This window comes from Zootoca vivipara, chromosome 3, assembly GCF_965207765.1.
Source record: "Zootoca vivipara chromosome 3, rZooViv2.hap1.1, whole genome shotgun sequence".
NCBI classification, from domain to species: domain Eukaryota; kingdom Metazoa; phylum Chordata; class Lepidosauria; order Squamata; family Lacertidae; genus Zootoca; species Zootoca vivipara.
Genome location: NC_142586.1, coordinates 10094015 through 10216774, shown reverse-complemented (window position 1 = coordinate 10216774; position 122760 = coordinate 10094015). Strand labels below are relative to the sequence as shown.

The window sequence follows — 122760 nt, the reverse complement described above, 5'->3', positions numbered from 1 at the left end:
TCTTCTATGACAAAAGTTTCTCTATTACAATTACTTTGTCATTTTTCTTCCACTGCTTTTTATCTCAAATCCTGCCCATGATTTCATTTGACTGTATAAAAACCAAGAGCTCCTAAGCATGCCTTCCCTATTGCTCTGTTCTAGCCGGTTATAAACAAAGCAACTAAAAGACTAAAGAAGAATGGCAACTTAAGGGGACGGAATATGCGCAGCTTGCGGACTTAACATACAGAATAAGAGAACAAGAAGAACATATCTTTAGAGGAGATTGGAAAATGTTTATTGAATATACAGGGGGGAATTATGTGCACTTGAAAATGTTGCCAGCATTAAGATAAATTTAACTGTGTAAATAAGTTTCGATGGATGTAATAATGGAATGCTGAATGGTTTTAGTTTATGTAAAATATGCAGGGATTTATGATATGCAAAATGAACCATGGATAGAGAAGAAAGGAAGTCATTGGTATTTTAAGGATGTATGAGTATTCTAAATGAGTATTCTAAATTGTAAAACAGAAAACTGAATAAAAAATTTATATACACACACACCAATGACAACCTATTACTATTTTTATTCCATATCTCGAGTTCTGAGAAGGAGAACCAATATTGTCTGAGAAGCCTTTGCTCTCAGTGTAATATAATTTTCCCCAAACTCTGCTCTCATGGAACAGTTGCAGGCTCAGGAAGAGAGCACATGGCTGATCCCTTCCCCCCCATCTCAAGCAAGGCAGTAGGTCCAGAACTTGCAGTAGCGTTGTTTTCCCACTAGATGGCAAGCGAAGTGTTTGGAAACTCTTTCAGATTGGCAGCCGGTGGAAAACAGCTGGGGTGTGGGAAAAATCTATCTGAATTCTTTTCATTTTTTTAAAAAAGAAACTTTGCTAGAAAAAGAAAAAGTGAACTTGAGCTCAGACGTAAATAATATCCCAAATGTGAAAGGGAGCAGCAAAGAATAGCTTGGCAAAAATTAACTACCCTACCATACTGATTTTACATTTTTACATATTCGTTTTAAGCATTTCTCTCTGCTGCTTTCCTACATGGGTTCAAACCGGCTGACAACAGTATATTATATATGTCCACACACACACACACACACACACACAGAGAGAGAGCGCAAATAAAAGTACAATAAACAGTTACAAGAATGCTAAGCAGACAGTTAAAGTAAACTTTATCCAGAGAGAAATCCCGGTAGCCTGGTGTAAAAGGAAGAGCGGTCATTCCACATTGACAGGGCCTGCTGGTAACACATTTGGCAATATCCCATGTTTTTCATACTTGGAATAGCTCCATTGCTGGACTTTTAGTCACTTAAGCCCATTCTTTTCAATGGGTCTGCTCCCAACATGACTTACTCAGTCGCGCACAATCTGGTTTTGATGAACGCAGCCAGCGGCGTGTGATTGAAACATACTTTGAGATACACAACTGCCTCCTTCTCCTAGGACTTAACTCTGAACTGGAACGAGCCTCTGGAAGTCTTTGGGTAGGCAAGCCATACCTTGACTCCCCCCCCCCCGATGCTCACCTGCCAACTGGTAATCTGCCAACTGTCGTAAGGCTGGGGCATCCAGCATTCAACGTTCAGCTGCCTTATGTCTTCTTTTGATAATTTTCAGGTAGCACTTGAATAAACACAGGCTCTGCAGGGTCAAGCAGACGGTCAGCTTCCAAAGGAAGCTTTTTCTCCTTGGCTGAGAACATGAGTCTGCAGGTGCCTTTCTGGCCTTTGAAGTGATGGAGGGCAGGAGGTCTCCTGTGGCTTGTTCCTCAGAGGCGAACGGATGCCAGCTTCCCGCACCTGCTGCCACATGCCCTCCTCTCTCCTACGCATACACAGGTAAGTCTAGTTCTCGCTGCATCTGGGCTGGACCGCTTGCGGCTGCGAGAGGAGTTAAATGATTAAAAATAATCCCCACACACATTGAAAACTAGCAGGTCAGGCAGAAGAACCGGGCTAGAAATCTGATCTCTGACATGCCAGCTTTCTAATCACGTGGAGGGAATGTTTTCAATATGTCGGATCAGGAATCGTGTGTGCTTCCTGCTTGCAGTCTGAAGCGGTGCTGCTCAGACACAGGTCGACTTCCACGGAGAGTCCTAGGCTACAGCGACCTCCAGGTTTTCACTGCATATAAGCTTAGGGGCATAAACTGTGTAGCACAGAGCACGTGGCAAAAGGTCCCAGGTTCAATCCCCGGAATCGCCAGGCAGAGCGAAATTCAGTCATTGCAGACAACATTTAAGATAGGCCAGGGGTCTGCATTTGCTACAGGGAGGGATGCAATTTATACCTCACATATTGCGTTCCTTGGAACTGTGATTTCTAGGTTTCACAAGGGCCAGTGATTTGTGATGGAATTGGTGCCAGGTGACTGAACTTCCCACTCTGCGAACCTTTAGTTTTATTTTATCGATAGTGGCAGACCATGTCCTGTTTGGTGAACCTTGTGCTTTAGCTTCATTTATTTATTTCTAGGATTTTTTTTTTAAAAAAAGGCAGCAGCAACAAGCATCCTTCGAGAGTGTACTCTCCTTTGAGCTTTGCTGGAAATGTGAAGAGGTGCAGGAAGACAGCAGCACCACTGTTTTGCTGTGGTAAGTCATTATTATTATTATTGAATTTGTATACCGCTCTACACCCGCAAGTCTTACTCTCCCTGTCGGTTATGCTAGGGGATATCACACACAGAAAAGAAGGAATGTATGTACATATAGCCCGAGCGTAGCTAACCTGGCATCCTCCAGATATTCTTGGACTCCAACTCCCATCAGCCCCAACTAGCATGGCCAATATCCAGGAATGATGGGAGTGGTAGTCCAGCGATATCCAGGTTGACTACCCTTGACATAGCAAAATGAAAACACTTGCACACTTTCAACAATTGGGCTGCAAGGTTCTCAATCTGGTCTTCTTCCATCCTCCAAGCCAGGCATCCCCAAACTGCGGCCCTCCAGATGTTTTGGCCTACAACTCCCATGATCCCTAGCTAACAGGGCCAGTGGTCGGGGAAGATGGGAATTGTAGTCCAAAACATCTGGAGGGCCGAAGTTTGGGGGTGCCTGCTCCAAGCCCTCAAGGAGCCAAGGAGAGGAGCAGTCAAGGAGAGGCCCCAGTCTTCTCACTGCTGCCCTGGCCTTCTTTATAACCCCTACACTAAAGTAGCAGCAGCACCACACGTTTTCTTTTCCTGGGCAATACATATTTTCTCCGTGTGCTGCCACCCATTTTGCCAAGGCCGCTGGCGGTAACGACTTTCATGCGCAGCAAACCCGTCGTGCAAGGGATGCTCAAGCGCGCTTTGCAGTGCAAAACCCCACAAAGATATCCCTCACTCGCATAAGCACACGGTGCCACTTTGGGTGAGTCCAGAGAAGAAGACATTTCATGAGGTCAAAATCCGACAGGCATTGGGTTGACTTTGAGAGGTGATGTCTTGCAGAGAATCATAACCCGCAGAAATATTCTCATGTGCGTGAAAACCATGGAAGACTTTCTTTCTTTCCATAGCGCTTGTCAATATAAAGTGATGTTGCAGCTCTTAGCAACTGTGGCGGAGGTTAAAAATCCATTCTCTCACCCCAAAACAAACAGGGATCTGAGCTAAGGTTGAAAGACAATGTTGAGGCCAAGGCGAAGATATAAAACCAAGACCATGTCCAAACATCCACTGGATCACACCAACTGAGAGTTGTCAGCTATCCCACCACCAGCTCACAACCAGGAATGGGAGGACAGGGCCATGACTTGCCTTCCTCGTGGCTGCACTGATACTTCTTACCTAGATGGTGCGGGGTTGGGTGGCAGCAAGATTTGTGCTGTGTGGGCACGCTGGCAGGAGAGTTGGGTTGGCTCTGCCAGTATGCCCACGCAGCCCCAACTTTGCTGCCACCCTGTCCTGACTCTGCAGCAGCTGCCAGGTGGTGCTGCCAAGGAGGGCAGCTTTTTGGCACGGTCCTACCATCTTGGGCTGCTCCTGCCCCCAAACATCAGTGTGGTGTGTTGGTCAGGCAGGTGCTACAGGATGGAGGGTGCCCTACATTTTTTTGCTTCGCAGGCTCATTCAGTTGCAAGCAAGCCAGCAGGCCGGTTGAGTTGGGAGGGCAGGGTGGGGGAGAGCCTTAAAATGAGCATGGGGGGGGGGCGGGCAGGGAAGTTGAGCTAGTACCTTGCAAGGGAGTTTGCTTCATGGACAGGGCAAAGTGTTTCTGGGCAAAGGAGGAATTAGAGTGGGCCAAGAGAAGGGAGAAGGGGTGGGGTAGAAAGGGATAGGTCTGGATCCAATGCGATCAACGGCCCTGTGTGAAAGGAAGCATAGCTGCCAAGTTTTCCCTTTTCTCGCGAGGAAGCCTATTCAGCATAAGGGAAAATCCCTTTAAAAAAGGGATAACTTGGCAGCTATGAAAGGAAGCCTCCTCTGCATGGCTCATAGCTCCCCCAAGACTTTTGAATTGCAGGGTAGGTCAAGAAGCCCAGGCTAGCTGCAGACCTCCCTGTAGGTGCTCAGGCAGGAGGCCTTGTACCTCCTAACTCAGGCATAGGAAAACTCGGCCCTCCAGGTGTTTTGGGACTACAACTCCCATCACCCCTAGCTAGCAGGACCAGTGGTCAGGGATGATGGGAGTTGTAGTCCCAAAACACCTGGAGGGCCGAGTTTGCCTATGCCTGTCCTAACAAAAGGCTGACCATTATGGGCTTCCAGTCTTTCAGAAAGTGCTTGGCCTCTCCAGCTGGCCTTCCTAAAGCCAGCTGGCCAAGGAGGTTCTCCATTTGAGCGAATGAAGTGCTGCCCCCCCACTCCACCTGCCCCCACCTTCTTGCCTCCTTACAACCAGCGTGGGTGGGGGAGATGTGCCTGCCTGCCATTGTTGTTGTTTAGTCGTTTAGTCGTGTCCGACTCTTCGTGACCTGTCATTAGCTCCTGCTTAACTTACTGCTGACCCTCCTATCTTCCAGTCACCAGCTGGACACCAAACACCCCGGCAAGCAACGCACGGAGGTAACAGCGCCCCCTGCTGTCCAGCTCCCACCCGCACACTCCGAGAAACTTTTATCCAGAGCCGCAGCGCTACTTGGACCCTACAGGCTCTCAGTTCAGGACAGCCTTATTGGATCAGAATCTGCATTCCGCTCCAAATTCCTGTTTTGAGCAGTGCCCAACCAGATACTTCCGGAAAGCCCAGCCTTCTCCAGCTAAGTGCTTCCCCCCTCCCGGCACTTCCAGCAACTGCCATTCGGGGTGGGAGGGATAGACTGTCCCTGGATGTGGAGGCTCCATGGAGTTGCCATGATCTCTGCCTGCCTGCCTGCCTGCCTGCCTCCTTCCTTCCTTCCTCGGTTCCGCGTGTCCTTCTCTTGCGCCTCCGCTCCAAAAGGCACTCTCTCGCCCGCTTTTGTGTCGCCGCGTCGCTGCGGTCTCTGGCTGCCGCGCAGGTACCGAGGCTCCCCCAGCGCAACGGGACTGGCGGAGAGGCGGAGGCCCAGCCGCCAGCTGGCTTCCCGAGCGCCCTTCGCCTCCAGCAAGTGCAAAGCAGCCAGCGCCTCCCTCCGCTGGCCCAGGATCTTCTCTCTCTCTCTCCGCCGCGCTCCCACTCCACCTCATTCTACCCCACCCGCCTCGCACCCCTTCTCTCCAGGTGGGGAGGATGCCGAGAGAAGCCGGGCGGGAGAGCGCAGAGGCGGGAGGAGGAGGAGGAGAAGGGGCTCCTTGCCCGCTTGCAGGTGGCCCTGGGCCAAAGCGACCCCGAGGGAGCCCGGCCCTCCCCTCCGATGACCTCGTAAGGAACCTGCCCAGCGACGGGGAGGGAGCGAGGGAGAGACCCGGAGGCTCGTCGTGCTGCTGCTGCTGCCGCCGCCGCCACACGCCCCATCGGTGGGGAGGGAAAGACAGGGAAGGACAGACAGACAGACAGACAGACAGACAGACAGAGAGACACACGCAGAGAGGAGGAGATCAAGGACCTGAGACGCATCCTTGGGCATCTGTCTGGGCAGTCTGATCCAGGGAAGAGCCAGAGAGAGGGAAGGAGAGGAGAGGGGTGGGGTGGGGGGAAGGTGGTGACGGCCAGACGGAGGAGGGGGGGGGGAAGGAGGGGTTGTTGCTGATGATCGGAAGTTGCTGACAACCGGGCAGCACCTTCTCCTCTCTCCAAAGGCGGAGAGACAGAGTGAGTGAGTGAGAGAGAGAGAGAGTGTGTGTGAGAGAGAGAGACGCGCACACACACACTCGCGCGCGCGCAGCAGACACACACACACAGGCGCGCGCGCGTGCTCCCTCACTCTCATCCAGCGAGCCGGAGGAGGAGGAGGAGGAGGAGGAAAGACGGGGGGGAAAGAGGAGAGCTGATGTCTAAGGGAGTCACTCGGAGGAGGCAAAGCAGCCGGGCGCTCAACTTCTCCGCCTTGCTGCTCAGCGCCAAGCGGCACCGCTGGAAACCGGACGCTGCAGCTGCCGCCGCCGCCGCCGGACTTGACAAGACGGGACCCTCCTTCATCTCATGGCCAGGCTGCGGCTCGGGGTTTGACCGCTCGGCCGCTCACGGGAAGCCACTGGATCTCGCCTCCGCCGTCTCCGCCGCCGCGCTCAGCGATGTATTATTCCCTGCTCTCCGCCTGCACTTGCCTGTAAGGATCCCGCTGACACTGGCCCGCTTGGCGCATGTCACCGGCTTTTTCTTTCTTTCTTTCTTTTTTTAAAGTGTCACCTCGGGATCTTTTATCTCTCCACCCCCCCCCGCCCCGTGACACCCTCCCCTTCCCCCCAAAAGAGAGTTTCCTGGCCCCAATATTGGATATCTTAACTGCGCTCTTTATCCAACAAAACCAGCGAGGCGCGCGTGTTGATTGTCTTTTGATGAACTTTCCGTCGCATCCTCTGATCTTTTGTTGCTTTTCTCTTCTCCCTCTCCCCAGATGTTTACACTTCCTGCTGCTGTGCATCCAGGTACAGGTAAGTGATCCTCCCCCTCCCAAACCTCTTCCCCTGGACGTCTCTTTCTCTCTCCGCCCCCACCCCCGGGCCCCGTCACTTTTATGAGCCAGTTTATTATAGCTGTAGTAGAGAGAGAGAATCCACTTGCTCTCCAAACCGGCATCTCCCGCCTTGCAGAACTTTTCAGCTCAGAGAGAGCGAGAGCGAGAGCGAGAGAGAGCACTTCATCCACCGGATTAATCAATCGGTTTTCAACTTCAAGGATTCCCTCTGATCCATCCGACCCCCCCCTCCCTCCCTCCTACCGACCCGCACCCCCCACCCACCCCAACGCCTGTTCCCAAATGGCAGTTTCTGCTGCAGATGCCAGGAGCCCTGCATTAAGAAGGTATTCTCTGGAGCGCATTAGTCTGGCTAATGATGTGAGGAGGAGATGTTGGCCTCCGTTTTTCAAAAAAATGTTGATTGATGCGCTTGCAGGGCACGGGCAGAAGGTTCTGCTGTTGGAGCTCTCTGGCTCTCAGGAGGACTTGAAAAAAAGAAAAGAAAATATATCCTGTGCTTTGAAAACGCGCGAGATCCTTCATCTAATGAAGAAGGATGCCTGTGGAGAGAGAGGCTCTTTTAGGAGAAACGTACCCAGATCCAATTGGGTTGGTGGCGGGGAGGAATTAGGAAAAAAAAACTCTGCAACTTGGAGACCATCGCTGTGTGATGCCTCGCCACACCTCTGCCTCTCTGTCTGGTTATATTATAGCAAAACTGGCGTGGCGTTAGGTGGAGTGGATCGCATTGTTTTCCGTGACATTCTACCGTTTTTTGTAAGGAAGGTGGGGGCGGGAAGGAGCCGGGAAAGAAGCGAGCAAGAAAAGAAGGTGGGTTTCTGTTGCGTAGCTGGAGCTGGTGTCGAGGCAGCACGTGCGTCCGGAGACAGACCCGCCCGCGATCTTGAATATTTCAGAGTTGGCAAAGCAGGTGCTTAGAGAGACCTCCTCCGTCTCGCGCTCTCGCCTTGGCTTCCCCCAGATTCTTTGCGCTTCGCTGTTTGTTGCTTTGGGCAAACTTCCCGCGTGCATTGTAAGAAGCCACAATGCAGCAGGGGTAGGGGTAGGGGGGGTTGCCAGACCCCCCCAGACGCCCCACGACACCTCTACCTCTAACCTGCTCCCTCCTTCTTTTCTCTCCGCCGGCGCCCTCACCTTCTTCCCAAGGTCGCTTGCTCGCTCGCTCGCTCCAGCCGCCTCGCTCCTCTCGCTCTCTCTCCGCCCGGAATGCACCTGTCTGCCAGGGTTTCTGTTGCGGTTGTTTCATGTTGGGTAGGAACTGATCCTGTACAAACGGATTAAAGCCTCTGAAATCCGAGCCTCCTCCGAAAGCCAAGCGCCGAGAGCCGTGCCATAGCCTTACCTCCCTTGAGAAAAAAAAGTCTTTAAAAATCCCCAACATAGCAAGAGAGAGAGAGAGAGAGTAGGAAAAAACAACAAGGAAAGGGGGACTCAGAAGGACTGGGAGAGAAAAAGACTCCGAAATCTTCAGCTGTAAATTACTTTGCGGTTGGAAGAAAAAGGCGTTTGCTCACAGCGAAACGGGCACCCTTGGCAGAAACAGGCAGACACAGGGCGGGAGAGGGAGAGAAAGCCCTTTTCTTTCCTCCCCCCGCCCCGATTTGTGCAGTAACTGAAGTTAATCAGCTCCTATCCCACCCCCTTATCTGTCCCGCTCCCCACCGCGCTCCCATCCCCTCGTTGCTTTTAGGGAATCAAAAGACTTTTGGCGTGTTGCCTCTAAAGCACTTGCTAAAAAATCCGATCTCTTACTTCAGCAGCAGCAGCCTTTAAAAAAAAACTTTGGGAAGTTATTGGCATCTATACAGTTGGAACTCTCAGGCTTTCCAAAGCAATAAAATAATGAAGAAGAAGAAGAAGGGAGAGAGAGAGAGAGAGAGAGAGAATACTTTCTGTACTTTCCCACTATTAGAACCATACTTCACTTTAGTGCTGATTATGCAACATTTCTTGTACTCGGGAGATCTGACAGCAGGATTTGCAGCAGAGCGAAAGAAAGCTTGTAAGAGGCTCTTCTCCTTGTGCCATCAGCGCACGGGGCGCTTTACGGCCTCAAGATAAAAAAAAAGAAGGGTCGCTGCCCCGAGGCGATTGCAATCTTAAAAAAAACGACGCTGGGGAAGCAACGGGCAAGCGATGTCAGGTGCAGAGCAGGTGGGCGTGGCTTGGTCGAAACAACATCGCAGGCCAAACGGGGCGGGGCGTGGGCAGTTAGACCCACGGGGCGGGATGAGGAGAGGGAAAAGCAGGGAAGAGTAGGTGCCGCTCAGTTCAGTTTCAGGATGCAATCTTGCACCCGCTCACTTGGGAAGTGATCCCCATTGAACTGAATGGGGTTTAATCAGGGGCGAAGCTTGGCTTTATTTCACCCAGTTTGGCACCCATGGGTGTAGCCAGGATTTTTGTTTGGGGGCGGGGCAGGCCTTTTGCTGAGAAGGCAGGCCTTTTGTTGGGGGGGGGTAGAACTTCAGTTAGTGATGTATTTTTATTTATTTGGGGTGGCAGCTGCTCCTCCCTGCCCCCCTGGCTGTACCCATGTTGGCACCCCCATGTGCATTTGGGTATGCGCTCCGGGGGCTTCACTTGGGGCAAAAACCCTGCCTAGCCCCCCCACTCTAGCTCCGGCTCCAGGTTTAATTCCTATGTAAAGTTGCATTGCCACATGCTTACCAGCACAGTCCTTTGCGTGCTTACTCAAAAAGCAGGCCCCCTTGAGTTTTGTTGCTGGCTTAGTACAAGCATAGGCAAGCTTGGCCCTTTGGGACTACAACTCCCATCATCCCTAGCTAACAGACTCAGGGATGATGGGAGTTGTAGTCCGAAAACATCTGGAAGGCCAAGTCCCACAAGTATTATGTGCAATAGGATTGTGGTGTCAGGTTTAGTTTAACAGGGGGTGAGGACTGAGCGGTGGGGGAAGGTGAAGCCAGAGTCTTTAAAAATGTGTTTATTAAGGATGGGTTTGAAGGGAGTGGGGAGGAAAAAAACCTCTTGCATGTGTGCTGCTCCGAGCCCAAGTAAAGGTGATGTCTTCCTCTTTCTCCAGTCTTCTGGGTGGGACTTTTTAGAGAGGGTTTCACAGCACAAAGCCAAACTCTTGATTAGTTATCTTCAGGACTTTCAAGTGCATGTGTACAGTGTTAATAATATATATATATATATGAAAAGGTGCACACACAGGGATTTTTTCGTTTATTGACCACTTTGCTATCCAGCGCGTCTGGATTGATTTGGGCTGGATTACATGTGTGGAGCTTGAATGAGAGAAAAAGAGTGGGAGAGAGAGAGGAGGAGGATTAGAAGCTTTTGATTATAATGATCATTTTCGGTAGAAGTTAACCTTTGCCTTTCATTTAAAGCATCACTTAGGCTTAATATTTATTCAGAGGAAATTGTTGCCTTTACTTTTAGAAGTCTATAAGGAGTGGATTCAGTCCTGCAAGTCTGCTCCCACCAAATTTAAGTATTCAGGCAAAGGATTTCAGCCCACTCATTGCATGTTACTTGGCGGTTCAGGAGCTAAACTTTCCCAACATCTTAAGAGGGTTGGCATCAGTTAGCTGTTGCAGTATTTATCATGGCTGGGATTTGTCATTGTTAACCTGCAGAAAGCCCTCCCTGTTCCTCCCTGGCGTTACCAAATATACCAGGTGAGCAAATGACAATGGACCTAATCCACTGGGGAATTCTCCTGTGCATGCCACACCCAGTGGAGAGGAACACAGTTGACCGGGCTCAGGGATATCTGCCTGAAAAGAATGGGGGGGGGCATCCTTCCTCAGACTGAGGCACTGGGATGACCAGGTGAGATGGCCTTGGAGAGTCCACAGCAGGCACCCCCAAACTTTGGCCCTCCAGATGTTTTGGACTACAATTCCCACCACTCCTGACCACTGGACCTGTTAGCTAGGGATCATGGGAGTTGTAGGCCAAAACATCTGGAGGGCCGCAGTTTGGGGATGCCTGGTCCACAGGAATGCTAAGCGCGCCAGTTGCTTTGCTGAAATGACAAATACTGCTTCAAATGTAAACCTTGGAAACCTTTTTGCTCCAGTGTCAAAGTGCGACCCAGGTGGCGCTGTGGGTTAAACCACAGAGCCTAGGGCTTGCTGATCAGAAGGTCGGCGGTTCGAATCCCTGCAACGGGGGGAGCTCCCGTTGCTCGGTCCCAGCTCCTGCCCACCTAGCAGTTCGAAAGCACATCAAAGTGCAAGTAGATAAATAGGGACTGCTCCGGCGGGAAGGTAAATGGCATTTCCGTGTGCTGCTCTGATTCGCCAGAAGCAGCTTTGTCATGCTGGCCACATGACCCGGAAGTTGTCTGTGGACAAACGCCGGCTCCCTCGGCCTATAGAGCGAGATAAGCACCGCAACCCCAGAGTCGGACACGACTGGACCTGATGGTCAGGGGCCCCTTTACCTTTACAAAGTGGCAGTAGTGCAGGTAATCTCCAGGGACATTTTGCTCCACAACACCTCGCGCTGAGGAAAGACTGTGTTGTGAATCTGTGTGTGAGGCATTGGGGTGAGATGATGGCCTTGTGCAGCGCTTTAGGTAAAACCGTTTTTGGAAGCCATGGCAGAGCAGCAATGGTCCTCCTTGCAGTGGCTGCTTGTGGCTGTTCCATGGGCAGCAGACGCACATGGCTTTCTCTACCAGGCAGGGGGCCTTGTTATGGCAGTGGTTGAGGAGAGGGCAGACTAGCAGCAGTGGACAAATTAATAGCAGGGGCAGGTGGGCAGTGGGGGTGAATACACTCCTACTCCCAAACCGTAGCTTGAAAAAAGAGGCTCATCTTTTCTCATGGAACGGCATTCCCTGGGAGGGCATCCCAAGCTATTCCACCCCACTCTGAGCACCAGTCTAGACTAGCATCGTCTTTCCAACCATGGCCAGCCAGGTTTTTCCAGAAAGCCCACAAAAAGGCAAAAGCTTGCAGCTGTTACCCTATGGTGCTACTCCAGTGTTGCTTTAAGCTTCTAACTGTGATAACAGTTACACCGTCTGGAATGCTCCTCTGAATGGTTTCATGTTCTATAATTAGAGGGGTGGAGTCAAGGAAGGAATTAACTCGTAACTCTGCTCTGTGCAAAGCAGAATCACATACAGAGCCCTTCCTTCATCCATCCCTTTGTCATTTGAGAGGCTTTAAGAAGAGGATGCAAGTAAAAGTGGTACCCGTGAACGTCAGAGGTTGAGCAAAAAGGTCAGATTAGGGGACCCTGATTTGAATCCAACTCGTCTAAGTTCACTGGGTGACCCTGGGCCAGTGACTATCTCTCAGCTTAATCCACCTGAGAGAGTGGTTGTTTTGATTAAAAGAGGGAGGTGAGCGTTAAGGAAGAGCTAGCTATACATGGTCAGTCATCTTGAGCTGCTTGGAAGGAAAGGCGGGGGATAAGTGTATCGGATGCAAAACAATGGAAGTTAGACATGCCTTCATGCAGTGGAAACAAGGTCAGAATCAAGCACAGCTAGAACGTTGCTTTGTACTTCATTGACACTGAAAGCCATAATTAATTCTCTTCCAGTTGGGTTGAGGGGGTGGGGGAGATTAGAAAAGAGCCACATAATTGGCTGTGCTTGCTGCAGTGACGAGATAAGGGATGACTTTGACCCTGCAGTTTCATCACCTCATAACCTCAGTGCTTGGTCCAGCAGTCCTAGAACATGCAACAAGAGAACTTACTTAGGTAGCCCTGGTGAAGTCTTGACACGACCTGCCTCTACATCTCTTGTCGGATTTCCACAGCCATTAGACATTCTTTCTGGTACTAGTAACCATGCGCCAAGCATACAGGCCTTGCCCATTATTCTATGGTGAGCATTCACCATCATGTTGTCTTAGCCAGAGTCTCTTAGCCATTCCCAGGACTGTTGATATTATGCGAACAGTAAAATATGTTGTGAGGTGCTTTTGTTGTTGTTGCAAGACTTCGGTCCAGTATACCTGAAGGAGCGTCTCCACCTCCATCACTCTGCCCGGACACTGAGGTCGAGTGCCGAGGGTCTTCTGGCGGTTCCCTCGCTGCGAGAAGTCAGGTTACAGGGAACCAGGCAGAGGGCCTTCTCGGTAGTGGCACCTGCCCTGTGGAACGCCCTCCCACCAGATGTCAAAAAGAAAAACAACTACAGTACCAGACTTTTAGAGGACATCTGAAGGCAGCCCTGTTTAGGGAAGCTTTTAATTTTTAAGAAATTAGTGTATATTTTAATATTTCTGTTGGAAGCCGCCCAGAGTGGCTGGGGAAACCCAGCCAGATGCGTGGGGTATAAATAAATTATTATTATTATTATTATTATTATTATTATTATTATTATTATTCTCCTTGCCATCTGAGACTGACTCGTTGTTTGCTATTCTTTGGCATGTTGCAAGCCGTTTTGAGCATGGTTACAATTGTGGAAAGGTGGCTTGCAAGTAAAATTATGTATGCATGTATGTATGTATGTTGCACAGGGCGAAGGTGAATGTGAGGTGTGGTGAGCAAGGGGTCAGGAGCCTTAATCTGTGTCAGGATTGGAGTCAGATGCAGGTCAACACTCAAGTAATAAACCTGTGAAGCTAACTCTTTATTCAAGTAAACCAAAACACAGCTCTTGCCTGGTGGTCTCAGCAACCTGCCCTGGTAGGTCTTGCCCCAATGACACAGTTGCGAGGACTGAAGGTCCCCACCTTCTCACCCCACTCCCGGATTTTCCCCACACAGTTTGAAACTGTGCACAACTAATCTCTGTTCTGCTCTTTTCATTTCTCTGTGCATTCTTGGAGACCGGGGGAGGGGAGCTGGTTGCAGCAGGAGGGGGACACTCCCTTGATCTCAACCTTCTGACCCAACGACAAAAATCGAGATACTACTACTACTATTATTATGAATACCTTTATTGTCAATGTACAACCTGTGTACAATGAAATTAACCGAGCCTCCCCCCCCACAAACACGCAATCTCATTTCATTCTGTGTGCTTGTCGCACAACACACCAACCCCGAAAGTCAGTTGCACTATACAGTGGTACCTCTACTTACGAATAACTCTACTTACGAATGTTTTTACTTACGAATGGAGCTCCGTCTGCCATCTTGGATGCGGTTTAGATAGGATTTTTTCTACTTACGAAATTTTAGATAGGGTTGCTTCTACTTATGAATTTTTTCTCCTAATGCATTCCTATGGGATTCGACTTACAATTTTTTTCTACTTACGAATGTGCGTTTGGAACGCATTAAATTCGTAAGTAGAGGTACCACTGTATTATTTTCTGTTCAGCAGCCTAACAGCCCACAGATAGAAACTGGTTTTTAGCCTGTTGGTACGAGTGATTATACTTCTATATCTCCTGGGCCCGAGGGTAGAAGATTAAAGAGGTGCTGGCTGGGGTGTGAATTGTCCCTGAGAATTTTTCTCGCTCTCCTAAGGCAACGATCCCTTGCGATGTCATCTAGCAGTCTCAGGGGACAGCCCATGATATCATGGGCTGTGTTCACCACTCTCTGTAAAGACTTTCTGTCCGTGGCTGTCAAGCCAACGTACCACACTGTGATACAATATGAGAGGACACTTTCTATTGTTTAATATTGTTCTTTCGCAAGACCCAGAGAAAATGGAGTCTCTGTTGGCCCTTCCTAACCACCTGAATTATATTGTTTTTCAAACTCCCAGGAATTCCTCTCCTTTCAGGCTGCAGTCCCTCTCCCTTCAGGCTGCTGCAGAGAAGATAAGAGAATTATGGCACTGGGAAGGGCCTTGAACTGAATCATCCCAGAGTTCCCTCTCTCTCCTATGATCCTATATCCGTGGCAGGGAACCCGTGGCCCTTCAAGAGAGCGTCTCGTTGGACTCCAGCTCTTATCAGTCCTAGCCTGCATGGCCAGTGGGCGGGAATGACGGTTTGGGGAAAATTTATGCGACCAGACTTCCTTCCAGTAATTCGCTTTTCTTCTCTTTTCAAAAATAATAAGTTGGATTCTTTATTCCATCGGTCCCACTTGAGCTTGGATACTGGCGCCAAATCCCTGGGAATGTCCATTGGGGGTGGTCTGAGAAAGAACAGCCCTACTTCACTTGGCAGTGTCTAGGCCTCAGCTGGAGGATGGTGTTCCGTTTTGATCACCACTTTCCACGAAATAGAAGAGATGGCTCTGAGGACAGGAGGAACGCAAAGACTTTCAGCATGCAAGGCAGGCATCAGACCAGGCGAAGCAGGTTTAGAAAAGACAACAGAAGGCAAAGAGGCGCGACCTCACTTCTAGGCTCTTAAGGCTGCTTTAGAGAAGCTAAGAGAATAATTGTGCCACAGGAAAAAGGACCTGGGTGGAATAATACTGGAGTTCTCTTCTACGATCCTTTGTCAGGGAGAGAGAACCTGTGGCTCCCCTTCACTTCTTAGACTCCCAATTCCCATCTGCCCCAGCATTAGAGATGAGAGGAATTGGAAGTCCAGTAATACTGGGAAGAGGGCATGGGTCCCCCACGCCTGCCCTGTGTGCACATAGGATCTATGAGGATGTCTTGAAAAATGAGGGAGAAATCTAGTGGTTTTCCTTCCCTCCTGCATGTGTTTTGTGCAATTAGGGAGGATACAGTGGCAATATTGTTGGAGGCAGAGACCCTCAGGGGTGGATTGGTGAAAGGGCTGACACAGGGCAGTGCCAGCTCCCACCTGGCAAACATCCTTGCTTCGCTTGCTGGTTTGTCTCTTCTGCTCTCCTGCATCAGTTTCTCGTATCGCTAGAGCGGGTGGTTTTGGTTTTCGTCAGATGCAGCAAGGGGAACGACGGTTGCACATCCAGCCAGACGGATGATTTAGCCTGCCCAAACAGCTGCACGCTGGACAGAGCGAAGAGTGTGAGTGAGCAAAGATCAGCTTGTATTCTTGCAGCCTTTGGGACTTCTGCGTGTGGGGATGGGCCAAAGGCCATATTCCGTTCAGTAATTCCAACAGCAAAATGCTTTGCGAGAGGGAAGAGCTCACCCCAGCTACATGCTGAAAGAGATGGCCTTGTTGGTTCCGCCGAGCTCCATGGGCAAAACAGATAGGAGCATGTGTGAAGAGAGAAGGAGCCTCCTAATTGACTCTGGGACGAAATACGCTGAGGATATTCCTGGTCTAGAACAATTAAGAACTTAGGAAGAACCCCTCTTCTCTCACAGTGGCCCTCTCCCCCCTTGTGTTCTCCAGCAACGGATAGACAGAGGCATTCTCCCTCTGACAGTTGAGGGAGAATGTACTGTAGCCTCCATGGGTAGCTAGGTCATTGAAAACCTTACCTCCATGAATTTGTTTATTGGCCCTTTAAAGGTCCAGCTCTGAGGGTCTTCTGGTGGTTCCTTCATGGAGAGAAGTGAGGTTACAGGGAACCAGGCAGAGGGCCTTCTCGGTAGTGGCACCTGCCCTGTAGAACGCCCTCCCATCAGATGTCAAGGAAATAAACAACTATCTGGCTTTTAGAAGACATCTGAAGGCAGCCCTGTTTAGGGAAGTTTTTAACGTTTGATGTTTTCTTGTGTTTTTAATATTCTGTTGGGAGCTGCCCAGAGTGGCAGATAAGCTGGGCATGAATAATAATAATAATAATAATAATAATAATAATAATCCAAATTAGTGGCCATTGCTACTAGGCCTGGGCGATGTATTAATGCAAATGTGACTGAAAACTAGGAGGCTGGTTGTGTAGGCTTTTTTGGATGTTACTTATTCATTGTTGTTCTGTTGTGTTTGTGTTGTGTTTTCGTATACTGCTTAGAGATTTGCAATGCTTTTAAGTAAATAATACAGGGAAGGGGGGTCTACGTTTAACAACTACGTGGCGAGCTGAATTTAAATAGATGCAACTTCTGCTCTTGTGGAACTTTCATATGTATGGAGCCTGCAAACAGGTGCCACTCCTAAGGTGTTGTGGATTGCAGAGTAATGCACACCAGGTTATCCCTCTGCTACTAAACTGCCCATCTCCCATCATTCTGCCCGGACACTGAGGTCCGGCACCGAGGGCCTTCTGGCGGTTCCCTCGTTGCGAGAAGCCAAGTTGTAGGGAACTAGGCAGAGGGCCTTCTCGGTGGTGGCGCCTGCCCTGTGGAGCGCCCTCCCAACAGATGTCAAAAAGGAAAACAACTACCAGACTTTTAGGAGACATCTGAAGGCAGCCCTGTTCAGGGAGGCTTTTAATGTTAAATAGATTACTGTGTTTTATTCTTCTGTTGGAAGCCGCCCAGAGTGGCTGGGGAGACCCGGCCAGATGGGCGGGGTATAAATAAATAAATAAATAATAATAATAATAATAATAATTATCATCTCTAGAACCAGGCCATCCCCCCCCCCCCCCCAGGTTTATGTGACTGAACTTTTCATGCAAACACACAACAGGAGAAAGTACAAGATATAACCGCTCTTCCTGAATGGCTAGTTTTCCATCGGAAAGGAATTTTTAAATGTTTGTTAAGCCTATTTTTGGTAAATAGGGTTTGGATAGAGATGAGATTGCCAGTGGCTAGTTTCATTAGGAAAGTCTGATCTCAAACTTTCCCAGAAGTCACACTGTCCCTAAACCCAGGTCTCTGTGTGAATATGTGTATGAGAGAAAGAGTGATTAAGTTAGCATATAGACAAGCACAACTGGGAATGAGGCTTGTAATTTCATTTATTCAGCAGCTACCTAATAAGATGATGTGAATTGCATGGCTCAGTTGTGGGGAACAGGTGGCCTGGCAGCCACATTTCAGCTTCCACCCCAACTCCATGCGGCCCTCTGACTTGGCAGCTTCATTCTGGGTCTCCCCTTTGAGAATTGTTTCCTCTTCTGCATTGTGTGTGTGCAAGAATGGGCGGGGTGGGGTGGGGAGGAGATGCGGCTGTTGTACAGTGAGCCTGGGGTGGCAAAAGCGTTGGAGGGAGGGAAGCCTTATAGCGAGGAGACTGGAAAGCCAAGAGGGAGATGAGGATGGTGGGAGAGGGAATTCCCACAGAAATGGGCAGAGCAGAAATGGATAGGGGCATGGAAGAGAAGTAGGGAAAGCCCTTTGCGAGCAATCAGTCCCAACAGTATTATTGGAGGTGGGGAGGATGGGGGGGGGGGGAAAGCTAAAAATAGATGGACTGCTAGAGGGTGGGGAGACTCCAGAGAGAGGAATGAGGTGGCACAGAGGGGGCTACACAATCCTGAAATATTGCCTATGGATAGCTCAGTTGGTTACAGCATGATGATGATAACACCAAGTTTGCAGGTCCAATCCCCCATATGGGTCAGCTGCATATTTCTGCATTGAAGCGGGTTGCGCTAGATGACCCTCAGGGGTCCCTTCCAACTGTACAAGTCTATGATTCTGTTCCACTTATGTTTGATTCTGGCCTTCTGGAATGTGGCCCCTGACTGTTTACCCTGAGGAAAAGTGGCCCTTGTCAAAAAGAAGGTTTCCTGTCCCCAAGAACATAAGCAGAGCTCTGCTGGGTCAGAGCAAAGGCTCCTCTAGTCTATCGTCCTGTTCACACAGTGGCCAACCCAATGTTTAAATATGGGCTGTGTAAAAAAACTACATTCTTTTTGGCTGTCCTGAATCTCCCGTCATTCAACTTCATTGGATAGTCTCAAGTTCCAGTAAAAGGTGAAGGACCCCTGGACGGTTAAGTCCAGTCAAAGGCGACTATGGGGTTGCGGCGCTCATCTCGCTTTCAGGCTGAGGGAGCCGGCGTTTGCCCACAGACGGCTTTTCTGGGTCATGTGGCCAGCAGGACTAAACCACTTCTGGCACGGCAGAACACCGTGACGGAGCCAGAGTGCACGGAGATGCCGTTTACCTTTCCGCCGCAGCGGTACCTATTTCTCTACTTGCGATGGTGTGCTTTTGAACTGCTAGGTTGGCAGGAGCAGTTCCCCATTGAGCTCACCCCATTGAGCATATTTGAACTGCCTACCTTGCAATCGGCAAGCCCAAGAGGCTCTGTGGTTTAGATCACAGCGCCACCCATGTCCCTCACCCAAGTTCTAGTATTATGAGAGAGGGAGGAAAATGACTATCTATCCCTTTCTCCTCACTGTTTATAATCTAATACAGCGGAACCTCGGTTTTCGAATGTCTCTGTTGAGGAACGTTTTGGAAGCCAAATGCCATTAACCCAGAAGTAAATGCTTCCGTTTTTGAACATGCATCGGAAGTCGAACTTCTGAGGCGGCTTCCGTTTTGAGTTTCCCTATTGTATTGAGGCTTACATATTGAGTTTTTGGTTTTCGAATGTTTCGGAACTTGAATGTCTTCTGGATCGGATTACATTTGAAAACCGAGGTTCTGCTGTACGCCTCTGTCATATTCCCCAACCTTTCCCTAAGCCGCCACAGTTGTAAGTTTTCCACCGGGGGGGGGGGGGCTGCTGTAGCCCCCTGATCATTTTGGTTGTGCCTTTTCCAAGTCCACCCTGTCTTTTTGGAAATGCTACAGTCAACACCAATGCAGTACTTTTAATTATTAGAACCCAAGTACCTTTCCAGGGAAGTGTGCTTAATTGAATGGTGAAATGTCTACTACATGATCTTATTTGTTAATTTCACAAAATCCCCGTTTGCATTCACAGAAAGAGGAGGAATTGCACCGGGTCTTATAATGCAGTGGATTATTGGACAAGTCTCTTGCACTTTTGCTGGGACATCTGCTCAGCATTCCTTTTTTTATATATATCAAGAAGGATTTATATGGAGGACAGTTGCCTGCTGCAGAACTTGTTACTCCTCCTGCTTGGAAGACTTAATTACACAGTGCCAGATTTTAAACACTAATGAGTGAAAACAGAAGGACAAGCTGAAAATAAGCCACAAACCACCACAACAATTGAAATGCTTTGGTAGTAGAGTTGGTTACTGCATAGTAAATAATGGCTTATTTATTTATTTTAGCGCTCTCTCTCTCTCTCTCTCTCTCATAAGCAGAGCTGAGCCTGCCAAAGCGATATCATTTCCAATAAACGACCTGCCTTTTAATGTCCTGTGTTAAAATGACAGGATCGCAGTACAGTTTTGTAAAAAGACCCCTGGAATCTCAAGACTTCAAAGTATATTTCATCGTTTTGGGGTATGACTCAGTAGAGACCCCAAAGCCCCTATGCTGTGTAAGACATGGCGTGCAAGTATGTGAGGATTGTTGGACACGGGTCTGGCTCCCCCCAAAGCCTGGCATCCAAAATTTAGGCGTCTGATTTGTACAAGGGTCTACAAATTTGTGCACCAATGGACTGGGGCTCCAGATGTGAGATTTGCCCCTCCAATTTCCAGGTGTGCAGATCTGTGAACAGAATCACACAGGCACAAACATACTGTGTCTTTGCCAGCAGCCTAGTGAGAGAGCTATTTAACAATAAATGGGCTAACTTTGAGAGCATTGTTCAATCAGGTGTTTTTTTTTAAGAGTATGTCAATAGGCATGGTAATATTTTCTCTCTTTGGATAAATCACAAGAAGACAACCAACAGGTGTTGCTATTATTCATAGCTGCCAAGTTTTCCCTTTTCTCGCGAGGAAGCCTATTCAGCATAAGGGAAAATCCCTGTAAAAAAAGGGATAACTTGGCAGCTATGATTATTATTGGGTGATAATGAACTAGATCATATTCAGAGTAGACCCATTGAAATCAATGGACTTACTTTTAGTGAGTAAAATCTTTAGGCATCATCTACGAAAAACTTGGTATAGATTCAGTAACATTTACTGTTCAGAACACCATGCCAGAAATACAGTGTTTATTGCAACTACCCTGTTTCTCATATTTTAAGACATACCCATAAAATAAGCCATAGCAGGATTTTTAAGCATTCAAGGAATATAAGCCATACCCCGAAAATAAGACATAGTGATAGGCGCAGCAGCAATGCCGGCCATGGCAGGAGGAGGAGGAAAAAAATAAGACATCCCTTGAAAATAAGCCATAGTGTGTATTTTTGAGAAAAAAATAAATATAAGACATGTCTTATAATATGAGAAACACGGTATATCCATGTACGGTATGATAAGACTATGCTATGAACGGAAGAGACAAGAGGTTTGTCGTAGAAATAATCTATGAAATGATGCGTCTATTTATTTTTGAAAAAAAAGCCATATAGGACTGCCTTCCCGCAATTAGTGCACAAAGCGGCTATAGACTGAGACATGACCACATCATTGTCTAGCAGTGGTTGCCTTGGGCCAATCTAAAAATAAACATTTCATAGCAACCCTTTCGAAGGCTGCAAACATCATCATGGCCGAGCTCAGGAAAACTGCACCTCCAATTGTTCAGTCAAAACACGGGGTAAGCGTGAAATAGAAAAGTGAGTGAGTCTGGCACATTTGTGGGAAGGGAGAACATCGAACAATGTTTGCGTTAAAGAGCGTGCATTGTTTTTGAGTCGCTCAATTAATTTGCATGGCAATGTTTGGCTTACCAATGTTTGGTAAAAATAATGTGCGTGCCACTTCTTAAGGAAAGGGAGCTGAACTCAAATGTAGCTCGTCAAAGGCTCCTCATCCCCCCCTTTGCTTTGTTGTTTCTGGGGAGCCTCGGACACCCTGCCTCCCCCCCTTTGCCTTCAAGGAGGCCGACTAGCTTAAATGTAGCGAATCCCTGCGTTTAGGTTGAACTTATCTTGCGCTGCACTCCACTAAACCCAATGTGAGGCTAACGCGTTGATTAGCAGCAGCGACAAAGGCCTATTGTACGCTCATTTCTCCTGCTGTAAACACATGCATGCGAGATTTGGTCATGCTTCCTAGCTGACCAGGTGCAGCCGGAATGCATGCCTGCTCCAGCCTACCTGACGCCCCCCCCTCCTCCCGACATGTGCAGGAGACCCGATATCTAAAGAAATTACAGACTGTCTGAGGCTGCTAAATGACTTCCTTATTGGCATTCAATGGCACCACCTTAGGATGGAGAGTAGCATAAAAGGGAAGAGGAAGGCTGAGCTTAGGCTGTCATGGTCTGGGTATTTTCTTTGTGATAGTTCCTTCCAGTGATCAGAGTCTGGGTGGAGGTGGGGGGGGGCAATACCTTTCTTCCTTGTCCAGGAAGGAGGCTCCCAATTTTCAGGGCTCTAGAGGCAAATCCCAACTTTGCTTCTATTATGTGAGCAGTGTTCTGCCCCTCCCTCCCTCCACACACGTTTTTTTTTAAAAAAGAAAGTTCTTTTTGCCACTGCTGCACATTGCCTCTTTAAACATTTTACAGTGCAAATCTCAGACATGTTCCATGTCTAGGAATATGAAATTAACGTGAGTGGAGAAAAATCTGTGAATCAGACAGGGAAGAGAAACCAAATCAATGCACTTTCCCACTTCTTAAAAAAAATATCAGATTTTGGTGCAGAGCTCTTGAAAAAGAAGCATGAGATCTTTCAAGTCACAAAGAGGAATTTTTGCAGGATTTGACACATTGCATTTCATGGGGACTTGGAATAGGCATGAAAATGCAGAGCTTTTGCAGGCATTGACCCATAGCAACTTCATATGCTGGGCGAGAGATCAATGTTTGTGGGATCATTCCCCCCCCTCCTGTTTTGAACCATTACATCTGAGGATCTTCCCCATTTGCTCACAGAAATAACTGATAAAAAAACTTAGAGATGTAACCAAAGAGCCTTGAGGCCCCTTAAAGACTTTATTTATTTTTAAAACACAGCACAAACTTGTGTGGATTACAGACAATTTCATCAGATTCATTGATTTTGAAAGGTATTTTTAAAATATCACAATGAGTTCTCCTGATTTTTGTGTGTGACTAATTTCAATGGGTCTCCTCTGAGCAACAGTTGAATACCAACCACCCCAGTGTTCTCTGGCCAGCTTTCAATAAATAGGGTAGGATTCAGGAATCCCATCAACAGAAGCCCTGTGCGAGGAGGACTTCTGCTTTGTCCCCCCCCCCCCAATACATTTTTATTATTTTCTTTTTCCAATTATTCAACTTCATACAAAACATAATTGACAACTGTACAACAAGTAGATTTGTCAAGCTTTGACTTCCCTCCTCCCCTCAGCAGGTAAATTTTTCCGATCTAATTGCGTATTTCCTAAGTCTTACTTAACACCAGGGATGTAAGGTTTATTTCAATCCCGCTAGTGTCTTCATATCTTTATACTGTAGTTGTCTTTTACGTAATCTACAAATTTACTCTTTTCAAAATCTCGTATCGTCCTGAACTCGGATTCTCTAGGTCAGTTTGGCCATTTCCATACAGTCTAGCATTTTCGTTTGCCACTCCGCTATCGAAGGTATCTCTTGTGATTTCCACTTTTGGGCTATTAATGTTCTTGCCGCCACAGTGGCATACATAAACAATCTTTGGTCAGATTTTAGAATTTCCTTACCCATCAGCCCCAGCAAAAAGGCTTCTGGTTTTTTTAGGGAAGGTATACTTAAATATCTTTTAAAACTCATTATTAAGTCGCTTCCCAAAATGTTTTTATCTTATCACACGTCCACCACATGTGGTCAAATTCACCACCTGATGCCTTGCATTTCCAACATGCCTTATTTTTCATTCTGTACATTTTTGCTAGCTTTACCCCAATGTTCTCTGGCCAGCTTGCAATACAGTAAATAAATAGGGTAGGATTCAGGAATCCCATCAACAGAAGCCCTGTGCGAGGAGGACCTCTGCTTTGAGATAATTTTGTCTGGCAAGCTGAAATATTTGCCCTGATAGAACGAACGCCTTAGAATGCTGTTGAATTCCTCCCATAATATATATGATACATATGGAGTTATATGTTCATGTGTGCTTGTGAAAAGTATGTAAATCTAAGTGGCCTGAGCAAGAGGCTCCATTCTCTCGAGTGAAAGGGGGCAGCTCTCTATAGCAGGGTATTTCAAATTTCAGTGGCCCCCTGTGCGACGCCTAATAATAATAATAATAATAATAATAATTTATTATTTATACCCCGCCCATCTGGACGGGTTCCCCCAGCCACTCTGGGCAGCTTCCAACAAAACACTAAAATACAGAAATCCATCAAATATTAAAAGCTTCCCTAAACAGGGCTGCCTTGAGATGCCTTCTAAAGGTCTGGTAATTGTTGTTCTCTTTGACCTCTAGTGGGAGGGCATTCCACAGGGTGGGTGCCACCACCGAGAAGGCCCTCTGCCTGGTTCCCTGTAACTTGGCTTCTCGTAGCGAGGGAACCGCCAGAAGGCCCTCGCCGCTGGACCTCAGTGTCTGGGCAGAACGATAGGGGTGGAGCCAACCTTTGCGCCCTCACCTCTTGCCTTCCATTCTGCTCAACCCACTATGTCAAAGGTTGCGACGCTCTATGGCAGCCCCCCCAAGGTTCAGTGCCCAGTGCGGCAGAACTGGTCATGCTGGCCAAAATCCACCTCTATCTATAGGCAATTATTTGTGCTCGATGGTGGGGGCTGGTGCCCACTGGTAGGGTGGGAGAACAATAGTGGGCGGAGCCAGAGCTAATTGACAGGCAAGAGCCCCACCCCCTTGAAATGGGACTAAATAAGAAGACAGGCAGCTTGGGGCTGGCAGAGGGCAGAGTGAGGTTGGGCAGGGCCAGGGCCGGATTTAGGTTTGATGAGGCCCTAAGCTACTGATGGTAATGGGGCCCTTTATATGTCCAGCTGCCCTTTGTCAACAACAAATTGTCACTGCTTTTTCTGTTGGATATATGCTATATGGTTATTTAAGGACCTAATAGGCATCTACCTGTAAAGCCATTTGCACATAACAATATATGTATTTTATCTTTTTTTTAAAAGCAATTTATTAAATTTTTCAAATAAACACATTAAACAAAAACAAAACATTCAACAACAAACACAACACACACACAATTTTTCTCTTTTTAACATCTATTCACCTATCTCAAATTCCCAATGCTCTGCCGAGCCTTGACTTCCCTCCCTCCCCTCATTTGGTTTTCTTATCAACTCTTAACTCGCAGTTCCTTTACTCCTTCTACTTAAGGTCATTTCGTAGGATTTATTTCAATCCTGCAAGTGTCTTTAAACTTCTACAATTCCTCTCCATATAGCCCACAAATTTACTCCAGTCTTTTTGGAACTTTGCCTCTCCCTGGTTTCGGATCCTGCTAGTCAGTCTTGCTAGTTCCGCATAGTCTATCATTTTCGTCTGCCACTCTTCGATCGTCGGTAACTCCTGGGTTTTCCATTTTTGGGCTAACAAAGTCCTTGCCGCGGTTGTCGCATACATAGATAATACTTGATCTCCTTTTACAATATGTATTTTATCAAAGTAATTGTTGAACTGAAATACAATTAAGAAGTATGTTAATAGTGAAATAATTATTAAGCTCTAGCGTGAAATTATTATTATTTAATTCATAACAAACTTAAGAATGCAAACACATTGGCATTTGGCAATAACAAAAGTTCCTTTAGAAGCACAATTTACAAAGACTCATAATTCCCTCCCCCCCCCCGAGAGTGGGGCCCTAAGCTATAGCTTGTTTAGCTTATACGTAAATTTGGCAATGGGCAGGGCAGTGCCCCATTTGCCCTAATGGACTAGCCTCTACTCTTCCTGCTTATAGACCTGCTCTACCACCATTGCTGAAGTAGCTCAGTCAGTAGAGCACGAGACTCTTAATCTCAAGGTTGTGGGTTCGAGCCCCGCATTGGGCAAAAAGATTCCTGCACTACAGAGTGTTGGATTTTTTTTTTGACCCTCGTGGTCCTTTCCATCTCCACGATTCTATGAAGCTTTCAAAATGGTGTAGTTCTATGCCTGAAAGGAAGTGCTGGATCAATTAGGGCAGGCACCCCCAAACTGCAGCCCTCCAGATGTTTTGGCCTACAACTCCCATGATCCCTAGCTAACAGGACCAGTGGTCGGGGAAGATGGGAATTGTAGTCCAAAACATCTGGAGGGCTGAAGTTTGGGGATGCCTGAATTAGGGTGTTTTCTCCCAATGCTTTCATGCTGATGATCTGCAGTGTTTTTCAATGGGGAATATGCTCCCAATCTGATGGCAGCAAGACAACGAAGTGCTTTAGATTATTTTACTTGCTGGTGTGGCCTGTAATGGTATTAAAGAAGCATCTCCAGGTAAACCATGAATAATGAATTATACGTTGAAAATCCTTATCAATAAATAATTATTACAGTAGCAGTAATATGAGCCAGACATCTGTACTAATAGGCTATATGGCATGGTTCAGCTGAATAAACTGAGGGAGGGGACATGGCCTATCGACAGAACACATCCTTTGTTCACTAAAGGTCCCCGGGACCTCAGGTGACAGGACCAGGAAAAGCGACGCAGGATCCTGTTGTTTTCTCCCTTCACAGTTTGGGGGTCCTTGGAGCAGCTCGGCGGTCGCTGCACTCTTTCAAATGACCTGTGTAAAAAGCATTTTCGAAAATGCCACCGGGTCTTGGGTAAACGAGTAGAGAAAAAGATGGCTCCCCCTTCGTACCTATGAGGGCAGCCATTTTATTTTCCCATACAATGTCCCTGTAAAGCACATGGGGTAAAAAAAAGGATGGCTGCCCCCAAATCCTTTCCTCATTTAGGCTATTGAGCTCTGAGCCTTCAGGTTGCTTTCTCGAAAAATATATATTCTGACCTTTTTGTTCTGCGTCGCGTCCAATGCCGTGTTTGTTATACTCTCGGCTGTTGTGAGGGGCTGTCGAAGGCTTTGAAGCAGCCACAGGTGTTGCAGACTAGAAGCCTTTTAGCTCTACTTAACCACTCGGAAGGGTTCCTGCACCATAGTAACAGTGTGGAATGCTTCCGATATTGTAAGTTTGGATGGATTAGGGCTGTGCTAAACCTGTTCCCTCAGAGGCTAGAGAGAGTTGAAAGCGTCGCCAGACAGCCACGGTCACTACAGCTCACTGATTTTTGGGGACTGGAAAGCCCTGCTATAACATCCCATAATATCATAGCTGCCAAGTTTTCACTTTTCTCGCGAGGAAGCCTATTCAGCATAAGGGAAAATCCCTGTAAAAAAGGGATAACTTGGCAGCTATGCATAATATAAGGCACCGCTGGGACAGATGGCCCCATGAAAGAGGTGAGTATGTGTTGGTTGCAAGGAGAAAAAATAGCTATAAAAGGAGAATTCCTGGATGCCAGGATCCAAGTTAGGGGCAAGGACTCTTTGGTGAGAGAACCTCAGCAAATATTTTGAATCACAAAGCATGCGGCGAAGCAAAGTGTGGAAATACAGGTTGTTAGACCTTTAACATATGCCCTTCTAAGCTCGTTCCAAAGTTTCCCTCTTCTGCTAGGACAGTGGGAGCTCGGTTTCCGAACTTAATCCGTTCTGGAAGTCCGTTCTTAAACCAAGGCGCGCTTTCCCTAATGAGGCCTCCCGCCGCTGGTGCCCTTCCACTGTTCGGATTCCATTCTTAGACCAAGGTAAACTTCTCAAATCAAGACACTATTTCTGGTTTTGCGGAGTTTGTAAACTGAATTGTTCTTAAACCGGACTGTTCTTAAACCGAGGTACCATTGTATAGAAAAAGACTACATGTTTGACAAGTTAAAAAATACAATGGTACCTCGGTTTATGAACACAATTGGTTCCGGAAGTCTGTTCATAAACTGAAGCGTTCATAAACTGAAGCGAGCTTTCCCATTGAAAGTAATGGAAAGTGGATTAATCCATTCCAGACGGGTCCGTGGAGTACTCAACCTGAAGCGTACTTAACCCGAAGCATGGGTGTAATTGGTTCCGGAAGTCTGTTCATGAACTGAAGCGTTCATAAACTGACGCGAACTTTCCCATTGAAAGTAATGGAAAGTGAATTAATCCGTTCCAGATGGGTCTGCGGCATTCGTAAACTGAAAATTCGTAAACTGAGGTGTTCATAAACCGAGGTTCCACTGTAGTTTACTTTCTAAAGTAGTTTACTTTCTAAACTTTCTAAAGTAGTTTACTTTCTAAACTTTCTAAAGGTCAGATTCATGTGCATTTCCATACAAAATTCAGAAAATGTTGCATAGTCAGTAAAACTTGTCTTGGTTACAGTGATGAAAGTTCCTAAATTACTGGTGTAGGAACTAAAGAAAGGCTTGTTAGAGCCATGTGGTTTGAGCTTGGAGCAACCACCTCAAACTTCTTTATAGGCTGAGCATCTCAGGTAGACTGGAAGAGAACAAGAGGCCTGATTATTCTGTTCCTTGCAAGGTGAAGTAAGCTTGACAGGAAAGCTTACTCCTATGGACTTAACCCCTTCATGCATTAATTAGACTTAAGTGTGTTGTTTATCCCACATGTAGGAAAACCTGAGAGATTTTAAAAATTCAAAAGAAATAGACAAACGTTCCTTGCCATGATCTAGTAATTCCACTCCCAATATTGCACCAAACTACCCATTCTGAAATAAAGGTTGGCTAAGTATTATAGCTGTGTTGATTTGAGTGTTAGATTAACTAACCATAGCTTTAATTGGCAGGGTGCACATTTTAATTGGCAGAAGCGAAAATTATTTATTTAGAAAATTTATAAACCTCCTGCTCAAAAATCAAATCAAATGCTGTATAGTCTCCAAGCTGAATTATGAACGTGACTAAAATGCCCAAAAGAAATTAAAAGCAAATATGCACAAAGCTGTGACTGAAAACAAAATAAAAGCATTTAAAACAAATGTAACTAAGAGGCTTGCTGAAAGAGAAAAGTCTAAGCAGGAATCTTAGACAGCACAGGAAGGCATCTGGCTAATTGGTGAAGACCCTACTGGTTTAGGGATTTCCCTCCCTGTTATGGTGTTTTACTTAAAAAAGAAAAGAAAAGAAAATAGGAAGGAGAAATGGAGTAGGGTCGTAATGGAAATGAATATTGGGAAAGATCAGGAGCTCTGCCTTGCAGAAGCGGAAGTGTTTCCTGCTAGTGCACAGCCACCATTAATACAACCTAATTGTTATTACTATTGAATTGGATGGATCTAGGCATAGTCATATATGGAGCAGAAGACCCATTGAAATCAATGGGTCGCATGCTAGGCATGCTTTCACTGGATCTCTTCTGACTATAGCTGCAAAGTATTCCCATCTATAAGCTAATACAGTGGTACCTTTGTTTATGAACACAATTGGTTCCGGAAGTCTGTTCATAAACTGAAGCGTTCATAACCTGAAGCGAACTTTCCCATTGAAAGTAATGGAAAGTGGATTAATCTGTTCCAGACGGTCCGCGGAGTACTTAAACTGAAGCATTCATAAACTGAAGCAAACTTTCCCATTGAAAGTAATGGAAAGTGGATTAATCCGTTCCAGACGGGTCCGCAGAGTACTCAACTTGAAGCGTACCTAACCCGAAGCATGGGTGTAATTGGTTCCGGAAGTCTGTTCATAAACTGAAGCGTTCATAAACTGAAGCGAACTTTCCCATTGAAAGTAATGGAAAGTGAATTAATCCGTTCCAGATGGGTCCGTGGCGTTCGTAAACCGAAAATTCGTAAACCGAGGTGTTCATAAACTGAGGTTCCACTGTATACAGTTCAGCAACTATTCCTACCAATGATAGTATTGCTAGGATCTTAGTTAGAATGAAAGCAATAACGAATACATAAATAAATTGCACAACCTACGAGCATTCAGATTTTATTCAGGTGAATACAGTATTCACATGCATTCCGAAAAAGTACCATAAGTTAATTATTGCAGGCATGCATGTAAAATGTATTATGTTAATCCTGATAGGGTATGTATGTACATCACTTTTGTTTCGGTGTGAATTGAGAAGTTAAGGCACTGTGATTGTTTTTCTATTCACTACACTGCAACTTGAGGTTCCATCAGCTACATATAACAGCATTGTCAAACGCTGACTGTGCCTGTATCCATATCTGCTGGGATTGCTGTCTCCACAGTACTGAAATCTTGCATCTTAAATCACTGGTGCAATCAAGGAGATAACAGGATATGGGATTCCATTAGTTCCAATAACCGTCCTGTCAGTTTTCATAAGGGAAAATTTAATTATGTGGTCTAGGACTCTTTAAAAAACGAAACAGCTGGTAAAACAGATATAGCTGCTAAAGGGGAAGGCAGGGATAAGCCAGCTTTCTGCGACAGATATAGAAGAAAATAGCAGATTGCATCAGTGAGCTAGTTAACAAATTTCATTAGGTGTTATGCTTGGATTTTTGCTTTGCTACATAAGATACAGAACTGTCTTTGGGTGGCCTTAATCACCGGGTGCGACGTTGTACAGTATTGTGTGCTACAGAGCACAATTTAGTATTGATCCTCTGTAAAGTAAATTATGATTAATGTAGTACCGGTTTATGACCCTGTGGTCATGACCTTACTTCGATTGGCTAGACTTCCTCCTAGGTGAGATCAGAATAATAAACAGCCTCGCTGCAATCAATAGATTGATAAACCCGATATTCTACATGTTGGTGCAATGGCTTGCCCTGACGTCTGGTATAGCTTGATGTGTTGAGGCATAAGATGTGAACCGGAGCAGTTGAAGGAGTGGAGGAAAGCACTCTAGTTGCATTGGGGGGACCAGAAGGAAAGAAAGTCTAGCTTCCTGTCTCTTCCCTAATTTTGACAGCAGGGGGGATTTTGAACAGCGCAGCACCTCCCCTGTGTGCTGTGTCTGTTCAAATGTCCTCATCTAAAGGAAAAGGAGCCCCTGCCTTCAGTGGCGTAGCGTGCATTGCCGGTGCCCGGGGCAAGGCAAGAATTGCTCCCCCTAACCTCATTGCGGGCATTGCATGGGAGGCAGCAGGCAGACTTTGCTCTCTGTGACCCTATGGTGGCCGTTCCTCGTGGAGGTTGCCTGGCAGTCACCGTGGTTGCCCTCTGAGCGCGGCAAACTCCCTGTGGCAGAAGAGATGGCGCTCCTTGGCAGCGTCCCAGCAGCCCCGGAGCCACAGCTCCAGCAGGAGAACAGGCCGAGGTTCCAAGTGCAGCCCTCTCCTAGTCGCCTCTCCTTGGCTGGGAGGGAGGCATGGGTTCAGGTCGAAGTTGTTGAGCTTCTTTTAGGGAGGAGGAAAGCCACATTTTTTTGGGGGGGGGGTGCAGGACAAAAATGTTGAGCTTTTTTTAAGGGGAGCCAAAGTTGTTGAGCTTCTTTGGGGGGGAGCCAGTGCTCTACTAGTGATCTACCACAGATGTCCAGTGATCTACCGGTAGATCACGAATCTACCTGTTGGACTAGAAGATTGCTCAAATGGAGATGTGGCCCTTGTGTTCCCTAGGTTCTCTAGAGGGGCCCTTCTTACTTCACATTTGCAGAATCATGGAATTGTAGAGTTGGAAGGGATCCCAAGGGTCATCTAGGCCAACCCCCTGCAATGCAGGAATCTCAGCTAAAGCGTCCATGACAGGTGGGCTTCCAACCTCTGCTTGGGAACTTCCAAGCAAGGAGAGTCCACAACCTCCTTAGGGAGTCCGTTCTACTGTGGAACAGCTCTTGCTGTCAGAAAGTTTCTCCTGATGTTTAGTTGGAATCTCCTTTCTTGTAATTTGAAGCCATTGGTTCGAGTCCTACAGAGATCCACCACCTTTCATGGTTTTCAGTGCAAGAATCCAAACTCCTTCTGCACTGTGTACCCGTGTTGCTGTGCAATTGCACAAGGATGTAGCCAAATGAACAATTAAACGCGGCACCTGACTCCGAGCCTCAGTAACTACCTCTGGGCATGCCCTGCACCTAAGTTTGTAGCGTCAAAACTGACTGGATGTATTTTTCCCCCTGTCCTTTGTGAAAACAGGATAACATAAATATCGCCTAAAATAGATGGTAGCCTGTTGGGATAAAAGCGATTAGTCTAATGCACACTTAGGGGACGCAGTGTCCAGAGGGAGCAAAAAAAGAGCTGAGAATAATGGGAAGCTTTGCCACCTGTTTCCATTCACAGTTGCTTGTTTAGGCTCAGTTCAAGGTAACTGGCATTTAAAAATTAACCAAGCAAAGGAAGGATTTCCCTCTTCGTCTGCTCTGCTGTTCTAGTCTGATAGTAAGAAGTTAAAAAAACAAAAGCAGAGCAAAAAAGGCTGAGAATTTTCCAAACCCAGACTATTATAAAAAATAAATATTCTGCGCTTCCAACACGCCAGGCATCAGTAACGCTGATTCCTGCACCGTCCGTGGGTCGGATTTAGAAGGCGATTGGGCTGGATTTGCCCCCCCACCCAGCCTTAGTTTGCCTACCCATGCCCCATCCTATTAAAACTGAGGCAGGCAATGTGGTGTCTTCCAAGATGTCATTAAAAAATTATTATGATGATGATTTACCCAGTTCACTTTTATTCTGTTTTTCCCCAGCGTTGAATGGCATCAGTAAATTAATTTTTTTTAATAAAAAAAAACGTGGCTTGCGATCCAGAGAAATACCCCTGTGATTCAGTTCATTTGGAATCAGAGAGCCTAAGAGTCCAATCCTATGGTCTGCAGTGCATGACAAAAATGGATAGGATGGAGCATTGTGAGCTGCGGCGTTGCACCGGGACAAGGATGACTTGTGCTGCACTCTGTCCACTCATATGCATTCCAGCCATTTGCAACCCACCAGAGGCTAAAGGTTTGTTTAGCTTGGCCTGCCTCGCTCCATCACTTTAAAGACTTGGGTGAGAGCCTGGCCACACTTTGCCAGGAGAAGTTGGCAAGGGCAGAGAGCTAGTAACTTGAGTCTCCTTGCCCGGTCTTGCCACTGCAGTTCAGCTTGCCAGGGTCTGTGCTTAGACTCAGTTTTTGCATTGCCACTGCCGACATCAAAAAAGACACCTGTTTGGTGGCCAGATTCTCTATTGGGCAGCAGTATTGTGGGCTAAACTGGGCTGCATGGCTGATTTCTCCCATCAATATCACTATGCAAGCTAGGCGACTCACACAAAAGTTGCGTGTTCAGACCCAGAGACCTCCCCCCTAAATAAAGACACATTTGACTCAAATTTTAGTTTTGGTTTTTGGCAGAATTTAGGCCACAACCTTTTTTATTACAGAAAAGTGAGTGGTTGACTTTTAAAGCCCTAAACGGCCTCGGTCCTATATACCTGAAGGAGCGTCTCCACCCCCATCGTTCTGCCCGGACACTGAGGTCCAGCGCCGAGGGCCTTCTGGCGGTTCCCTCACTGCGAGAAGCAAAGCTACAGGGAACCAGGCAGAGGGCCTTCTCGGTAGTGGCGCCCGCCCTGTGGAACGCCCTTCCATCGGAGGTCAGGAAGATGAACAACTACCTGACATTTAGAAAACACCTAAAGGCAGCCTTGTTTAGTTTTTAATCTGTGATATTTTAATGTATTTTTGTATTTGTTGGAAGCCGCCCAAAGTGGCGGGGAATAAAATAATAATAATAATAATAATAATAATAATAATAATAATACTAATAATAATTGCATAGGCTCTGGTTCGACTATCATAGGTCAGCCAAGGGTGAACACCTGAGGCAGGTGAAAAGCCTGGGGACAGACTCTGTTCACTCCCTAGAGCTCCCCTGGACTCAGGCATGGGCACCAAACCACGTTGAGTCCCTGGATTCCTTTAACGGAATACCCTTCACATAGGGATGGCGAGAGCGTTCCCCCATCCCTATCACCTGAACCAGTGCCTATCCGCAACCTTACAAGTTGTGACGCTTTGCTACACGGCAGGCAAAACCCAAATGGCACCAGCCAATCAGCCAAGTGGGGAGAATTCCTGCTGTGCCCCTGTCCCAACGACAGACGGCACACGACGGCATAGCAAGGTCGATCGCAAAATGCCCTAAAAGTAGGGAGAGGTGGTCGGGTGTTCCGATGCACGAGCTGAAAGAGGAAGCTCTGGGACATGTGCATAGGTGTATATATAGGTCCCTCGATCCTTTGACACTGCACCCATTGGCCAGATTCACCCAGTAACGAGGGAGCTACAATTGGGTGTTGTGGCTATCCAATAGACCCACCCACAACCAGGAAGTCAGTCTCCAGATTTCACCGCAACACGTGCCCTCTTTTAGGGAGGACACGATCTCTGTGTGCAAATCCAGGGGCAAAACTAGACTTTATTTCACCTGGGTCAAAGACCCAATTTGGCTCCCACCCAATGCGTTTGCATACACACACAGGCTGGGAGCCTCAACGGCGCCCCTCTGGAAGCTTCAAGTGGGGCAAAAAACCTGGCTAGTCCCCCCCCCCCGGTAGCTACAGCAACCTGAAAATCCTACCATGGTGACATTTGTCCAGCTGCTTACGGTCGACCCATCGAGTGAGTCAGGATCTGCCTCTCAGTGCTTTATTGTTATGATATTTGGAGAAGAGTTTGCGTGTCCTACCAGCAACGGACCTGCATATATATTGTTTATATTGAATTTTACTTTTTGGAAGGGAGGGGGAAAAAACAACACCACCAGTCGGTTTTCATTTCTTTCCAGAAGTCTGATTCCCCCAGCATGCAGCAGAATCTAGCCTGTGCCAAGAATCTGAGTAACACCGAGGCCAGGTAGCGGGTTTTCACTTCTGAAGAAATCTGTGCCAGGCTCTGAAACAGGGTCTATGCTGGCTTTAACTCGCCGAGCTAACTGCATCAGCTCCACAGCCAGTCAGCCAGATTGAGGATCAAAGTGAAGGTCTAGACCAAGCATTAATTTTTAAAATATTAGTTGCTTAGTTTTGCATAATGTTGTTTGTTTATAAAGATTGTCGGCGGGATTTATTCTGAAGAAATAAATGGAAAAGAACTGCAATCTCCCAACGAATTGCAAGCTTTCTCGGGAGCTGTGGAGGAAGTTTTGCAGCCAGAGGCAACTGGGCAACTTTCCAGGGACCAAATACCAGTGTGGGTGGGGCCAGAGCTAAAAGTGGGCGGAGCAAGAGATGTTGGCTCCTGGGCTTGAGGTTCCCCACTCCTTTATTAGGTAACGACAGACCTCTTCCTGTGTCCTGCATCATAGAGAAGATGCTCGGCAGCGGCAGCTGTGAGTGATTGCTTGGTACATGGTGGTATGTAGTAAAATTCAACCCAAGGTGGTGCAAATATTTCAGTGAGACATGACTTTGTTTGACTTTGCTAGGCTTGGCATGAGACTGTGGCTTCACCACAAAAAATGTACGGCTCTTAATATTTTAGCAAGGAGTAACTAGCTTCTTTTGAATGTGTGAAAGACGTGCTTTTCTCCAGGAAATCTTTTTATGCCATTACAGTGGTACCTTGGGTTAAGAACTTAATTCGTTCTGGAGGTCCGTTCTTAACCTGAAACTGTTCTTAACCTGAAGCACCACTTCAGGGGCCTCCACTGCACAATTTCTGTTCTCATCCTGAAGCAAAGTTCTTAACCCTAGCTGCCAAGTACCCCGTTTTTCCCGGAAAACCCCCGTATTTTCTTACCGTTTTCTGCTGGTCTCCCGAATGGATTTATATCCCGTAAATCCACCAGAAAGCAGCTCCTGCCGGCGGCCATGTTTCTGGCGCTGCTCTGCCCATTTCCAAAATGGCCACAGCGCCAGAAGTCACTTCTACGCAAATCAGTGAGACCGAAAGGGTCTCACCATCTGGGTCTTGCCATCTGGGCAGCCCTGGACCCCCATACATACTGCCCAGGCTTTCATCCCCGGGGGAGTTCATTTTGCTGCTGCTAATGCAGCGGTTCGACTTCACCCCTGGAGGCGCACTCCATTCTCTCTGGAGACAGATTGTTGCCAACCAGGAACTGTTCCCATACCATGACTAGACATGGTGAAAACAGAGAGCAGGGGGAGGGAAGGGCAAAAGTAAGGAATGCAGCACAAAATCCGCCCAACACCAAACAGCACTCTGGGTTGACTCTGCTGGTGTTCAAATGTCCCTGCCTCTTGCGAGACTGACAAGTAAGATACTTTGATTGAGAACCAAGCCACGGCCTTTGTGGTGCATGGCGTGTTGGTTAAAGTGACATTTATTTTGCCTGCTCCAGAGAGCTGAACTTGCATCCTACGTTATTATGAGAAAATTGTGCCCTATGCTTGGACATTCTCTGGTTAGGGAAGTGGTGAAGAGCCAGTCCTCAGCTCGGCTGAATTATTTGAAAATCCAATACCGAAATTAATCATGGTTAGCCAGTGTTTGTACAATTAACCAGGGCCCCTTCTTCTCCTGGAAGAAATCAGGAGTGTCTATTGATTTCTTTAACTTGCTCACCCCTGCCTATTCAGAAGGGGTGACCCTGCCTCTGCTCTGAATTATCTTTGCTTGGCGTACCATTAAGACCCCCTAATCATTGGGGTTGTCATTAGCATTTATGAATTTGAAGGCTTATGATTTGTCGGAAGCAGCTGCCAAAAGGGCTTTTATTTATCTCTGCGCTGGGCCACACAAGGAGCTTCTTTATTATAGCATCATGTTCAAGATGCTGCAGTTAAGGATGTGTCAGCACTTCCATGTTCGCTTTGAAAAAGCACGCCATTGAGGGATTTTCTTCCTATAAAAGCGTAGTAGAATAAAAACTAGCATGCCACCTCTCAGCACACACAACAACAACAACAACAAGGCCATGAGCCATTTAAGATTTTTGTTAGATGGAGCACACCCTGCTTGTGGCTGGGGACAGGGACAAATACACCTTCTTCATAGCTGTGTTTGTTTTTAGAAAGGTGGTTCCATTAGGAAGGCATAGAACGTCTTTGACCCCAGTGCACTTTAGGGCGTCCCTATTTTCATTGGAGAAATGTCAGAGGGTATGGTTATGCAACCCTCGAGCCAAGGAGATAAGTCACTATGCAACCTTTAAATTACATCAGAAGGCAGCCCTGTGTAAGGAAGTTTTTTATGTTTAATTTTTTTTATCTTTTCATTTTTGTTGGAAGCCACCCAGAGTGGCTGGGGCAACCCAGTAGGGACCCAGGTGGCGCTGTGGGTTAAACCACTGAGCCTAGGGCTTGCTGATCAGAAGGTCGGCGGTTCGAATCCCTGTGACGGGGTGAGCTCCCGTTGCTCGGTCCCAGCTCCTGCCCACCTAGCAGTTCGAAAGCATGTCAAAATGCAAGCTACAGCGGGAAGGTAAACGGCGTTTCCATGTGCTGCTCTGGTTTGCCAGAAGCAGCTTTGTCATGCTGGCCACATGACCTGGAAGCTATACGCCGGCTCCCTGGATTGCGAGATGAGCGCGCAACCCCAGAGTCGGTCACGACTGGACCTAATGGTCAGGGGTCCTTTACCTTTACCTTTTGCCCAGAGTGGCTGGGGCAACCCAGTCAGGTAGGTGGGGTATAAATATTATTATTATTATTAGGCGACGCGGGTGGCGCTGTGGTCTAAGCCACTGAGCCTCTTGGGCTTGCCGATTCAGCGGTTTGAATCCCCAGGCTGGAGTGAGCTCCTGTTGCTCTGTCTAGTGTGAGTAGATAAATAGGTACTGCTGTGGCAGGAAGATAAACGGCATTTCCATGCGCTCTGGTTTCCGTCACGGTGTCCCGTTGTGCCAGAAGTGGTTTAGTCCTGCTGGCCACATGACCCAGAAAGCTGTCTGTGGACAAACGCCGGCTCCCTCGGCCTGAAAGCGAGATGAGCGCTGCAACCCCATAGTCGCCTTTGACTGGACTTAACCGTCCAGGGGTCCTTTTCCTTAAAAAAAAAAAACCTATTACTATTGTTGTTGAATAGAACATACCTATTTTCATCGGAGAAATGTTGGAGGGTATGGGGTGGCTGCTTCCACTTCCCCCAAAAGAGGAGAAAGAGGACATTGATTTGTATAGTAATCTATAAGTATAAATGCACATTTAGTAAACAACAACAACAACAACAACAACAACAACAGAGCCATGGCCAGCCAGATGCATGTGGGTGGGAAGCCTAAAAGCAGGAGCATTATGGCGCGCTGCCCACCTCACAACTCATTCCCACTTCATTTTGCAGTATGTCTTAGATATATAGCTTAAGTCTTAAGACAGTCCATCTTTCTCCCTCACTGAGAAATGGAAATACTAAAATTCAGTTACTAGGGTGTAAGTGCAAGGTGGATCAGGGTATCTTCCCTCCACCAACCCATCCCTGCATTTGAGATACTCCACTATCTTCTGTTGCATTCCTGCTGCATAGTTTCAAAACACCTTAACACCGTCTGGATTCAGTGGCATAGCAATGGGGGGGCGATGGGGGTGGGTCGCCCCAGGTGCCACCCTGGAGGCGGGGTGACACTTGGCATCCCCCACTGGGGAACATTTTTGTCCTCTGTTGCATGAGATTTTTTCCACTGTTCTTATATGTTCTTTCAATGCTGATTTCATATCTGAAGTCGGTTTTGTTCTGTAAGCTCTAGTTTTTTTGCAATTCATGTTTTCCACTTTTCACCAGAGCTAGAGCCAGAGCTGCGGGGGGGGGGGGGGGGTTGACGGAAAAAAAATCTGCACCGGGTACCACCTGGGCTTACTATGCCTCTGTCTGGATTTAATACATGGCAATGGATGATGGCAAGTGGAACCTGCAACAAAAGGGCACAGCATAAAGTGTGGTTCAGGAAGCCAGCCAGCCAGCCACACCTTTTCTGGGTTATTCCATTCCATTCCAATCATTTTCCATTTCCCCCTCCCACAAAACCCAGTAAGTATTCCACTGACCATGTCTGGTTCTCATTGGACTATTTGGTGGGTATTTTCCCACCTTAGATTTCTCCCCCCCCCAATTGTTTTTACTTCTGTCAGACTTGGGGAGACTGATACCTCCCTCTTGTGTGTGGGTAATACTGATTTGTCACGCCTGGGCTGGATCTACACTGACCTGTTTAACATTATCTAACATTATATCTAACATTAGACGTGTTGTTCTAAAACGTCACAGGGCATACTTGTAAATTAAAACCCTTTCCGGCCTTGCCCCCCCCCCCGACAAATGAAACATATAGCCGGCCACACCATTTCCCAAAGTGCTGTTTTTCTCCATGCTGCTGGTGGCTCGCTGCTCTGCTCCACCCTTTAGTGTCACATTTTAATTCTCCCTCCCTCCGTGCCCTTTGTTATCTGCCCCTCGAATACCATTGGGGGAGTGGGTGGGTGGGAGTTTGAACACAGTAAAAAAAAAAAGTAAAATGCTACATAGGGACATATGAGCAGTGTTTCACCGATACAGCAGCATAAAACGATTAAAATTGAAGCGATTAAAAAAGACAAGCCAATAACGCATTTTGAACATGAAAAGTAGGACGTCATGGGTCCATCTGCACTATCGAAAGCATTCCTTAACCCTTTCTTAACGTTAAAAACCATGAGTGTAGATCTGCCATTTGCAGAATGAGTTTGCTGTTAGCATATACAGTGGAACCTCGGTTTTCAAGCGTTTTGGAAGCCGGACAATTTGGAACTTGGACGCTGAAAGCCCAGAAGTACAGTCATACCTCGGTTTAAGTACGCTTCGGTTTGAGTACTTTCAGTTTAAGTACTCCGCGGACCTGCCTGGAACGGATTAATCCACTTTCCATTACTTTCAATGGGAAAGTTCACTTCAGGTTAAGTACGCTTCAGGTTAAGTACGCTTCAGGTTAAGTATGGACTTCCAGAACCAATTACACTCATACTTTGGGTTAAGTACGTTTCAGGTTGAGTACTCTGCGGACCCGTCTGGAACGGATTAATCCACTTTCCATTACTTTCAATGGGAAAGTTTGCTTCAGGTTAAGTACGGACTTCCGGAACCAATTGTGTACTGTAATTGCTTCTGTTTTTGAACGCGCCTTGGAAGTCGAACGGCTCCTGAGGCGCGGTTTTCATTTCCCCCCATTGACTTCGATCCTTGGTTTTCGAACGTTTCAGAAGCCAAGCAATCTTCCGGAAGGGATTACGTTTGAAAACCGAGGTTCCAACTGCACAGAATCATTAGTGCTGTCTGGGAGGGAGATTTTGGAAGTGGAACGTACGGAAACACAGGCTTCTCTGCTTCTTGCTGTATTTAGCGCTACTCCACTTAGTTCAGAGTCAGGAGCATGATGGAAAGGGGTGGCTAACATGCTCTGTACTGTAGGTGATATAGTATATAAATATGATTGATAGTTTTCTCATGTGTGGGAGCTCGCAGGCTTCCAAGCCTCTCCTGGGAGGGTTTCATTTTCACAAGGAAAAGACCTCAGGAGAGGCTCGTTGACTTCGGTCGTTTGAAAAAAAGAGCTGGCCTTGCTGAATGCAAGCCCTCCTCGTTCTCTGTGCATTTTGGGGTATATGTAAATGATTCCATACGAAGGAAGGAGGGAAGATTCATTTGTTTTTTTATAGCATTTGGCATTTGCTGATCATTTTTCCAGCGAGCTGACAAACGTTCCCCTGTGGCATTATCTCAGCATTCACCATTTTCCTGCACAGTGGGTGCTAATCTCGGGTGGGAGGGGGGAATGGGACAGGACACCCGATATAAAGAGGGGATGGAGTTTTGTACGCCAGGAGCGAAGCACTCGCAGGACTAATAAATAGCTCAGTCCTGAGGGCTTGCCCTGGTACACAATGCTTTCTGTGGGTTGGCGCATTTGAAATGTAGTGCACGGCATCGCAATACCATCTGGCGAGAAACCCGGCGCATAAAGACACAGAGGGACACATCATTAGCCCATTAGGTATCGAGGGCTTGCAAAGCTGAACTCTGACCTTAAAAAGAAAATTGAGGTAAGCCTGGAAATATGTGCTGATTTCCCCAGTTAACATGCTTGCGGTGGAGAGGCGGGGTCGTGTTCCGTACAGAAATCAATCATAAGTAACTGTTTCGGATTCTTTTCCCCCACTGTGAAATCCTCTAGGATTTCCTTGCATAAAGAAACACAGAGCAGAATGTATCATTCTTTGACATCATTGATTCCATTAGTCTCACCGAAGCAGTGATGTCATGAATTTCCTCTTTGTGACTTCTCGCTATCTAGCATGACGGATGGGGACAGCGAAAAGCAGAAGACCATGAAGGGGGCTGGGAAGCCTTGTGAAAATATTTCAGAGGGAGGAAAGTGCACACACAACTTTTACATGTTAATTTATAACAATTCTACCAACTGTGCCTTTGCTGTTTCCAGCGGACAGTCGGCACAGATTTGCAGACTTCCTTCCTTCCTTCCTTCCTTCCTTCCTTCCTTCCTTCCTTCCTTCCTTCCTTCCTTCCTAGCAGTGCCTTTTTCTTAGGGGGGGGGGCGCAGGGGTACGCGTACCCCTAATCTAAGTTTGGCCTCATTCCTACTCAATATGAGTAGGAAAATGAGAATACCCCTCAACATGTTTCTTTTTAAAGAAAAAAAAGCACTGCTTGAAAGTGTAAAGTTTGTATGATGTGTTGTATATGTGCTGCTGATTCTTATGAAGTCATGACAAAATGGTACCTTCTAAGACAGCAAGGTTCTAGAGGCTGTTTAAACAATGAAACAGATTTTCTAGTGTCACAAATGTAGACACTAGAGGGTAATAACAAATTGACAGGCCTCTGCCTTGAAGAGCTTACACTTCAAAATTTAATGCAGAGGAGGCAATAGATAGAGGGGAGGCATATTGCGACTCAGTGGCAAGAACACTGGGTTTGCAGGCTGATCATCTCAGTTTCAAATCTCTGGCTTATCCAGTTTGGGAATAGATGACCAGGAGCTGATGTGAGATACCTCCCTTGAAGATTCTAGAGCAGGCATCCCCAAACTTCGGCCCTCCAGATGTTTTGGACTACAATTCCCATCTATCCCGATCAATGGTCCTGTTAGCTAGGGATCATGGGAGTTGTAGGCCAAAACATCTGGAGGGCCGCAGTTTGGGGATGACCTGTTCTAGAGAGCCTCTGACAGGCAGACCAGAGTTCTTCAACACTGGGTTGGACTCTAGCAGGGCTGTCTTACCCATAGGCGCTAGAGGTGTGGGGCACCTGGGCGCCGGGCTCTCAAGGGCGCCAGGCTGAGAGTCCAGGGCCCAAGAGTTGAGTCCGGGGAAGACCCTGCCTGTTCGTCGGAGCACCACGGTGGGCTCTTCTGCTGCGGGTGGCTCTGCGGAGGCAGCTGGTCAGCTCTGCCCTCCTGCGTGCCTGGAACTGGGCAACAGGGGGGGGGGAGCGCCGGGCGTATCTTTGCACTCTGGCACTGCATATGCGTAAGATATCCCTGGACCATAGCTGCCAAGTACCCCGTTTTCCCCGGGAAACCCCCGTTTTTACTTACCTTTTCCCGGTGGTCCCCCATATCACTTCGTCTCCCGTTTTTCTCCGTTATTTTCTCCTGCCGGCGGCCATTTTTTTCTTTCCAATTTGCCCTTCTATGGGCACCAAAAATGGCTGCCACCGGCTTCAAAAGTCGCATCTACGCATGTCCGGAAGTGCATAGACGCATTTTTGGTGCCCATAGATGGGTGGAGCGACACCGGAAGTTGCGTCGACGCACTTCCTGACATGCGTACAAGCGACTTTTGAAGCCGGCGGCGGCCATTTTTGGTGCCCATAGAAGGGCAAAGCGACACCGGAAGTTACGTCGACGCAACTTCCGGTGTCACACGGCTGCCGGTCCCGGATTCTGCAGTCCGGGACTTGGAAGGTAAGCCCTGGACTCTAGCTGCCATAATCTACAGCTGGCATGGCCAAAGTTCAGACATAGCTTGGGAAAGGAAAAAAGAAGGCAGCCTCTGGAATCATGTGGCTGAATCTCTCAGAGGACTGCTGGTTTCTGGTCATTCCCTCTCAAGGGCTGTGCACCCTGAAGCTTTTTCCAGAAGGGCACAGTAGTAGCCATGTGTGTTTGGGTGGCGTTGGTGCATCTGAAGAGAAAGCCGCTCATAATTTGCACCTTCAGAAACACAGCCCCTTTGGATCTGCACAATCAGTCCCAGGTTGGGAGATTCAGCTACAGAATGGCACTTGTTTCTGGAGCATCAAAGGTCGGGGGAATCTAATAATAATAATAATAATAATAATAATAATAATAATAATAATAATTTATTATCTGGCTGGGTTTCCCCAGCCACTCTGGGCGGCTTCCAACAAAAGATTAAAAATACTTTAAAACATCAGTCATTAAAAACCTCTCTAAACAGGGCTGCCTTCAGATGTCTTCTAAGTGTCATACTGTATAGTTGTTTATTTCTTTGACATCTGATGGGAGGGCGTTCCACAGGGCGGGTGCCACTACCAAGAAGGCCCTCTGCCTGGTTCCCGTAACTTCGCTTCTCGCAGGGATGGAACCGCCAAAAGGCCCTCGGCGCTGGACCTCAATGTCTGGGTTGAACGATGGGGGTGGAGACGCTCCTTCAGGTATACTGGGCCGAGGCCGTTTAGGGCTTTAAAGGTCAGCACCAACACTTTGAATTGTGCTCAGAAACGTACTGGGAGCCAATGTAGGTCTTTCAAGACCCGTGTTATGTGGTCTTGGCATGCTTTTGCTCCACTCTAGTAACAATGGTATCACTTGTCTATTTCACCCTGTTACTTTGCAAGCCACCTTGATAACGTCTGTTGTTAGGTGGGGGATAAATACGCCGAAACAAATGAAATGAATAAATTGGTGCATGAGGCTACTGCAGAGGCTATTCCATCAGAATGTGATCTGATCAAAGGATGATAATTAGGTTAGCCATTGGCCAAGGTTCAACCCTCCCTCCCTCCTGCCCTCTCTCCCCCTCTCTGTGTGTGCACACAACCTTGTTCATCTGATTATGTTTATTGCCACAGGGACCTTGCTCCAAAAACCTCCTTGCTACTGGCTCTGTGCAAAATGCAGGTTCAGAGATCCATTTGCCAAACACATACTGAATAGCTGCCTAGGTTGCTGATGGTTAGCCACCTGCAAGAAAGCACGGATTATGTGGTTTAATTCAGTTGGAGCGCATTGAAAGGAAGCGCCATTAAGGTTCAAACCTGTGGCACACAGATCAAACGTCCGTGTTACTCCCACCTGCCCTGCCTTGTCTTTATCTCTCTCACGCAGAGCTGTTCATCTTCTCCGATACTGCAAAGAATTTGGTGTTTGGCACATAATTTGGATTCCTAAGAACATCGGCTTTTATTTTAAGTAAGGAGGACGTTCATAGCCCCCAATAGTTTTGGAGATGAGCTAAAAACCTACAGGCAGTGTCTCCCAGCATTAAGGGGGGTGGTATCCTATGCACTTTCCCAACCTTTGTTTTAGTGCTATGGGCACTGCCGGATTTATGTATAAGCTAAACAAGCTATAGCTTAGGGCCCCACTCTTTTGGGGCCCCCAAAAAGTTTAAAGGAAAAAAAACCCTGGATGTACATTTCCAAAAGATAGGATAAAAAACAAATAAAATAAAACCTATAAACAGCAACAGTGTTTTGTGTTGTGTAGGCTCCTATGATGTAAGTCATGGGCCCCGCCTGCTAGCCTGCTCTCTAAAATATCACTGGTTTGCTCATTTCTATATAGAAGTGATACCTTGGCTTACAGGCATAATCCGTTCCGGTTGTAAACCAAAACAGGTTGTAACCCAAGGTGCGCTTTCGCCGATGGGGCCTCCAGAAAAAAAATGGGTTGTAATCCAAAAAAAGGGGACACACACTTCAGGGTTTGACATGGTTGCGATCAAAACGGTTGTAATCCAAAACGGTTGCAAACCGAGGTTACCACTGTATATAGGGTGCCTACATTCTGCATGTGCAAATGGCTTTAGATACCTATTAGGTCCATAAATTACCATATAGCATATATTCAACACAAAAAAACAGTGGCAATTTGTTGTTGACAAAGGACAGCTGGACAATATAAAGGGCCCCATTACCTTCAGTAGCTTAGGGCCTCACCAAACCTAAATCCGGCCCTGGCTATGGGTATTATTTCTGTGCAGGAAAAAACCTGAAAGCCATTGGAGATGGTAATGTGTTTTCACATGTCTGTTTTATTGCATGCAGAACAACATTGCAGCTTGGAGGGATGGACTTATTTTCTCATTTTTCCAACCATAAATTCACTTTGCCACATTTTCTTTAAAAAAAAATCCTGGTGGAAATATAACATTCTTTGTTATAACATTCTTTGCACACAGTTTTGCTTGATTTAGTGCATACTGTAGGTTGCTTTTGTTAATCTGTGCTTTTTAAGACACATGTTGCCTAATGTGTGCATTGTTGTAAAAATTTTTTTAAAATATGGCGGCTGGAGAACAGCACCGCTAAACGCGAAGAAGTGTGACTCTTGAATGATAGTTGCATTTCAGTCCATGCATTGTTTTGGAGAGTACAAACTGGGAAGGGGTTTCATTAAAATACATGCCAAACAAAATCCCCCCCCCCATCCCTTGCTCCTTGTTAAGCACACTTCTACTTCTCCCAGCATGCACCACTCCATGTGAAGCATTCCAAATCCTGTCAGATCACAGTTGCGCAGAACACAAAAGAATGTACACCTTTTGCAAATCTGTGCAGAAAACAAGCACCGCTACCACCACTGCACCCATTTTCAGAATTTATTTAAGGCAGAACACGTAATTTGGGTGTTCTTGCGTCAGGTATTTGGGGGAGGTTTCTACTGCCTAACAGACCCTTGCAATTTGGGTCCCACCCCCCTCTGTTTCCATCATTCCTTGAGAGAGGGTTTTACCATACTCCCCCCCCCCAACAATCTATTTCTAGAAGCCAGGGCAGTTTGGCTCCCAGAAATGAAGGCTGCGGACTTTCGTGGGGTTTAAACCCTTGTCCTGTAGTGCCAGGACTTACGTGTGAAAGAACAGCAAAGAAGGGCTTCAGAGAGATCTGCCCTTGAGATATTAGTTTGGAAGAGAAGTTGTGTCTAGTACTGAACTATACTTGGGGTGGGTGGTGAATGCTGGGGGAAGCGGCAGGTAATTCAAGGAAGGATTCTTCCCTCCCCCGCTGTGTTGCAAAAATGCCTTGGTCATGAACAATCTCCGTCCCTGATATATTTATTCCTGGTTCTTTTCATATATTATCAGGTCAGGCATGCACAATAATGTATTTATGTGGGGACTTCCCCTTGCACTTTTCCAGCTCCCTCACGCCTGTCGAAAGCGCATTGCTTGTAGATGCCTTTGCCAATAATGCAAACCAGGTGCTGTCCCTTGGATGAGTTTAACAACGTCCAACTTGTACAGCTGGCTCGCAATGCAGTACATTCTGGTAAGACGCCGAGGGTTGGGGTGGTCTTCAGGGATCAAGCTGTTTGATTAATGCACAGGGCTTGCCATTTGCCTGGTGTTGTGTTTAGCACCTTGCACAACCGGAGCTTTTTTTAAAAAAATACCAGGCAGGCAACACATAAGTTTGGACCTGCCAGACCTGGGCTACCTTAGAAACCTTTGTGCTTCTAAGTACACTTACTGGGTTCCTGGTTGTGGGAATAGGGTGGGCCATTTCCTAACTGGTTGCAGAAATCATAGAATTTTAGAGTTGGAAGGGAACACAAGGGTCATCTAATCCAACCCTCTGCAATGCAGGAATCTCAGCTAAAGCATCCCTGACAAATTGCCATCCAACTCCTGCTTAAACACCTCCAAGGAAGGAGAGTCCACAACCTCCTTTTTTAATTTTTTTTAAATTTTTAATTTTTTTTTAAATTGCAAAACGTTTCAGTATATACATATATGTTTTCAATAAGGGTACAGCATTAATACAATACAATATTTACAAAGAATCAAAAGAAGGGAAAAAGAAAAAAAGAGAAGAAAGAAGAAAAAAAGAAAAGAAAGAAAATTGGGGAAATTAGAAGAGAAAAAGAAGAAGAGTCCACAACCTCCTGAGGGAGACAGTCCAGAAATTTTTTCCTAATGTTCAGTTGGAACCTCCTTTCTTGTCATTTGAATCTGCTGGTTCAGGTCCTACTCTCCAGAAGCAGGAGCTTGCGTCATCTTCCATGTGACAGCCTTTCAGATATTTGAGTATGTTCACCAAATCACATGGCATGGAAGCGGTTCTTAAATTATTCTCTCTCTCTCTCTCTCTCTCTCTCTCTCTCTCTCTCTCTCTCTCTCTCTCTGTGTGTGTGTGTATGTGTGTGTGGTGTAGTGGTTAAGAGCGGTAGACTCGTAATCTGGGGAACCGGGTTCGCTTCCCCGCTCCTCCACATGCAGCTGCTGGGTGACCTTGGGCTAGTCACACTTCTCTGAAGCCTCTCAGCCCCACCCACCTCACAGAGTGTTTGTTGTGGGAGAGGAAGGGAAAGGAGAATGTTAGCCGCTTTGAGACTCCTTCGGGTAGTGATAAAGCGGGATATCAAATCCAAACTACTACTCTTCTTCTTCTTCTTCTTCTTCTTCTTCTTCTTCTTCTTCTTCTTCTTCTTCTTCTTCTTCTTCTTCTTCTTCTTCTTCTTCTTCTTCTCTCTCTCTCTCTCTCTCTCTCTCTCTCTCTTTGTGTGTGAGAAGGGCCTACTGTGCAGTGATGATGTAATAATAATAATAATAATAATAATAATAATAATAATAATAATAATTTATTATTTATACCCCGCCCATCTAGCTGGGTCTCCCCAGCCACTCTGGGCGGCTTCCAACAGAAAAATAGAACACAGTAATCTATTAAACATTAAAAGCCTCCCTGAACAGGGCTGCCTTCAGGTGTCTTCTAAAAGTCTGGTAGTTGTTTTCCTTTTTGACATCTGTTGGGAGGGCGTTCCACAGGGCAGGCGCCACCACCAAGAAGGCCCTTGGCCTAGTTCCCTACAACTTGGCTTCTCGCAACGAGGGAACTGCCAGAAGGCCCTTGGTGCTGGACCTCAGTGTCCGGGCAGAATGATGGAGGTGGAGACGCTCCTTCAGGTGAAACACAGAAACCCCCTAAAATCGCAAGCCTTTTAACTGGTGGTTTGTAAAGCCAGGTTAGCATCTTTTTGACTCAGCTGGAAACACCAGCGCTTTTCTGGGGCTCATGTAGTCTGGCCCAATAACAATTTATGCTTGTCTCATCATGTTTGCTGGCTCCCATTTCCTTCAGTACCAAACAGTAACTTGCATTTTTGAAGTCTCCCCATTGTATTGGATGCATGGCAGTCAGCCTGCCACCAGAATCACAAATACACGCAAATCAGCAGGGTTACGTGCTGTGTGTGATATAACAATATGCGCTCCAATGTGATAACCAGAAGATGCCTTTGAAATGACCACCAGCTGCTTAAATTATCAGTCCCGCAACTAATGGGATATTTTTTACTTCACATCTTACTATCCCTCAATCGCAGTTTTCTGCCTTCTGCATCATAGGAATTATAATGCCCAGTCCACAGCCACACATACCTCAACGATGCCATTTAGACAGTTCCCAGCAAAAGATAAAAATGGGCATTTCTCAAGAAGTTTTGGAAATCACAATCAGTTAATGAACATCTCAGCTCACACCGTTTAAAGTTCAGCAAGGAATGTGTTTGCTCATAAATGTGCTAACTGTCAAAAGGAGAAGTTAGTTTCAGGAGAATATTGCATCAAGTTCACATATTTTAACTTGCCCAGCACTGGGAATAACTCCAGCAATGTAGATTCTTGATGGATGTACATTGACCTGTATGGTTTCATGTAAACCCAAGGATATTTAACTCTGTGCACCTCCTGCCTTCAGGAGGTTATTTCTGTGAGTCTTGAATGGCGGTAACTACAAGGAGGGTTAAGTGGGAGCAATCTCACTTTTTATGGGGAATCTTTATGCCCTTCTCAAAATTCTAGAGCCAAGAAACCCCACTATGGAACTTGGCACAATCCTCTTCTCCCCTATAACTGCTTCCTGTTCTGTAAGAGCGGCCAGAGCTTCGCCTTGGCATGTGATAGCTAATACTCCTATTGTTTTTTCCATTCCTCCCCCCCCCCCCGTGCAATAAACACACTGTGGTTACTCACTTGTTGCACACAACCCAGATGTCTTCCTACCGAGTGGCACGTGTGATGAGAGCACATCGTGTTTTCCGAACACTCGAAGGTCATATTGTTGCATGCCACCCCAATACCTGAGTGGCGCAAGATTCCAGGGGTTCCAGGAGCTAATACACAGGGTTTGTGTTTCCTTTTGGGGATGAGGCACGGCAGACACTGTGGCGTCTTTAGGACATATGGCGTATTTATACACGCATATATAACCTGAGTCTACAATGGTGGGGTTCACAGCCTTAACATCCCCCAAATGGTCTTGTTTCTCCCATAGCTGCAGCCTTGGATTCAAGCAGAAGCCATGGCCTTCCCTCTCTGCCTTTCCAGCCTGCAGCTTTTTCCTCTAGGCCACATCACAGCAAACTCTGCTTCCAACTCAGGCTTTATCCTTCTAACCATCTCAGAGCTGGAGGAGGCCCACCCATTTGCCATCTGGCGCAGAGCGCCCTTTCATTTGCTCTCTTAATGGCCCATCACCTTTTCTTTATTCTCTTAATGGCCCGTCGCCCAGGTGATTCCCTCATCAGAACGATAGCCTGTCTTGATGAGCTATTAACACGTGCTAGGATTATAGGAGTCTGGCACTCAGAGATCCATCACAATATATATCTGCACCCTGCCAGCAAACCTGTTAGCACTGCAAGTGTTCTGTGGCATGTGGCGGTCCCTGTTGTGACATCACGCACGAGGGCGGGACAGGGAGACTGCTATTGTGATTGGATGCTGATTGTGAGGTTCCTGTAAGTATCTGGTTGGCTATTGTGAGAACAGGATGCCAACCAAGATGGGGCATTGGCCTAATATAGCAGGCTCTTCTTCTGTTCTTCTGAGATGGGGGAAGTTCAGGATACTCTTATAGGATCTCTGCTACAACCCTCTTGCTTTTTGTATCTGTATGTCTTTGTCTCTGCTTACCTTCACACTGTATATAAATGCTAGCAGATGAAAGCACGGGTTAAGGATCTGTGAGTGTGTGATGTTATGGCATTTTATGTTTGGATGCGGGCAACCCAGTTCCAAATCCTAGTATAACCAGTGCTTTTTTCTGGGGGTATGCAGGGGTACACATACTGCTAAACATTCTGTGAATCTAACGGGAGAAGAAACTAAAAATCTAAAACAAATTAGTTTCTTCTCTAGCACGGTGAATCGTCAGTCCCTTTGCTACCCCCCCCCCCAATCAGGGCTGTCTTAAGCACCTCTGGCGCTCTGGCGCCATGGTGCGACGGATCCCTCCGGTGCCCCCCTGCCCCGTTTCCCAGCGTGGCGGGCGGGCGGGCGCTGCTGCGTGATGGAGCGGGTGGCGGGTGGCCGCAACTGCGCAGCGCCTCCCCTAGCAGGCCGGCACCGTGGCGCCCTGCGCCACCCAGCCTGGCCGTAGGGCCGGCCCTGCCCTCGATGGCAGCCTCATTTCCTGTCACGGTGTTTTCTGAGTCTCAGATGGAAGCGAGCGTCTAATGTGTGAAGTAGGAGTTGGAATCTAGCACAGTGATTGGTCAGTTTTGTTGTATTTGCTGTATTTACTTTCCCCAATGTGAACTATAAAATGGTGATTTTATTGAGTCAAAATAAGAGTACCCCTAATTAAAAAGATAAATAAATAAAAATAGAGAAAAACCGGTCAGAAGGTCGGCAGTTCGAAGCCCCGCGACAGGGTGAGCTCCCATTGCTCGGTCCCAGCTCCTGCCAACCTAGCAGTTCGAAAGCATGTCAAAGTGCAAGTAGATAAATAAGTACCGCTCTGGCGGGAAGGTAAACGGTGTTTCCGTGTGCTGCTCTGGTTCGCCAGAAGCGGCTTTGTCATGCTGGCCACATGACCTGAAAGCTGTACGCCAGCTCCCTCGGCCAATAACGTAAGATGAGCGCCGCAACCCCAGAGTCGGTCACGACTGGTACCTAATGGTCATGGGTCCCTTTACCTTTACCTTTATAGCTAGGAAACCTACTGGGTGCACTTAACTTAGTAGACAGTGAGTGGCCTAAGTTGCCTCACAGGATTTATTTACTTTATGATTAATAGGAAAAATTTCTGCAAGGATTTAAAAAAGAAAAGAAAAAAGAAAGCAGCAAACTGGTAGGACAGGATATCATATGAATAAATTGCAGAACATGAAAAGTCAAGGTAGCTATGCTGAAAAATTAAGAAAAATTCCAAGGTCAATATTAGGGCGATACCTTTATTTGGCCAACCAAAATGTTACAAAATGGTGTGCAAGCTTTCCAATTCCCCAGTACTCTTCATCAGGGCTCGATGGTAAACAGAGCAGGGTGGGGTAGAAGAGAAAAATTGGCTGTATCTGGTCATAGTCTTAAGACAGAATGAAGAATGTGTTTCTCCCTAATCAAGCCAGACCTGTACAAAAATGTTACAGAATTGTAGAGTTGGAAGGGTCGTCTAGTCCAACCCCCCTGCAATGCAGGAATCTCAACAAATGGGTCCTCATCCAGTTTGAAACCATGACGGACCCTGCTTAGCTGTGCAAATAGTGCTAGCAATTTTATCGCTGCACCACTCATCCTGAACCCCCCTTCCTCATTGTTAAAGGAACTTTGGGGAGCTTTTCTTCACCTTCCTCTCCTTTCTCCCTCCTGATGACTCAGCCTGCGACTCGCCACGGATGCAGAGTCTATGGAGGTTTACTCAGAAGTTCAGTGGGACCTACTCATAACTTCATGTAGGTCTCCAGCCCCAGCCACATTCAGGCTGATGTGACTGTAGCAGGAATGTGAGATTTAGGAAATCATGTTTGATTTCCAGATTATAATAATCATGGGCTTCGTATTTCTGGATAGCTCAGTTGGTTAGAACCTAGTGCTGATAACACCAAAGTTGCAGGTTTGATCCTCATATTCCTGCATTGCAGGGGGTTGGACGAGATGAACCTTTTAGTTTCCCTTCCAATTCTACAATTCAGTGATTCTTTGATTTCTGATGTACTGCAATGTTATTTCCAAGCTTTCAGCAGACAGATGTATGGGCCGGGAATGCCATTTATCAGTTAATCCCCCAAATCTACAGTATTGTTTGGCTGCATAGTTTTTGTTGTTGTTAAGCTGCTAGTATAATTTTGGTAACAGCGAAGTGGCCCTGTTAGACTTATCAAAAAACAAACAAACAGACAAACGCAACAGCTATACAAGGGATGAGGAAGGACCCCCCCCCAAATGCATCAGCAAAGACAAAACAGAACAGGATTCCGATTTGCATTAAATTTAAAAGATGCTAATTTATATGTAATCCTGCAGATTTACACATCTTTACTAGAATTGAAGTAGAAATTGTTGTTGTTGTTTATTGAATTTATATACCGCCCTATACCCAGGGGTCTCAGGGCGGTTCATAGAATACAATCAAGATACAAAACCACAAAAATACACAAGCAGAATAACAACAACAACCCAGTAGCCCCCCCCCCCACACAACAAAAAACCAACACATTTTAAAAGGGCATAGGATGTAAATCAGATCAACGACGTTTTTGCCTGGCGCCTAAAGGTATATTATGAAGGCGCCAGGTGAACTTCCCCGGAGAGAGCATTCTGCAGATGGGGAGCCACTTGTGTTGCCACCCTCCAGAACTCTCGAGGAGGAGGCACACGAGGAAGGGCCTCAGAAGAAGATCTCAGGGTCCAGGTTGGAAGGTCGGTTCTCTTTTATTTATACATACATGTTATCAGTTCCTGACTCTAAAAGGATGCTCCTGTACCCTCAGCAGGTGTATGGCAGGACAAAATTCAGGAGGTGTGTCTTCTTCCATTATATAATATTGTGCTTCTTCTTCTTTGGTGAAGAAGCCGAGTAAGATTGTCTTCCATAAACACGATTTTAACAATGGGTCCGTAAGTAAATGTGGAGGCCAATTCTGGATCCACACGTCCTTCCACAGTGGGGACATTGGAAGTTGATCACGGTGTGGATTTGCCAAGCGTGCCTTCCTCTTAGCACTTTTCTCCCTTGTATCCTGAGATGAGTTTCTTCAAAGCCCACGACACCTTTGGTAAAGGCTGTTCTCCAATTGGAGCGCTCGCAGGCCACCCTCCGGACCTCTCGAGGAGGAGGCACACGAGGAAGGGCCTCAGAAGATGATCTTAGGGTCCGGGTAGGTTCATATGGAAAGAGGCGGTCCTTGAGGTATTGCGGTCCTGAGCCATTTAAGGTTTTATAGTTCAAAACTATGCAATACATTTCACCATAGTGCAGAAGACTATAACCGGGTGACCCATATATTCCTGCTCGGTTTGCTGTCCAGATACGGCTAACTCTCTCCCAGCCTTTCCTGGAGATGCTAGCAAGGATTTTGAACCTGTGACCTTCTGCTTACAAGGCAGAGGTTATGGTCCCCCTAGTACTGCTAACTGTTGATGGACAGATTCAAGGCACCTGCTCTCCCTTCTTACGATCCCCTGCCTTTAAACCAGGCTGCAACCAGACAGTCCCTCAAACAGAGGACTGTCTTCCATAAAGCAGGAGAGATAAGTGTCCACTCTACAGCTGTTGCTTCAGTATCTGGGCAAATGATCCCCCCTTTTAAAGGGGGGGTGTCCTTGTATTTTTCAAATGGTGATTTGGACATGGTTAAGGGTTGGCAAAGGGCACCGAGAGCTTGGAGGGATGTTGCAGGAAAGAACAACCTCTGTGGGTGGCTGTGCAGAGCATCCCATTACCTCCTTTCAGAGGAGGGGTCTAGGCTGGGCATGCAGAAATGAATAAACAGTGCGACTTCTCCAATCCAGTTTATTCTTATGTGCTTTCCAGATTTTATTTTTTTTAAAGAGAGAGAAATATTAGCGCCGTAATAAATAGGCACTTTGTATATTGGGGAGAATTTCATGTGGAATTTTGGAGTGGACTTGGAGCTCTTAACATTAGACTATTCACATTCTGTCTGGCCAATGTGAAGCTACACAATTAACTCTTTGCGGCGCTCTGAAACACACAGGGCTTGCAGGCTCTCTCCCTTGGTGTCTCTCATGTGCCAGGAAGCATGTAATCCTGAAATGACCTTGGGAAACTATCGCGGGGATTTAATCCTCTCCAGTAAACAAGAGGGATTTCGGTTTCTTTGGAGGGTTTATTACTTTTAAAAAATAAAATTTAAAAAGGCAACCTTTTCCTGCTTTAGGTCAGCTTTATCCTTGCTCTTGTCTACAGAACGTTGCTTCCTTGATTTCCACCTAACATTATTTAAGGTGTTTTCCTTCAGCTTCCTCCCATCTCTTTCCCGCAAATGAGGTCTCAGATTGATTTCAAGGAATTGCAAAGCTGATCAGGTGTTCTTCATTAGTATGAATTCACACCGCTAGAGCCAATTTATAGATGCAGAGATGCTTGTTGTATTTGTAACTTGAAGGGGATCCCCCCCCGTCTTTAAGATACATAGCTGCCAAGTCTCCCGTATTCCCCGGGAAACCCCCGTTTTCCCAGCTGTTCCCAGCCGGAAAAACTGATTTTTTTTGTTTCCCCCCGGTTTAGTCTGGTGCAGCGGCCATTTTGGAATTGGGCGGAGCATGCTCAGAAGCGACTTTTGATGCTGCTGTGCCCAGTTCCTAAATGGCTGCAGCGTGACTTCTGGTGCGGCAGCCATTTTGGAACTGGGCACAGCAGCATCAAAAGTCACTTCTGAGCATGCTCCGCCCAGTTCCAAAATGGCGGCAGCACTACTTCCGGTCTGCTACTTCCGGTCCTGTCCTTATTTCTCAGGCTGGAACTTGGCAGGTATGTTAAGATATGGTCCCTTGCAAGCAGCAGCAGTTGATGTGAGCTCTTTTTCTTTTTCTTTCTTTATTATAGGGAGCCACTAGCGCCTTTCCTTGTCTCCAAGCCACCCCAAGGCACCCTGTGCTGCCTTTCCAGTGCCGCCTCCCCATTCCTATTTCATACCTCCCAACTGTACCTATTTAGCAGGTACAGTACTTGTTTTTTCATTCTGGGTACCAGTTAATGGATAGACTGAATTTGCACCTCAATAGAGTCAAACCCACTTTCAGCTCCTTTGTATAAAACGGATAGATCAGTTATACCCCCCTTTTTAAAGTTACCAATTCCATGTTCCTCGGGGTACAATAAGAAGGAAAAGGTGTTAATCCAAATGTCAAGATTTCTTGGCTTTCAAAATAAGGAAAAATCTTATTTTAGTTTAGCTAAAATCAAGCGTAATCCAATTAAGCACCGCCTGTAAAAATGACAAAGCAAAGGCTTTTTCTAGAGGGAAGCACTTCGGACTGTGTTTCCTTTAAAGTTTTGCAGTCTCCTCAGCTTTCAGGATGGTTTTCTCTCAGGAAAATTTCTCTGGTTTAGTGAGGATTATTGTGGCCATTTATTGAGTCTCATTTCTGGGCCAGTGTTTCGCTTGTCCTTTTCACTTGTAAATTGGTTTAGTCTTTCCTGCACAATAAGGTGCTGCGGGGCAGCTGAAATTTGTTGGCAAAAGTCATATGAGCAAACACGCCCATCACAAAGAGACTCCATTTCTCCAGGCCACCCCATCTGGTAGTTTTCTGATTTACAAACTTTTTTTTTTCTGAATCCTGACAGCTTTGCATCAAACCTGCCAAGTTTTGAAATTCTGAAACTGATAGTATTCAGGATCTAAATTTGTTCAACAAATGCAAAACAACAACAACAAATAAATAAAAGAAATGCATTTCTAGATGGTAAGGGAATGTTTCAGAAATGATTTAGTTGGGACAGAGAGGAACCATTAGGCTTCACTGGGTTTGCTTGTTCACCGTGTGTGTCCCACAACTTTGTTAAGTATAGAAATAATAATAATAATAATAATAATAATAATAATAATTTATACACTATACTAGGATCATCTAGTCCAACCCCCTGCAATGCAGGAATACACAGCTGTCCCATACTGGGCTCGAACCTGCAACCTTGGCATTATCAGCACCACACTCTAACCAACACGTTCTAGGTTTCATTGAAAACATTGTGAAGTCTTGACAAGATCAGTATAATTGATTTTAGTGGGAACTAAGCACGATTCAGTCCAGTGTATCTTAGCGGGTCCATTGCTCTTAGGTAAAGCAATTTTTTTAAAAAAAAGTTTGGTAAAATAAAAAGAAGAGAGAGAAAAAGGAAGACAATATGCTGTCACTGACATCTAGGGACACGAGGGCTTTCCTTCTAATATCCAGAAAATTATTATTAATGGCTGGGGAACAGAAGATTTAATACATTCCTAGTGTTACTTAAGTTTTTGGCATTTCAAAATATGCTCTTGGTCCAATGTGATAAAGTTAAGCAAGTGCTGGAATGACATCACTCTTTTGAGCGCTGTTCAGTTCTTACTGAGATCTGTCACCTTCTCTGTACTCCAGAGTGCCCCTTCTGCTTCTGTCCCATCTCATATTTCCGAATTCTGGCAGCTGGAGGGAAGTTTGACCCAATCGTCAACCTTTCCTTCCTGTTCAATTTCAGCTTCATCCCCTAAGTGCTTTTTTACTTAGGCTGCATTAACAAAGACTTTTCAAGGGAACATCATTGAATTTCACTTATCCAAAAGCACTCCAATCAATTATGTAGCAGGAGAGACTCAAATTAGATTCCAAATTGGCTCCGAATAGATTCGGAAAGCCATCAACAGCGATGAGAGATCTCGAAGTAGAAGGACACTGCGTATCAGAGTCCCAAAACGTCTTTGAGGGGATGGCATTTTTCCATAGAAGACTCTTTAGGGACTCTGGAAAACTGAGCCTGCTTATAGTATGCCGTGCAGAAGAGTAACACTCTTTCCAATATTTCCAGTGTCCTTGTCAGGAGAGTCCCCAGAAGGCTGGATGCTCATCCAATGCACATTAGACCCCTGTCATCAACATTCACTGGGGAAATTTTACAGTCCACACTGATGAAAATATGGAACATTTCAATTCGCTTTATATGGAATCTGACCACTGGCCTAACTAGCTAAGTAATCATAATAATACCTTTATTGTCAATGTACCTGTGTACAATGAAATTAACCGAGCCTCCCCCCAAACACTCAATCTCATTGCACTCTGTGTGCTTGTTGCACAACACACCAACCCCGAAAGTCAGTTGCACTATATTATTTTCCGTGCAGCAGCCTAACAGCCCACGGATAGAAACTGGTGTTTAGCCTGTTGGTACGACTGATTATACTTCTATATCTCCTGCCCGAGGGTAGAAGATTAAAGAGGTGCTGGCTGGGGTGTGAACTGTCCCTGAGAATTTTTGTCACTCTCCTAAGATCCCTTGCGATGTCATCTAGCGGTCTCAGGGGACAGCCCATGATATCATGGGCTGTGTTCACCACTCTCTGTAAAGACTTTCTGTCCGTGGCTGTCAAGCCAACGTACCACACTGTGATACAATATGAGAGGACACTTCCTATTGTGAACCGGTAGAAGGAGGTCATCAATTGTTGTTTGGCATTGTTCTTTTGCAAGACCCTGAGAAATGGAGTCTCTGTTGGCCTTCCTAACCACCTGAGTTACTGTATATTCCTGCGTATAAGACTAATTTTTAACCCAGGACAATCTTCTCAAAAGTCGGGGGTCGTCTTATACGCCGGGTCGTATTTCTTATATGGCAAGTATATCCCAAACGCTATATTTTAACTGGAAAAGTTGGGGGTCGTCTTATATACCCAGTCGTCTTATACGCCGGAATATAAGGTATATTGTTTGTCCAAGTGAGATCTTCACTAAGGTAAACTCTCTGGAATTTAAAGGAAGAGACTCTCTCCGCACAACCCCCCTGATATACAACAGGGCTAGTTCCCCTCTCTTCCTCCGAAATTCCAACACCCTCTCCTTTGTCTTGCTAATATTTAGGTGCAACTTATTCTCTAAGCACCATGTAGATAGATTCTTTTTGAACCTCCCCCCGTCTGCTTCAGGCTCAAGACATTTTGCAGCCTGAGGCAAAGGACAAGATGGCGCTCTCCCCCAGGCACATACAGAAACTGATTGGACTGGTAGTTGAATCTCACCCCAGTGCTGGTGAAAGGACAGAGTCTTTCACTGCACTTGAGGGCAGGAGGCTAGCATGGGAGGAACAGGGCAGGACACATGGCACTCACAAGCTCTGGCCCTTTCCTGCACCTCATCATCTGCCGCCTGAGGCAGCTGCTTCACTGTAGGGGTGGCCTCGGCCTGCTTTGACTGACGGTTGGGATCTTTCCTAGCTCTGTAACTCAATAGCCATTAATCAGAGATGCCCAGGATTGATTAACCTTGGGTTGTGTTCTTGTGAGTTTGGAATCTGTTCAATAAGTGTATGTTTTTATTTACAGATGGTACAGTGTTATCACTTCATGACTCTTAAAATACAATACAATATTTTTTAGCCTTCATAATAGCCTCAGCGGCTGCTGATTCCATAATTCTTTTTATAAGTTTGTCCCTTTAAAGGCACTGTAGTCTGGTTTCTATGATGATTGGGAGAAGAGTTAGTTGGAATAAAGAAGGGAAGGAAGAAGTTTGAGGAAAGATAGAAACAAGTTCCAGAAAATTTCCACAGGTTAAATAGAGAAATGCCTGTTGTAAAGATGGATCCACCAGAAAAAGAAAACATATTATCACAGTTGCGAGCTGGCAGAAGCTTGGGGGTTTCAGCGTTGCATGCAATTGGCACCGTTTGTCAGTCGGCTGAGTGATGTTATGCATTCCCCCCCCCCAAAAAAGCTCAACAACTTTGGGTCATCTCTCCCCATTTTCTTAAACTGGACTCCCCCAAAATAGGGGTTGTCTTATACATGTGCAGATGCCAGTATCAGAAATGCAGCCATTAGGAAACTGGATACAAGTGTGGTTTCCATTGTCAGTGGAGAGGCCTTGTAAGCTTCAGAAGCAGAGGCTGAAGGACCATCTGTCATGTATGATCTAGCTGAGGTGCCTGCATCGCAAGGGTTTGGACTAGATGGGTTTTGGAGTCCCTTCCAGCCAGCGTGGGTTAAGAGCGGTGGACTCATAATCTGGTGAACCGGGTTCACTTCTCTGCTCCTCCACATGCAGCTGCTGGGTGACCTTGGGCCAGTCACACTTCTCTGAAGTCTCTCAGCCTCACTCACCTCACAGAGTGTTTGTTGTGGGGGAGGAAGGGAAAGGAGATTGTTAGCCGCTTTGAGACTCCTTAAGGGGACGAAGGGGACAACAGAGGACGAGATGGTTGGACAGTGTTCTCGAAGCTACGAACATGAGTTTGACCAAACAGCGGGAGGCAGTGGAAGACAGGAGTGCCTGGCGTGCTCTGGTCCATGGGGTCACGAAGAGTCGGACACGACTAAACAACAACAACAAGGGGAGTGAAAGGCGGAATATCAACTCCTCCTCCTCCTCCTCCTCCTCCTCCTCCTCCTCCTCCTCCTCCTCCTCCTCCTCTTCTTCTTCTTCTTCTTCTTCTTCTTCTTCTTCCTCCTCCTCCTCCTCCTCCTCCTCCTCCTCCTCCTCCTCCTCCTCCTCCTCCTCCTCCAACTACAATTCTATGATTCAAAAGTGTTGCTGATTACCGTATGTTAGTTGCAGAAGTCTGCCATTTCTGCCGCTGGTTCTATTATAGTTTTGTTAAGAAATAAATACAGGCTGTGGTGTGGGTATATTGGCATTCATTGATAGCTTCTGGGAGGGTAATCAGTTACACACAGTTTGTATCTTTTTATAAGCTCTTTTTTGTGGGGGGGGGAGGGGAGCTGCTGTAATGCTGAAGGGGACATGTCTTTCCCGGTCACCCTCCATGCAGTAGCCTCAACCTAACGGCTTGGGTCTTGCAGTCAAGGCTAAAAGAGGAAATGGCAGCAAATAATGGGGTGTTACATTTCAACACACGCCTAAAAAAACACCACTCTGGGGGTGGCCTTGCAAATTTTCTAATTGGCAAAGTGGAAGTTTGCCAAAACCATAGAAACAAAATAGTGATTAGCCTTCTTTCCAGACCTGGAAAAGCGACATCTTAGATATTTCTTGTTGATCTTGCCGAGATAATTTTATATGTTTGGAAGGTCATGAAGGAAATAATTACTGGGAGGTTGGTTCACTGGCTGAAAGGTTCTTTTAAAAAGGTATTTTCAATGTATCAAAGAGACTTGCATTTGTTTACTTTTTGAAATCAATAAGGGCCCTAAATGGAGGAATATTTAATTCTTGCAAATGAATGTCCTTTCAAAGCCCAGGGACTTCAAAAAGCTGTGTATACTATGCTCCTGTTTACAATTGTTTTGCTAAAGTAAGATGATCCGTATGTCCTGCATGGGACCTAATTAATCTTATATTTTTATTGTTGATTTTAAAGCCATTCATATTCTCCCTTTCATTCAAGACTCGAGGGGAATAGCAAAAATGAAACAACAATAATCACAAATTTTGATGTAACTTGGGTTATGTCAATAAAATATAGGCAAAGAAAGAGGTGGGAAAGAGAAAAAGCATTAGTTGCTTGATAACTCCTTCTGCAAAAAGGAAGACGATTATATAGAAAGCAAGAAGACAGAGATTTGCTATAGGGGGAAATTCTGCTCGCCAGTTTTGTTTTCCTGATTGAGGGCTCTTCTCCTGTTGTAGTACACCTCTACATATTCTCACCTATGGCTACATATAGATGACTTGATCCAACCAGCGTAAACATACACAGTGGTACCTCTGGTTACGAACTTAATTCATTCCGGAGGTCCATTCTTAATTTGAAACCGTTCTTAACCTGAGGTACCACTTTAGCTAATGGGGCCTCCCGCTGCTGCCGCCACGTGATTTCTGTTCTCAACCCGAGGTACTACTTCCAGGTTAGCGGAGTCTGTAACCCAAAGTGTTTGTAACCCGAGGTACCACTGTATGTACACAGCAGGGGGGGGGGTTCTTTTTTATTTTATTGCAACAACAGCAATATATACAGCTGAAGAGGCAAGCAACCTTTCAGTTTAAAAGTGAAAAGGGGGCTAGTTGACATTTCAAAGAAAACTCCAGTTCAATATTTTTTACTTTTATTTTCTTTGTTGCTTCTCCCCTGAGAAAAGAATAGGGACCACTGGTCATTCATAGACCCCCATTTAAGAACTACCGCCCTGGAGCCACAGAAGTCAGCAGTATTGTGAAACTGATTGGAAGCTGCTTTTGGCATCCTTCATTGGCTCCCAGTACGTTTCCGAGGGACGCGGGTGGCGCTGTGGTCTAAACCACTGAGCCTCTTGGGCTTGCTGATCAGAAGGTCGGCGGTTCAAATCCCCGCGACGGGGTGAGCTCCCGTTGTTCGGTCCCAGCTCCTGCCAACCTAGCAGTTCCAAAGCATGTCAAAGTGCAAGTAGATAAATAGGTACCACTACAGCGGGAAGGTAAATGGAGTTTCTGTGCGCTGCTCTGGTTTTGCCAGAAGCGGCTTAGTCATGCTGGTCACATGACCCGGAAGCTGTCTGCAGACGAACACCGGCTCCCTTGGCCAGTAAAGCGAGATGAGCGCCGCAACCCCAGAGTCATCTGCGACTGGACCTAATGGTCAGGGGTACCTTTACCTTTACGTTTCTGAGCACAATTCAAAGTGTTGGTGCTGACCTTTAAAGCCTAAAGCCTAAATGGCCTCAGCCCAGGATACCTGAAGGAGCATCTCCACCCTCATTGTTCAGCCCAGACACTGAGGTCCAGCACCGAGGGCCTTCTGGTGGCTCCCTCCCTGTGAGGTTACAGGGAACCAGGCAGAGGGCCTTCTCAGTAGTGGAGTCCACCCTGTGGAATGCCCTCCCATCAGATGTCAAGGAAATCAACAACAAGGAAATAAACAACTATCTGGCTTTTAGAAGACACCTGAAGGCAACCCCATTTAGGGAAGTTTTTAATGTTTGATGTTTTATCATGTTTTTAATAATTCTGTTGGGAGCCACTCAACACTGCAGGGCGATATTTTCACCAACAATTAAATTTGCCACTAAATTTTGTGTAAAGTGATACTTAACGATGAATATGCTTTGGCCAAACGAATGAAGGATTTCTCAGGGAAATTTGGAGAAATGCGTTAGGAAATGCCTGTTAAAAGGGCAGTGCATAAATTCATTAAACAAAAACCTTTTTTTAATAAAAACCCCCAAGATGAGCAACATCTCTCAGGGAGCTTTTCTGCTTTCTTGGTAACCACCAAATTGGGCCTCGATGACATTTGACATGAGTATAAAATGAATGCCCTGCTCAGCTGAAATTTGCGGGAATGTTGAGGAAAGCTTAAAAATAAAATCATCAAAGGGTATACTGTACACCCCTAGGGAGCTGTTGAATTTCACCAGAAGTGAAACTCGAGGTAAATTTCAAGGATTCCCTTTTTAAATGAAATATCTGCAAGAGTTTCAGAGGGCATAATTTTGAATGCATTGCTCTTAAATTGTTGAGATGCCTTGAGGTGGGAAGGGTAGCATTCACACGCCATGAACAGTATTCTTTCTATGTGAGATAGATGGTTTGGTGTGTGTGTGTGGATAAAATATTGTCAATCTGAGTCATTGTGCCAGCCTTTTTTCCAGCAACTTGCACCTGGCCTACCTTCAAAGACTGCACTGGAGATTGTTGTCTTTTAAAGGTGCTTGAGGCTTCTGAAATAAATTGAGAACCATCCACTAAGTTAAAAAGCCACCCTGCCTCTCAACCACACATTTTCTCATGTGCATAACAATGGGCTGTGTTAAATGCATTTCAGAGCATCTATTGCTCTGAAGTCCGCTGACTGGGTTGAGTGGCCACGGATTGAACTTCAAGGAGGGGAAACAGCTCTACTGAAGTATGAAGAAAATATCCAGTGTTTAAAATGCATGTTTCTGCTGTGGCATTTGGTGCAGTGACAACAGTTATGGTATCTGAACATTCAGGCAATCATGTAGATCGTGCAATTTTGTGTTTAAGGGGACTTTGTGGCTGCATATTCAGCGGCCAAACTACAAATACCAGCAGACTGTTACTTTGTTGTTGGAGGGTGTGAGGAAGGCAGGAAGCTGTGGGTTTGTGTGTGTGTGTGTGTGTGTGTGTGTGTGTGTGTGTGTGTGTAGAACTGCAAAAAGGAAAGAGTCAAGATGCCTCTCTTACAATGTTGACGCTTTGCTCTAGATTATAGCCCCTGTGGCTTCATTTCATTTCATTTTTATATGGAGGAGGTAGAGCTAGAAACAAGGGATAATTTTGTTCTGTTTTAATGCAATTTTATCTGATTTGTACATCAGTAGGAACACAGCTGTCTTTCCAAAGTTCGCACTTCTCCAAATTTTGTGATGCAGTTCTCCAATTAAAAAAAATATACGAAAAGCATCTACTATTAGGGACCGGTGTGCAGAAAAAAAAAATACACACATCAGTGGAAATAATGTGTAAAATTCCTTGCAAAAATGTATACGAATTTCCTAATAATAATACTAATACTAATAATACTAATAAAACTAATAATAATAATAATATATTATTTATAGCCCACCCATCTGGCTGGGTTTCCCCAGCCACTCTGGGCGGCTTCCAACAGAAAAATAAAACACAGTAATCTATTAAACATTAAAAGACTTATAGATCTATAGAAAGAAAGTTTTCAAGTTGGTGCAGAAATCTAGGAACCGAAATTGACAATCAAGCTACACTTGCCTGTTACATGTAAAAGGGATGGTGTAAGAGGTAGCATTTTATATTTTAATTTTTTTATTCTCTCTGCAAATTGCTAGAATCCTGACCAAGCTGTCTGTCTGACTGATGATTTCTCATCTCCAGTGCTTGCATTCACGAGGCAGAGTTGCTCCCACCAGTAGCCAGCAGGAGTTAGAGGGCAGCCATCTCCTAAAAATGCCTATTGGGCAGTGAAGCCACTCTGAGGGGAGGAAATATAGGGGGATAATAGGGGGATAAACCAGAAGCGGTTTAATCCTGCTGGCCACATGACCCAGAAAGCTGCCTGTGGACAAATGCCGGCTCCCTCGGCCTGAAAGTGAGATGAGCGCCACAACCGCATATTCACTTTTGACTGGACTTAACCGTCCAGGGTTTCCTTTACTGTCACAGTGGCCGGAGTGGACTACTTCAGAGTAACGACGCTACGCAGCTCTGCATTTTATTCTTTTATTGGTGCTGCGTATTTACAGTGCTGAAGTCATTGCTATTTACACGGAGTGATGTGATCAGTCGGTTTCAGAACCTCCTAATGGCTTTTGGCGCGTCTTTCTCCAACACAAAAGCTTTGGCAGACCCATCCTCTTTCCCCTCCTCTTTCTGCGTAGTTCTGGAGTTGGGGGGATGGGTCTCCCCCCCTTATTCGCCCCTTCCTGTCCCACCTGGGACCCTGGCTCCTCTACCTTGCCTGAGCCTCGGACACGACTTCCTGCTTCCCCACTGGAATCGGAACTCTCTCTGCTTTCCCCTGTGCTCGGTGATTGGCTTGAACTCAGGAGGGGAGGGACTTCGTGATATCCCCTGTCCCTCACATTTACCTTTTACCTTTACCTACCTTTTGTATACAAATAAATGTGTGTTGATTCATTAGCTTGTTATTATAGACCTCTGGTAAGGGAACCTAATATGCAGGAACAGGAGAGTAAAAGCAAGTTAAGAAACCCCAGTCTGGTCCAAGGTGCAAAGGACATAATTCTCATGAACATGGTGAGCAATGTGTTGGCGTGCCAGGCAGTGTCTCCTTGTTATTCAGGTGGACAGCACTTGTGGGCTGGTACATTGGCCAGTTTCTCTCTCCTTCAGCATCAGCATGACATCACAATGGCCTGTGTCTCTCCTTCTGGTTGGACACATCCGTGTGAGAACACAGTGGCCAGTCTGTGAAATAGGCAGCATCAGCATGAGATCACAGTGGCCAGTTTTTCTCCCTCAGGTGGCTAGCATGGGCCACAGTGGGCAGCCTCTGTCCTTCAGGCAGGGAGCATCATCCTGTGGGGAGAGGCATTCATTCGTCTTCGTTCCTCTTCCACTCAGGCAGGCAGTGGAATGTGGGCAGAATATTTATTTCTCTCGCGGAAGCTGCCAAAAGCAGGTACATGTCAGCACAATCTCTTTCTCAATGAGGTGGGCTTAGTTGGGAGCAGATGGTGGACCCTGTATGTTCTTCTCTTAGTGAGGTTGTCAGCAGATGTATGAGTGTAGTGGTCATCTCCCGAAATGGGCAGCAGCATGCAGACAGAGAAGCAACAGGAAAGGCAAAGAGCAGGCAAGTAGGCAATTCATCTATTGCAGGGCCTCTCTACTTACAAGAAGTGGACGCAGGTGGCGCTGTGGTCTAAACCACTGAGCCTCTTGGGCTTGCCGATCAGAAGGTTGGTGGTTTGAATCCCTACAACGGAGTGAGCTCCCGTTGCTTTGTCCCAGCTCCTGCCAACCTAGCAGTTTGAAAGCATGCCATCGCAAGTAGATAAATATGTACCGCTGTGGTGGGAAGGTAAACGGCCTATCCGTGTGCTCTAGCTTCCGTCACAGTGTTCTGTTGCACCAAAAGTAGTTTAGTCCTGCTGGCCACATGACCCGGAAAGCCGTCTGTGGGCAAACGCTGGCTCCCTTGGCCTGAAAGTGAGATGAGTGCCACAATGCCTTTGACTGGACTTAACTGTCTAGGGGTCCTTTACCACCTTCTTCTTCTTCTTCTTCTTCTTCTTCTTCTTCTTCTTCTTCTTCTTCTTCTTCTTCTTCTTCTTCTTCTTCTTCTTCACCTTTTTATGTGTTACTTGCATTTGCGAATGAACAACATTGCCCTAGTTGACTGTCTGCTTTCCCCCTTCTTTAAAATAAAAATAAAAATAGATGTTTGTTGCCGAAGAAAATGTGGATTTTCGGATACACGTGGAAAATCAAACACGAGCGCGAGACGATGTGAGCAGGAAGCAGCTCAGACTCTATCAGCTGTACAGCAGAACAAGTGGGAAGCATATTCAAGTTCTAGGTAGACGGATCAGTGCCAAAGGAGAAGATGGAGACAAATATGGTAAGAGGATTTCTTTTTATTTGCTATGCCAGCTTCCAATGTGTGAATATGGGGGGCGGGGAGGCAGGGGTACATGCCTTCAGTGTCATCCGCCACAATGAGGAATATATTAGGCCTAGCCAATATATATATATGATATTGAACGGATTACAGATGCCTGTGTAGGCATAGCCAGTTAGAACTGAGGCAAACTGGACGCCAATTGCTTAGGTGAACTGGTGAATTTTACGGTAAGAATAAAATGGCTGAGGATGAGACATGAGATGGTTTTGCCCTAATTGAACCACTTAATTTGCCTCCAGCTTGAGTCAGTCGTTGCTACTTTAGGTTACTGTGTTGCATGCTCTTTTTTACACTCATATCATGACTTCCCTGACTTATCCTGAATTATTGTACAGTGGAACCTCGGTTTATGAACACCTCGGTTTACGAATTTTCGGTATGTTGTTAGATATAGAGAGATTGTGTCTTCGGTGGGTCAGTGTGTTTCGCTGTTAACCAGGAGATTGATGGTTCGAGCCTACGCAGGGACTGCTGTGGCCGGTATCCCTGCATTGCAGGGGGTTGGACTAGATGGCCCTCAGGGCCCCTTCCAACTCTACGACTATGATTCTGCACTCAGATGGACAGGCATGTTCTATACTACCCATCTCCACCCCCTGACCATAGTTCAAAAGGCTAATCTCTACACCACGTAGCCACAGTGAAAAGGCTCTTTTCATGCCACGAAGCTGACTGATTAGTTAACTGGACATGTGGGATTAACTTTTATGTCACCTGATCCCTCTGATCAGATTCTGTGCCTTTGTAGTATACCTTTCCTAATGTGATTATTGTGTTTGCTAAAATTAAATGCGTGTGAAGTGATCATGGGCATTTTTCTTCCTTTAAAATTGCATTCAGTCACATAGCCACAAAAGATATTTCATCCAAGGGTGGCTAATGAATTTAAATAAAAAGTACATTTGCCCCCTTTTGCGCCAGGCAGCTTTGCGGGTGGGTCCCGGGCCTCCCTTGAAAACCAGCCTATCGCAGGCCAGATCCTATTCCTGCTGCCAATGGTGGCAGGAGTTTGGTGGGCATTTCCCTGGGCGCAGGACCAATTGACCAACTTGGCACCGTGCCCAGAGGAAGTTCAAATTACCAGCTTGCAGGGACGGGCAGGAGTGACATGCGCCATTGCTTGCCACGATGCCTATGGCCAAACCTCACATCTGTAACCAATAAAGTTGTGGCCTTATTTGATCCCCAAAAGCAATATGCCGTGTGTTGTCTAGTTATTTGCGCCTTAGGGAACAGGATGGTCAAGAGGCCTCGATATGCAAGAACAACAATGACACAACGCCTTAAATATTACAAATTCTGTTTGTAAATATTACAACAATTCTGTTAAAATAGCTACTATCTGTTTTGGCTTCTGATTGCTGGTTGAAAAAAGCACCTATTTTATTCATTTATTGAGAAATGCCCATGAATATTCAGGGGCAGGGGGACATCATCATCAGCAGACAGAAGGAAGCAATTGCAGAATCACATTCAGTTTTAGTAGTGCAGCTGAGGCTCCAATAAAGTACTTTGGCCGCCTCATGAGAAGAGAAGACTCCCTGGAAAAGACCCTGATGTTGGGAAAGATTGAGGGCACAAGGAGAAGGGGACGGCAGAGGATGAGATGGTTGGACAGTGTTCTCGAAGCTACCAACATGAGTCTGACCAAACTGCGGGAGGCAGTGCAAGACAGGAGTGCCTGGCGTGCTCTGGTCCATGGGGTCACAAAGAGTCGGACACGACTAAACGACTAAACAACAAAAACCAGTGTTTATAAGGCATAATTACACAATTATGTAACACACTGTTCAGCTGCAAACATCTCTAGTATTCTGATCCTCTATCAGTGTTTTGATAAACTAGAAGCTTGACCCAAAGTAAACAATTCCCAAAGTTTCCCCCTTAACCATTTTGATTCCCTAGCAAAGATATTTCCTTTGTCTACACGAACCTTGCCATGAGCAGAACATGTCATCTAGGATCATGAAATGTTGCTGAAGAAATTGAGGATTTGCATGAACCTTCTGCTATTTGGGTAGATAATTTTGGTGGCCTTGTGGAATAAGAAAGCCCTACAGTCCAAACCTAAGCCCTACAGTCCAAACTTAAGTGTGTTTATTCAGAAGTAAGTCCCATTGAGCTGAATGGAGCTTACTCCCTAGTAAATGTGTTCTGCATTGCAGCCTTAACTGCTTTCCAGAAAGTAAGGATAGCGCAAACCTGATGGATCTCTCTGGGAACAGTGTTCCAGGGGGATATCTCTACTGCACCTATTCTCTGTCAATCTGCAGGCAAGGTCCAGCTCTGAGGGCCTTCTGGCGGTTCCCTCACTGCGAGAAGTGAAGTTGCAGGGAACCAGGCAGAGGGCCTTCCCATGGTGTCTGCCCTGTGGAATGCTCTCCCATCAGATGCCAAGGAAATAAACAACTACAGCCATACCTCGGTTTAAGTACGCCTTGGTTTGAGTATTTTCAGTTTAAGTACTCCGCGGACCCATCTGGAACGGATTAATCCACTTTCCATTACTTTCAATGGGAAAGTTCGCTTCAGGTTAAGTACGCTTCAGGTTAAGTACAGACTTCCGGAACCAATTGTGTTTGTAAACCGAGGTACCACTGTATCTGGCTTTTAGAAGACATCTGAAGGCAGCCCTGTTTAGGGAAATTTTTTAATGTTTGATGTTTTATTGTGTTTTTATATTCTGCTGGAAGCCACCCAGTGGGGTGACCATTGCAGCAACATGGCCCTCGGTCCTATATACCTGAAGGTCTCCACCCCCATTGTTCAGCCCGGACACAGAGATCCAGTGCCGAGGGCCTTCTGGCGGTTCCCTCACTGCGAGAAGCAAAGCTACAGGGAACCAGGCAGAGGGCCTTCTCGGTAGTGGCGCCCGCCCTGTGGAACGCCCTTCCACCGGAGGTCAAGGATATAAACAACTACCTGACATTTAGAAAACACCTAAAGGCAGCCCTGTTTAGGGAAGTTTTTAATCTGTGATATTTTAATGTATTTTGGTATTTGTTGGAAGCCGCCCAGAGTGGCAGGGAAACCCAGCCAGATGGGCGGGGTATAAATAAATAATAATAATAATAACAACATAGCAGCTGCTGATGCCATGCTCTCTCTCTGTGGGCATGCTCATAGCATCAGTCCATGCCTAGTGCAACCAGACAGAGAGGAAAACAACCTTGCTTACCTCTTGTTGGGCTTCAGAGCAGGGCAGAAGCAGCCAGTGGAAGACTATAGCTTGACAGAACTGGAGAACCGACTTTTCACGTATACGTATGATGGCTTTCTTCAGACAAAAGTGGCAACCGGACACCAAAATCTTTCTGAGATGGTTCCTATGGCCATTATTAGCTTTCGTGTCGCTGCCGGAGTTAAGGTGACGCCCTTTTCTCCCCCACTTCCATTTGTGTCAAGAGAGTTTCTTGGGATTTAGTCTGTCTCATCAACATTCCAGTAGCCCTATTGAGCCTACTAGTGCCCCAGAATTGAGCCTCAAAGGTGAGGAGTTTTGAGACATTAACGGGGTGACTACTGTCATACTACAGTGGTACCTCTACTTACGAATTTAATGCGTTCCGAACACACATTTGTAAGTCGAAAAAAATTGTAAGTCGAATCCCATAGGAATGCATTGGGAGAAAAAAATCGTAAGTCGAAGCAACCCTATCTAAAAATTCATAAGTAGAAAAAATCCTATCTAAACCGCATCCAAGATGGCGGACGGAGCTCCATTTGTAAGTAGAAAAATTCGTAAGTAGAGTTATTCTTAAGTAGAGGTACCACTGTACTTCTAAGCATTAAGTGTTTACAAACCCACTAAAGCACATTGAAAGCATGCTTGCATTAAATTCTCAAATAGAAAACACCGGCCAAGAATAGATGAAATTGAGTTTGTGTAATGATCGTTTTGATGTATTGCTTCTGAAAGGAGCTAGGATCCATTTAATCAGATATTAATCAGGCTAAGTCTAAATGCTAGCTACTTTCGAGATATTTCACAGTGGCAGGATGCTTAATATTTCCGAAGGGCTTTTAGATCATTGAGAAACATGAGGAGGGTTACGCCTGGACAGATTACTTAAAATGTGACTGTTCAATAATTAGATTTCCATCTTTTAATTCTCTAAGATGTTCTCCCCCCCACCCCAATCCAGGATAAGAATGTGAAATGGTTTACTAATTCTTTTTCATGCCCTGACTTTTTTAAAAAAAAAACAAAAAAAAACAAAGCTTGGGGGGGGGGGGAGGACAGGAGGAGGAAAGGAGAAAAGATACACATTACATGGTATCTCACACTGATGGTACAGATAGGAGAGCAGGCAGTATGTATTTCCGAAACACTAGATTTTCATTGTACAAAAGAGGGAAGACATTCTATACTCTTTGTTCCCTCTTTGTGTGTGGTTCTCTTGCAGGGCTTTATCTGTATTTCACAGCTCAGAGATTGTATTACCAAGTATCAGACTTAAGTGTTTGGCTAAGAGGTAATTTCAAAGTTCCTCTGTGCTGGGCAGAATTGTTTTGTGCACGGTTCAACTTCATACCTGAATGGTCTGCCGAGAGCCAAAACATTTGGGGAAATGACAAATTGCATAGAGGTTGCATGGCTGTAATACTGCACAGGACATGTTGAAGTTGAATGAACTAGATTTTTGGATAATGGGGTTGGGTGGGTCAGAACTCGGTTGGTAAAGCAGGTCATAGGTTTGATCCTGAGCGTCTCTAGATAGAGACATCCAAAAGGCTGACAAGCTAATAATACCAGTCAGTGTAGACCATGGGTTGGCAAACTAAGGCCCACGAGCTGGATCAGGCCCAATTGCCTTCTGGATCCAGAATCACCGCATGGATCGCCAGCATGTGTGCGTTCTTTCCCTCTCCCTTCCTCTCCCTCACACAGCAGTGGTGGTCACGCCTCCTCCTCCCTCCTCCCTCTGGGCTTCTTCCCGCCCTGCCTAGAGGAGGAAGGGGGCTGGGCTTTGTTAGTGCCAGCAGGAGCAGCAGTGCTCGAGTGGCCACCATTTTAAGCAGCCCCTCTCTGGAGCCCTTTTGCGTGGCGCTCATCGTCCCTCTGCCACCACCAGCCCCTGCCACTCGCAAGACACAGGTAAGCAGCCACCGGGGCTCGTGGTGCTCTTGCATCATCCCCCCCTCAAAATATAGTCAGGCCCCCCACAAGATCTGATGGACAGTGGACCGGCCCCCTGCTGAAAATGTTTGCTGACCCCTGGTGTAGACCATCTGAAGCTAGCTGACCAGTGGTCTGCTTTAGGATAATGTGATGGCCTAGGTTCCATTTCATCATTTGAACTTGTGCTCATAGTCTTGTGGTTGTTGGGTTCATATTATAAAGCAGCAGTAGAATAGACACATCCATACTTCAATTTAATGTGGATTGCACCTTCTGTCCATGCAGTGTTCTTCTCCAATGGCTGCTGTCTCTCACTTTCTCCTTCCTTAGTCTGGATATTCTCTATGTCAGGGGTGGCCAACTCCCAAGAGACTAGAGTTAATAACTGGCAGTGATTTACCCCCTTTTTGGGGGTTTGGGTCAAAGTTGTTGAGTTTTTTTCAGGGAGGAGGTAAATGTTGAGCTTTTTTTTAGGGGAGCCACAGTTGTTCAGCTTCTTTGAGGGGGACCGATGATCTACCAGTGATCTACCGCAGACGTCCAGTGATCTACTGGTAGATCACGATCTACCTGTTGGGCATGCCTGCTCTATGTTTTGAAAATCTGGAGAGCTGCATGGATGCATAGATCTGGTTCTGATCTGTGCCCTGGGCAGGAGATGGAAATCCCCTGCATGTCATTATGCATTCTGTCATAAGTGGGATAAAAATAGATATGATGATGATGATGATTTTGATGATGATTAACAATCCCACTTCCCCTACCTACAATCCATTACAAACTCAGGAGAAGAGGAGGAATCAAATGGTAGCATTTCCCCCCCCCCCTGCCATCAGAAAACAAGTGGAAATATGAACTACAGGAAGGTAATACAGAGCCCAAGCAAAGACATGGCTAGATAACCACAAGCCTCTTTTTTGGCAAGTATCAATTTAAAATGTTATTTGGAAATTGGTACTTCTCCCTAAGAACTGGGTGCACACAAACAGCCTGACCGTTGTGGATCAGTCAATACCCTCTATGAGCTGAAACTCTGATCTGTAATTTATTTGGCGTGGAACCAGTCCTATGGCTATTTTCTCTTTAAGCCAAGTATTTCTTGGGTTCGCCTCCCTTTTGCAGTCTGAGAATGGCAGGAAGACCAAATAACTTTAAAAAGCCCTCTGTCTCCCTCCCTCCCCATTTTCTTCACAGCCATTTATTTTCACAAACTTAGCCTCAGGACAGAGATGACCTCAACATAATGATGATCACTCACTGTGGCAGCTGTGCGGTCATAGAGGGGAACCCGCAATTGGGCCGAGGCAGGGAAGCTTGCGTTTGGGCCAGCTGCTTGCTGGCCTGCCTCTCTTCTGCCCAATGTTTGACTGTCTCCACCCATCTCATTCTCTCCCGTCAGATTTGGGTGGTGTGGGTGGGGATGGCAGGAAAGTTTCTCCTTGAAAGCGGCTAAGAAGATGTCAGGAATGACGCTGCAGCAACGTGAATTAGAAGCATTGGGCAAGGCTGGCTTTGTTCGAACCACAAACAGCAAAGTGAGCCGGACCTCCCAGGATTCTCTGGGTTAGGGGAAGGGCTCAAATACCATCACCTTGGATTCTGTTCTGAAAGGTTCAGCAACCATTTAAAATGTGCCGTAATCGTCTTATTTGAAACATCTGTGCTTTTAAGGTTTCATTCTTTATTTAATCGGTTGTGTTTCTGCCTTTGTGAGGCAGATGGACTCCAGGGAGGAAAATGTGTTTGTCTAGAAGGGAACTTCTACTTTGAGCAACTTTTTGGAGCACGTGAACTCCTGGATTGCAATATTTGTGTACCTCCCCCACCCCCAAGGTATATCACATACATAAGAAATTTCACCACCCAGAGAACTGCTTCATGCCTAATGGGAGACAAGCATTTCTTTCTTTTCTTTTTTTTCTAACCCCCCCCCCAAAGTGTGTACTTATCAGCCCCCACTACTGTTGGCTCACTGCAAATGTCTTAAAAATGTGCTTGCATCCATTGCCTTCTAATTCTAATGGATTGTGGTTGTAAGGAGAGGTTCCACTGTATTTCATAGTTCTGTGTAATATCTCTTAATCTGCTCGTCATCACTCTGGAGGTGCTATAAAAGCGCTATAATGGCAAAAGGGAATTGGGAAAAAGATGAATCTGGGTGCGCGGTGGAGTTGACAGTCCCATAAAGACTGTTGTGGCATGTAAGGGGGAGAGAATACAGAGATCCCCCTCCCATCATCAAGAGCAGCTCCTCCAATAGCAGCAATGCCAGCGGGGAGGGGGAGGAGTCCAGTGAGGAAGGAGGAAGAGGGATGCAGGGCTCTGGCAACACAGAAGAGCCCCTGCTACACATGAGAGAGGAAGAGAAAGAGGGGGAAAGGGGGGAGAAGGAAAACATGGAGCGTAGACCCTTCTTCCCCCCGGTTCCGGAATTACGCAGGAGAAGGAGGGGAAGAAGGTTTGGCGTCCCGAGACTCTTATCCATTCCCGGATTCTGCCTCGGACTAAGCAGACATGTTCTACACACCAATTCCACTGTAAATAGACTGCACTAAATAAAACTGTCTAAAGACAAGAATGTGGAGCGTCGTTACTCTAGAGTAGTCGCAACAACAACCTCTGACATGGCAGGATGCCAGCTAGGGAATACTTGAGGAAATGTGGTTTTTTTGTGAGTTGTCCCCAGGTACGTTCTACTCAGAGTAGACCCATTGATATTAAGGGACCTAAATTAGATGTGTCCATTGAGCTGAAATCAGCTAATGGACTTCCACCAACGCGATGGGTTGTTGAAAGAGTTTGGTCATCTAGGGCTGTTGTCCTATACACAGTTCAAATGAAGCTCCTTTGTAGTTCATGGGGCTTACTTCTGAGTAGACATGTATAGGCATGCGAGTGACAAATGTGAGACACGCGCCCCTCCCCCAGGCTTAAAAAATAAATAAATCACGGCTCACTTTCTCCTAACTTTAATTGCCTTCTGCACCTGCAGAATGCATCCAGCGGAAGTTTTGTATGCTCCAACTGTCCCTGTCGACTGGGAACAGTCTGTCTTTTCCAGTCCATGTCTCTGGCAAATCACCATTCCTCCTTTTGCCTTTCGGGAATAGCTTGTCTGAACATGGTTTGTATGAGTTGCTAGAGTTGTCCAGCTCTCTTCTCCCACCAGGACTTTAAGATTTCTGAACAGGAGGGAGATGTAGCTTGTGGAAGGCAATCATGCAAGGCCTAGCCTGCCATTTCACATAGCCTTCCTCATGTGATGTACATTGTGCAATGCAGAACAATTGTATTCCCCCTGTATATCTTTGGTGAGAAAACACCATTACGTTTGGCGTTTCAAACCAGTGGAGATCAGGGCATTGCAAAGTAAATGAATGGAGCATTGATCTGGTGGAGTGGTGCTTTCAGCAATGAGTAATCGTTTGCACTGCTTTGGCAGTGATCCATGCTATAACACTAGGAGTAGACTAATGTGTCCCTGTGAGAAATGTTGGAGGATGTGCAGGTAGATCAGGTGTCCTGCCGTGTCGTCCTGTCTTCCTCCTCCCGCAAAATCCCATTTATTTTCCCTAGGCAGACAGATTTCTCTGGGAAATCCTAACCTCTTATTTTCATGTAACGAGCATGGCAGGGGGATGCCAAGTTTGAGGCATAACACTAATTTTGCTTGTTAAACCTTTTAATGTAGGAAATTATGAATGGAAATGCCTTGAAGATAATTGAAGCCCTTTGAGTTTTGAGTCTGCGTCTGTGTGTGCAAGTTCTAGGCAGTGATTTAAGTGTTCCCTCTAGAATTGCAGCGTTAGAAACAGGATCCCATCTGCGAGCAATTTGAGAGGAAGTGAGACAATGGAGCCAATTGCAACTCCAGTTAGATAATCAATACAAATATTGTTAGCGTCGTGATTTATCTTGCAAGGGTTTTTTGATTTTATAAAAATGTGAATGCCAATCCCCCGAAGACAAGTCAATAAAATAACGTTGTCCAGCCTTAACTTTACCATGGCTGAGGCTGCCTCATGCAGCTGCTCTTCTGAGTAATATTATTATTATTATTATTATTATTATTATTATTATTATTATTATACCCCGCCCATCTGGCTGGGTTTCCCCCGCCACTCTGGGCGACTTCCAACAAATACAAAAATACAGTGGTGCCTCGCTTAACGAATGCCCTGCTTAACGAAATTTCCGCTTAACGAAAGGTTTTTTCGAGCGGAGGTTGCCTTGCTAGACGAATTCGTTTTATGAAAAATTCGTCTAGCGAATCGCGGTTTCCCATAGGAATGCATTGAAATTCAATTAATGCGTTCCTATGGGAAAAAAAAATTCAAACAAATTCAATGCATTCCTATGGGATTCGCTAGACAAATTTTTCGTTATAAGAAAAGACCCGTGGAACGAATTAAATTCGTCTAGCGAGGCACCACTGTACATTAAAATATCACAGATTAAAAACTTCCCTAAACAGTTCTCTTAGGATGCTGTATAGCTGGCTCTGTAATGGTCAAAATGCTTTTGTAGGTGAATCAGGGCCGGTCAGTCCATGAGGCAAGGTGAGGCAGTTACCTCGGGGGGGGGGGGCAGATCTGGCCTCCTCTGCCACTGCTTCCCTCTGCGACTGCCTTTGCCACACCATGCCCGTTTCCTCCATGCCCAGCCGCGGTGCTGGGTTGGTGCAGAGGAGGCGGCAGCAGAGGGAGGGGGTAACAATATCGGTTTTCCCTGAAGCTGCAAAATGTCCTGGGCCACCCCTGAGGTGTATCAAGGTTAGTTGTCATATCTCTGTCCTGCTCTCGTGGTTCCAGCTTGTCACAACATTGTTAAGAGCTGTCAAGGAGCTGTCAAGTGAGCCCAGGTAGACCACAGGGCAGGCAAGCACAGGAGGCATGGAATGCAATTAGCTTTCCATTAACAGAAAACAACAACAGGGTAGAGTCCTCTGGTTTGTCTTAATCCAGCTGAGACTTTGCTGGACCTCTTCCCCCTCCAGCCTTTCAGTCTGGATCCTTCCCAAGCAGACACAATGTTGAGGGGGTGGTCTCCTCCTCTGGACTCTCCTCTGTCTGAGTCTGTACTCCCACTGCAACTGTCAACCTGTAACCCTGACCTGGAAGGCCCTCCTTCTTCTGACGCATGCCCCGCCCTTGATTGCTACAACTTCCATGATCCCTAGCTAGCAGGACCAGTGGTCAGGGATGATAGGAATTGTAGTCTCAAAACATCTGGAGGGCCGAGGTTGAGGAAGCCTGATCTAAGTCATCATATTCTGTGTCCTCCCTGTGGCTCGGGTGGCTCCCACCACTCTTCTTCATCCAGCCAGTCCCCAACAAGCCCTATCTGGCAAGGCAGCTGTGGTTAGAGCCAGCTTGGCAACACTGACTCCAGCTGCTGTGCCGGCACAATGCTCTGGATCAATCCACAACGCCAAGACAACTCTGTTGCCTGTCATATTGTTGTGCTGGTGCAGTGACGATTGTGAGTGCTTCCAGACCGCCTGTTTGTTGAGCATTCATCCTGATTCATTTGTGGGGAGGTTGGATGATGTTGCGTCAAAGCAAGCGTCACCCACACTTTACAATGCGTTTCCCCATCAGAAGTCGTCCAGTCTTTTGAGGAAGCAGGTTTGTTGTGCAAGACCTCTCAATGAACTGTAATTGTGCAACCTGGATTTGCCGGCATGTGATTGAATCCCACCCAAAAACAGAGGCCGTCTGGAAGCTGTGTTCCACTCCAGTACTGATTGACTCGAGCAGCGGTCCCCAAATGTTGTCAAAAGTCAAACTTCAAGGTGAATTTGCACTGGTTCTTGATCAGGAGAAGTATCAAAACATGAGCATGGACATGCAAGTTACCGTAGTTTCTAAGGCAGGGGTGGGGGAACCGGCTGCCCTCCAGATGTTGCTAGACATCAACACTCATCAGCTCCAGCCACTATGAACCAAAGATCAGGGATGATGGGAGATGTAGTCCATCATTAAACAGAAGGCCACAGGTTTCCTCACTGCTGTTCTCCAGGGAAGCAAAAGGAGTTTCTATAGGAGTGGTGAAATTTCTTGGAAATGATGTGGGAGATCTGCACATCCTTAGATCATTGGTTTGGGCCATTTGTCTTAATGGTATTTTTCATTGCACTAGAACAGGAAATGGGATGGTCGGCTTGTTCAGCCTTGAATGCCGCATCAGAGATGTGTAATGCCCCCTGGGGGGAGCAGCTGGCATGTGTGTTTTAGTGACATCTCTTTAATATAACACACGAGGCCTTCCTGGTTGGACAAACACTGATAAGCATGGTGCATTCACCTATCAGTGTGATACTCATGTTGGAGCTATTTACTGTAAATATTGTGCCTATTTACTCAGAAGTAAGTTGTGCTGTGTTCAGTAGATGAACCTAGTAACTCCTGGACCCTAGTAACTGTATACAGTCGAACCTCAACTTACCACCACCTCTTCTTACGGTCTTTCCAAGTCACGATCGTGGCAAACCCAGAAGTAACCGGCGGGTTTGCTGCCGTCCGCGCATGCGCAGGAGCGGTGATTGCCATTCGCACATGCGCAGAAGCGGGCAATCGCCGCCTGCGCACAACGGCGCCTCTCCCAGCGACCCGTTTCGACCTCCAGGCGGACCTCCGGAACGGATTACGGTCGCAGATAGAGGTTCCACTGTATAGGACTTCAGCCCAAATGTTTCGAGAATTCTGGAGGTCATGGAACTTTGAAAAAAGCCATTTAGTTTGAAATCCTTTACACATTACTATGGAAATAAGATCCCTTTGGCTCTGTGGGGCATATGTAGGACTACACTGTAAGGGTGGAAGTAAAGGTAAAGGGGCCCCTGACCATCAGGTCCAGTCGTGTCCGACTCTGGGGTTGCGGTGCTCATCTCGGTCTATAGGCCGAGGGAGCCGGCGTTTGTCCGCAGACAGCTTCCAGGTTATGTGGCCAGCATGACAAAGCTGCTTCTGGCGAACCAGAGCAGCGCACGGAAACACCGTTTACCTTCCCGCCGGAGCGGTCCCTATTTATCTACTTGCACTTTGATGTGCTTTCGAACTGCTAGGTGGGCAGGAGCTGGGACCGAGCAATGGGAGCTCATCCCGTTGCAGGGATTCGAACCGCTGACCTTCTGATCAGCAAGCCCTAGACTCTGTGGTTTAACCCACAGCGCCACCTGGGTCCTCAAGGGTGGAAGTATGTGATACTTATCAATGGCAGTTCTGTGAGTATAGTGAGCCTTCCTTACTTCAAAGTAGACAGCAATAGGTTTGGGATGCATGGTTACAGTTCTCCATACACTTATTAGAGAGTAGGACTGCAACCGTCTACCTCCCCAATTACCTAGGAGTAAGCCTTTGAGTAGGACTGAAATCAGACCTTTGAGTAAATATGTATAGAGTTGCACTGTTAAACTAACTGGTGTCAGAAAGGCTTACTTCTAAGTAAAGATGCCTAAGTTTTGACCACATGTCATTTTTAACCTTCTGTCCGTTTTTCAGAACCTTTAGATTTAATGGTGGTCACACACACACTTTTTAAAGTGTAACCATGAGGGTTAGCAACTTGCTATATTTTTTTGAACCTCAAAATAGGCTCTCTCGCCATTTTGATAAGGGCACAAATGTGGTGCATAGCTAGGGTGGGCAGCTGAAAGAGATCACAAGAGTCCTGCATCTTGTCAAAGCTGTGAAATAGAGGGTTTTTAAAAGCAGGTACACCTTTGTCACACAAGCTACTCCTCCTGAAATTTCCTTCCACAGGGAAAAGGTGCAGGAAACCGCTTTTCCTCTTTTGCATATAGCCATCGTGTATGAAACACTTGGTGCAGCCTGATCAGCAGTTACCGTATTTTTCCGTGTATAAGACTAGCCCCCCCAATAAATTATGTCAAAAATTAGGGGGCGTCTTATACAGTCATACCTCATGTTGCGTTAGGTTCATGTTATGTCTTTTCGGCCTGCGAACGTGGCAAGCACACTTCCGGGTTTTACCGCGTGCGCATGTGCAGAAGCGTTCTGCGCTCTTCATGCATGCACAGAAGCGTTCTGTGCACTTCGCACATGCGCAGAAGCTCTCTATCACACCACATGCATGCGCAGAAGCAGCGCTCTAGTTATGGACTTTTTGGGGTGTGAACGGCACCCTGAAATGGATCGAGTCCGTAACTAGAGGTACCACTGTACACCGATAGTGCCGAGGCCATTTTCTTAAACCTGAGTCCCCCAAAATAGGGGGCGTCTTATACACGGGGGCGTCTTATAGACAGAAAAAATGGTAGTTTTGTGTTACATATTATTGGAGAATACAATTGCATTTGCAATTGACTTTACAACTTTAAATTTTTCATGGGTAACACATTAGCTGGCCAATAGCCAGTGTGGTATTGAATTTCCACCTATTCTATTGACAACTAAATTTAAAGCTCTGTAGCCACTGGAAAAATCAATCCAAACCAGGGTGGGGGATGTAGTGCTGGGATTTAATTGCAGTTATTTCCCCAGATGCTTCCCTTACACATCATTTTTGTCACACTGATTTACTAAAGACTTTCCTGTTTGCGGTCGGTGTTCCAGGAGGATGTTAGGCTCTTGTACTAGAGAATTTTTAGGTTTATTTTACAGTGGAATCCTAGGCTTGTGGAATCCAATGAAAGTTTTATTGAGTTCAATGGGATTTACTCCTACGTAAGTAGACAGTGGCGCAGCGTGTGGCTACGCAGAATGGTATGGCAGGAAATGATGGAGGAAACTCTGCACATTTCATCTCTGGGGGCTAAATTGGCATGCCCTTTAAGCTGTGACCTGTGTTAAACTTATCGATGGCCTGCTTTAAATATAATTTCTGATCAATCGGGGGCATTGATTTATTTTCCGATCTCCTCCCATCCTTTCCAAACCCTGAGCAGCCTCACTTCTTCCCGGTGAGCAATGGCCTCAATGCAACGAAACAGATAGGAGGATGACTTGACAAACTAAGAACGGCGGGATTTGTTTTGCTCTCCTTTGGTGGTTAAGACGCTCACCACGAGAGTGATAAAAGAAGGTCCACCCCCCCCCCGATGCCTCTGAAAAGAGGGGTTAGCATAAAGACAGTTTAAGAGAGCGCTCTATTGATTTTGTTTGACCTCTAAGCACGCTGCAGTCAGTATGATGTTTTCCCTGTTGGGGGTGATTCAGAGGCCCTGAAGATTTTGCTTCTTCAGTAAAAAATAATGTTGGGCTGCAGGAAAATTGTCTTACTGGAACACCCTGTGAAATGGTTCTTTCCCCCTTGTTTTTCGGATCCACCTGGGCTACTTTAGTTCACTACAGAGGGAGGGATGTGAAATATAAGTGGATAATTATGATGCCGATTCTTAGCAAAGCCCCCAGTACAGTTTGCCTAATGAAAATGCATGACATTGTGCCGTTAGTCTCTTCCAAACTCATGCCAGGCTGCTATCATGCAGAAAAGAAAGAACAAGACAAGAATACAAACCTCTTCTTCTCAACCAGCATCTGGGAACGCAACTGGCAAGGGGTTGTGCTTTTTTCCCCAAATCAGTTCATAGCAGCCAAGTTTTCCCTTTTCTCGTGAGGAAGCCTATTCAGCATAAGGGAAAATCCCTTTAAAAAAGGGATAACTTGGCAGCTATGAATCAGTTGGGTGCAAACCTACTCTCCACTTTTTTTGCTTTTAGGAAATACGCACTGGGGTTTGCCACATGATAGGTCTGGTATCTTTCCCCTCCCCCCCATCCCATGATTATCCCTTTCCTGTGTACAATAACCCTCCAAGGATCCACTCCTGGTCTTATTAAACTCCCCCTGAGACTCAGCCTTTAACTGGGAAATGTTTTGCAATTTGCACTTAGTATCCTGCAATTAATCCAAGCATCATTTTTTATTTTTTATTAAAAAACACCTTCTATGGTATATTGGATCTCTACAAAAATAAATGGTTTGGAGCTAGATAGAACCATTAAATGAACAAGAGAGAGAGAGAGAGATTTCAGTAGTATGATCACATTTATCCATCGCTTATTGAAAGGGTGGTTTAAAAATGGGGGGAAACACATGGGACAGAGATATTGCATGCCCTCCAAAATGAAAATAGGGATGTTCTATTCCATTATTATTATTATTATTATTATTATTATTATTATTATTATTATTATTATTTCCTGCCCATCTCACTGGGTTGCCCCAGCCACATAATAAAAACCTTATTATTATTATTATTATTATTATTATTATTATTATTATTATTATTTTCTCTATACAGGGCTGCCTTCAGATGTCGTCTAAAGGTTTTGTAGTTATTTGTCTCCTCGGCTCAGGGGTCACATAAATGCATACCCTCCAACATTTATCTAATGAAAATAGGGACGTCCTAAGTGGGACATTCTGGAAAAGCCGGACATTCTGGGATTAAATCAGAAATTGGGACAGATTTTGTAATTTTGGGACTGTCGCTGGAAAATAGGGACACTTGGAGGGTCTGATATCGCAACAACTGTTGTGGTTTCCTTTTCATTTCCTTCATAGCCATAAAGGCAAAATTACAGCGCAACACAAGATAACTATTAGCTTATGCTTATGAAGTGATGTTGGAAGGGGCTGAGCCTCAGTGGTAGAGGTAGAGCATCTGCTTTGCATGTAAATAGGTAAGGTAATGGGACCCCTGACCGTTAGGTCCAGTTGCGGACGACTCGGGTTGTGGCACTCATCTCGATTTACTGGCCGAGGGAGCTGGCATACAGCTTCCAGGTCACGTGGCCAGCATGACTAAGCCACTTTTGGCGAACCAGAGCAGTGCACGGAAATGCTGTTTACCTTCCCGCCAGAGTGGTACCTTTTTATCTACTTGCACTTTGACATGCTTTCTAACTGCTAGGTTGGCAGGAGCAGGGAGCGAGCAACGGGAGCTCACCCCGTCGCTGGGATTTGAACCGCTGACCTTCTGATCGGCAAGCCCCAGGCTCTGTGGTTTAACCCACAGTGCCACCTGCGTCCTTGCTTGTAAATAGTTGCAGGTTTAATCCCTGGCATCTCCTGGAAAGGCTGGGAAAGACCCCTGGCTGAAAGCCTGCAGAGCTGTTGCCAGTAAGTATTGGCAGCATTGAGCTATTTAGACCAAATGTTTGACTTGGGGTCTGTAAGGCAGCTTCTTTCCTAGTCTCTGGGTGTGTCCAGATCTGTTGTGTATGGGCGCCACTGATACTTGGATGAGTGGTGTGCAGTCCACAGTAGTGTGTGTTTTGCATGTAGATTATGCTCCAAAGATTCCTGGTTTAGACTTGTTAGGAAAATGCTTTACTCTGCAAATAATTAGTACAACCAATGCTTTTTTTTATTTATTTAAATGTTTAGGGGCACACTCATTTTGATTCAAGAAAATCACCATTTTATACTTCAAATCGGGGAAAATAAATACAGCAAATACAACCAAACTGACCAATCACTGTGCTAGATTCCAATTCCTGCTTCACACATTAAACGCTCTCTTCCATCTGAGACTCAGGAAACACCATGACAGGAAATGAGACTGCCATCAGGGGTAGCAAACGAACTGACGATTCACTGTGCTAGAGAAGAAACTAATTTTTTTATATTTTTGTACATTTCTTCCCCCTTTAGATTCACAAAATGTTTAGGGGTATGCATATCCCTGTGCCCCCCCCCCAAGAAAAAAAGCACTGAGTACAACTCTAGAACTATTGAGTTGCAAGGAAGCTGAAGGTAACTGTCTGATCCTTGGAATCCTTGCACTGAGGAAAGATCTTGCAGTCAGGCCCAGCACCTCCAAGAGCCTACAGTGGCCTCCCCCAATCTGGTGCCTTCCAGACGTTTTAGGCTACTATTTTCACTGTCCCTGACTTTTAGCACTGTTGGGTGGGGCCGATAGGAGTTGTAGTCTGAAACAACTGCAGGGTACCATATTGAGAAGGCTGGATTAATCCATGATCATTATAGGCTGGCAAAAGCAGACGGAGAAAAGAACCAAGACAAGGCTAGATGCCACATGTAAACTAGCGGAGTTCTATACTGCTGGAGCTGCGGAGTGTGTGGTGGGGGGAGGGAGGGCTCCAAAGACATTATATGGCCAATCGCCTATATCACTTACAAGCAGACTACTTTCCAATCCCCAATGGGTCTAGCTGGAGAGCAACTAGAGTCGACCTTCCGAAGAACAAAAGCCAAATTACCTCAGTCGCATGGAACCAAGTGGTTCAGCTCTGCAAAGTTTTGGCAGAGAGCGATGTGCTTCCATTCAGCTCTGCCAAAACTCCTTCTGCCGTTCTCTCTGGACATGTGCAAAGAGAAGCAAAGCAGGTCTCTCTCTCTCTCTCTCTTTTGCACATGCCCTTTTTGGAGCGTGCAAAGTGTGGCTGCCTAGGAAACCATCTTGTCTGCTCCAGGCTTCTGCCTGGTTTCTGTGCCAGAGAAGTGAGACATACAAGGTGGTCCTGCCTTGCATGCTCCAAGCCCCTCGTGTTGTGGGCAAGGTGCCTGCTGGCCTCACTAGACAGGATCAGGGCATTTGAAGTTGCATCTTACTGGGTGTCTAAGCAGGGTCAGCATCTAGTGCACTGAAGGTGCTGTGTTTTCAGTGCTTGCTTGTAGATCGGACATAATAGAGACATATGAAGCAAACCTCCTCAGTAGAGATGGGCAGCTTATATTTCTGGTACATCTTAATTTCATATGTGCGTGCTCCTCAGCCTATTCCATTCCTGCATTTATCTGCAAACAGTCTGCATGAAAATTCAAATTTTAATATACCTATCATCTCAGGGTTCACACGCCCAAGCATATTTTACTGTAAGCTATGCATTTTTAACTCAGTTTGGCACTGTGTCACAACATTTGAAAGCGAAGGGTCGGAAGGGGAAGGTCAGGAGACGGAGAGGGAGTGCCAGAGCTCTGGCAACATCCAAGAGCCACTGCTCCTCATGAAGGAAGAGAGGGAGGAGGGAAGAGAGGATGGGACTCAGATGGGCCGCAGACCTTTCCCCCCCGACGCCGGAATTAAGGAGGAGGAGGAGAAAGGGGAGGAGGTTCGCAGTCCCGCGACTCTTATGTTGGTCCAGATCACGAAAGGGGGCAGTGCCGGATTCTGATTCGGACTGATGAGACATGAAACCAGCAGCTCACTTCACTGTAAATAATGTGCACTAATAAAAACTTCTGAAAGACAAGCATGTGGAGGGTCGTTACTCAAGAGTAGTCGCAACAACCCCGACAGCTGCCTTGCACGGAGAATGGCGCAGAGAACTTGCAATGTACACAGCTTGCGCCAATAATTCTTGTAGAGAGGGGAAATGCCGCCAGATGGAATTGCCTGTCTGCACTCTTGACCACCAGCAGCAAGAGATCTGCTAGTCACTGACGCTCTTTTTTTCTTCCCTGTACCCAAGGAGGAAACTGACATCCTAAAGGGGGGAAAAGTTCACTAGGTACGACTGCCTGCCAGTGACTAACATTGATTTGAGAGGAGTTGGTTGACAGACACGGAGTGAAGAGTGAGGACTGTAAGCCCATGCACACTTACTTGGAAGTAAGGCCCATTAAACCAAGTGAGGCATACTTCTGAGTAAACAGAATTTGACTGTTAATTGGGTTCTTTCCTCCACCTTGTTGGTTTATCGTCCTGCCCGGACACTGAGGTCCAGCGCCGAGGGCCTTCTGGCGGTTCCCTCGTTGTGAGAAGGCAAGTTGCAGGGAACCAGGCAGAGGGCCTTCTCGGTAGTGGCGCCCACCCTGTGGAACGCCCTCCCATCAGATGTCAAAGAGAAAAACAGCTACCAGATTTTTAGAAGACATCTGAAGGCGGCCCTGTTTAGGGAGGCTTTTAATGTTTAATAGATTATTTTATTTCATTTTTCTGTTGGAAGCCGTGCAGAGTGGCTGGGGAAACCCAGCCAGATGGGCGGGGTATGTATAAATAAATAAATAAATAAATAAATAAATAATTATTAGAAAACCCTTGCAATTTAAGTTAAAGCCTTTTTGAGATGTTTGGCCCAGGCTGCTGCTCTCTGTCTACAGAGAGGTGTGCACTGCTAAAACGATTCCTATGCATGTATTTTTTAGGGCAGGACTGGGCATAATGACAAACACAACCTTGTTGCCCCAAACAGTAACCCCCACACTGAGGTCCCTCACCTCTTCCCCTAATTCAGGGATCGAAGCCAGGGCTGGATTTAGGTTTGATGAGGCCCTAAGCTACTGAAGGTAATGGGGCCCTTTATATGTCCAGCTGTCCTTTGTCAACAACCAATTGTCACTGTTTTTTGTGTGTTGAATATATACTATATGATAATTTATGGACCTAATAGGTATCTAAAGCCATTTGCACATGTTGCCTGGCAACCAGTGCATGCAGAATGTAGGCACCCTAGATCAGGCATCCCCAAACTGCGGCCCTCCAGATGTTTTGAACTACAACTCCCATGATCCCTAGCTAAAAGGACCAGTGGTCAGGGATGATGGGAATTGTAGTCCAAAACATCTGGAGGGCCGAAGTTTGGGGATGCCTGCCCTAGATATAGAAATGAGCAAACCAGTGATATTTTAGGGAACAGGCTAGCAGGCAGGACCCATTACTTACATCATAGGAGCCTACACAACACAAAACAGTGTTGCTGTAATGTAGGTTTCATTTTATTTGTTTTTTAATATTATTTTTTGGAAAGGTACATCCAGTGTTTTTTTCCTTTAAAGTTTTTGCCCCCCCCCCAAGAGAGTGGGGCCCTAAGCTATAGCTCAGGCATCCCCAGACTTCGGCCCTCCAGATGTTTTGGACTACAATTCCCATCATCTCTGACCACTGGTCCTGTTAGCTAGGGATCATGGGAGTTGTAGGCCAAAACATCTGGAGGGCCGCAGTTTGGGGATGCCTGCTATAGCTTGTTTAGCTTATGCGTAAATCCAGCACTGATCGAAGCACATGAGATAATGTCACTATATCAAGATTTCTCCCCTCCTCCCCCTGAAGCAGCAGAAAATACTGTGGCGTGAATGAAGTCAGTGGATCTGCTTTTAGCTACAAACCTGCAGGTATTGTCATGCTTGGTTCCACAGTCACAATTGCATAAGGGAGCTGTAGGCTGTAGGAGGTCCTTTTTGGGGAGGCGGGAGTTTTTCAACTCTAAGGCTGTTTTTCAACTCTTAAGACTCTGAGGCTGCAATCCTGTATACAATTATCTGGGAGAGTAAGCTCCATTGAAGTCAATGGGGCTTGCTCCTGAGTAGGCATGCATCAATTGTCCTGCAGATGTTGAATTCACCGCCATTACAGCTGTGGACATATACTACGTGCATACAGACGCACAAATAATTCTGATACAGTATGGTTGTGTGTCTGTTTAGGGATGAGATTGTTATGTAGCTGAGATGGTGCTAGAACTTAAATATCTCCTTCACCTCCTCAGAAAACTGTTAGCAAAAATAAAATAAAATTACACAACGGACTATATTAATGGGAGGGGTAGACCTACACTGTGTTCTTCCCCAAATTTGCTCTGGAAGATGGAGAGACCCCCTGGAACACTGTGGCAGGTCTTGAGATCTGAAGAGGGGAGGAGGGAGCAGCAAAACCTGGCCCCCTCCTGCGGAAGCCTCCACTGAACCCAAGGACCTGTATTTTAATTTACTTTTGCATCCACTTGTCATAAACAAAAGCTGTTTCACATTTTTAAGGAGATAGCAAATATACCTGAAGGAGCGTCTCCACCCCCACCGTTCTACCCGGACACTGAGGTCCAGCGCCGAGGGCCTTCTGGCGGTTCCCTCGCTACGAGTAGCCAAGTTACAGGGAACCAGGCAGAGGGCCTTCTCGGTAGTGGCACCCACCCTGTGGAATGCCCTCCCACCAGAGGTCAAAGAGAACAACAATTACCAGACCTTTAGAAGGCATCTCAAGGCAGCCCTGTTTAGGGAAGCTTTTAATGTTTGATGGATTTCTGTATTTTAATGTTTTGTTGGAAGCCGCCCAGAATGGCTGGCGGAACCCGGCCAGATGGGCAGGGTATGAATAACAAATTATTATTATTATTATTATTATTATTATTATTATTATTATTATTATTATTATTATACCCAGCCTTCATTGTGCATAGATTGTTACCGTCCGCCCCCCACCCTGCAATCATGCGTACTTGAATTCCAGATCCACAAGAATCTTTCCTGCTTGGTGCATAGTGCAACCTTCGTTTCAGGATATTTCTCACTTTGCTGGGGGAAGAAGAAGAAGAAGAAGAAGAAGAAGAAGAAGAAGAAGAAGAAGAAGAAGAAGAAGAAGAAGAAGAAGAAGAAGAAGAAGAAGAAGAAGCTACAATGAGCTCCTTTGAGCAAATATACAAACACGCATATTCCCACTCGTAAAATGAATCATCATAATTTCAACTTTTATTGGAGGGCACAGAGTAATAAAACCTGCTCACCATACAGAGCAAATAACATCTTTTTATATTAGGCACAGCTTGTAATCTGAATTCAACCAGTGCTTTTTAATGTTCAACGAATTCCTCCAGATTAACTTCTGCTTGGAGCGCTCACAAGCACAACAGTGTGACCTTGAAGAGGCTTGCTTTTGGACAGTGTCGAACCTGGCACATGGAGAGATTGATGTGGGAAGAGAATACAGTAGTGCTGAAATCTCTCCTTCTTGGCCACTGGAGACGAGCAGCCAGTCACTGAAGCTCCAAAGATGGATTGGCAACGTGATTTTGAGTAAATACAAATCAACCGAACTGCTGGCCAGGAGTGGGACCATTTTGAAGATGGAAAGTCAATATGTTCCCATAATTTGGGTTTCTCCGTTTTCGTTATTTATTGTTTTCTCATATATCATGCTTCTTTGCCTCAAGCAATGAATCTATAAAAGACATGCTATTTAGTAGAAGTGCTGGAATATTCTAAATGTGCCTGGATTTTCTGCTTGTATTCTGCAGGTCATGGTAATAGAGAGGGCCGTTAGACTCTTTGAGAGGGCAATGAGATCGAGGGCCACTATTCAAACAATTATTCTGCCTATTTAGGGTTCCTGTCTGGTTTTATTTGTGAATTTGTATGTCTGCTTATCTGATTGGCCTTTATACCTAGTGTTTTTATTTGTTATATTTGTATTCTTTGATGCTATGGCCTGTTGGCTATGCGAATAAAGTTTTGATTTGATTTGCAGGCCATGGATGCCCCAAATGGTCCATGTTGCTTCCTCGGGCAGGATAAGACCTGACCTTGAGGTCTCTATCCCCAGAGATTATGACTTTCAAATGAGAATTGGGCCCTCAAAATCTGAGCAGTACATATGGAACAACAAACTCTGGACCAAATCATACCTCTTCAAAACAGACACAAAATAAACCAGGCTTCTAATATACACATGTTTGTATGCAATGTTACCTGATGTACACATCTTTGCAAAGCAATTTTCTTAATATAATGAATCTGTGTATGGTATTTCCATTAAGATGCATTTATATGCAGAATTTACTCTACTACCATGTTTCTCTGAAAATAAGCCATACCCCAAAAATAAGCCATACCCCGAAAATAGGCCATGCCCTGAAAAGAAGCCATACCCCGAAAATAAGACATCCCCTGAAAATAAGCCACCGTGGTTTTTTTGAGGAAAAATAAATATAAGACGGTGTCTTATTTTTGGAGAAACACGATATATGCATTTTTGTACGCATTACTGGAGAACCGTGTTGCAAAATTCAGAGGCGTGTGAATTTCGAAGGGCGGTTGGGTTTTGTTTTGTAAAGTGTGCATTAAGTAAGTTCATCTACAAATGTGAACTACATTCCTGCCTCCCCCATCCCTAGTCCCTGCATCTTCTCTTACACCCATTTCATGCTGCAAGTAGCTTCTTTTCCTTCAAGAACGTCAACAACATCTTATGTATCCTAGAGCGAGCAACTGAAATATCAGATGATGGAGCTATATGTTTATATGGATAAGATTTCAATATGTAGGCAATATAGATTCTCTCACTTGTTCATAGCCTGCAGGTTTTATTACTCCCCACAGACTTTACATAATTTTGGCATAGCTCTCTCTTCATTTATGTCATGATTAAGGAGTGGATGCAAGGTCATTCTATCATGTATCGTTGGAGTCAATGTTTGGATTGTAAAAAAAAAGGGGGGTGCTGTATTTGGATATATTTCAGCAGTTCTATGGGCTGTTTTGCACATTAGGCATTTTCTACACCCAGGAAGTCTGTTTACTCTTCACAACAAAGGTGGCATACCTTTGGCACTCCAGATGTTGCTGTATTACAACCCCCCACCACCCCTGACTGTTGGTTATGCTTGCTGGGTCTGATGGGGTTGTGGGTTTGGAGTTCAGTAACATATGGGACATTGCAGGTTAACCACACCTGCTCTAAAATCCAGCCATTTTTTGACCCGCAAATATACGGAGGAGCTGTTTGATTTGTTTGGACTTGATTATATTTCTTTCTTGGGTTCCATGATCACTGCAGATGGTGACTGCAGTCACGAAATTAAAAGACGCCTGCTTCTTGGGAGAAAAGCAATGACAAACCCATGACAGCAACTTAAAAAGCAGAGACATCACCTTGCTGACAAAGGTCCGTATAGTTAAAGCTATGGTTTTCCCAGTAGTGCTGTACGGAAGTGAGAGCAGGACCACAAAGAAGACTGATCGCTGAAGAATTGATGCTTTTGAATTATGGTGTTGGAGGAGACTCTTGAGAGTCCCATGGGCGGCAAGAAGATCAGACCTATCCATTCTTAAGGAAATCAGTCCTGAGTGCTCACTGGAAGGACAGATCGTAACGCTGAGGCTCCAATACTTTGGCCACCTCATGAGAAGAGAAGACTCCCTGGAAAAGACCCTGATGTTGGGAAAGATGGAGGGCACAAGAAGAAGGGGACGGCAGAGGACGAGATGGTTGGACAGTGTTCTCGAAGCCACTAACATAAGTCTGACCAAACTGCGGGAGGCAGTGGAAGACAGGAGTGCCTGGCGTGCTATGGTCCATGGGGTCACGAAGAGTCGGACACGATTAAATGACTAAACAGCAATAACAACAAATACTTCTGTGCCGCTTACATGCAATAAAACAACAACGTGACAGAATAGCACAAATACAGCCGAAACCAAATGGAATGATCAACAAATCAGCAGTGAAACACTGATAATATCCAAAACATAGCTAATAAAGCAACAAATAAAAAATAAGCTCAAGCATCACAATTAAAGCAAAATTCATATTATATTTTTAACAAATCAATACAGTATTTATGTACTCATGGCCAGATATCACCCCCAGCCATTCTGTATGGGAAACCCGGAAGTGTGATAGCACTCTGTCCTCTTGCGATTCCCAGCAGCTTGCATTTGGGGAAATTGTGTCTCCGGGAGCGGAAGTAGAACAAAACCACCTTCCGGAACAGCATCATAGGTTGTGGTGGTTTGTGTTGTGAGGGTATAAGAGAAGAGGATTGTAAAGCGCTTTGGATATTGCAAGTGATATAGGAAAGAATGATGGGAAATAATAAGCAGTTAATTATTTCTAGATCTAGAACTGACCTGAGCATCATAGTCAGTTTTCAGATGGCAACTGGGTGCAGACTGAGGAAGTGTACGCGACGTTGCAATGTGGGATGTTCTTGTTCGGGATTCCAACTGGCCAGATGTGCTGCCTCCGAAGATTCTCCTGTCCATTTCTTGCTTGTTCCCCACCCCCATTTCCATTTCCTCCTGCCAATAGACAGAGAGCATTCTGTGCCCGCTGAGCATGCTCAGTTCTTGTTGAGCTCCTCCCCCATACTTCTTCAAACTTTGCCTTCTGATTTCTCTCCCTTGTGTGTGGATCTTCTTCTTTGGCATTCAGTCGCAGCCAAGTAAGATCGTCTTCCATAAACACGGTTTTAACAATGAGTCCGTAAGTGAGTGGAGGCCAATTCTGGATCCACATGTCCTACCGCACTGGGGACATTGGTTTCCGGGTGGGAGTTGATCACGGTGTGGATTTGCCAAGCGGGCCTTCCTCTTAGCACGTTTCTCCCTTGCGTCCTGAGTTTGAGTGTCTTCAAAGCCCATGATGCCTTTGGTAAAGGCTGCTCTCCAATTGGAGTGCTCGCAGGCAAGTGTTTCCCAATTGTTGGTGTTTATACTACACTTTTGCCACACGAAGACTAACCCTCGGAGAACGAGTTGGCGGTTCATAAACAGCAGGGGTAGAGAAGTTTCTCTCAAGTGCCACGTTTTCTCAGGAGTAACCCGTTGGTCGCATGCTGCCGGTGGGCGGGAATGAGCCCAGAGGCGGGTAAGGCCAAAGCATGCACTTTAGCTTGCTCTTTCATCCTTTATAAAAGGTAAAGGTAAAGGGACCCCTAACCATTAGGTCCAGTCGTGACCGACTCTGGGGTTGTGTGCTCATCTCGCATTATTGGCTGAGGGAGCCGGCGTATAGCTTCCAGGTCATGTGGCCAGCATGACAAAACCGCTTCTGGCAAACCAGAGCAGCACATGGAAACACCGTTTACCTTCCCGCTGTAGCGGTTCCTATTTATCTACTTGCACTTTGACGTGCTTTCGAACTGCTAGGTTGGCAGGAGCTGGGACCAAGCAATGGGAGCTCACCCTGTCATAGGGATTCGAACCGCTGACCTTCTGATCAGCAAGTCCTAGGCTCAGTGATTTAACCCACAGCGCCAACAGCAAAAGTGTTTTTGATGGTGGGTTCAGTCCTGCACTCGTGGAGAGCAGGCCAGCAGAGTGGTTTCCACATGGTCCTTTCATAGCCCTACTCTTTCCAGCCGCTCCTCTTCTGAATGTACCGCAGCTTGGCATCGCCATTCAGTTGGGTGGGTGAGAAGGCCCTTCTGCACCCTATTGCCAGCACCCAGTACCTCACCCTTCCCCAAGGCCCCATGGTGCAGAAGGAGTGGTGAACGCAGGCGACACAAATGGCATGTGATCATTTAAGGTGAAGGAACACCCCAGTTGCAACTGAATGGCTCTGCTGAGTCACGCACCACTTGGAAGAGCAGCGGCGTGCCACACACAGAGGCATAACCCTAAAGCTGGGCAGGCACTGATATTATCCACCTTCTTGTTACTGGTTCAAGACCTTTCTCTTCTGCCAGGCATTTCAAGTACGATTTTTTATTGGGCTGTGCTGGGAGAGATGGAAGGTAGATTGTGCTGCACTGTTTTATTTGACTGTGTTTTCCCGGTTTTTATTGTGTTTTAAATTGTTGTTACCCACCCTTGAGATCATCTACGATGAAAGGCGGGACAGAAATTGTATAAATAAGCAAATAATAGGGCTCTGTGGGAAGCGTACCACACCCTCCTCTGGGCGGGTGCAGAATTACACTCTCTTGGGATGGAATATGTGACCCAGCAGAGACCAGAATTATTGGATCTTCGATTCGGCTGGGAAATGTGTTTCCATGAAGCCAGTTTTTCTATCTAGCCAGACGTATCGAGGCATCCCTTTTGATTTAGCCCAAAGAGGCGAGGTGGAGTTATTTGATACAGACAAATCTCAAGTCATTTTGTTTTGCAGTTTCCTGTTACGCCCTCCTAATATCTTTTCATTAGCTTTCTGGTTCCCATCCTCTCACTCCAGGGAAATCTTTGAAAGATAATTGGCATCGCCACCATCAAGTCTTCCTCTGACTTAATGTTTTCATAGCTGGACTATTGCTTTTCAGCACTCATATAGATATCCATATACGTATAATCCCTTTCACCTAGATGTTTAAGGAATTGCCCTTTTCTCCTTCTCCAGCGGGAGTTCTCAACGAAGTTTAGGGAAAATGGACCCAATATGAGGAAAGCTTGCCAGCAGAAGATTTTCCCTTGTAAGGGCAGAACCCGAGTTAAAGAGATGGTATTTCTTCCACAAGATCCCCCGCTGGGAATCTAATTAAGATAACTACCTACATGGAGAATAGGCTGATGAGCTGTTTTCTTAAATTAAGAAAAATAACCAGACATGTGACCTGGTTATGTCATTGGTTCAGAATTGCAGGGAACCGTAGCTTGCTGGCACCAGAAGGTGGTTCAGTTGGGTTATGAAGCCACTATAGAACCCACTGCCCTAGCAATGGAAAATGCAACATGAGAGAACTCCTCCAAAATTAGTGATGAATGGGTATTTCATGGATGCTTTAGCTGAGATTCCTGCATTGCAGGGGGTTGGACTAGATGACCCTTGGGTCCCTTCCAACTCTAAGATTCTATTTCTAGGAATAGGATTAAAATTAGGGCCCATTTTTAGCCCACCTCTTTTTTTTTTACTCTTGGCACTCATTTACAGTGCAACCCTAACCACGTCTACTCAGAAGTAAGTCCTATGGAATTCTATGGGGCCTACTCCCAGGTTAGTGAGGATAGGATTGCACCCTGACTAATGACTGAAGATTGAACTGAACAGGCCCCATTGGCTACGAAACCAATGCTTACCCTTGCATCTACCTCCATTTTTCAACTGCCTCTAGAATAGACCATGAAAGGGTAGCCCTGATCCCGCTTTCCTAACACCAGGTAAAGTCTCTGCGTGACATCACCACTTTGCACTTAGCACAGTATCCCATATGGTTAGCATTACTCAAGTAGTTGCAACTTAGTCCCATAAAACAGAGGCTGGCTTCTCAGAAAAACAATCTGCTGAACGAGAAAGTGCTTATAGGAAAACACAAAGGGGTGGGACAAGTGCAAATGAAGAGGCCTCCCTCTTACTTACTTACTTACTTGTCTACACAGGGCTTAATGCCTGGCTTGAGTGTTGAAAGAGAATCACTTCAGCACCCTGGAGTATTCTTGTGGCTCTGTCATTTTGTAGTGGCACCTCCTAGTCTAGCTGCTCGTTGCCTGGTGCATCAAGGCTTTTTTGCCTCCGAGTGCCGAGTGGTGGGTTACAATGTGTAAGCAGGAGCTGCAAGAAATGTTAGAAGTGTTCCCTCACTTCCCAACAGGAGTATTGCTGTTCAGGTTCATAGCCAGCCAACCACTTATTCCTCCACAATGCTCCATTCAACACCCACCCACCCCGCCAAGTTTTCCGTTGTTTCCACCAACTGACAGTTAACGGTCCGTGGCTACTGCTCATGCACAGTCTTCCCTGGGCTGCTTTTTAGGGCGGGTTTTCTGTGTGTGGCCTCCCTTAGATTTTTTTTTCAGCCTTTTTTATGGTCCAGCTCTCACTTCCAAACATCACTACTGGGAAAACCATAGCTTTAACTATACAGACCTTTGTCGGCAAGGTAATGTCTCTGCTTTTTAAGATGCTGTCTAGGATGCTGTCTGTTACAGGTATAGGCCATCTTAAAACATCCATATACAACAATTTTAAAAGATATACAAAGAAACAGCCATATAAGATATAGTAACAGAAATTTTCATTGGAGTCTCTTCCCGCTAAACTGGGTCATTTACCACTCTTAAGAGATACTATTGACAGAAACTCAGCCAGCCTTGCAGTTACCCCTGGGTAGACCTGTAGAATCTGATATTTTCATTGTGCCATGATGTTAAGCTACCCAAAAAGGAGGATAACATGTGTTTACGTAGCTGGTTGTACAGTGGACAGTAGAAAAGAATATGTGTTCTACAGTGTCCGGCTCATTCAAATAGCACCCCCAATGTCTATCATTTCTAGGGATGTGTAAATATCTGCCCTTAACAAAATCTGAGGGGAAAATGTTCAGTCAGGCTAACAAACATGCCCTGTGTTGGGCGGGAATGATTAACTTTGAGATATAAATGATCCTGTTATCGGTTGTATTTAAAGCATAGAACTTGGGAAAGCAGATTTTATTTACAGCTGACTCAATGTTTTGTTTTTCAATATCCCTTAATCTAATACAATACCGATGTTTTTTTTAAAAGTAGGCAGTTAAAAAGAAACGTATCACAATATCTATTTTAAGACGTTTGCCCACAGGCTGGGTGGTAGTGTGGGTAAGGTGACCAAGGCTTTGGAAACTAAGCCTTATGAGGAATGGTTGAGGGAGTTGGGTATGCTTAGCCTGGGTAAGAGGAGACTAAAAGGAGATATGATAGCCATCCAACTATCTCAAGGGCTGTCACATGGAGGATGGAGCAAACTTGTTTTCTCCTGCTCTGGAGGGTAGGACTTGAACCAATGGCTTCAGGTTACAAGAAAGGAGATTGCAACTAAACATCAGGAAGAACTTTTTGACAGGAAGAGCTGTTTGACAGTGGAATGGTCTCCTTTGGGAGGTGGCGGACTCTCCTTCCTTGGAGGAATTTAATCAGGGGTTGGATGGTCACTTGAGACGGATGATTTAGTTGAGATTCCTGCATCGCAGAGAGTTGGACTAGATGGATGGTCCCTTCCAAAACTATGATTTGATGATTCTATAGCGTGGTGTAGTGGTTAAGAGCAGTGGACTCATAATCTGGTGAACCGGGTTCGCATCCCCGCTCCTCCACATGCAGCTGCTGGTTGACCTTGGGCTAGTCACAGTTCTCTGAAATCTCTCAACCTCACTCACCTCACAGAGTGTTTGTTGTGGGGGAGGAAGGGAAAGAAGATTGTTAGCCGCTTTGAGACTCCTCAAGGGGCGTGAAAGGCAGGATATAAAGTCCAAACTCCTCCCCTCCTTCCCTCTTCTACTTCTTCTTCTTCTTCTTCTTCTTCTTCTTCTTCTTCTTCTTCTTCTTCTTCTTCTTCTTCTTCTTCTTCTTCTTCTTCTTCTTCTTCTTCTTCTTCTTCTTCTTCTTCCCCTTCTTCCCCTTCTTCCCCTTCTTCCCCTTCTTCCCCTTCTTCCCCTTCTTCTTCCCCTTCTTCTTCCCCTTCTTCTTCCCCTTCTTCTTCTTCTTCTTCTTCTTCTTCTTCTTCTTCTTCTTCTTCTTCTTCTTCTTCTTCTTCTTCTTCTTCTTCTTCTTCTTCTTCTTCTTCTTCTGTTGTACCTTGGATCCTGAACACCCTGGAACTTGGACATTTTGGCTCCTGAATGCTGCAAACCCGGAAGTGATTGTTCCGGTTTGCGAACATTCTTTTAGAACCTGAACATCCAACAGGGCTTCCGTGGCTTCTGATTGGCTGCAGGAGCGATTTGATTTTCTAACGTTTTAGAAGTCGAATGGACTTAAACAACTGATATGAAATTATGCCAGCTTTGAGGGGATCCAAAGCTTGGGCCCAATTTCGTGCCATGTAAAATGCAGCATAAATGACAAATAATTTATCTGCAATCACTCTAGAAAAAAAACCCAGCAAATGTTTCCATTGTTGGTTTATTCCTTTGCCCTGTTCCTGATGGGTTTCAATAGATCACAGGATTGGATCTCTATCCCACGTGACAGCCTGGCTCTGGTTACGTTCCATTATCATTATTATGCTTAGTTATTTGGGTGCCTAGGAACAAGTTGACACCACGATTCTTTACAGTGAACTCAGTTGTCTTTCCTTCTATGTAAGCAAGTTCATAGTTGTGGTCTTGGAAATCTTTCCCTTTAAATCTTTCCCTTTAAATACCTTGCATTTTGCCTTTAAGACCCATTGCACCGTGTCTACTACTAGTCCTTGGTTTTTGTGTGAATGAATGTTGTTTGCTGTTGCTACCTTGAGCCTTGCCTTGACTAAATTAGTTCTTGTTAGCAGAAAAGGTACAGCCACAGCATTTTTTTTTTAGCCTGCGCAAGTAGGAGGAAAGGTAATTTTCATTTATTTCCAAAAAATTATTACATTATTTTATTAGCTCTTTAAAATTTATTTAAATTCTTTACTTGAAAAAAGGGGGTATCGTATTTTAATTAGTAACAGTGTCAAAAGAGAGCTAGATTAATTATTGGAAATAACGCCATCCAGATGGTTTTAATTTTCACAGCAGGGAACCGACATCTTTTTAAGGTGATATTTTTCAAATTAAAATCAGCCCGGGTATTACTCATACTTGTTTTAGTTTGAGGGTGAGGTGATGTATCTTGTAGTTTTGAAACTACCCAGCTTTCATGGGAATGTTTTGGAAAAGGGAGACAAATGTGAATTTTAAAAGATGCAGACCTGCTTTACATACGTGATTGAAATCCACCATTTGGCTCAGGATGCAATGGGCGATGTGAAATCTTTTTGTCATTATGTTTCATTGTTGAATCCCTAGGACAAAGTTCACTGAAAGTTGTTTTTAATCTGACAATCAACATTATGCATAGCACAAAGACTATATTCCCTCCCCCCCTTGACATATGAATACAGAAACACGAGAGGACAGAAGCCGTGAGAAAAACGAGAATACAAAGCTGCCTTATACTGTCTACTCTGGCTGGCAGCAGCTCTCCTGAACCTCTGGGATATGTCTTTCTCTTGGGCAAAGGTCTTTTCCTGCTCCCTGAGAACCTTTAACAGGAAATGCTGGGCGTCAACAGAACATGGGATCTCTTGGAAGCACAGCGCCTGCTCCATACCTGCCAAGTTCCTCTGTGAAAAATAAGGGACCGGACCGAAAGTAGCATACTGGAAGTAGCGCGGTGGCCATTTTGGAACTGGGCGGAGCATGCTCAGAAGTGACTTTTGATGCTGCTGTGCCCAGTTCCAAAATGGCCGTCACACCAGAAGTCGCACTGCAGCCATTTTGGAACTGGGCAGAGCAGCATCAAAAGTCTCTTCTGAGAATGCTCCGCCCAGTTCCAAAATGGCCGCCGTGCCAGAATAAACCGGGAAAAAACAAAAAATCCGTTTTTTCGGCTGTGGGCAGCTGGAAAAATGGGGGTTTCCAGGGGAAAACGGGAGACTTGGCAGCTATGGCCTGCTCTGCCACAGGCCTGTGGCTCCCCACTCTCTGCCCTCTTACTAGGGCTGGCCCAAGACATTTTGATGCCTGAGGTGTTGGGTGATTGACAAGTGCATAACCCCGCCCACCGACAAACTTGGTCTGCAGGGTGTGTCCCTTCATCTATCCTATCCCAACCAAGGTGTCACCTGAGGCAGCTCACATTACCATGCTGCTTCTAACCCTGTTCTTTCTTATCAGTACAGTCGTACCTTGGAAGTCACAACACCAAAACCGTTTATTGTGAGGATCATGCCTGTACACAAATATCAACACAACAATAATTAAAAATATTAAAATTCATTACATACTATCCCAACAAAACCTTCATCCCACAAAACAGAAAGAGAAGGAAAACAAGCAACGAGTTAAACAGATGATGAAGGGGTCTTTACTTTATCATCCATAAATCTTTCCCTGGCTTTCATGGCCTTCATCACAAAGACCGCTACCACATGGGTAATTCGTTGGTTAGCATCAACTAACAAAAATGTTACTCTATCTTCAGGATTGATTTTAGAGTTGGGTATAGTTTGCAGCATCGCGTCTCTAAAGCCTGAGTAAATGGGGCAATAGAGGAGGTAATGTATAAGATCCTCTTTAATTTTCATGAAGCTTGGTACCTTGGAAGTCGAATGGAATATGTTCCGGAAGTCTGTTTGACTTCCAAAACATTCGAAAACCAAATCGCGCCTTCGGATTGGCTGCAGGATTTGGGGTGCAAAGGAACGTTTGCAAACTGGAACAGTCACTTCCGGGTTTGCAGCGTTCGGGAGCCAAAACGTCTTGAGTTCCAGGGTGTTTGGGATCCAAAGTACGACTGTATTCTTATCATTTAATACATCTATACAGTGTCCTTCATCCACAGATCTTATACCCTTGAGTACCCCCAGAAAAATAGCACTGGCTTTGCCCACCAAGCTTCCCCCCTTTTATTTACTTCCTTCCAACAGGACCTATAGTCAGTAGGACTTGCTTTTGGGATGTGGAACCTGAAGGCAACGTTTGCCAGGCAGAGGCGTGCTTCGTTTGATAGAAATAATGCATCATATTCCTAGCTCTACAGGGTTCTGTTGACTGTCGTGGCAGCCTTATCCTATATAATAAAGTCCCTGTGTCTCTGCGTCCAGATTCCCTGTGTCCCTTTGTCCGCACTAATGCGCATGTGCCCCACGGACACAGGGATTGGACGAAGAGGCGGGACGTACACACGCACTCTCTCTCTCCCCCCCTCAACCCTCTGCCTCCCGTTCCCCTGCAGCGGTGGACCAAGATGGCGGCATTGGGCTCCGGGGCCGCGGAGGCGGGAGCCCAGTCCGGCTCCCGCCACCCCTGCCGCCGCGGCCCGCGGCCCCGGAACCCGATGCCACCATCTTGGTCCGCCGCCTCCGCCTCCTGACAACCCTACCTGGCCCGTGGGAGGAGCGGCAGGGCCACGGCCTTCCCTCCCTCTCTGCGCTCGGCTGCGGGACACGACGGGATAGCGCTTTGTTTAATTGCGTTCCCAGCGCGCCCCACGGCCGAGTGCAGAAAGGGAGGGAAGGCCGCGGCCCCGTCGCACCTCTAGCACCCGTTTTCTTAACGGGCTGAATGAGACTAGTATTCCTATAAAATTCCAGCTTTATAATGCAGCATAAGCAGTCATGTAATGGGTAGCTCACGAGGGCTAGCGCGTCTTCTTCTTTTTGCTTGTCTTCTCCTCTGCCCCAGGGATACAGCTCTGTCTCACCTCACAAGATTATGTGAAAGCGGGTATCTTCTTCTTTACTCATTCGCTCTGTGACCGGTCTGGTAAATGCCTGTTTTCTTCTTCTTCCTTTACAAGCCCAGCTTCTAGTGGAAACAGACACATTTGGCAGTCAAGTCCGGATCAAAGGGAAAGAGACAGACTTTTACCTTTGCATGAACAGGAAAGGCAAGCTAGTAGGGAAGGTAAGTGTTTTCTATTAATTCATTTGTAATATGAGCGTTACCTTTAGCAGTGACTGCGAACCCCATAATGATGTGTTCTGAACTTTGCCTGTCAACCCCAAATGAAAAGCAGGACTTGAGGAATGTGGAATTCTTAAAGCATTCAAGCCTTTACTTTAAAAAAAAAAGGGGGAGGGAGAGAAAAAGAACCCCCCCCAACCCATAAAATTAAGTACTGTGGCTAACCACTGGGGTTTTATTACTGATTTCTTTGGGTACACACAGGTTTCCATTTTACAGTTGCATAAATTGATAAAAGATGTGTGTATCTCTCCAAAACAATTGAGCGCTTGCGTTACATGATATAAATCTCTCCTACCTTGGTGGTTTAAATAAATAAATAAAAAGGCACACAGGCAGACATAAAAGGAACTGCTGTAGCCTCAGTTTTTAAAGAGTTTGGCTGTGCTATCCCTGAGTGAAGACGAAAAATATAATGCCATAAAGTTAATATTGCAATCTTGAGATCTTATTAAGGATGGGCTTTGTGGTTCTAGCATTACAGAAATACTTTGTTACCTTTGATCCTGCCCCCCCAGCAGATGCATGCAACAAATGACACAGCATTTGCCTACGGAGCTGAGCATCGTTGCTGGTATTAGATTTAAACGAATTCACTTGTTTTCGCAAGTTTCACCGTTTCCCACACACCAGCATTGTTGGCAAGCCTGGAATTTGACGCAAACAGAGGAATTGAAACTTTTAACATTGCCATCATGGTGAGAAAAATAAAAAGGGCAGGGGTATAAGTGAATTTATTTTTGAATCAAGAAAGGCCTGGAACTGCAAGCTACATTCCCAAATAGAAACCAGGTGCCAGAGTTGCTGCAGTGGGACATTGCTGGCTTCTGAGAAGACAGCTGTGTGAGATGCGAGCGTCTCACAGTATTGAACCCGGCGGCCTATGCTCATGCCAGCTGGACTAGCTATGGGCTTTAGAGATGATATGTACAATTGGCGACCAGAAGTGGCAATAGGATTTTACTGGTGATGCATTATCTAATGTTAACTCACAAACCTCCGCTGGCTTGTATCCGCTGCTGTTATTGCCTTAACATCTGTGGAACCTACGATTCAAATCTGGTTTTGTGGGTTAGCCTCTGCTACTGCTGCTTGCATGATGGGCAAAGGGCAGAAAACACCCTCAGTCCAAACAGGGTTCTAGCCACACTTTTGCACACCGTCCTGGAGTCTTTCGGTGTTGTTGTTGTTGGTGTTTAGTCGTTTAGTCATGTCCGACTCTTTGTGACCCCATGGACCATAGCACGCCAGGCACTCCTGTCTTGCACTGCCTCCCGCAGTTTGGTCAAACCCATGTTCGTAGCTTCGAGAACACTGTCCAACCATCTTGTCCTCTGTCGTCCCCTTCTCCTAGTGCCCTCAATCTTTCCCAACATCAGGGTCTTTTCCAAGGATTCTTCTCTTCTCATGAGGTGGCCAAAGTATTGGAGCCTTCTTTCGGTGAAGGGAGGTTAAATACTTTGCACAGATAAATAAAAGTTTGGGAATGGCCAAGTTTCCATATGCCCTATTGTCGCATGATGTTTTAAGCATATCTGTTGCTGTGGTGCAAAGCTCCCTCCAGCATCCCCCCCCCATTTCCCAGAGTTTTTTTTTAGGGAGGACAGCGCTGTTGGCAGGGCTGGAGGAGGTGGGCAGCGGCTGGAGGGCAGCTCCTCTGGTGGGGAAGAGGCGGAGTATGGACGTGGCACCTCCCAGCTCAGCTGGCCGCTTTGTGCCTAGGTGGCCACGGCAGATGGCGGCTCCGGGCACGGCTGCTTTGGCACAGCATGGCGGAGGCGGGTGAGGGCGGTGAGCTGATGCCGGGAGGCGCCACATCCAGCCTCCGCCTCTTCCCTGGTGCCCTCCAGAACATGGCGCCCTGGCGCCCTGCACTACTAGCCTCTATGAGTAAGACGCCCCTGCTTGTATAATTGAAGTACTTGTTTCCGAGCTTAAAACTGGAAATGGGGTGCTGTATGAAATGTCAAGGGGTAGCATATTCTGCTACAAACTAGTGGAAGAACAGCTGGTGTTAGTATAGGTTAGCTGTTGAGAAATGCAGATCAGAGGACACGTGGCTTTAGAAATGGAAGGAATTACAACATTTTAGTTCAAAGTCTCCAAAGTGAAATCTTTTAATTTCATTATTTGAACCCCAGCCAGGATGTAATTCTAGTTTTCAATATAAGTGGAAGGGTTTGTTCCTTCCATGTGACTTTTCACGGTGTCAAATTATAAAATTATAAGCCTGAATATGTGTGTGTGTGTGTGTGTGTGTGTGTGTGTGTGTGTGTGTGTATCACATTAGATTATTTTTCCTCCCCCCCCTCCCCCCTTATCCTACCGCAATTGCTGACAAGTTCATAAAATACATTGGCCTGAGCAAGAGGGTTACTGTGTGAACATTCCATTTTGGAAGGAAAATCTTCCCGTCCAGATGCATTGCCCATTATTAACAGCTTTATTAAGAAGAAGAAGAAGAAGAAGAAGAAGAAGAAGAAGAAGAAGAAGAAGAAGAAGAAGAAGAAGAAGAAGAAGAGAAACAAATATTAGCGATACCAAAGGTTATGTTTTTAATTAGTATCATGGTTTCAGCTCTTTTTGTGGCAATAGCTTGAGTAACTGCATTTTTAATATACCAAATGCTTTCTAAACAGCCAGTAAACCCCTGGGTGCAAGTTTGTGCCTGTGTTATGATACAAATATTTAAGTCTACCCTGGGAGCGAAAGAAACCCATAAAGCTCTTTTGCAATCACCCCGGAGTGTTCGCTTGCCAATAATGAAACTGTGGGCTGCGATTTCCCTTCCCCTCCCACTCATTTCCTATCGACTTACTCTGTGTAACTCTTAACTATGCCAACACATGCCATCTGGCTTTCTTCTCCTTCTCAGCGAACATCTTTGGATGCTCCCCCAGTGGAAAACCTGGTTTGAGTTTAAAAATCTTTGTTTCATATAATCATCTACAAAAGGTATTACAAATGAGAGCAGGTTGTTGCTATCCTCAATTTGGGACGCCTGACGAAAGTTAACCGTTTCATAAACAGGGGGTGCTACCTATCTTGAAGCTTGCTAGACTGACTCCCCAGGCATGGGTGTGAATCCTCGGACCTCAAAAGGGCAGGCTTCCTTCCTTCCTTCCTTCCCATCTTTCCTTTGTCGGAGCTAATTTACATCTCCACCAGCTAGCTCTTCTGTGCCAAGCCTTCCAATGGAGCCGTCTCAGGATCCTGGAATGTAATCTCCTTGGAGTCTCCCCCCTCCCGCCGCCCCCCGTTCATTATTGTTTGTCACTTCGCAGCTAGATTTGGCTATAATATTACGAACAGGATTCTAAATCTGTTTATTGTATGTTTGTGTTCCGTGCATACACACAGCTGGTCTACATTAACGGAAAAATGTAGCCAAATCAGCCAACGTAGCAAATATAGCTAGTGTAGACAAGGCTAATAGTTTTAAACATGAGCGGGCTAGTCAAGGTCAAGGCTATATATCACTTCGTTTATTCCAGTTTAAATGGAGGCAAGCCTGTATGCACTGCCCATTCCCCCTCTCTAATATTGAAAACATGTATCTAACCCACCCCTCTAAGTTTTGATTTTCTTGTTGAATTTTGCATATATATATATTTAAAAAATCTTTCAACACACATGCAAAACACAGGAAAATTGCTGGAATAATTGTCACCCAGAGGTCCTATGCTCAGAGAAAGCTGGGCAAAAGCCCCCAAGGGCTGTTTTTAAGACTTCAATGACCTGCACAGTCCCTGTGTTCGGTCTGTACAGAGGGTTTTTCAGGAATATCCAGCTGGATAGTCAGGAACAATATATTCCTTACTTCCAGCAAGTTGTGTCTGCTTCTCTGTGGGACTTGACCATCATTGGTTAACTAGGTGGGAGTTATCCTGGAATGATGGACTGCTAATCAGATTTATATGAGCCACACCCTCTGGTAATAATCTACAGCAAATAGCAAACAGACAATCATGGAAAATATAACCAAACATGAAACAAAAAGCCGTGACAATAGACAGTGAAAAATATTAAATATATTAAAGCAACAGTGTAAATAATAACAAAATATCTATGCAAATGCAATGGCCTGACGCTTACATTCAATGGCGCACAAACATTGCTAATCTCTGTCAGTCTATAGTGCAATAGTTCACTTGGGAATCATAAATGTTCCAGAGATTAGCAATGTTTATTAGCATAGATATTTTGTTATTATTATTATTTACACTGTTGCTTCAATATATTTAATATTTTTCACTGTGTATTGTCACGGCTTTTTGTTTCGTGTTTACCAAACACGAAACAAAAAGCCGTGACAATACACAGTGAAAAATATTAAATATATTGAAGCAACAGTGTAAATAATAATAATAACAAAATATCTATGCTAATAAACATTGCTAATCTCTGGAACATTTATGATTCCCAAGTGAACTATGGCCTTCCTAGAATTTTGGGACAGGAGACTAGTTTCCTCCCCTTTTCTTTTTAAAGCAGAGCTCCTGTTTAGCTGAGAATGCCACCAACCCTGTGAAAGGCTAACAGGCCATGTTCAATTGCTAGGGGCCATGGATCTGACTAGCAAGTTTGGAATGGGAATGCAGAGACCCCAGCAGCACCTTGGAAAGCACTGTACTAGATAAGTCCAAATTGCCCTCATCCAAGGCAAGGGAGAAGCAGACCAGGGAGGAAGCAGCACAGATCCAGGTTCAGCAGCTCAGTGGAGCAGGCAGCTGGAGCCTTCCTAAGGAACAATCTCACCAACCAGCCAGAATGCCAGGGGCACTTAGTCCTCTTTTTCTGAGATGCCAGAGGATCACAAAGCTTACACATGACTCATTTGAATGATTCTGGGAAATGTATAGTTTCCTGTAAACTATAGCAGACCAGAATGCTAGGCTCCAAGGCAGAGCATCGGCCAGGAAATATAGGGTTTGGTGCATCAGAACCTGCACTGTTATACCATCAGTTTGGTTGGATCTGGTGGTGGGTGGCAGGAGCAAGTTGTCTGCCTTGGAGCTGTCCGTGGTGCTGCAGTTTATCTCCTGTACTGATATCTAGTTTCATATGAAACCTTCTGTCTCCAGCTGCCCTTCTTTGACTCCCTCACAGTTAATCAGCTCTGAATTGCTGCTGCTTACTACAAATTGTATGTCCCATGTAGCTCCACTTGGTCCCCAGAGGACTTTGTTCCATTCCTGCAGGCATCAAATGGCCAAGAAAGGACACTAGGAAATTTTCAGTAGCTCTGTAGCAAATACAGTCAGTAGGCTGCGACAATACACTAGGCTCCTTTGGAAGGAATGGTGGAATAGAAATGTAATAAATAAAAACAGGTTTAGTAGTAGTAGTAGTAGTAGTAGTACCAATTTCACCACTAAATTTTAGGTAAGCAGCTTGGGATCCAGAAGGTGAAGCATTGCTGAACTCTGTTGGCTGAAAAACTAGAAATCAGACCTTGGATATCTCTCAAAGACACTAGTGGATTACTTGCACAATGGACCTTTACTAGCTAGCTCTCCAAATTTACTAAATGGAATAAAAACACCCCAAATACTGGTGCTTTCATAGGTGAAGTGATTTGGGGGGAAATGAATACAAGGGTTCCCTTTCCAGCACAATCATTTCTATTGGACTGACCGTATCAAGGAACTTACAGACTTTTCTTCTAGTTTTCTGGTTGTAGGGTTTTTGGTTTTGTTTGGTCTTGCTAACCTTTTTCACTTATCTATTTTAAAATATAATGCTAATATATATGAAGGAATTGTATTTACATTAAGCAGCACACTGTTTCCACACCAAATTAGCTCCCTAACTTTCCCCATATCTGTTCAAGATTTTTTTAGAAGCCGCAAGGACTTGAAATTCAAACCATCCAGGAAATCACCTTAATATTTTCATTATTTTTTTGAGATAACTTTTTGGAATTTTAAATGTTTTATTATTTCCACCCTTTCTTGCATCTTTCATGAGCAGTTCCCCCCCTGCTCACATCAAGGCCTGAAGCACATAAGTCACTCACTCCGCATGGTCTGAACTTGAACTCGCTATACAACGAAAACAGATGAAGCAAGGTTTTTCACTGGGAAACTTTAAGATTTTCTGGTGAGATAACTGCTTTCCAAGCCAATATATATTTCAAGTTACCAGAGAGTTGCTACAGTAATACCAGATGGTGGGGATCTCTGTAGTTTTGGAGGACCACAAACAAATTGTTGCTTGATGCCAAAGACTACGCTGGCTAAACTTTAACACTGACTCCTGCCAGAAGCATTTGTCGAAGGGTAATAGGGATTTGGGATTGTTTACATTGCAGCTTTAAAATGGAGGCTATTTTGCAGCGTGTGTGTATTAATGCAGAAAGCTTTCATTATGGAAACCCAAAGAGCAATCATCCCTTGGAAAGGAATGACCATGATCTCCTGTTTAACATGGTTGGGTCTACTGCCATGTCTGCGCACATCAAATTACAAGACACTGAATAAATAATCTAATATGGCCCAGTAACAAAATAACCCCCCTGTTTCCTGATCGAGGTGATAGGAGCGATATTTTTTTCAGATATAGAAAATGAAGGGTTCTTTTAATTGTTATTATTCACAAAGAGAAAGGAAGAGCTTGGTGCCGCTTGTTTCAGGCAGATGGGCGATTTCACATTTGGATGTTCCTCATTTTAAAACGAGGACCCAGGTGGCGCTGTGGGTTAAACCATTGAGCCTATGGCTTGCTGATCAGAAGGTCAGCGGTTCGAATCCCTGTGACGGGGTGAGCTCCCGTTGCTTGGTCCCAGCTCCTGCCTAGCTAGCAGTTTGAAAGCACGTCAAAATGCAAGTACAATGGTACCTCTACTTACAAATAACTCTACTTACAAATTTTTCTACTTAAAAATGGAGCTCTGTCCGCCATCTTGGATGCAGTTTAGATAGGATTTTTTCTACTTACGAATTTTTAGATAGGGTTGCTTCGACTTACAAATTTTTTCTCCCAATGCATTCCTATGGGATTCAACTTACAATTTTTTTCGACTTACAAATGTGTGTTTGGAACGCATTAAATTCGTAAGTAGAGGTACCACTGTAGATAAATAGGAACTGCTGCAGCGGGAAGGTAAACGGCGTTTCCATGTGCTGCTCTGGTTTGCCAGAAGCGGCTTTGTCATGCTGGCCACATGACCTGGAAGCTATACGCCGGCTCCCTCGGCCAATAATGCGAGATGAGCGCGCAACCCCAGAGTTGGTCACGACTGGACCTAATGGTCAGGGGTCCCTTTACCTTTACATTTTAAAACAGTGGCTCCCAAACTTTTTCTTTTCTTTTTGGCCTTGCCCCACCTAACCATCTCTAAAATCCTGACGCCCGCCCCCTTGACATATAATTCTTATTATTCAAAAAGGGATCTCCTATTCACTTGGAGGAAGCCTAAAAGGCCATTAACTGTTAATAACTCATTCTCAAATTGCTCCCCTGCAGGGCGTGTGCCCCATGTTGGGAACCATGGTTTTAAAAGCATCGACAGCACCCCAAACCCAAATACTGGGGTGAAAATTCCAAACCTGTGACTCTTCCCCCACACATAAAAATACATGACTGAAGCATATATTTACAGCCATTTCTGGTAACAAATATACCAAACCACTGAAAAGCAGATACAGGGCTCCCTCCCTGTTTTCAAAGTGTGAAGCAACTCATAGTTACACCTCAATTAGTCTGTCAAATTAAAAACGATACGTGTTCCACCTTCGAAACTAAATGTGATTGCAAAAGAGATATGTCTTCCTAGATGAGAGAAGGTCTAAGAAAGTAGGAGAGAATGACTTTGTTAACTGGTAGATATCTCCAGATTCCGGTAGAACAGAGACTATGTCCTTGTGATAACAAGGAGATTGAATCTATAAGTCATGTCCTCCTCCATTGCACATTGTATCGAGACATGAGGAAGGAGTTAATTGATCCCTTGTTAAAAAACTTACCAGGCCGCTCAACTGAAATGCTTACTAGATACCTACTAGCGGATTTTAATCCAGAGTGCACTAAGAATGTAGCCAAATTTGGTTACTACGCGTCAAGACTAAGACACGCCGTGACATCAATCAATAACAGTGATAAAGCCGCCTATTAATTCATAGCGGATAACAGTTAAAGGGAACTATCCCTCATTAAATTTTAACCTAATTTTAATTTAAAATAGGATTATGAAACAGTATTGCTCAAAGATGATACTTAAGATCTCTGCTAAGCTGTTTTATATTATCTTCAGTTTGTGCTGTCTTCAAAGTGCTTCAGATTTTTCCGAAAGATACAGGTTGCAGGTTTATTGAGGGTAGGAATTTTGCTAACTCAGCCAAACCATGGACACAGTTCTCTTCCCATTCTGACACCCCACGGTCCTTATCTGAGCGCCATCTTCAATGAACAGGACTTTTGATGATATCAGGGGCAGCTTTTCACATCAGATTGCTGGAGGAGATCACAAGGGAGACTTTTAGCACATAGAAGTGAAGTGGGCAGAGTCCAGGCTTTCCAGATCGGCTTTGGGTTTTTGTTTGTTTGTTTGTTTTTCACCAGGACCACAAGATCTACCAATAAGGGCCAGGCATAAAAGCTAGAATTAATGAACAGGATGCCTCATTGTCATTTCACGCAGAAGTCTGTTTCTGGTTAGCTGCCCTCATTTTAGCACTCAACTGGGGGAGAAGTCGTTTTGTTGTTAAACTGTTGGGAGTTAGGAACCCTTGCAGATCCCTGAGTCCTACCAGTTGATTCCGATCTACGTTTAGGAGAACTAACAGCAAGAGGTCCAAATGAGGCCTCAGTTGTGTAACCTCAAAAATGGGGCTAAACACCTGTCTGTGCAGCCCTGCTGTACCTGTTTTGCCTTAGAGTGGTAGTGCCTGAATAGGGCTTTTAAAAATACTTCCTATCTTGGGGTTTGAGAAGATTTCCCTCCCTTTGCCCTCCTCTCTGCCTCTTCCTCATTCCACATCCATCAATAGAGCAATTTGACTGCAGATTAAGAGTAGCATTTTTCAGTGGTGGGACACAGTTGCACCAAGTTTTTCTAGGAGCTGTTTGACAGTGGAATGGACTCCCTCGGCAGGGGGTGCCCTCTCCTTCATTGGAGGTGTTTAAGCAGAGGTTGGCTGGCCACCTGCCATGGATGCTTTAGTTGAGATTCCTGAATTGCAAGGGGGTTGGGCTAGATGACCCTTGGGGTCCCTTCCAACACTATGATACTATGATTCCATGATTATAAGCACCTGGGGGAATATTCTCCAGTCTGATTGTAATCAGCACATGGAATCAGCACAGGTACCATTTCCCTGATTTCTGCCTCCCATTCAACAGGCCATTAGAGCATCCGTTCATTGAGTTCTTCCCTCTGTTCTTCCCTGTTTTTGTTAGAAAACGTGGAGTTGTTTTTGTTGTGCAAAGTTTTGCACAAACAGATGGATATTGTGCACAAATGGAGATCATAGAATCATAGAGCTGGAAGAGACCACAAGGGCCATCCAGTCCAACCCCCTGCCAAGCAGGAAACACCATCAAAGCATTCTTGACATATGCCTGTCAAGCCTCTGCTTAAAGACCTCCAAAGAAGGAGACTCCACCCCACTCCTTGGTAGCAAATTCCACTGCCGAACAGCTCTTACTGTCAGGAAGTCCTTCCTAATGTTTAGGTGGAATCTTCTTTCTTGAAGTTTGAATCCATTATTCCGTGTCTGCTTCTCTGGAGCAGCAGAAAACAATCTGGTGGGCCAGTGTAAAACTCCATGATTATACGACTTCTCTTGTTTCCCGTTCAAATGCATATTCTGTGCCTGCGTAGCTGTTGCAGTGCCCCTCCAACATCTTTGCTGAGCTCTCTGCCAAGACTCCCGAGTATGCGGCTCAGAGGATTCTTCAGGTTCAGAGGCCAGCATGCTGGAGGAAGAATGCATGTAATGAGTAACACTTGGCATTCATTTACTGCTAGGGATGGCCTGGCCTTCAGTGCTATGAAGCAGCTGAAAATGCATAGGCCATAGGGAATCTCGATGGTAATATTTTCAGGATTTCTTGGCACGGAGTCAGACAGCTGAGAACGGAATATTCTTACGACAGTTTGATGCAATGGCTTCATTATGCAAAAGATGTAGCTCCAGATCAACAATCTTCCCTGACACCCACAACAATCTGCCAAGATTTTCGATAGATTTATTAGTTGTTATTACTCTGATGCCGTAGTGAGCTGGGTTTTAATTTTTTTTTAAAAAAAAATCGCTTCCTTTCCCCTGAAACATCTGATAATGGTACACAGAAAATAATGCTGGTGTAATGCACATAGAATTTTAGGGTTTGATCCATAGGTACCCTTCTGGACCCAGGAGGTAACATCTGCTCAAGGAAGAGCTTTTTTTTGGGGGGGGGGTTTCTTTTCATGAGAGCGTTGTGTGAGGAAAGGGAGACTAGATCCAATTTCGATTTTCCTCTCAGGGCTAGCTCAGTACATTTTGCTAGTCTACAAGTCTAGCAGAAAATCCCACAAGCACTTGCGTGCCGAGGTACCAAGACTTCCCACCAAATAATTCACACTTCACGCGAAAATTAAGTTTGGGTTTTTGGCATTAATTTTGGCCACAACTTTATTTAAATACAACTGAACGTGAGTGGTTGCTTAGGCATCGGTTCCCATGCCATCTGTCCCCCGCCTGGGACAGATCTGACTCCCCATCGAACTGGGGAAGTCAGGATAGGTAAGCACCCTCTGAGAGAGGCTGGGGCAGGGCACCACGCCCTATGACAGGCATCCCCAAACTTCGGCCCTCCAGATGTTTTGGACTACAATTCCCATCATCCCTGACCACTGGTCCTCTTAACTAGGGATCATGGGAGTTGTAGGCCAAAACATCTGGAGGGCCGCAGTTTGGGGATGCCTGCCCTATGACCTCTCCCCCAGGTGCTCCCCGATGGGGCTCATGCGCGGTCCTAGCCCCTAGCGGGGGTACGGACAAACATGTGGAGCCCCAGGATTCCTTTAACGGAATACCCCTAAAGGCAGCAGCAATTTTGAGGGGCAGGCCCAGCCAAATCCTTACCCCTCCACCATCCAATTTGAACCAATGCCTAACCGCCAACCTTACAAGTTGTGACATTTTGCTATGTAGTAGGCAAAAACCACCTGGCACCAGCCAATCAGCCAGATGGCAAAATTCCTACTAGGCCCCCGCAGCAATACGGACAACCCTGTGACAGGCACAGCAACGTCAAGCGCAGCAAAAAAAACCCCTAAATATAGGGAGGGCGGGCGGGAGATCCGTTGCAAGCACCCAAAAGCGAAAGCACAAGCTGCTTGCCCCCATATATAGGCTGTGGCTGTCAATCAAAATTAGCAACATAACATTCTCCCCAGCAACATACCCTCAGTGGCCATCCAAACTGACCCGCCCCTACTGACCAGGGAACGTCTTGTTAACCCTTCCGCAACCCTTAAGGGGAGAACCTGCTTTCTCCTTGGGAGTCCAGATACAATATAAACAAATTAGTTTGCTGCGCTTTCATGTCAGCCCAAATCAACTGCCTGAGGCCACCGCTTCACTCTGCCCCAATGGTGGAGCCTGCTTTCTGGCCTTATATGTGCAGCAGAATGAGGTGGTAGAAACTTGAGGGGGTTGAATAGACTGCAAAACATTAGGCTACAGTTGAGGAAGCCATTGTTTTTTTAAAAAGCACCTTATAATTAAAAGCCAACGGTGTTTTTCAAACAGAGGGCTGGGATCCACCCTTTCAGGTGGTTTTTTTTAGTGACACATCCTGCCCAGGGCTTCCTCGCTTGCCTGATCAACCTCCTAGACGTGTCATCACCTTTGGTTGGACCACGGCAAGCATCAGGAAGTTGCATGCTGAATTAAGGGAGGGGGAGGGAGGAAGGGGCAGAGGAAGTGTTGAAAGAAATGAGAGATGAAAGGTTGTTGCTGCCACTGTTGTTGTTAATAAACAAATTAAATAGTGATAATTACAATTAAAGGAAGAAGAGCATCAAGCTATTATAAGAGGAAGAAATGAATACAAAAGGACCAGGGAGGAGGAATGAAATAAAATAGCAGGATTTTTTTCTCTTGCGGGGTGTGTGTGTGTGTGTGTGTGTGATGGGGAATTAGATACAAGTTGAGTGTGAAAGGAGAATGGGAGACGAAATTACAGAAGATAGGTAAAAATACTTTGAGAGGCAGGTGAGGGTGGGAAGGAAGAAATATGAAACAGCTTAGTCTTTCAATCAGAAAGTTCTGTCTAAATTCGGGACGGGGCCAGGCTGTACTTAGGTTGAGGAAAGCGGAGTTTTGGAACCCCTTACTGCAAGGAAAATGCAGTGACAAAGAATGTAGCCATTAGATATCAGCAGAAAATGATTTCAGCAACTGCCAACTGATTAGGTCTCCATCTGCCACCTTTTTATGCCCCTGAACCACCATTTTGTCACTAGCGGGCCTCAACCATTTTCAGTTTCATGGGCCCCTGGGAGTCATAGCTGCCAAGTTTTCCCTTTTCTCGCGAGGAAGCCTATTCAGCATAAGGGAAAATCCCTTAAAAAAAGGGATAACTTGGCAGCTATGCTGGGAGTAGAAAGTTTAAAGAGCCTGAGTGAGGACATCAGAGGAAAGCATGCTAGTTTTCAATTTACCTGTATTTATTTTTTTATTAACAAACAAACAAACAGGTGTATGCGGGGGATTAAAAACATGATTCCTGCACCACATCCTGAAGTAGTTGGGTCCATTCAACCACTGCAGTTTTTGACATCTCATTCTGCCCCTTGTGCAGAACAGGCCATATCATCCCCATAGTAGCCAGTCAGGCTAAAGTGGAGAAGAATGTAATCAACATCCATTAACTAAGTAATGGAGATAAAGGTGAAGACAGAAACGCTGTTGAGTGTCGGGGTGGTTTCACTGTACTCTGAGGTAGTATCTTAAAAAACAAACAGCACAGATGGACCTCTGTTTTTTCACCAAACAGAGCATTCAGAAAGCAAGTGGAGAGTATGCTGTTAAAGGGAACAAGCCAGGAAGTTCAAATTTCAGCTTGCTAAATGGCTCATGACGGTCCATTATCCCCGTAGTTTACAATATTGCAATATCAGTATTTGACTACCTTACAGGACTGTTCGAAAGATTACTGGAAATCCTAGCATGGGCTTGGTGATTTGAGGTTTCGTGCAACTGTTTAGGTCAGTTTATAAAAGTACTGTATACTGGTTAACTGATTGTTTTCTTAGAAACCCTGTTCATATACCCTGGCAAGAAATAGAGTGCATGATCCAAACTAGGGTAACAGGAAAACAGTCTGCTAAAATTCTCCACATTGTTTGCAAGTGGCAAAGTTGCAGGGGAGGGTGGAAGATTTCACGGATTATTCCTGAGGGAGGGGAAGTGAAGTTCCCTTCTCAGACACCCCTCTTCTCGGAAATTTTGGGTCACTCGTCATTGAATGAAGCTCTGCGATTCATATTGGCAGAGGAGGAGAGAAATGAAAGGAGAAGGGATCAAGCCCATAGCTTCCTTCAACAAAATTAAAATGCAATATTAGAACCTGATATTAAAATATCAGTATACCTGAAGGAGCATCTCCACCCACATCGCTCAGCTCACTGAGGTCCAACTCCGAGGGCCTTCTGGTGGTTCCCTCCCTGCGAGAAGTGAGGTTATAGGGAACCAGGCAGAGGGCCTTCTCGGTAGTGGCACCCACCCTGTGGAACACCCTCCCATCAGATGCCAAGGAAATAAAAAACTAGCTGACTTTTAGAAGAGGAGTTTTTAATAATTGATGTTTTAATGTATTTTAAATATTTTGTTGGAAGCCACCCAGAGTGTCTGGTATAAATATTATTATTATTATTATTATTATTATTATTATTATTATTATTATTATTACCTCCTATGTTCAAGTGGGGAGGCTAGGATGGCCATTTCACTGAACGTTTCCCAGCTGCAAGGATGAAGATTTCTTCTGCATTGTTTACCCTGTCCTTTTCTGTATCTTTTCAAAAACAGCTGCGTTACACAAACATGCCAAATTTGATGTGAGTGTGGCTGAGGCCTTTTTCTTCCCATTTTTTAAAGAAACACCTTCTAAGATGGCTGAATGTTTACATTTTTTGAAATAATAAGTCAGTACAACATTGTCACTGCTGCATTTCCTCTGCGTTGGCTCAGGCTGCTATTTCATGTACACATAGTTGGGAGGAAGGTGTACATAAGTATGCAATTCTTTTCTTTTTTTCGAACAGAAACCCTCATGTAGGGTTGCCAGACTCAATAGAGGACAGGACTTCTGTGCCTTTAATTGCCCTGCTCTCTTTTGAGTCTGGAAACCTTAAAGAGACACCAGCAGACCCTTTGTTTAATTTCCAAGCAAAGGGTCTGCTGGTTTCTCTTTTAAGGTTTCCAGACTCAAAAGAGAGCAGGGCAATTAAAGGCACAGAAGTCCTGTCCTCTATTCAGTCTGGCAACCCTACCCTCATGAAAACCCACCAGCATTTTAAGTGTGCATATCTTCTAATAAACACTTTTGTGTATGCAGTTTTGCCCAACAGGCACATTGTGCAATGAATTTTTCTTCATGCAACACGTTTTCGTATTTTATTTTCACTAATATATGCATTCCCCCCCCCCCACGTATTTGCATTTTTGTAAATGATTTATCTGGCTGGACAGCTGCATCTCAAAATTTGGAGAAGCACACATTTCGAAGGATTGTTATGCTTTGCATGCTGTTTTGAGAAGCGTGAATTGGAGCAGTTGATATTAAAAAGTGAAATGAACTGAATTTACGACCCACCCCTTTAAAAAAACCAGTATAAACAAGTTAACAGATTAGCAGGACTTGAATAAATTCAGCAGTATAAGAGGGAGTAGGAGATAACTAGCAAGAAGTATAGAACTTTGTAACTTGGAATAAATGGAGAGGGAAAAGAAAAAAAAAGATATCAGAGAAGGAAAAGAAGTCCTTAGGTGTTTTGTTTTGTTTCCTTAGTTTGTTGTGGTTTGTTTTTATATTTCTTATATTCTTTACCTATTCTTTTTGAATTGTATGTAAAAATGCAAATAAAAATTACTTTTTTTTTTAAAAAAAAATGAATTTACCCCGCCCACCAAAAACACAATCCCTCAACTTGGGAGTAAGTCCTTATGAAATCTGCACGACTGCCTTCAGAGTAAATTGTGGATACCCTTCTGATGGCCCCATAGTTTAAGAGAAATTCTGCCGAGCGTCTTCAACTAAAGGCACTGCTTGGAAGAGAGCATTTGTGCAGTCGCAACAGACTGTCCTTTGATCCTTCAGATTAGAGAACCTACAACGTAAAAGCAAAGCTCCAAGTAGACCAAATTGGACTATAAAAGGTGAGGAGAGTAGCTGGCCGATTTGCGGAATGTAAATATAAGAGTAGCAAATGTTTCAGCAGATTTGCCTAGTCTCAGTTCAAGATGTTCCTTGTTTACTACCGGAGAGATAATTAACCAAATGCTCCGGACAAACAATCCAGTAAGTGTTCCAGGGGCTTTTCAAAGGGCACTTGCTCTTTTTCAACTCCATTTCCTTCCTGTCGGATATGACCCATCAAGGTGCTTAATTTATCCCCATTACAATGTTGTAACATAAAGTCAATGTTATCTTGCTTTTTAAAAAAAGCAGTAGCCGTACAGGCTTATCACCTCATTGCCCGGTAGCAATTGAAAAAATAACCCCCTTCCAAAAACAACAACCACCACCAGGACTTCATTCTCTGCTGTCATTGAGGTTGTTCTTCTGAAACAGGCATCCCCAAACTTCGGCCCTCCAGATGTTTTGGACTACAATTCCCATCTTCCCTGACCACTGGTCTCCCTTCCCTTCATTGTCCCTTCCCCTCTGCTGCTGGTGGTACTGCCGTGAGAAGGAGAGAAAAGATGTCTGCAGGGTGGGAGGGAGTTGAAGGAGAGAAATCAACTTAATTTTCTCCTCCCCACTCCACTGCCACAAAGAGATACAAAGAGAAAGAAGGAAGACTGCATTTTCATATGCAGCCGCTGCCATTGTAAGAGCATGGGGGAGGATGATGATGGAGGGAAGATATTTTCCCCATTGTTTCCCTCCTTCCCGGCAGCGGCGGCAGCAGCAGCAGCAGCAGCAGCAGCAGCAGCAGCAGCAGCAGGTGCGCAGGGAGGCTTGCAAGCCCACTTCGTACTGAACCTTTTTACTCCACTTACAAGCCTGCCTACCTCCACCTGCCTCTGGTTCCCTCCTCTGTGCTCACCCACCACCCTGCTTGTTTGCCCCCTGCCAGCTTGGCCAAATCGTAGCTCAGGCAAACTGCAGAGGAACGAGCATTGTAAATTGACATTATCAGTGTGAGGTGTGCAGTAACTGCAGAGCAGGGTGGCTTCTGGGAAGCTGCCCCAGCCTGTCCTTGCTGCTCTTCTGTGACTTGCCTAAAACACCTGCTTCCTTCCTCACCTGCATGCCTACGAAACCTGCCTGCTGTTCTGCCATCATGCAGCAGTCCGTGTGACCGCCTGTTGGTGGCCGTGGGAACTGCAGCATGACCACATCCTTACAATCTTATTATACAGTGGTACCTCGGTTTAAGTACACAATTGGTTCCAGAAGTCTGTACTTAACCTGAAGCGTACTTAACCTGAAGCGAACTTTCCCATTGAAAGTAATGGAAAGTGGATTAATCCGTTCCAGATGGGTCCGCAGAGTACTTAAACTGAAAGTACTCAAACCGAAGCGTACTTAAACCGAGGTATGACTGTATACTAATTAAGGATTGGACAAGGCGATCCTATACATGTCTACTGAGAAGTTCACCCCATTGAGTTCAACAGGATTACTTCCCAGGCAACATTGCAGTCTTAAATGCATGGATGTATGAACAACATTTCTTAATTGGGTTGAGTTATAAACCAGAGACTGGTTCTAGGAGAAATCAAGAACACTTTTTCTACCGAACTTCCTTCTAAAAGCGGAAGTGCTATGGGCATAATCCTTGAACAAGCCTGATTTGTGACATACTTCATTCCCAGTAAAGGTACTAAGCATTTGTCCTAGACCAATATTTGATTGAATTTGCATTTTGGTTATATTTGTATGGAGATCTGACTCAATTCTTCTATACTGTTTTCTTTCTTTTTCTTTTAAAAAAACCTCATTTAATCCAGGACTCAAAAGATAGCAATCATAGTTTTGAAGTTTGCTGATTTGGCAGTATTAGGAAAAGCTCGACTGAGCTAAGTTGTCCGACCAAAGGAGAGATGACGGATTGCTCCAGATCTCTGGACTCATAACACTATGGTTCCCCTGTATATTTCCGGCAGAGAAGCAATCGATCCATTCCAGAGACACGCTGAAGAATTTTTTCCCCCTTGGCTCCAATTTGGCAGAAACAAATCCTGAAATCCATTTGTGCTATTCAGCACAAAGCAAGACAATTATTAAATTTATCTGAGCACCAACATGTGCTCCTCAAGTACATGACCTGACTTTGATCTCTTCACTCAGTGTGCACGAATCCTGCAATGCATACTTTTGGTGGCTAATGCAATTTTCCAGGCTCAGACCCTAACCTTGCCTGATTCCAGTATTTTGACTTCTGATCATTGGGGTTGCAAAACTCTTTGTTCATTGCCTCCAAATAACCCAGATATTTAGTAGAAAACACACAGTTTTGTTATTTTAAAAAAGCAAGACACATCAGGAGACTTTTTATTTCAAGCTTAACTTCGCATATGATTACAACCACTTAGGATTTGATGAAATTTAAGCAGAGGAGGAAACAGCCAGCCGTGGAAGCAGATCCTTACAGGCCTAACATGTTTGGCTGTCTCCAGCCATGCTTGGCAGCCCTGATGCAGTTATAATTTCATGCATGATGTTCTGGACTGATTTACAAATAGCAGTCAAAAGGAGCCTTTGACTATATTATACTTATTGTAACACAGGGTTGTGTATACTCTGTGCTAAACAAAGGAACAAGCCAGGTACATTATGTGGCCAGACAATCAAATTCTGCTTGAAGAACAGCTAGATTCTGCAACCTGTATATGTTATGGACAGTTGCACGAATTTTCCATTGTTCACAAAATATATTCTGCATTTTGTTCTTGTTGCTATTTTCTGTTTCAATGTGGAGTTGAGTGGAGGTTGTTACACCTGCCCCTCCAATGCACGAAAGGGTATTCCTTTAAAGGAATCCAGGGGCTCGCCTTGCTTTTGTCCGATCCCCTTCCAGGGGTTAGGGCCACACCAGAGCCCCTGGGAGCATTTGGTGTGAGCTTGAGACTCCGCCTGGTCCAATGTTCCCCCACGATGTTTACCTGTACTGACCTGCCGGTGTCCAGTCGTCCGTGTTGCCCTGCTGAGGTCAGGTGCAGCTAGTCGGGAACCAATGCCTAAGCAAAGCACTCGCAATCTGTAATCAATAAAGTTGTGGCCAGAATTATGCCAATCACCTTAAACTAAATCCTGTGTTTTGGGGAGGTCTTGGGGTCTTAACACGCAATCATGGCATACAAGCAGCCCTTCTTATTAGATAATAATAAGAATAAATGGCTCAGGACGGCAATACCTCAATGACCTCCTCTCTCCTACCCAGACCCTGAGATCATCTTCTGAGGCCCTTTAAACTATGAAATGTAGGAATGAAATTTATGGCATGTACAATCTTAAAAGAAAATATTAAAAAAATGATTTACAGGTGGTACCTTACACCAAATAAGTCACACAAAATGTACAAGTCAGGAGATACGAAATGCTGGAAATGTAAATCTAAGGAAGGCAACTTTATACACATGTGGTGGTCCTGTGAAAAAGTCAAGGAATATTGGGAGGACATATATAATGAGATTAAAAGGTTCTTAAATACACAATAAAAAAGAAGCCGGAGGCATTCCTGTTGGGAATGGTGGGGAAAGATGTTGCAAAGGATGATGTCAAATGGTTCCTATATGCGACTACAGGAGCGAGGGTAATTTTAGCTCAGGTCTGGAAACAAGAGCTAATCCCATCAGTAGAAGACTGGAGAAGAAAAATGGTGGAATAAATGGACATTGCAAAACTAACATTGAGAATAAGACAACAAGGCAGCAGGGTGTACATGAAAGAATGGGGGAAATTTATAACATATATAGACAAGATAGTAGAAACAAAATAACATCTTAAACAAGAAATTACTCGCAGAAGGAAATAAACTCACAACAACAAATTAGAAATCTTTATTGGACATACAGCTAGAAAATACAAGTACAATGTATAGTAAAAAAGTATACCTTACATGTATATAAAGATGATGAAGTTTCAGAAATGATATAAAGAATGTTGAAAATAGACTGAAACTATAAGGAATGTTATACCATGCAACCAAACATATGAATTTAAAAATAGCAGAAGAAAGTAGTGTGGAAGTTGATTTTTGGATTTTTTTTGTAATTTTAGGTTTGAGGCTTGTTTTTTTTTCCTTTTCTTTCTTTTCTTTCTTTAATACCAAGTTGAATTTCTATTTGAGAATTATAGATAATTTGTAAAGATAACGAATGTAATGAGACTAAATGTTTGATAATGTAATATGTTGTATGAGAAAATCAATAAAAATTAATCTAAAAATAATAAGAATAAGAATAAATGGCTCAGGACGGCAATACCTCAATGACCTCCTCTCTCCATATGAACCTACCCAGACCCTGAGATCATCTTCTGAGGCCCTTCTTTGTGTGCCTGCTCCATGAGTGGTCCGGAGGGTGGCAACACAAGAATAGGGTGTTTTCTGCAGTGGCTCCCCATTTGTGGAATGCTTTCCCCAGGGAAGTTCACCTGGCCCCTTCATTATATACCTTTAGGCACCAGGCAAAACTGTTCTTTTTCAACTAGGCCAGGCATCCCCAAACTCAGCCCTCCAGGTGTTTTGGGACTACAATTCCCATCATCCCTGACCACTGGCCCTGTTAGCTAGGGATGGTGGGAGTTGTAGTCCCAAAACATCTGGAGGGCTGAGTTTGGGGAAGCCTGAACTAGGCCTTTGGATAATTGACATCCAATGCTCTTTTAAAATGTGTTGGGGAGGTGGGGAATTATTGGGTTGCTCTTGTTTTTGTTTTTATCATGTATTTTGTGTCCATGTATTTGGAGACCCGCAGGTATAGGGCGGTATACAAATTTTAATAAAGAAGAGATAATAACATAATAAACAGGACCAAATCGTCCTAAGCTTCCTCTCCTTCTATAGAACCAGCTATAGGAATGGGCATCGCCATTGATGTTCCCAGAATGAAGTGTACTTTGGCTGTGTGAGCAATTTGCCATTTGGGTTGACTTTCTCTTCCTCTTTCATTTGCAGCCGGACGGCACCAGCAAAGAGTGTGTCTTCATTGAGAAAGTCCTAGAGAACAACTACACGGCGCTGATGTCGGCAAAGTACACGGGCTGGTACGTCGGCTTCACCAAAAAGGGGAGGCCCCGGAAAGGTCCCAAGACACGGGAGAACCAGCAAGACGTTCATTTTATGAAAAGATACCCGAAGGGTCAAGTGGAATTACAGAAACCTTTCAAGTATACGACAGTGACCAAGAGGACTAGGAGAATACGACCCACCAACCCCAGTTAAAAGATAGACAAAGACAGGGTCATGCAAATGAACTACAAAAGATAGACTGTTCCAGAGAAATATTTTTACACTAAAAATAAGGGAGAAGCTCTATTTTTGTACATTGTGTTGATTTTTTGTTTTTAAAGACTGGATTGAAAAAGAAAAGAAAAGAAAAAAAACCCACTGGGGAAGCTGTAAAAGATTTATTGTGACTTGAAGACAAACAAAAATGAATGGCTCTATTTAAATTGACTCCGCCCCCTTCCCCTCCCCCTTCTGTGGATTGACATATAGGTGCTTATTTCTCTTTTGGAATGGGTGACTTTTCCAAGCCAATCCCTAGAGGGGAACGAGTTCACCTTGAAATAAGAGTAGAAACCAAAACCACGAACCAAAGAAAACCGACGCTCACCTTTCCCAAAGTCCCCGAAACCCCTCGGATGATTCTCTGGTGTTGCGGTGATCTGTTTTTTTATTGTCTGCTGCGATCTCGACCGAGACAGGATGGTCTGCCAATCAGTCGTTGAGCTTCCGTGGAGGGCTCAGTACCTCAGTCCTTTGTAACCCTTTCTGACGACATAAGGTGTCACAGCTCTGTGATCCTGCATTTGTTTCGCTCACTTCTGGAGAATGCTGCTATCGACCTTCGAGTGACTAAGTAAAATAACCTAATACACCAATGATAAGGGAATATTTTAAAACCAGCTCTATTATATATATAAATATATATTATATATATATAAGCTATTTATTTCACCTCTCTGTATATTGCAGTTCCATGAACCAAGTATTACTGCCTCAACAATTAAAAAAAAAGGAATTATTTAAAACACACACATGTATTACTGCTGTTCACACATTTCCCCCCCTCCCTCCCACAACCTCAGCTTTTCACCGAACGACACTTGCTGCCTGGGGTTGAGCTCATGGAATTTAGGTTATCCAGATTAGAGTTCGGAATTTATTATCAGACATGCCAGGAGCTCGGTTGCTCTTTTCCTGGATTGTAGAATGGATTTTTTATTTTCAAATTCTGTAATTTTGACTTCCTGCAAAAATGTCCTGCCTTATCTCAGTATGGGTGGAGTTTTAAAATGCGGCATGCAAAGGATTCTTGTTTTGTGTATTTGCTCTCACAGACACCTTGTTTTGCCTGTGCCAAGCTGCCCTGGGAGCAACATGGTATTAAATGCTTAGCAGGGTTGTGGGGTTAACTCGTATGGCATTCTTTCAGTTGCCCTAGGTGGGATCTTGGGCAGCCAGAGGTGACTTGATTCCTCTGTCTGAGCTGGAGCCGACCAGTGTTGGGAAGAACTGTCATTAAGAACAGGAGACCCTGTTGGAGGGTTGTGTTTAATCAACTCCACCGACTAAATGTGTGTTAGAATGATCAGCGTTTCACCACCCCATTCTGGGAAGACATTTACGGGGATATAAGCGCCAGCGGGGTTGGGTGGGGCAAATCACTTGCCTCTGAGTGTAAATGTATTTAGGATTGACGTGAAAGTCCAGCGTAAGCATCTCTGTATAGTCCATATGTAAGCTATAATGGGGAGTGCACTAGAACCAGCCATGTCCCAAGGACGGGGGCAAAGGGGACAGCCAGACTAGGTGACAAAGGGGGCAGGGAGGCTATTGTGCTTACCTTTGGAAGTTGATGTACTTTGTTTAAAATGCACTCTTAGTCAAAAGCCTTTTTAAAATAAACTTTATTTTCCTTAAATAAGAATAAAAAAGATATTTGTGATTGTTCAGAATACATATACGGCGTTAGTAATTCTCCTAGCAAAGAGAGAGAAGTTGTTGTATCAGGCAAACTATTCACTCGTGTAAAGGTAAAAGGTAAAGGACCCCTGGATGGTTAAGTCTCATGGGGTTGCGGCGCTCATCTCGCTTTCAGGCCGAGGGAGCTGGCCTTTGTCCACAGACAGCTTTCCGGGTCATGTGGCCAGCATGACTAAACAGCTTCTGGCGCAATGGAACACCGTGACGGAAACCAGAGCAGACGGAACCGCCATTTATTTTCCCGCCACGGCAGTACCTATTTATCTACTTGCTTTGGTGTGCTTCTGAACTGCAAGGTTGGCAGAAGCTTGAACAGATCAACGGGAGCTCACCCCGTTGCGGGGATTCGAACCGCCAACCTTCTGATCGGCCAGCCCAATAGGTTCAGTGGGCTAGACCACAGTGACTTCCTCTCTGTCTCATATTTCCACCTCTCTTTTCAAAGGTCTTAATGTGATTTTCCATCCCAAATTATGGTTTCCCTCTCTTCACCCCGATGCAGCAGCGGCAATCTATATGTAAAATCATGTTTTTGTACATGAGTTGGCAATAATGCAAGCCCCAAAACAACCAATGTAAGGGGTGTGGGTTTGGTGGGAAGTCCACATCCAGAAAGTGGTCCATGCATGGTGTGGTACTGCTGCAATAGTGGAAGAGGTAGAGTTGCTTGGACACCTACATGGCAGCAGAATAATTACATTGGAAACTTCAGGATGACTGATCAAGGAGAAGGGGCTGAGGAAGAAATGGACACCGAGACTCATACATTGCCTTTGTGATGATATGGGCCATAGCTCGGTGGCAGAGTTCATGCTTTGAAGGCAAAGTCAATGTCTGAGGTTCACTAGGCATCTGATTGAATGACTCTTAAGCA

General features: G+C 45.4%; 1 protein-coding gene across 2 annotated transcripts; it reads left to right on the top strand.

Annotated features, from left to right (window-relative positions):
- The first annotated feature begins 5481 nt into the window (after nucleotides 1-5481).
- On the top strand, nucleotides 5482-120935 carry FGF18 (fibroblast growth factor 18). 2 transcript variants are annotated; one of them, XM_088665550.1, is made up of 6 exons: nucleotides 6416-6634; nucleotides 6923-6959; nucleotides 45801-45929; nucleotides 65378-65558; nucleotides 99342-99448; nucleotides 119853-120935. In XM_088665550.1, the coding sequence occupies exons 3-6, from the start codon at nucleotides 45876-45878 to the stop codon at nucleotides 120117-120119; spliced, it is 609 nt and encodes a 202-aa protein (XP_088521676.1). In that variant the 5' UTR covers nucleotides 6416-6634; nucleotides 6923-6959; nucleotides 45801-45875; the 3' UTR covers nucleotides 120120-120935. The 2 variants fall into 2 exon arrangements, with proteins under 2 accessions (XP_034966041.2, XP_088521676.1); XM_035110150.3 differs by lacking the exon at nucleotides 45801-45929 and having other exon boundaries at nucleotides 5482-6634.
- Nucleotides 120936-122760: the final 1825 nt, after the last annotated feature.

What these genes read in the sequence shown, in the direction of transcription:
- FGF18 (XM_035110150.3), top strand. Translation starts at nt 6,600, where the DNA reads ATGTATTATTCCCTGCTCTCCGCCTGCACTTGCCT. An exon ending in AGAAGATGGAGACAAATATG is followed by an intron (nt 65,559 to 99,341) that starts GTAAGAGGATTT and finishes TTCCTTTACAAG; the next exon opens with CCCAGCTTCTAGTGGAAACA. An exon ending in AAGGCAAGCTAGTAGGGAAG is followed by an intron (nt 99,449 to 119,852) that starts GTAAGTGTTTTC and finishes TTTCATTTGCAG; the next exon opens with CCGGACGGCACCAGCAAAGA.